Source organism: Poeciliopsis prolifica, unplaced genomic scaffold, assembly GCF_027474105.1.
Source record: "Poeciliopsis prolifica strain line A6 unplaced genomic scaffold, Auburn_PproV2 SCAFFOLD023, whole genome shotgun sequence".
Lineage (NCBI taxonomy): Eukaryota > Metazoa > Chordata > Actinopteri > Cyprinodontiformes > Poeciliidae > Poeciliopsis > Poeciliopsis prolifica.
Window position 1 is genome coordinate 1,218,244 of NW_026562398.1, and position 144,179 is coordinate 1,362,422.

The following is a 144,179-nucleotide window of genomic DNA, read 5'->3' on the forward strand; positions in this document are numbered from 1 at the left end:
CAATTGTGTCGGGTTGTGTTTCTTTGAATGCACATAATTCTGATTTCGGATCAACGTCAAAATGAGAGAGCATGCGGACGTATTATAGAAAAAATACAGTTTCAAGTTTTTATATAAAGAAAAAATTAAACAGATCTGCCCTTTATTTGGTTCTAGAACGATGTTTCTCAACAAGGATACCTGCTGGGGGACTGAATCAAATGATTGCATGATTTTCTCTGCATGTCAACAAGATTTGCAGAATCCTGTTAGAAGTAAAGCAACTAAAACATGCAGGTCTGTGGGCCCTGAAGACTGGGATTGAGAAACTTTGGCTATAATAAACATCAAGTGTCCAAGCACACACAACACACGTCCAGCTGCCAAAAACGATTAAACAATGCAGCTCAAATGAGGGCTATAAGTGAACAGTCATTTTTGCTACCTTAAGATTTACCTGACGAAATAAGATCCAGGTACAGCTAAAAAGACTCAGTTCCTCAGTGTAATAACATTCTAGACTAAAGTCTTCACCTCAAGGTTCCTCAATACCATCATTCTCCACCCCTCCCCCCCATTCACATGCTCTCAAAGTATATTTTACTGCACCATAAACCTCCTTCAATGTGTTTCACAGTATGTGGTTACGAGAAAAAATGGTTAGAAATCAGCTTTCTAACCATCTTGTAACAAATCTGTTATGTAATACCGATACTAAGGACGGTTCTGTCAAACTTTTTGCTTCATACTTAGATGTCTTTGGAAATCTAAATGGCTTAAAAAAGAGATTCCACCATGCATCTGGTGTATCTTAGTTGTGTATCCTCCTACTGAGAAGCAGGTATATTCTTAATCCCTTTATCCATGAAGATAGAGTCAGTTTCTCTTCCGTATCACAAATGATCATTTTTCTGCCAGAATTCCTGCGGAGTACAAGCAGACATGCTGTGTAATAAGACAGAGAAACATATGAGATAATGAAACTGAACGGTAGTTCCCTGGAGATCATTTGTGGCAGGAAACGGGGTCTGTCGTCGAAGATGTTGCATAAATTCAGTGGAAGGAGAGAATTCTCGATGGCTTAATGGCAGTGAACAAAACTCAAAAGGCATCTTCTTTTAATCACCTGCCCTGAATGTGTTCAATTAAAGAGCCAGCTAAAGTTCACACGCAGTATAAAACAGACGTTTGAACAAAAGTAACTTGAGTTAGCACTCCCTTAAAGCCATTTTAACTCTTATAAGAGGTTGTTACTGAATTTTGTTTCCTTCTATAGCGAGTTACTGTTTCTGTCAGTGAAATGAATAGAAAAGTATAAAATCTAATAACGGAAGCAATTTTGTTCCTCATTACAAAGAAATGGGTCTTTCTAATGCACATTAGCTAATGTTACCAGCAGGATTTAGTGCATTTGATATTTTTTTCTAATTATGTTACTTGTGATGATGTTACTAATAGACTGTAAATTATCTCTTTTTTCTCCACAGTTTGTTTTTAGGTATATGGGAAATGCCATAAAGGATAATCTACTAACTTCTTTATACAAGTATCATAGAATATCTCACAGTCTTTATCTTGCAGCCCTCACTCCTGTGTTCATTCAGACTGCATGAATCTGATCAAAGTTTCATCTTAATCCCTTTTTTTTCAATGGAGATGGAATCCTATCCAAGATCTTCTCATTCTGTCAGGCAGTTTGGAAACAATTTTGTGAAAACAAAGCCCTAAGGGCAGCTCCACTTTTTAGTCTTTTTAATGCCAAAAATCTTCAACCTTTGTTGTGTTACCAACTTTCTGTTTTTATTTTTTTATTGGCAAAAGATTGAGAGACTGAAAGTAATCAACACAAATGAACAAAATAAAGCAGTTTTGCTGGCAAGAGTTTGCGTTGCTGATCGCTAAAGTACAGCATATCTTTAAGCAGTCCAGATGTAGCGTTTTACAATGATATTCAGAAAGCCAAAAAGTGTTTGAAAAAAAATAATTACATTAATGGATATGGCTGTTTCATCTGAAGACTGTGAATAAAGTAGAGTTGGAACATTGTTCTAAAAGCCAGCCTTCAGGCTTCTGTGCTTCTTTTAAACTATGTAAATAGACCACTGAGTCTGGTCATCTGGTCCTCATCAGCCTTATAAAACTAAAATTGCTCAAATAGGGCAGACTTTAAAGAACTGTTAATCTACATCACTGGGAGAATAAACCTAAATAAAGGGCCATTTAAAGAAACATTTATTAGCATACTTCATGGATTAGCTGATCTCAAGAGATAAATGTTTGTTTGACTTTTGATAATTAGCCATCGGTCTGGAGTAGGTGGGAGGCATAATGACATGTGGTCAATTTGATTTCCAGAGGTATTTATCTCACTCGTTAATGTTAACTATTACTGCAAGGGACGGAAATGGCAGAACCCTTCAGAGAGAACCATCAGTTTATCGCAGAAACAATGATTCTGGAGAGAGATGAAGCAGCAACGGAGGAGGAAAAAAGAAGATACTGAGGCAAGAGACAAGAAGGAGGAGGCAAAGGATTAATGAGGCCATCCAGACAGTTGGGGAAAGAAGCAACACATTATGGTAATGCAAAGAGTTTAGATCATCTCTGAGGCCAGCTTTGCAAAGTCAAAGGTCATTTGAAAATTAACTGCGTCAGATTTTTCATCAACAGAGTCGTTGGTATGTCAAGAGATGCAGCTGAGAAAATTGGGAACAGGAAAAGGAGTACATCATGGGACCAAAGAAATAGAGCCACATATGCTACTTGTGAGATCTACGTTTAATCTCACAAGTAGCATCATTTCCTCCTGAATAGTTTTCTATCCATTCAAATATATTTTTCCTCTCAGCTCTGAGTTATTAGGTGGAAAAGGAAGAGATTAAGGAAAGAAAATTCAAATGGCTAAATAGACAAGATGATTCTTCTTCCTGTGAGTTCAAATTAAAATTCAAAAATACTTTATTTCCAAAGAAAAATTAAATAAAGGGACCAAAGCCTGAACAGTTTGTGAACCATTGCTGTAGAGATGACAGTGCCAGTCTATTTACAATTTTGTCCTCATTTTACACCAAGGCATGACAATTATGTGTCCTTGGAAAAATTGGCACATTATGTAATAAAATGTGAAGACTGTGTGACTTTCAGGTTCAATATAAGTCAATTATTCTAAAGCAGCTGTCAGATTGGCCGACTTTATGAATGTTACATTTTTTTTTCAACTGATAATTGAAGGACTTCATAATTAATTTGAATGATGTCTTATTTCACCTCTTAAAACATGATTTGTTTATGTCCACTTTATAGTCAGGTGCTTTACATACAAACAGAATCGGGTAAATGCTAAAAATTAAAAGGAACATATGTATAAAATGACTTTTGAAAAGTCCTATGATAACTCTTATTGATTTCGGTGGTCATTTTCAGAGAGGGCTGTGACAAACCTGTTTGAGGACTGAAGACTGCAGAGCGGTGCATTTAGACAAAAATAAATAAATAAAAAAAAACTGTTTGTAGCCGTGATTTTTATGTTTAAAAGACAGGAGCAGCAGGGTGACTTAAATGAGCTTAGAGATGGGAATCCCTTCATTCTGGCAACAATGTTTTGTGGCCTTTGGTTGAGGACCAGGGAACAAACTTGAGCGGTTGCTTGTCAATCAAAAGAGAGATGAAGGTAACTTAAAGAGACCAATAATCAGCCATTCTTCTTTTACTGTGGAAGGAAATCGGAGTACCAAGAGGGGACACACAAGGAAATTATGTAATACACTTTAACAGTTCAAGCAAATTTGGGAACAAAAACACAATTACATGAAATTTCACTAGCTCTATAACTATGTCTTCTGGCAGAGCTTTTCCCTATTGTTGTTTGAAGAGTGCAAGTACGTTATTTTTTCACGGTCAGCTTAACTGATATGACTTGGTCTCCTGATCAGATCCTAATCATGAAGACTATCATTATAAAACAACTGAGATGTAATCAGGGAGCCTGAAAGTTCCTGCTTCCCACCCAGACGGCCAGCCTGGGGCTGTGATGCACAGCGCCGTCTTGTCCTCTCCTGCAGTTTCCCAACAGCTTCCACAAGTTCACAGAAGAAGACAAAAAAAAAAAATGAGTCATTTGCCTTGTATCTAGCATTCATTTTATATTCAATGCAAGATATTAATGAGAAACAACCCAAAATGTATTATTAATGGTTTTAAGGAAAGCAGTACAAATATGATAGAGATACCCTGAGCAATGAAGCTAAATATTCATGCATATTTATTTGTAATCAGTCGTGTTTTAATCTGTTCCATTTATTTTGACTCTGCAAATTAGCAACTATTAAAGGCATGTGAAATATGAAAAACTTCCAACAGTGGACTATGCTGACATGCCGGAAATCTGCACTAGAATTAGAAAAATACGCAACTAAATTGCAATAATCAATATAATTTCACATAATACCCAATCTTTATGCATTTATTAGGGCTGTCATGTTGGACCTTTATCTGCAGTAGCTTGAAATTACCATGATTTAAATTCTGGTTGTTGATATTAGTTCATCTTTGTAATCAGGAGGCCAGTTTGTGTTCACTCTAGACAGTTTGTCAGTCTTTAGTAGAGGTGACACAAATAAAAAAGAAACAAGTATACAGACACAAAAACATACCCAAAGTCAATTTGGACTCCAGTTGGCCTGCCAAGCATGTTTTGGGATTTTTGAAGAAAACTGGTACCCAAAGGAAAACCCTTACCTCCAGATGGGGGAAGACCACAAAACCCTATTAATACCGGGGTGACTGTTCCTTGTGTAACAGTTACTTCATTTTTCTTGATTATTGTCTGGATTTACTCACAATTTCACTCAATAACCCAGTTTAACCTTTCTGGAGGGAAATCCAAAAAAAACATGGTAATTAATTAACATAATTATTATTCAAAGGAGATCCAAAGCAGTCAGCTTCGAGGTCAAATGGGTTCTGCTTCCATGCTGCAGAAAAACGATTCCAAAACAACTTAAATAAGCAGAGAGCTTGGACTACATGCAAAAAGGTTTATTTTAATCTATTAACAACCTCAACCACATACAGATTTCATTCAGTGAAACCCCATTTAGATCTTATCTGGCTAAGCCACCTGAAGAGTCCAAAACACATCTAACTATTCTGCTCTTCAGGGCATTCATGGCTCTTCTTCCATTAGCTGCATTATTCTGATATTAACCAAATTAAGACTGACTGAGAGATGACGCTGCAGCCTCAACATAATTTCCTAATTATCGTCATTTAAATGAGATCAGTGTAAGTAATTCAATTATGCTGTGTGGAGTATGCATTTCTTAGATGTATTATGACATCAGTCACAGGGAAATATTCACTGGAAGAATTTTAGGAACACTTGTATATTAATCTGCTTCCCACGCTGTTGGCATACAACGGTTTCTGTTTCGATGTTGCACACTTTTGTGTAGCAAAACTTTCCTTTTGTTGCTGCTGCTACAATGGCTCCACTGGAACTGAGCCAAGATGTGTCCTAGAAGATTACCTTTCTGTTAAGCAGTCAATTTCCGATCATCTTGGCTAAACTGAAGGAAGTACAATTCACAGAAAATTAAGCCGTCATACTGGAGCTAAAGTTGTAAATCTGATTTGAAACTGCAACTAATGGTCCTCCATTTGAAATAAAAGGGAGATTGATTAAAAGCCAACAATGTGTGCAGCTAACACAAAGTTGTTAGCCTGATCATCTGATGCAAATAAAATAGTATTTATTAGTCCGTGCTGCACATCATTGATTGCTTTTATTGCCACCACTGACTTTATGTCTCCTTTTGCTGATTGGCCAATTCAACCTGCAAACATGCACTCTGCTTTCTCTCTCATTTATACCAGTATTAAGTCAGCACACACTCCACCATCCACAGAGCTCACTCTCATTGTTGTTCACATAAAAGACCGTGTTTTCTGTGTCAGGAAGCTGTTAGAGATTATTACAAATCCCCACATCACATATCACCTCGAGTGCCAGGACAACCACAGAGTCTCTCAGTTTGTGTAAAATTTCTCTTCCTCAATGATGACAGACAAATGACGCCAGTCCAGTTGGCCCAGCATCTGTATCCATCTGTAACTCTCTTTGTCACAGACATAAAAGGAGAAAAGAGCTGCACTCAATATTTTTCCGCTGATATCTAAATACATAGCTGAGAGAGAGAAAGAGACAATAGGCAGTAGAGATAGGAAATTAAGGACTTTTTTAAATATATATTTTATTTTAACAGATCATTCAAAACCTCAAGAAAAACAGCACAATTGTTGGTTTAAACTGGGTGGAAACGTAACGAATATTATTTGTTAAAATTTGAAAAACAAACATGAAACAATTAAACATTTTTTGAGCGGTATAAATAATTTTTTTTGTTGTGTTAGGATTGTTGGCTAAAGATACAGGAGGATTATGGTTTCTAAACATAATATTTCCAATTTAGATTTGTCATGCTTTAATATTTAAGGTCTCTTCACGTGGTTACATTCACATTTTGCCAAATCCTCTTATACATTGATGGTATGTAATATTCACTGCTTGATTCTGTCAAACATTGACATGAAGTGCATTTTAAATTCTAGCCCAGTTTGGCTCTCACAACATGTTTTCAATCAATCAATCAAATTTTATTTGTATAGCACATTTCAGCAGCAAGGTATTTCAAAGTGCTTTACATCATAAACACAAGAACACAAAGTCATGCAACATATAATAGACAATACATTGTTACATATTACATTTCAAAAACAATTCTAAACAGGTGTGTTTTTAATTGCGATTTAAAAGAAGTCAGGGTTTCCGCTGTTTTACAGTTGTCTGGAAGTTTGTTCCAAAGTTTTGGTGCATAGATGCTGAAAGCTGTTTCTCCTCTCTTGGTTCTGGTTCTGGGGATGCAGAGCAGACCAGAACCAGAACCTGAGAGGTCTGGAAGGTTGATACAACAACAGCAGATCTTTGATGTATTGTGGTGCCAAACCGTTCAGTGATTTATAAACTAACAACAGTATTTTAAAATCTATTCTTTGAGTTACAGGGAGCCAGTGGAGGGACTTTAAAACTGGTGTTATGTCTCTATCTTCCTGGTTTTAGTGAGAACGCGAGCAGCAGCATTCTGGATCAGCTGCAGCTGTTTGATTGATTTGTTGGACAGTCCTGTGAAGACGCTGTTACAATAATCAATGCGACTAAAGATAAACCCATGGATGAGTTTCTCTAGATCTGGCTGAGACATTAGTCCTCTAATCCTGGAGATGTTCTTCAGGTGATAGAAGGCTGACTTTTTTTCTATGAACTATAAACTTTGTGAGCACCACTGCAGATAAATTTTAACCTTCCTATTTTCTGCCAGTAAATTGTTTCTCTTTTATATTGTGAGAGGTGTGCCCTGTGTGTCTGTTTAAATCTGACCCAGGTTCAAACTCTCCCGAGCTCCACAGCGGGGTCCAGTTTCGGTCTTCTCAGCTCCATGACTGTGCGGCTTATTCTGATCTTGTTCTTTTATTCCTGCAGCTGTGACAAGTGCTCCTGTCTGACAACATTACAATAAAATCTCATCATGGAAACCCCTGAGAATTTAGTAAATAACATATGTATAAACTTTAAAACACTGTCGGCATAAATAGATGTATAACATTTTCTGTTAAAATGTTTCATCACGCTATTAATTAATTGTTCTTAATTAACCATGAATACATGCTTTGTTTAAAAGATGGATTTCATTTTTTTCTCACAACTTGCTTGGGATTTTCAATGTTCATTTTGAAAATGTGTCATTTGCTCTTATTTCTTATTCTTTTTTATTGATGGTGGGAAAAATAAAAGTTTGCATTAAGACAATACAAGGGCATCACTTCATACAAGTGATATTAAAGATGCCAAAAAGTGAGTTTTAACGACAAAGTGATTCAGCACTTTTTGTGACTCCAGTCAGTAGCAATCACAACCTCAAGGAAGAGAACAGGAGAAAGCGCAGGAGAAAATAGGATTCCACACTTCCACGGTGAATAAATGCTGTCAGAAAATTTGGATTTCAGAAATCCCCACAAGAGACTTGGAGACAAATAACAATCCATCACACATTCTCCTGTCCAAAGGGAGCTGGGGCGCACACATAAATAACATGCATAATCCAAAACCATCCATGTGTGACTGTGAATCATGCAGTGTGGAAACTGAACTATAATATCACTACTGCTCCTCTCGTTGTTTTCCTGACTAACGTGGTAATATTTTGTACCAGGCTAAGGCTGCAGCATGATTAAACACACTGAGTAATTATTAATCTTTTATTGAATCTTTAATTAAAAAAAAAAAAAGTTGTAGGATAACATGAGTCATGATCTGCTCTCCCTTTAGGCTGAACATTTGGCTCCAGCAAAGGGTAAATGAATAAATCCCAGATCAGAAGAAACAGTGAAGTGGAAGAATCAAAGCAACATGATAGAATGTGGTTACTGATGCTCCCTGGTTTCTGTGTTAAACCGCTGAAGCAAACTGAACAAGACAGTTGCACATATGAGGGCATGATGGAGCTTATGTGGTTTGTGAGAGTAAAACATTCTGACAAAGGGACTACAGCTGAAGGTCTGTGATCAGTCATGCTGTAATCAGTCTGTTTTAATATGTCGTGATAATTGATTTTTTTTTTTTAAATCACATATTCAGTGAAAGTCATTTACTCCTCTCCCAATGGTTTATAATCACTGTAATTTATTGGATATAACTGGCTAATGGACCGTCAGTTATAAAGCATTATCATCCACTCTTATCTGCTGTCATTTTTTTGTGGACCATTGTGGTGGCTTAAGACGCCCCCTGGTGGCTCTAAATTGTTATAGCATATCTTAAATCGGTTAAATTTTAGGGTTGCTGTTGTTTTATCCATTCAAGCACATTTTAAGCACTTAAAATTCTGTGTACATTTTTTTAAAAAAAAAAGTCCTTCACACAGTGAAGTGTGATGTCCTCCCATTTTAAACAAATTATAACCTCTTACCTGAGATACACTCGAACCTGCTGCTGCCAACATCAATGTCACTATTTGTTTCTCTGCTGCCTACCATCAGCACCCCCTTATCAATATCCTAATGAGATCTCAGGAGAGGTTTTTCAGACCATGACAGTATGGTGTTGCACTTGGGTTGAACATAAAAGCTTTGATCGTCAGTCAGGGTATTTTTCCTTCAGCAGGACTGTGCATTAACCTTCTTTATGTCTTTTAATTACACAGAGTAGTGCACCAGTCTGGTCCAGACTTCTTGTAACCTCCTCCTTCTTGTAATCTATCAGCTAATTAGCTCAGACATCATATGAAAATAAAATGAAAAGTGAAATGGAAAATCATCAGAATAATGATCAATTAGTGGTACAGCTGAAGGTTTTCAGTTTAAGTGCAACCTTAATTTATTCAAATCTCTTAAAAGGCATACACACTTTCAACTAAAGTTTCAACTTATGGCTAATTTAGAACCTAAAGTTATGTTTCTCTATTTATATAATAGCTCAAACTTTTATTTGATACACAAAGCTTATCTCATGAGGAAAGATACCAGCAGAGTCACTGACATCCTGCATCCTGGAGGGAATTGTAAAGAAATACCCATCTGAACTTTGGACACAATCCACAAGGCACAGACACATCTCAATCACATGGCTGAATGAGCTCCACTCAAAACCTCCAGAGTGCTGCTCATAACCGGATCATTTGACTCAGGTGTAGTGAAGCTGAGTCACGTATAAAACCTGCAGGATGCCCTTGAGGCCTGGATTTGAGGATCTCTGCTCTAGAGTCTCTTATCAGATGTTACATATTTCTGCCTTCCATTTTAAAGTCAAGCTCAACAACGGAAAAGCACATATGTAGTGCAATGTGAAGCTTCGACAGTCGATGATGACTTTGGCAGCCACGTCATCTATTGGTGTCGGTCTATGGTGCTTCATCAAGTCCAAAGTCAGCGCAGCGGCCTGCCAGGAAATGTCAGCGCACCTTATGCTTCCCTCTCCGGCTATGCTTTATGGGTATGCTGATTTAATTTTCCAGCAGGTCCTGCCACTTGCCAAAAGTAGCAGGACTTGTTTTAATGAGCATGGTTTGACTATGATTGATTGGTCAGTTAGCTCTGAGAATCGCTAAGAGGAAGATGAGAGACACCAGACTAGCTGTTTATAGCTGCCATTGATAAACCAACATGGGCTTCTCAGCAATCACAGGCTTGCGTTGACAGTACTGCAGTAATTAATTCAAAAGAACAACAGAATTAAGGGAATACACTGAACGTCTACAAACTTCTGTAATTCTATAAATGTCCCAAGACATCTGTTAACTGAAACTAGCAGCTGGGACCTTTATGAAATCTGTGACTTGGAAAAGTAATTTACTTTGTTACTGAAAGGCTTTTAATTCTTGGCCTCCACAGAAAAATAAAAAATGTTTTTCTTCTTTTCTTGCTCATATGTAGCACTGTGATTATGTGGGAAAAACTCAAGTTTGGATTTTTGTAATTTAGAAGCCATAATCATCTCCATTAAAATAAGTGCTTTCACTTCATCCCTCTGTGTGTAAAGAATCTACATGGCTCTCTTATTTTTCTAACTGAATGAGCAAAATCAACTTTTCATATTTTATTTAGAGATCCATGATCATTCTCAAACATTGAAAGCAACCATTGGCAGAAAGTGCACAGAATTTAATGCATATACGATTTATTTTACTAGAGCTTCATTCTTTTACAGTAATCCTGTGGTGGTCACAGAATTTGTACAAAATTGAACAAAAAGTAGATAAACCTCTCATAAATAAAGAAAACAGCAGCAAATGAACATGACAATAATACCCTTTACCCAACATTCATATTTATGCATCTGTTTGCAAAACAGATGCATAAGGCCAGGTTCAGACACAGTGTAGATTCAGAAAATGTACCAGAAAATGAAAAAAAAGTGCAGGTATCATACTCCAAAAGGAAAGTAATTTCCAATTTTCTGGGGCATAATCATGCTGTCATAACTATGCTTTCTAATTAAAATGGCTACTTTTCCTCGACATGTCTCACTTGTTTTAACTTTCTTCTGAATTTATCTCGGCTGCCTTGTTGCTCGGGGGCGGGGGGGAGCCCACTCATTATTTGTATTTCAGCTTCATGGCATATGGTTTACCTATATGTTTTTAAAAATAAATTAACTCGGACACCGTAGGGCTTACAAATGAAGAGGCACAGAGAGAATTAATTCTGGTAAACAAGGAGATACACAAACATGTAGCCAATTAAAAATTCCACTTTTGAAATCTTGCTTGAAGCGAGACTTATTTTTACTTCTCCTTTCTGATCCCAAGTGAAACTTTTACTTTAAGTGGAACTTAACCAAATATTGATAACACAAAATTCAAAGACAGAGGAAAAATGTGCCGCAGTGTTGAGTCACATAAGAAAAACTTCCCGTCACAGTTTCTTTGCCAATTTCCCTTTGAACAAAGCCTTCATAAAGTAAAAAAATAATAATAATCAAAACACATCCCTATATGAAAACCAAACCCAGTGAAACAGCCCATCTATTCAATAATATTAAGAAACTAATGATAGAATATTTTTTCTTTTTTATCCAGTGTTATAATTTTTCTTCCTTTATTGGGAAGATAATTTCTTCCAGTTTAAACGCAGAGAAACAACTCTCCACCTTCACTGCCTAAAGATGTTTCACCAACATGAATTTGGTAGCAGGCAAAGAAATATGAGCTTCTTTTGACTAACGGTGAAAACAAATCATGCCTTCACTGAAAGACAAATCCACTGCCAGGGACACATAATGTCTGTTTGTTACTTTTATAGAAACTAAACTGTTCATAGAAGTTCTGCTTCGTCATCTTCAGATCCTGACGGTCCCTGGCGGACTTCTTCGTACCACTTGTTGGTCAGTGTCTTCATCTGGATCCGTCCATGCAACAAGTCCTGTGAGACACATGTTGCACACATCAGCAAGCAGTGACAGAGATTACGAGCATGCTAAGAAATAGAAAAACAGATGAAAAGTCTGAAGCTTGAATATAGTAGTTCAGTACTGAAACTACATGGACTAAAGCAACTATTTTTTAATTTTTTGTCAATGTTGTGAGAAATCTTCATAAAATATTAAAACCTGCAAGTTTGACTAAACTTAGAACTTCAGCACTGCCAATGGTTGCTTTTTATTTCATATAATGCTCAGTTCAGCAACACTTTGTCATGGTGTCATTAAGTCTGTAAGTGATACCCACTGCAGATGGTGTGTGCAGAACTTTGGAGACATTAAACACTGTTATTTTTTTTCTTTTTTTAAACAGAAGAAATAATTTATGAGCTACTAAAGATGTCACATTACCTACTTGTACTTTAGATAATTTTCTATATTTTGTCCTTTTCCTAAAATTTTGCCTTCTGAGATGTTACTAATGTCAACATATAGTGATTCAGTTTGAACCATAAAGGGAAAGGAAAGTGGGTAAGAAAGATTTGGTCCATCACGATGAGGTGGTTTGGGATTAACGGAGCAAAATATCAATGAAGGTTGGTGCTCGCCAGACAAGGCTGCAGCAACATGTCTGACACGTTCAGAAATTCAACTTGTTGCAACTTTCCTTCTGCTGAAATGTTTCTTTTTTCTGTTTTGCCTGACACCAGGTCAACACAGATAATTTTGGTAGAGAAAAGCGCTTTATCTGCAGTTAGCACGTTTTCTACTGAGGTGTGTGTCAATTAGTAGGAGTTGGCTGACTGACTACTGCAGAGACTGTCACCTGATAAAACCCCACATGGACAACAGAAGGAAATACAATGTCACTGTTCTGTTTCTTCTGCTTTATGATGTTTTTAAGAAAAGTAAAAATAAAATATATATATATATTTATATTTGTAAATATGAGACCATCCATGCATATACAGTAATATAGCTTTCAATACGATGAAGATGCAATTAATGTAATCATGGGTACAGTAACTAAATCACTTTACTTTTTAAGATGGACAAAAATGTAATTTTTTATTCATCAGAAGCTTTATAGTTTGTTTTTTACATCAGAGAGGGGATGAAATTTGGATTGAAACTAAATTGTATTTGAACCCCAAACACTTTTTGACTAAATTTAATGAAAACGTGTCGTCAAAATGAACACCGCTCAGTAACATTTTCCCTTAGCTATTGATTACCTCATTTTGTTCCAGGGCTAAAACACGACACAAAGAAGGTTTTCGTGATAAAGTTGAACTTCATTAACTTCATTGGCAATTAATTATATTAGCTTTCCTCATTGCAATCATGATTGCTATCATCACAAAACCTAAAGCAGTAAGGTAAATGAGAAACAAGTTTTGTCAGTGCGTTTCAGTGCAAGAAACCAAAAGGAATAACCAAAAACTCCAGTGACAGACCAATCTTAGCCTTCTTTAGACAGAAATAAATAGACTAATGATTTTAATGTTACAGTTAAACAATCAGGGCAGCTCATTCAGTCTTCTGGAATACTGCTAAATGATTTTCTCATCTTGATTAAGCTTACTGTGCTTCCTTTGCAGCAATAATCTGTGGTTCCAGCACTAAACAAAATTTTATCTTGAAGTCTCTCTTGCTGTCTGTCACAACATGTCCAGAGAGAATTAAAAAAATAATTTAAAAAGAATAATTTTAAAAAGTAACTTTTCAAAGATTAGAGTAGAGGGACAGTGAACCTTTATATCATGTAATTCATAGCATCAATGTTCAACTCAACAGCCACCCAGAGACAAGCTGTCTAGCTCTGTGTGATGTGTCTGCATTTTTAATGCTTAGGTGCCTCTTTGATTCCACTGAAGCTTTGTAAAGTTTTGATGGCAACTTCTGTGCATCACACTCACAGGCAAATACAGAATCTTCTTCGATTTTGCACACAGAATACATCTGAAGGAGTGAGATGATGAAATGTGATTCTCTTCAGAGCTTACTTGCTGATCTCAACACCAAACTCCCCCAATCTTTAATCTTTTAAGGATTTCCTGCTGTGGCAGACTTGGGTGGAGTAGCAAAGAGAGGTGAGGTCCTCAGAATGAGCCTCGACTAATCACCAAAAGTTATGTTTCAGAGGGGGAAAAAAAGGGATTGTTCTTTCTGAGGCAGTGATGTGTTTGATTATGCTGAAACTCAAAAACATCACATCATCAAAACTGTGATGTTTTTGCTGTGCTACAGCAGTTCAGCCCACAGGGGGAGACCAAGGACAATTCCAGTTGTATATGTTTCATATGTCCTGTTTAGATAGTGATAGTTGAGCATTTGAAGTCTTTACTGTTCCAGCATAGATACTTCTGCAGCCTTTTTATGTTTTTACAAATGTGAGAAGTGTCTGATCTAGGTGTGTTGGAGAAGGGATGCATCTAAAATAAGTAGAATTCATTACAGTGATGTTTTATGGTTGTAATTCAAATACAAACTTGGATAAGTACTTTGACAATAAATACTTTGTCCATAAATGAACTGAATTCATTTGGCACGTTTCTAGTCATACTGTTGACTTGAATCCCTTTACACTGGAGGCACATTCATCTAATTTCACTCACAAACATCCACAGATCTATATGTAAGAGAAATGCATTGCGCAGAGGCCCATTAGCACGTGGCAAGAGGAAATCAAAACCACAACTTCAGAGTTCAGGATGGATACTTTTCCGACCGAAACAGAGTCATCCCAGTGTGCAAAAGACTTCTACTGTATTCACTCCTAGATTTTGAGTGAAACCAGAACTTAAAAAAGTTCTGGTTTCACAGTTAGCATGTTTTAAAGACTGCATAAAGCCAAACAGCCAAATGTGCATCTCTGCATGTCTTACACTAATCACCGTTGATCGTGGTGATTTAATCATGACAAACTTAAGCAGAAAAATTGACAACATATCAACTGTATGAGTGTTGTACAAGTGGAAAACTACAAACTGTGTTTAACAGATAGAGAATATCTAGCTTACACAAGTTTTTCTTACCTCTTGTGTAAGTCTGCGAGTGAAGAAGGGGTTAAGATACTTTGCATCAAGCCACATGAAGCCCTTTAGATCTTGTCTCTGGTAAATCTGAGCCTCATACTCTTCTTCTGTCAGTTCTGATAAGTGCTCTGTATCAATTGTGTTACCCTGGAGACAAAAGCCAAGGAGAAAGAAGGCAATCAGGCAAACAGAATAAAATAAAAAGGAAAGAGGCCCTAAGAAAGAGCACTGGGTAAAAAAAAGAGATTTGAAGTTAAAAGAAAGTCCTGAAAATGATACATGCAAACAAAGATTTCATTTCAACACGGTTTAAGAGTAATGAAGGAAAATGAGAATTTACTTTATCAGGCAGTTGATAATTAGCTTTGGAAATAGTTGAGACATAAGCCAGACACAATACCCAATGCTGACAGTGACTCCCCAACAGTGGGATGTACATCTAATAAATGATCCATTATCTAGAGTTAGAGCCATCAGAGGCAACTGAAATATTTAACACAATGGCTGGTCTTCTTGCTCCTAGGAAATTGTATCGATGCCATGGAGTGCATCTGTGTGGGGAGAGAGCTCTGCTCCCTGCTGACTCAGTGTCCTCATCACAAAGCCTCATCACAAACCTCTTTGATGTTTCTCACTCTGTGGTGAGCAGAAAGGGCCAGATTGCAGATGAAAAGATGGCCCAGCTCGCACAGACGGAGACAGCAAACTAACAATGCATCCAACCAAAGTGCTGCTTTGATTTAATTACCATTTTCTGTGTCTTGCTGAGATTAACATCCTTCTTGTTTTTTCGCCGTGACTGGCTTTCTTCGATGTCCATAATGCGGATGAGCGGCATTGTCCCGCCCCCAAGGAAAAGGATGGTAAATAACACAATAATGATGGTTGTGGTGCCAATTAGCTGACGCTTCTCGATGGGTTCCAAGCCCAAATGGAGACTCAAAGCATAAGGAATGGCACCTCGTAACCCTATCAAAAAGAAAGATATGATGATTTATTTAAAAAGCTGCTAATCTCCATAAACTGAATACATTTTTTGTCTTATTACTATAATCATGTGGCTCTGAATAAACGAGAATCTGAAGATAGAGAATGACATTTCCTCTTTAGAAGTTACAAAAATTTTATGACTGCTCCTAATGAAGGCTTCTGATTTTAAAATAAAGCAAATCATAAAACAGATAACTTTAACTGAGGTTTACAAAAGCTAATATTTCTATTATGACAGGGAATTTTTCATTTTCCAGGCACGAAGTGTCATTTTATAGACCAATCAACTAACTATGTTACATAAAATCGAACAAGTCTTAAAAAAAGCCACTTTTTAATTTGACATCCTAAAATTGAGCCTTTGTCTTTTAAGAAGCCCCTACTCTTTCCGACACTCAGCAGATGCATAGTTCCACCAGATGTTTGCTAATTCCGGCTGCTGCTAGTCTGGAGGAGCTGAGGGAGGAAAGCGCAGTGAATGGCTGCTCTGAGTGGTATAAACTCAGCTGGAGACTGCAGCTCCAAGTAAGAGGTTTGTGGATACGGACACAAACCTCTTTGTGAGAGAAAGCATTTAAGCTCCCCAAAATGGCTGCCACAAAAATGAAAGGATTCATCAAATATGCATAAAAGAATCAAACTCCTGGTATGTTTTTCATGAGGGAATAATATTGTAACATGAAGCTCAAAAAAGCCACTTTTACAGTTTAGCCTCCCTTTATTTGACTAAATTATGTATATGTAACAAAAAGGCTGAGTGACTATTTCTTATTTTCGCTTTTTTTTTCCTGGCCTGTAGAACGGTGGGGTTTTTACACTCAGCAACAAAACGAATGGTAATTCACCTAAGCAAAGGCTTGCAGTTTAATCTAACACCTGCACTGGCAATTGCTATAATAATAAAGAAGCACAAATAATAAAAAAACAACACAGCTGTAGCCACTGTCCGCCTGACACAGACTGGTGGCAGTGTTGACTAATAATAAACAAAAACATGGACAAAGAACCTCCAGATAATTGGAATGCTTTGGACTATTCTGAAATGTGATCAAGGACTGATTACTGATTTCATCCACATTTAAATTTTTCACAATCCAATCACAGGAAACGGTAAAGCAAGGAATAAATGAAGCTCCCATGTTTCTGGAGTTGTGTCTTAAAACATGTCAGTGACAGTAATATTGAGAATTTAGTTTAAAAAAAATACATATATGTATATCAGACATTCAGTTTGCTTTTGTGTGCACTCTTTGCAAACTGATTTTTGCCTAATAATGACATGAAATAATTTATCATTTCCTGTTTACTCAAGTTTGTTACTCAAGCATTTTAGCAGGATGTGGCTTGATCAGGAATTTTAAAATACATTAACTTGCAGAACTATTATCTCACCACTAAACCACATGATGAACATCATCTTTGGCGTAATCTTATGATCTCTGAAAAAGTTCAGCAAGAAAGACAAAGGGAAAATGTTGATTGCTCGGCCAAGAAGAACCAGGACCTACACAGAAAAGCACAGAAATCAAACACTTTAAATCCAACTCAACTCACACCAACATTTTATGCTGCCCTTTGCATAAAAACTACTTACGATGCACCAAATGACAAAGGATATTTCAAAGTTATGTGGGAAGCTGAAGATGGAGAGGCCAAGAAAAGCAAACACACAAGTCTCTGTGGACAGAAGTTAAAAATAGTAACTGAAAATGTCAAATGAAATGAAATAAGAGAGGAACTAGGAAGCTAAGCAGGAAATTACTCACCACACATAAAGGCAACTGTGCGCAGCGTCTGCTGCATGAGGATCTGTGTAATTGGTGAAAGATTGTGATGAGTGTAATGAGACATCACGATCCCCGCAAACAGGATAGACATTATGCCTGTGGGTGGGAGAAGGAGCTCAGCAAAAACTGCAGATAAACTGAAAACTTGCAACTGTGTGAATAAGAGGATGTCTTTTAACACGTCTGCTCACCTGACAGTTTGATTCCTTCTGCTAGGCCATAGGGGAGATATGCAAAGATGATCATCATGCCAAACTCAAGTGATGGCGTCTTCCTCAAGTCGAAGTGTTTTAGAAACTAAACAGCTGAGTTAAGAAATTTAAACTAATGCAGGGAAACACAAATGCGTAAAGCAAAAAGAGCCACATTCAGCAAACCAGTCAGGATACAACAGCTGAAATGAGTCCAGTCAGAGTTCCTAGAGCAGCAGAACCGAAGAACATTTTGAGGAAATACCCCAGTGCTTGCACAAATGTCTCCCAGCCTGTTACCATGGAGTTATCAGAGCGAGAAAAAAAGCCTTCTGCTGTGCTGAAAGGCAAGAAAATGAGAGAATGATTGATGATGGCAAAATCCCTGTACCTTCTGTGTTGTAGCACCTCAGTCTGACATGAGAGGGCAGTAAAACTCCACCACTGATGCTGGTGGAAGAGTCCATGAGCGGATTAAAATATGCTTGCAATCCTATCGTCAAAATCTTGTTGGGTAAACAAAAAAAGATTACTTTGCATAACCCTTTCGTACATTTCATGACATGGAATGTCATTCAAAATAAAACTGGATGCCATCGAAGCCATAATCATTTATTTTTCCATGATCAGCACTGATAGTGGTCTCTGTACCTCTTGAAAATGGCTATGAAAATTATTTTGAAGTCTTTTGAAAATAAATCTTTTTTGGCCTACTAAGCCACTAAATAGTGGCCAATGAATAAAAAAAAAGCTTTTAAACTTAAAGGATGAGTGGTTGTGTCTACACATAAATGACATTAAAAAAATTAAAACGTAAACAGTTTTAGATTGATGACACGTACATTGTAACAAGCAGCCAGGCAAGTGGTTCCTGTTTTACAAGTCGAAAAGATCAAAATAGTAAACTAAGCAAATGTCACAAATAAAGCAGCAAATTTTTTGGTGAATTTGAAAGAGCTGCTTGTTGAAAACTGGTCAGATCTTTGTTGGACGTTTTTCAAATTTAAATGTGACCAGTACTATTCTTCTGATGCACTTGTTTTTTGTACACCTAGGAGTTATTTTTTTCCCATTATTGACCCAGTTTAGAACAATAAGATAAATCACTCACTTGTTTCAGTACTTAAGTACTGAAACAAGTGAAACAAATTAAAAGTTTAAAAGGAAATTGAATGGCCAACAGGAAGTCAGGAGCACTATTGATCAAAACAAGTTTAAAAAGATAATAGTGAACCCAGAGACACTAATCTAAAGAGAAACAAACCAGAGAAACGTTGCCCACACAGTATTATTACATTTTAAAAATATATTTAGAATGAAAATGTCCAGGTAACAGAGACATTTTGAAGCGGTGGTAGTAGATGTCCCATTTTTCTCCTAAAACATATAAGATACCAGAGGTTTTGTAATTACTGATAAATATAGTTATGTAACCAACAGTAGTAAAATACACTATAACTAATAATCTCTATGTATTGTTTCTCATCAGGTTGCCAAGTGAAGACATCAGCTGGCCTGCTGCTGTAAACAATCTGGTTCAACCGTAAAGTAGCTTTCCAAGAAACTCACCCTCCGAGGTGTTAACGGCAAACAGACTGCCCAGTCTGTTTAGTCCTTCTATTATTAATGGTTTCATTTACTCTGCAGGAGCACCCTGACACTTCAGATCACTTTACACTACTAACTAACTGTGAGATAAGGTGGGCATGGAGTGAGCAAGAAGACAGAGGATAGAATGTCACTGATGATTACAAACAAACTGTAAATTCTTAGTTTCCACGAAACTCGTCTAGCTAGTTTCTGTCTGCGGCTCAGTATGTTTGCTGATTAAGTGCAAACAGTCCTTTTGCTCTGAGTGGAAACTAAAAACAGAGAGCAGTGTCTGATGTCAAAGACATTTAAATCAACATATGACTGAAAAGCTGAATGCTGTATAAGCCACTCCACTGTACATTCAATACGTCATTTTTCAAGCAAATTTATCCCCAGCAGGTGACAATGTGGATGTGTCTAAAAGTAGGGCAGGGAGATTTTGATAACGACGTGTTTTTTTTTTCCTTCCTGTTGGTAGATAACAGATACCACTGTTTCTATTCTAATCACCATTTACTGTTACCTTTAAAAACCAGATGGAGTGAGATAATCTTACTAGTTTAATCTGTAAAAGAAAATTCAGTATTTGATCCAACTCGTGGAATTAATTAAATATTTGACAGTGTCTCACCCTACAAATAGAAGCAGAGTCAGGAAACAGCAAGCGAGATCTCGCCTCATTTAAGAAGAGTGACGTCTGAAACCTGAACCATGTGCACACAGCTGCAGTTAACACCTTCCCAAGTAAAAACCTGTGAAATTTAGCTTCAGAGCCTTAAGCAGAAAACTAAAAAAGCTAGGCTCTATAAATAAGAAAACTAAGAATAAATAAATACTGTGCTTTGCAAATGTATTTATATCCCTTAAAATTCTTCAATTTGTCTTGTTATAACCATACCTGCATGGACTTTATTGTTTTTCTTATGTGATATTCCAAAACAAACGTTAGGGTAAAACACAGTGTTAGACTTCATGGAGGCCAGAAGATTTATATTTTTGTCTCCCTAACCAAAGCGTTTTCTGTTTACGTTTTTGAATGGGTTATGGTAAAGTGCAAATAAGTTTTTCATTGGCTTTCTTCTTATGACTCAAAACTGACTAGACTGCATGCCTCGGTGACCTGTCAATCTCTGCAGATCCTCTTGCGATACTATGTACTGATTGGCTACTCTGATTAATGCTCTGTGTGAATTTGGATGGGTGGTGACGTCTTGATATTGCTGTGCTGCTGTGTCCTCCTATTTTTACTTTTGAAAGCTACTTTGACCTTACTACTTTGAGATGTTCAAAGTCTGATATTTTCTTTAGAACCCGCTTTAAAGAGTCCCCGAAGTTTATTTTGATTCTGCATTCACAGAAATTCACTCAAAAGCAACAACATTTTTATAAATTTTTTGCTAATGCGTAATTGTGTGTTTATTGCAAATTTTCAGCAAAAACTGTAAAAAAGTATTTCTTACTTCTACGACATTGCCTCAGGCTAACTTGATATGAAGTTATAGTCCGGAATCAACATGCAGAATAACAAAACTCGAGCTTTTTAAGTTCTTCACAGGGACAGTGTTATGTGATCTCCAGGCATACTATTTTATAGCTCAATCAAGAAACTGCTACGATAACTTCTCCATTAGCCCTTTAACAACATTTTTACCAGCGCTGCACTGAGAAGTAGCTCTTATAACGAGCTTAGCAACTGTGCAGTTCCACCAGATATTTGTGAATTGCTGCTGGCTAGTCTGCAGGGACTGAGCAGGGGCGCTTTGTGAGGTGAAAAGCTCTAAGGAAGAGCTGTGTCTCCATCTCTGAGTGCTAGGCCAAACCCAGGCATCTAGCACAGCAAAACAGTTGCCCCAGGTTGACCAGGTTATAACATTACAACATAACATAAACCTAAAAAAGTTGATTTTACATGCTACTGCTCCGTTAAAGAATTAAAATGTCCCACTGAAACATATTGCATTTCTCAGTTGTAATAGAACACAAAATGTAGCAAAGTTCAAGAGGTATGAACAATTCTGCAAAACCCACTTCCCTAACTAGTCACACTCTGTGAGTCCCTTGCAATATAAGAAACTGCTGAGAAAAACCTTGTGTGAAGACTGTGTCGACAGCTCTGGCAGTTACCATGGAGATTCCTTTTAGCCTTCTTTAATCAATGAATATCTGAAGCCTCTTTTTGACAAGCTTTACTTCACATGTGGAGGTGAGATACTTCTAAGATCACCTGCTGTGGTCATTTATTTTAGCTTTTTCAAAACTATGCCTTTGACTTTATGCTAATAAAACATACAGCAATATTTTCACCAGTTAGGTTAAAAAAAAATGTTTCACAATCTACAAGTACTGTTCATGCTGCTAACTGCTTTTAAGATGAGTATCTCTTTTTGTGAATTATGCGTTATAATCAAATATTTCTCAAAACTGTTATGACAATTTCTGGGTTCTTTTCCTGCTTCACTAGATTTTAAAATTGCACCTTATTCCAGCGGACCCAACAAAATGTGAGTTTAAATCAGGCGAGAGATTCTGAGTGGCAATGCTATAAATACATGACTTATCCATCAGTTAGATTCTGTAAAAATGACTTGGTGTTTTAATATATTCAGTGATTTGTAATGGTATGAACACCCCTTGAGCCTTCTCACAATTTATCACATTACAGCCACAAACTGATTTATTTTATTTAGATTTCATATGATAGACCAACATAAAGTAGCGCATAATAGCAAAGTGGAAGGATTTAGAAAATTCACTATAAACTAAACAAAAATATGACAGCTGTAGTCAGTATCCAGCGCTCTTTTATTCTGGAATCCCAAATGAAAAAATAAGGTAAAACCTATTGTATTCAGAAATAAAATAAAAGTACAAGACAAATACATCCACTTGTTTGAGGTATTTTATGCTGAAGACACTAGAGGTGTTCATAAAACTTTTTTTAATGATTCTTTACCACAACTTCCCACAATTTTAACTGTAATGTGAAGTATCTATAATAAAAGTGATAAGAGGCTACAGTTACATCTTTTATTGTGTCCACAAAAATTGCATGTTGAAAGTTATGAACTTCTGGAAATGTTGTTTTGGATAAATAAGCTCTAGGTGTGTCATCATGAAGGCAGTTGGTAATGAAAAGCTGTGTCACCAAAAGGTGTGGACCAGCTTAAAGGAACTACAGTAAGACTCTTACTTGGTGAGAACAATGGAGACGGCGTCGTTCAGGATACTCTCCCCAAACACCAGCATGTTAAGGACTGGGTCCACGTTGAGAGCATTGAATATGGCAATAGTGGCTACAGGGTCCACAGCTGAGATCAAAGATCCAAAGGCAAAACTGCAGTGTGATTCAAGAGAATTAGAAAGAGAAGGTTGTGCTACAAACAAATTAAAATAACTTTAAAGTAATGGTATCTGTGGAGCAAAGGAGCAAAACATATGCATAAAACAGCCACATGCAAAACAAGTTTTCCAACTTTTAAGAACTCTGGAGTGCACATAAAAAAACCCCTAAAACAAAACAAAACAAAAAACAAACATTTGTGAACTAAACAGGAAGTTGGATTGAAATGGGAAAGCAAATTTTACTGTCAAAATATCAGAAGACATTTGCAGAAATTCAGGCTTCATATTGTACAAAGGGGAGAAGTAAAAATGATTTACCAGAACTGAAAATACTACAGATCTTTTGGGAACAGAAAAGAGTGTGATCCAAAGGCGTTGAGGCATGTCCAACAAATATTTGTTTGTTGGTTTTGTAAGGATTTATTCTGCAAATTATATCAAAAGTATAGTTGGAGCAGTTTGTGACCAATCGTACAAAAACATGCAAGCAGGAAGGCTGAAAAACATATCATCCTTACTGGCAAGAATATGAATAGCAAACACTGTGCCTAATGCCAAGATACACACCTTTGATTGTAGACCAAGAAAAATTGTGTACAACCCAAAGTTCCACCCCAATAACACATGGGTATGTAATTATGTTCTGTTTGTGAAACACGTCTGACTGATATATCATCTTTCTTTCTAGAACCATTCACTCAGAATGAACCATGGTCAAAGAAAGCAGTTTGTGTCAGCAAAGGACAGCATCCTAAAATTTACTTTAATGTAACTAGAAAATAAACAATGTTTATACGTGAAATATTTTCTTTTACATGAACAAAATTGCAAATGGTTTTATTCAAACCTTACCTATCAGTCATGGACATCTTATAAATCACATCAGCCTGTTAGAAAAAAAAAGAAAAGACCCAGGTCCACTGAAAGATTCTAGACATGATGACACTTGACAGTAGTTTCATATTCATTAACATCTGGCTTTCTAGTAGAAGAAAAAATTAAAAAGCAATTTTAAAAATATGTTTCTCTAAATACCAGACTTGTTGACAACTGGTTGTCTCACCTGGCCTAGGAAGTAGATACCTCCACCCACTATGAAGGCAGAGATAGCTGTACCAATCACAGCAAAGAGGGTGATGGAGCCAATGTTCTGAAAGAAGTTACCCTGAATACACACACAAATACACAGGTCAAATATTCATGGACAGTATGCAATATCATATAGCACCAATATATAATATTATAATGAAAGGCAGGTCACAGTGCAGGTACATACTTATGTTAAACAAGAGAGAGGCCTTATGAAATGATTTGTACCTGGCAATAACTCACTGTCACTCCTAAATTGATTGACACTCAAGGTATAAATACAAATATGCACACGAAAACATTAGAATGTTTTTTTTTATTCAATCACAGTAGAATATTTATACATAGGAAATAAAAAAATATATAATATTAATTTAAGTACATGTTTTCAGTGGGCAACAAAAATCCCACATTAAAAAAATATTCTAATTATAGAATCCCCACTGCCACACTGACTGGCACCCTAAGAAAGTCATCTAAAATAAATGAAAATGCAATATTTCTTATTTACATTTCAGTTCATGAATTCAGTTTTTGTCTGGAAATGCTTAAATATAATTCCACAACTTCCTGTTCTTGCAACATAAATATGACACAGGATGCATTGTTGAATTACAGAAAGAAGGTTCTGTGTTTTTTTTCTGTAGCGTTTCTGCAAAATTTAAATTCTTGGGTTCTTTCCAGGTTCTGCATTCCTCCCACAGCCCAGCAAACAGACTGTCAAGTTAATTGGTCACTCCCAACATTAGACAATGTAGTGTGACCAATTTTCATTTGTGCAGATGAATGATTCAAAATACACATGAAAGTTTAACCCAGAAATGGTTCAGTGCAAACACACTAACCCTTTCTTATGTGGCATTTATTGGCTACAACAGTGGCCTTGAACTCCAAGACTTTAGGTCCAGGGTTCTGCAACTTTAAGACACGCCTTTGCTTAAACACACCTTAGTCAAATGTTGAAGGAATTGGCAGGACTCTGGGTAACTTGAATGCATAGTGAGGAGGTGATTCATGTATGTTTGACCAGAGACAGATCTACGTTTCAGGACACAGAACTTCCAGGCCTGGATTTAAATATCCCTGGACTGACTTTACATCCCATTAAAAAAAAAAAAAAAAAAACAATAACAAACGTAAAGCAGAGGATTGTGAATTTTAGATGTTTAAAAGAAAGTGGAGAGAAAGCAAAAAAAAGAAAAAAAATCCTTGTTTGTTCCAACCTTATAAAATGTAACAGGAAAATAATAAATGCTATTGTTTTAGAAAATTAGGTTAATGTTCTAAGCATTCATACAATTATGCTCCTGTAGTTAAAGATATGGCTACCAGTTGTCCCAATAAGAATGGATGGTTGTTGGATATATAAACTCGGCCACTGTTTGTAGATAGTCATAGCAATGGCTGCCATTCAGCACCCTATTCAAACAGGAGGGCCAGAGGAGAACATGAATAATAACCCACAGAAACTAAGCGCACCCAACTGTATTGACTTTTCAGTGAGAAAGCGGCCCAACCTCAAATCATATGATATATTATTTTTGTGAGTTGCATGCTCATTCAGTACATTGTCAGCTCATTTTTCCTGAAGTTGTTACTTTTTACAGTAATTATTGTTTTACCACCTACATAAACTGCACTTTTTATTTTTATTTTCCTATTTTGGCCACAGGTTGAACCAGGGGTTTGCCACTTTAACTCATCAAGAGGGTGTAATGGAAATACAGGTTTAGTTAAAAATGTGACCATACCTTATGTAAAGAATATCCAGATTCAAATATGATGGGTGGAAGAAGCAGGAGGAAAAACATGTTGGGTCGAAACATTTCTTCCTCCTTGAGAAGAAAAAGAGAAAGGCAAAACAAGAAGCACATTAAAAAATATGCATGAAACGTTCTGCCACACCAACTTTGGCTCTGAGTTGTTGCAGCAAGAATTAGGAAATGTATAACATTCAGAAACAGCAACTAATAAACAAATAAGTGAAATAATGCAATGAGCAACTAACATCATTTCATCTTACAAAGCTGACTCCAGGATGACCTTATACAGACATCAGCTGCTTGTCAGGAGGCATACCTGCCTGCCAACACATGCCTTCAACCTCCATTAGCAACACATCTAAAAGCGGCTGTAAATTTCTAACAATTCTTTTTTTAATCTCCAAGTGTCTTATTCATTCACAAACACACAAACAAGCCCACTCATGCACTCACAGTATCCCAGTGACCTTAGCTCTGTGATTATTTCTGCAGTATAATGAAGTCATTGTTGCTTCCCAGCAAAATGGGCCAGCCGCCCAGATAAGGCTTTGGCATCATGTGCCTGTGTGCTACTCTCTGGCTGTGCATGATGCACATGTGTTTTTGTAGTAGTGACATGTGTGTAGTTGTGTGTGCATGTACCGATTCTGTGCATAATTCATGTTTGTAAAACAAAAATCAAAAGACATTATGCATGCAAGAGTTTTTCATCTTCTTATTCCAGGTAGACGCTGGCATTGTTTTCTATCAGAGAAACAGAAAAGAGGCGAGTGAGCATTTGCTGCAGCTGCTAAACAATCTCCCTCTTTGTTTAATGGAAGTCATTTTGACAGCTGGTTGAGTCTGACTCTCCACCTCAATAAGTCCACAAGCAGTTGGCGATGACAACAATCGCCTCCATATTAACAAAAAAGTACAGGGACACATTCACAAAAATACTTCTAAGATCTGAATCAGAAGCATTGTATTGGCCAGTCACAAATCTAATTTTAAACTGACAAGTATCTTATAAATGCTACGAAAATATCACAAAATTAAGGTTTACAAGAAGGGGCGCAGAGGGTTTTTGTGGTCACAGTACAAAAACTCTGACATAAGCAGTTTTAAAAGTTTCCTAATGATCTACCAGTGGTGGGCTATCAGAGTCTGAAAAATCTTCTCTCCAGGAAGCCCTAACAAATATATTTATAACTTCAATTCTAATGTTTGTACAATTAAATTTAGTGCACTTTCAATCAGATTTCAGTCTCTCTGTGTTGCCAAGGTTAACCTAATCTGCCCAGGATCTTCACATTCCATAGAGCAAGCCTACGTCCTGTAATCGATATAGCACGGGAACTGTTCTTTTAACCAGCTTACAGATTCACCTCACAGCGCCTGCTCAAAGGCCCACATGATGTCAGACATTTTCCAAGCTTTGATTGGATGATCAGAACAACTGTATTAGCCACAAGTTCAGCAAGTAAAGGGTATGTTCAGCAATATGTACTGTGGACATTAATACTTGTAATTTTTATTTTATTTCATGCCCACAATCGCTGACAGAGAAGGAGAAATTGAATTCTCCTTCTCAGGAATGATTAAAATGCATTTTCAAAAAAGGCAGACTTTCCTGAAAGAATTGGACAACGTGAAAGAGAGCAGGGTTGAATAAACAGTACTCTCCAAAAAAACAAACATCTGGAGAAAACCTTCATAAGAAAATCCTCGCTGTCTTCTCTCTGTGTTTATTTGCACACAGCACAGTTAGTGAGATCTGGTTCATGTGATCACACAGAAGGACACATTAAAATACCTGGTCTGAAAGACGTATTCAGAGCAGGATGCTTCGAATCCGATTTATCAATACTGATACTGATGCAAGGTTTTAGCAAGATGTCTGAAAATACCATCTCATCCTATATTGGATTTATTAGTATTGGCTGTAATGTAATGTAATGTAATAGGGGTCCCTCTGAAAGCTCAGGCACCAAATGTATGGCCTGCCACTGTTATCTAACAGTTTAACAGTAAAGAGAATATGAAATGTTGATAAAAACAGAAACAGAGGGAGGGACCCACAGGACATTGTGTTACAAAACAAATATTGAATGACTAATTTTCCAGTTAAAAACAAACAAACAAAAAAACATTCGGCATCAGAGAACGTGCAACTGAGGTGGAAGGGTAAGGTTTGTCTTAGTTTGACTACTAATAATGCATTCAAATTTCAGGAAAAGTAGGCCAACCATAGCTTCCAGGTTGGCAAAGTTGATGTTAGTGACTTGACATTTATCTCCAGTAGAGCTCCACCTTTCAGTCCAGCTTACAGCCATGGACACAGCAAGGCATGCTGTGCATTAACTGCAACTTGACATCTACAGCTGCACTCCTGCCGCATGCATGAGTTCAGATGTTTCACCTACACACACAAGATTGTTGACTGGAGTGATAGATCAAGCATATAAAACATCTCTTCACACAAGCATCGAAACAGAGAAGAACTTGAGCAGAAATGGTCTGATCTAGCCTCACCAGGTTTGGACAATACATCTTTTCTTGCAATAACAGTTGATTGAGAAAACAGAAAATAGTTACTAATTTCCGTGCCACAAGAAGGAATGCTTAGACACTGGGTCCGGTTCTGTCAAAATTACAACAAAAATTAGACCAAATAGCACAGGGCACTCCTCAAGGGTCGGTATCCTGCATGTTTTGGTTATTGCTTTAATTCAACACACGGATAAAATAAGGGAACATTAACAGGCATCTCCAGAACACAGACATCCTGTGGAGGTAGTAACTACCACCAAGGGGAAAACTAAAATATGTATGAAACCGGCCCTTGAGGACGGACTTTGGACACGCCTGTCGTAGGGGATATAGTGTCAAGTAGAAACAGATTTAGTCCTCTGATTTTTTTATCATTTTGTCACTAAACAACTAGAACGTGTAATTGAGCAAGACAAAGTAGTACAGATTTATGAAATAGAAAGAAAAGGATACATTCCATTTGTGAAACACATTTGAATTTTGCCATCTTAATGCAAGAACAGCTGCAGGTTTTCGGGGGTTTATCTGAACCAGCTCTGTTTACTTGAAAGTGAAATATTTGCCTATTCTGTGGTGTGTCTTCGAGCTACAAGCTCTATAACAAATTTCAAAATGGAGTTCCATCTGTACTTTGATTAGGCCTTTTTACCATTTCTATGTAATTCTGGCTTCATGTTGATTACAACTTCTTTACAAGTTTGTCCCTAACCCATCTGTTCTGGTTCATGCTGATTTTTCACTGACTTTCTCTAACAGACCACTAAGACCTTTACAATTGGTACCATTGGGTTTTCTTCAAGGATGTTAGAATAAAAGGATCTTGTCACATATAGATGATACGCATTACAGATTTGTTATATGTACGAGATATCTAAAACTCATGTATCTTTTCCCTCTTATTTTACTGCCTTAAATTCTGCTGATCATTCATATTAAATTCTAATAAAATCCATTGAGGTTTCTGAAAGAGATGAGGCAAAATGTGGGCATGAATGCTTCCATAAGGCACTGCATATTAATAGACAGCAGAAAAATATACACTTTAGGGAAAAAAAAGATGAAATGGATAAACCCAGAAAGCAAAGGGTTGATATGGGTTTTTTTATGTGCTGAGTCTGAATGCAGAGTTAATGAAAAAAGATGAATGCCTAAAGATGAAGGAAATGCAGTCAAAAGGGAGCGGAGAGATACCAGGAAAAAAAAATATGAGAGGGTCCATAGGCGAGAACATTGTTTAGAGCAGAGGGTCCCTGGAGGCTTGGCTTTGACAACCAGTGACATCACCACAAGGGAAAAAGGCCCCTGAAACCACAATTAAAACTTGTCTCTATGTGTCAGTTTCTCTCTCTTTTTCTTTCTTTCTCTCTCTCTCTCTTTCTCTGGCATGGGAGCCATCTATTAAAAGTATGTGCTGCCCTTTGGGGCTTAAAACACACCACTGCAGCCACTGAAGAAAACGGTGAGCCTGTTTATTTCAGTACAGACAATACAACACTATAATGGAGAGAATGCAAAATTATCAGCCAGGTTGTAAATATATTCACCTGCTTTTCTCTCTCAGTGCTCTGTCTAGAAGACATATTGCTGCTAGAAGGTTACTTTGTACCAGCGCGCTATTTCTTCTTCAATCTATGTCAGAGCACAAGGGAGAAATCGGCAGATGAGAGGAAAAAAAAGGAGTAAAAAGAATGACAGGAGCACACAGGCAAACGTTTGTTCATCTGATGAGAGAGAGAATTAGTAAAAGAAAGTTGGTTTATTTCAGCAGCACTTTATTACAATAATTGCAGATTTTTCTGCATTTTAGGGGTATCTCACCTAAGATTTTTCATGTAACTGAATGAGTTAATTATTTATGTCAAACAAAATTACAAAAAGAAGAACTTGAAAACAAGTAAAAGAGAAAATGGAAAAAAAATAAAACATGACATATGAATAACTAAAACTAAAATGGCTATGGTACAAATACACATGCACAAAGATTATCAACAGCAGTGAATCCAAAGGGGTCGTTGATAGGCCACCATGCAAGATGCAAGTATCTTTGATTTGGAGCAATAGTTCATAAAATGGATATGGGAGCTGATGTGGTGTTCTTCCACATCCGTCTTGAAGCACTTATCAACTAAACTATTAAAACATACCAGCAGCTGTGACACACTGTCGGGGAAATCAGCTTGCATGAACACATCACCATTTACAAGCATCGGGAGCATTTGCACATATGTATACAAACATCTTGAGCTAAATTAATGTTTTCTTGTGGTACTATAATTTTACACTGACAACTGGAGATGAATCCAACTACTAGTTTGAGGGAAAGTTTCAAAATTAATGTTTTTAGGAATAAAAAGGATGCCAAAAACACAGAGGCCACATATTTCCTTTAAAAAATAATTATAACTGAAATAATTTGTTCATTTTTTCTCCTTTACATCTTTAAGGTGAGGAGAATGACAAGCAATGTTTTTAATTAGTAATTGAGTCAAAATTCTGAAACAATAGAATACAATTACGAATGTTATGTGTTGATCTTGGTGGATCAGGAAGTAGCTAAAGGAAAATTAGTTTAGTTACATACCTAAACTTTCTCAAATTTAAGCTCATACTTTAATGTGTAGCAACAAAATGAGAAGAGGTGATTTATGAAAACTTTTTCTTTTGAACAATTTAGAAACTAGTGTGATTCTCACCACAACGCTTTGTTTCTGTATAAAACTTTTGGTGGCGTGTAGAGAGCCTGAAGGTTTGCAACACAGACTGTTAGGGTAGAACCAAATTGTCCTTAAAGGAAGACATTACAGACACTTTTAGTAAGGTGTGAATGTTATTTGGGTACTGCTTAAGAAGGCTGAAGTCAATGTGTGACAGTTTGTGACATGGCATGGACAAATGCTAAAGTGCAAGTCTGATAAGCGCTCTAAAGAAACTCAGACACACATGCACGCACATGCACACATAATGAACTGTGGGAATCTGTGTTTTTCTCAAAGTATTTCAGTAACAGGCATTAATAACTATTTGTAGTGGAGACGGGAGCAGAATGAAGGCTTCCTCACCATGTTTTCCAACCAATCATTTTAATTTTAATTTTATGCCTTTACACTGTACAAAACATGTTTTTAAAACTTAACAGGACCAGGTAGGGTAGTGTCAGCAGAAATGTAGTTGGCAGTTTAAGCAGAAAATGCAACAGGCATTATACAATGCCTTCCATATATGGAGGTGTTTTCCTCAATGCGGCCGTCGTACATTCAACTCCTTTGCTGCTTTTCCTCCCCTTCTCTCATTACCCTCTTTCCTGTCAATTCACTATCAAATGAAGGCCATAAGAGCCAATAAAACTTTTTTTAAAAATGTTGATGCACTGCCAAAGAAGATAGACAGGGAACTTTTCTATAAGGTACATTCAATGCAATGCAGCTCTACATGGTTGCTGAGACAAACAGCAGTTTAGTATTCCACTTTTTCTCTCAATTAAAATAAATATATATATCATGGTAGTAATAATGAATATAGTTGGCTGAATATAATATTACCAATAAAACTATATTTAGTAATTACGCTTTAAATAACAAAATCTGAGTTATTGAGAGTGTAACAAAATAAGGAGTGCTCTTGTCCTTACTAAGGGAGCTGTCCGCCTCCCAACCCCTTCTCGATGCTAATGGTGAGTAAATAACATGTAGCTGAAAACATTTTACACACTTCAGATAGGTAGTTTATTTGCTTAACCAGCAACCAGCTTGTCAACTTGAGTGGACAAGAAGCACCTGATATCAAAGATCAAATACACTTGGCAGCAGCTAATGCAATTATACCACATTTTATGTCTTTATTTATATGGTTAATATGAGAAGAGTTCATAATAAAAACCTTATCTAGGGTCAGTATAAAGCTCTCTGAACTTCAAAGAGCATAAAGTCAGTTAAACATACTGACAGTAACTTTTCTGCTCATAAAACCCCCTCAGCCTAAATGTTTAGTTTATTATGTTTTCAGAGTACAGGGTGTAATTTATTCCTGGCTGATTTTATTTAATCCAGAAAACATTCTGAGTGTGTTGGTGAGAGTTTGATGAAATTATAAAAAAAATCTTACAAACAATGCTAACATTAATTATAATATTAATTTGGTAAATTTGCAAATTGTCCCACATAAAACATGATACAACACTTTTAGACATATCATTAGACATCATTTAACAAGGGCAAACTTTACCTGTATGATTTTTTTTTCTATTTAAAAATAATGTTTTATAATGTCATACAGAACAAATATTGCTGTTATTAGCAATATATTTCTAAAATGTCTATTTTACTTGACACATAATAGTACAAGGTCATTTTAGTTAGAAATGCTCTTTGTCCTAAATGATGGTGCACTGATTATTTCTGTAAGAGCTCTCACTATATTTGGAGAAATTGAGAATGAGATTTTACTGTAAAAAAAAAAATCATAATAATAATAATAATACATTTCTGTCATATCGCCCACACCTAAAAAAACTTGCAAAACATTTTTTTAACCTTGAACTATTTTTTTTAGTTTTACATTAGTACATTACAACCGCAAACTGTAATGCAATTTCTTGGAATTTTGTGTCATACAAAGAAGTGCAGAAATGTGAAGAAGGAAATGTATAGTTTTAAAACTTTGGGGAAAAACAAAACAATTGTTGAGTGCATATTACACCATCCTCATTTACATTCCAAATACAATTCAGTGCAATCAGTTACATCACAAGCTTAATCAGTGAATTAGGAGTAAGTCTAAATGTAGCTGTTCTGTGAAGGTTTCAGATTATTTGAGAACAGAATCATGAAGACCAACATCAGACATGTCAGGTCTACCTAAACTTTTCATCAGGTAGAGAAGTTTAAAGTAGTATTAAGTTATTATTCAATGTCCCAAACTGTGAACATCTCAACGAGCACTGTTCAATCCATAATCCAAAATAAAAAGAGTGTAGCACAATTACAAGATACTAAAACATGACTTTCCATATACAAGAACAAGGAGCAGTCAAGAGGCCCTTAAATGTCTTCCACAATTCAGGTGGAAGAATCTGTTGACATGTCAACTATTAGCTATGCATGCTACAAATTTTCCTTTCATGGAAGATCGACGGAAAAATAGATAATGTTGACAGAAAGACATACGAAGTCATCTTGAAATTAGGTGTGTTATAGTCCTGCCACAAATGGTCAAATAAGATGAAAAATAAAAACATTTTAGCAATATTTAAACATTAAGGGGGATATAGCACTGCAGATCTTGAATCCATCATGCCCGTAGTGAAACACAGCACAGCTGCTTCCTGCTGTGAAGACAGCTTAATTCAGTAGGGAAAGAGAAATTTGTCAAAGTTGATTAGAGCATGGATAATTCTTAATACGGGGAAATCTAAGAAGAAACCTGGTGTGGCTTACAGCGGAACAATGACCTTATGGCTTTCTCCAGAAATGTAAGCAAGTCATAGTCTAAGTATACCTTTATGTTTTCAAACACGCTCCGAAAAAGTTTGACTAATGGTATTTTGCAAAGAAGAATGTGTACGAATTTTAAGTTCTATACATAAATAGAAATTCCAGTGTGATTGTCTAACAATTTTGTCTGACAAAATTGTTAGACATATGCAAAAATACTTATTGGTTCTAGAACATTTCCACACAACAAAGTTGAATATAAAGGCCCCATACACTTTCCAGATTTTTGAAAAAGAAAAACAAAATCTCAAGTAGATTAAAGTTTGTGGTTGTAACATGAAAAGATTGTTCTGTTTTCATTTTTTATGCTTCTTAGTATCAACAAATCATAAAGCCTCAGACCTATATCGACAGCCTGATTGTTGAAAATCAACTACAATCACAGAGACGGTCACCTGCAGATTTACCGGATGGGGCAACACGGGCCAAGGGGCTTTGGGGGCTCTAATTACTTCTGCCAATGACTCAGCAACATCCCGGGACCCACAACTAGGAAAAAAAAATCACAAAAACAATGGGTCCCTGTGTATAAGGAACATTGACAACCTGCCCTTTTATCCTCCCTCCTCTCTCACTCCACAGCACTTTCTCTCCACCCCTTGATTGTCCATTTTCTCAATAGTTGGCAGGGAAAAAGGAATGTTAATGAAAGGCGCAAAAAATGAGAAGTGAGAAAGAGGAAGAGACAGCCACCAGAGAATGACATGTGATAAAGATGAAGGAATGAGATTAGTTTTTAAGTGATAAGGAAAAGAGCCAAAATGCCCCCTACTGTAACTGCCTTGTACAAAAAGAAGTGTTATTCTATCATGCCAGTTTAGATCACTGTGTACTTTCCAAATATTTTGCAGTGCATATATGGTGTATATCTTTGTCTGGTGTGTGATTGTTTCAATGCATAGAAAAAGCTTCCAGTGTGAAAAAAAGAGTTAGAGATCCAGTTGATTCAAACTTTACCTTCCAGTTGGCCAGTTCCTGGAACTCGATGATCTTAATGAACCCTCCCATTAGGATTCCTGGAAAATGTAAGAACAAGAAAGCTGACACAGCTAATTCAATATTTTCTCCCTTTAAGAAAAAAAAGTGCATTCCTGAAATATACCTAAACAAAAAAAGTATAAAAGATGTATTAAGTTAGTGTTTTCTTAGGATTTGCAGGTGCATTGATTAAGAAGAAAACAGCACTGCGTACGAGGTAGAGCAAAGAAAACAGAGATACAAAAAAATTTTTTGATGCTGGTTTATTGTGAGATGTTAAGAGATAACATAGACCAAGACAGACAATGGGCAGATGGAAGAGAAGAAGTGATGAAAGAGAGCCTTTCTTCTGATTTGTTAACACTGTTATCTCCCCACTGCAGACTCCCTGTCTGCTCCAAGCACTCAAATAGAAGTTCTGACCCTGTGCAGTATGCAGACCATAAAAAGGGAAAAACCCTGCAGGGTCAAGATGCATGTGTATCACTGAGGTGTAGAGAAAACACATGCGCAAACATGTGAAGAGAGAGGAGGAGAATTACAAGGAGGAGAATTCCCCTCAAGTGATATTTTCAAAATGTGTGGAGCCCTATCTCTTTTGTTACATAACACTTCACACTTGATTGTTAAGTTAGGCTGCATGATGGGATTTATGGGACATCCTAGTATAAAGTTGGCCATCCTGACGAGCTTATCCTACGAGCTGTAGATAAGACGCTGCTCCAACAACTTTAACATAAAAGATGGATGATGCCACCACAGAATCAAATAAGGTCTTATAAAGTCTCTCTTGCACCCAAAATTATCTCAGCTTCCTCATGAGGTAGTGTGCTCTGACCATTCCTGTAAAGCACGTCAGTGTTGAAAATCCAGTCCAGTTCATTGTTCAGGTGAACAATCAAGTCCTTAAGAGTCCACCATCTCAATGTCCTTTTGCTGAATGTTTACTGGTGTCAGTGTGGTTGGTCTGCACCTGTGTAAATCCACAACCAGCTCTAAGGTTTTAGCAGCATTGATCAAGAGGTGGTTTGTATGTGATGTCTTGAAACTGGCCTCTGTCTCTTTAAAAGCCCTCACCTTTGCTGACACTCCTTCAGTATATTATAACAACAGTGGTTTGACATGATGCCATTTACAAACATTCTTACTTCACTGCGTTAAAAGGTTTGCATCATAAGTGCAGTATTAGCAAACACTGTTCCATCAGGTGTTTGCTAATTGCTGCTGCTTTGTGGGTTGGAAGGTCGGCTGGCAACTGCAATTCCAGTTAGCTATGTGGTTATAGTCGCTGCTTTGTAAGACCAAGCAATTGGCACCTCGGATGGCTGCCACGGGAAGATTCAAAGATTTCTCAAATATGAAAAGAATCAAAGTTATTCTCCAGGTATGCCTTCAATGAGGGAATAACATTATACCATGATATAAAGCTCAGAAAAGTCAATTTTACATAATACTGCTTCCTTAAAAAAAAACTAAATTCAGAAATGGACCACTGCTGAAAGGTGACATAGATAGTCTTAACTTTCTATAATGATATAAAATAAGAACACACCCTTAGATTCTGGATTTTTTTGTGTACTGTAAAAATCTAAGGTGTATGCGGTATACTTAGTTGACTTTGTCTTTCCTTGAAAAATAATTAAATGATTGCTCTTTGGTATCCATGTTAGCACAAATACCAAAGATCTGTGCGTCTACTTTTAAATCATTTCAGCATCTGGTGTACCAGATTTTTTTATGTCAATACTAAAACCCCAGAACTAATAATGAGTGGATTTTTTTACTGACCGATCAGCAATCTTTTGGAATCTAATGGTCACATTTACCTGTACTTCAACAAACCAAGATTAGTCTTGGTTTGATTAGTTCAGAGAATAGTTTAAAATCCCCTGAACTAGAACCAAACATGGAGAAGCAGCATTCAGATTCTATGCACCACAATTCTGGAACAAACTTCCAGAGAACTGCCAAACAACTGAAACACTGAGTTCCTTCAAATCAAGGCTAAAAACCCACCTGTTTAGAACTGCTTTTGGTTAGTAGTGAATGGAACATTGAGTGACATATTTGATGTGTATTGATGATTTTGCTTAGAGCAATTTGCTTAGAGCTATCTAAATAAAATGGAATAAAGATTCCATTTCAAATAACTGGAACAAAGATTACATTTAGTCTTCATTATAATTTATGCTGATGATTATGACATTTGAAAAAAACCTAAAAACATTTCTTACTTGTTTCTTATTTACATCATGTAAACAAGTACCTTCAATTGACTAGACGTTGAAATGTGCTGTACAAATGAACTTGCTTTGCTTAATTTGTTTCCTGTAAAGTTAATATATCTACACTTTGTACACTATGAATGCTTAAAAAAAACGGCAAATGTTTGTGCAAACAATCTTGGCCAATCAAGCTGATTCTGACAATAATGTAGCCTCACCCATTCTGCTTTCCGATTGTTATCCTCCCCTTAATATTTCCATAAAATTGTCATTAAAGCCTGAAACTGTTTAATCAAGGACATATTTGTGCACAAAGAAGCAAGTTACATGAGTAATACTCACCAAGAGACACAACTGCCACACTCTCAGGAAGAAAATGCAGCTTGAACTTGATAAGCAGGTGCACCAATATGATGCAAATACCTGAGGGAGAGAGGATGTAGGAGACAACTGAATGAATATTTAGGACAAATACATCTTTGTTCAGAAGATGATGTCATACTTGCTCACATCAGGCCTAAAAAAAGCTACCACCTAATATGCTGCTACAAGGGCTTTTATAGATGTTTGATTTAGATAACTGCAGTGAGTAGAGAAATAAAGAAATAGCATTGGGCCGTAATGAAATTTAAATAATTTTCAGAGGCATATATAAAAGTAGAACATAGAAAAAACTAATTTATTTGTCAAAATATGAAACAACCCAGGAATTAGATCAGCTTTACATAATTAATGACTGCCACGTAGTGTTTTGTTGTTTTCCACAACAAATTTTCAGTGAGAATAATCTTGAAGTTATAAAATTGTTTACCCTAAAAAAAAATAAAAAAAAATAAAAAAATCAAGATACGTTTTGTCTTTTATTCTCTGAACTGCATTATTAAATTTTACAACCTAATCTGATAAAAAAAAATAGATATAGTAAGCCCATACTTATTTGCTAATTGTTGCTCTTGAAGATACTGGTGCATTATTTCACACAAGCAATAATGTATTTGACAGCATGGGAAGAAACAGTTGCAACAACCACAAAACCAAATTAACTTCTTACTATTTCACAAGCGGAAAAAAAAAAAAAAAAACATCCGAGTTAAATCTCTAGTTATACCAACAAAGCTTTTTTTAAAAAAATAATAAATACAAGAATAGTAATGTCATCTGCACTCCATTCAATAGATGAAATAAAAATGGCCAAATTTAGACAGATTAGCAGACCAGTAAATAAGGGTATATGCAATCTTTTCTCATTGGAGATGTAAACTCTGTTCAACTGAAAACATAAGGCAAAGTTGGGGCAGCAAATGACATGTTATTTTAAAACTTTTAGCCCTAATGTGTGGTTTAAGACTGAACTCTGAAATGGTTTCTCATGCACTAATCTTCAGCTGCTGTACCATCAAAATGCAAGGAACACCTGAATTTGTTAAATAATAATAATGTAGTGATCCTACAGAGTGAAAGGGAAATATATCTACAGTTTAATAAAGATTAAGAGTACTATTGCGCATAATGGATAATAGGTGTGACTAAAGTGACAATTTACAGCTACAGTTAGTAAACATGTTTTTCCTTTGATGACCTCTACCACTTGAATCACCTCTCGTAAACGAAAATGTACGAGGCACTAAGGAGAGCTAAGCTTAATGCGTGAATTACTATGTACATTTCTTGCTACGCATTTTCACTTTTCATTCTGCCCTTAATCTTTTTCCCTGGAAAGCAGTTTTCAGAGTACAAGAAGCAAATTCAGCAGCTAATCTACATTTAATAAACAAAACTAATTTCAGAGTAGTAACGGGTTAGCCAACAGAACAAACAAGTAAAGTCAAAATGTTATGTAAAAAGCATTCTGTATAATTTAAGTCAAATGTCAGAGAAATATTCTGAATGACCAACTTTGCCTCTTGCTACTTATAGCCAAGAATGAGGCAGGGCTGACCCTTCCTAACCTGCTGCTGACTGCTGATTGGCCACCTGAAAGAAGACTGCGAAAAATCTTTCCTCTCAAACAATAGAGGCTTGGCTGGCTGGACATGTTTGGGGTCATGAGCTGCTGTGGTGTAGAAACTAACGCCCCTTTTCCACTACATGGTCACAGCGTGATTGAATTCAGCTCAGCTATATGGGTTGGGTCGTTTTCCATTACAATTGACACACAGCTCCAGCTCAGACATCATAATTTTCAATGTGACACTGATAACATGTGGAACATTTAAGTAGGCGAGGATAAGCAGCCAGACAAATACCCACCTCAACTTCCACTATTACTTTTATTTAAGTGTTTTTTTTTTTGTTTGTTTGTTTTTTTAATAAATGATATAGATGACACTAAAACAACTGAAATAACCTATTGTTTCTGCACAGGTATGAAAATACCAAAGTCAGAATAGTTAGCAAAAGGAATGAATAGCAACCCACCAATGACAAGCAGACTGAAGAAAATAGTCAGTCCACTGGACTGTTCTTCCTCCTGAGCCTTCACCCCGGTCTGCACAGGCAGGATGGGCTTTGGAGTCGGGGGCGCTGGTGTAGTTGGCTTGACAGCAGCTGCTGTGGAGTGATGGGTCTCATTGCTGTAATTCTCACTAGTTTCATTGGACTTTCTGGAAGGAAACAGTGAAGGTGGCAGGTATAATGGCGGTTGTATGCTTATTGTTAGCCAAAACTGACCACGTGAGACAATGAACAGCCATATAGGTAAACACGCTTAGACTGAATATTATACTGTTTTGGGTGTCACCACATTCGTGGATACTTTGACCTGAAAGAAACAGTTGCCACTATTTTATATAAAATGCACACATTTACTTTATAGGACAGAAAAGACTGTCATTGAGTATGTGATTTAAGTGTTATAGTCGACAAAGTGACAAGACAAGAAAGTCTTACTAGCGTAGTTACAGTAGATAAACCAGAAAAAGACGAACAACCTGAAAAGCTTTCCGTCGCTCTGCGAGTTGGTTGAGTCAACTTTATTTTGTCGTGTCTGTTTAAGATCTGGAGGTATCTGCTTGTCTTGAAGTGGAGTATTATCCTTTTGTAGCACATTCTGCTCGGCGTCGTCATTTCTCTTGTAAAGGTCCACAGAGTTGGGCTTTTCGACTCTGTCTGACAGGCACAGCTTCACAAAAAACAGCAACAAGAACCACGAAGAAAGTTTAACCCCAACACCTCTCATCCTCAACTAATTGTTTTTAGGCCTAAAGACAATATATTGCACTAAAAAAGACAGATGGATTCATGTCTCCGGCTTCGCGTATCTGTTGACATCGCGGCCTTACTTCCTACAGAAATGTTTGATGGGAGTTGTAGTCGACCACTAGAGCTTTACTGATCAAATTAAAACGGCCCACGTAAACAAATCAGACGTGGTTGAGTGTATGTTTTGTGTAGGAAATGTGCGCATGCTTTTATGTTGTGTTCAACGTTAAGTCCCCCCAAAAAGGTATGTAAAATGTCATGTGAACGCTGAGTATATTTTATTGACTCCATCTCCCATGTGGCATTGCGCTGTACCGTCAATCCTCTGCTTCACACGCCATGCAGAAAACTGAGAAGTTGATTGTTCTTAGTTTAAATTTGTCTTGTGTGATTATTCACACCATTTTATAATTATTTTAATCCTGAGATAGGTATGTCATGTTTTTTCAACATGTTTGTTTCGTCAAGTTTATAATACTAGTTAAATGTAATTATGACCTCTTTATTTTTATTAGTTTATTTCTTTCTCATTGAAAGGACAAATGTATCTTTTTTTATTTCTCGCTCACTGCGTTGCATTATGTTGCGATGTCATTTATAATATTTCTAAATCCTGAAATTGCTTTTAAAATGAACAACAAAAAAACAAAACATAACTGCGTTCCTATTCTAAATAACTAGAACTTCCCTATTTGAATGTAACAGACAGTATTTATTTAGCTGAGGCAAGAAAAAAAAAAAACAAAACATGACGTCTTATATAGTTTACTGGGGAATGTCTAACAAATCATGGGTACTGTGGAGTGTACATCATTCCAAATAAGATGATGTCTTTGTTAATCTTCTTAATTGCCTGTATGAAGGTTTATTCTATGGGGCTTACTGTGCATTGCTTAATGTGTAAACTATGTAATCTGTAGGTTGTATCAATATATTTGTTATATTCCTATTTATTTACAGCCCCATATTCCGGGCTAGTGGGTTGCAGTAAAAGTACATTGGTTCCCAAATGCACACTTCAGTACTCCCAATCTCCCCAAACACAAAACAGTTGTTCTTTTTTGTTTGAGTATTTTAGCTCATTTCATATATAAAACAGATGCAAAACAAACACAAATAAATATAAATAATATGCAAAAATAAATTCAGGTAGCATCCAGTGAGGTGGGATGCAGTGAAACAAAAAGCTATTGAATAATTTCAGATACATAAATGCAATTAAGTGTTGTTTCTTAAATTAGTAATTTAAACTATATATCATGCATAATAAAAGCAAATTGAGTTTCATAATATCCCCTTAAAGTAAACTCTTAAATTTTATTCTGAACCTCACAGAACTCACCATACCTGCTGCTTTTGTTTTGTAAATAGAAAGCACTGAAATAATTTCTTATGTAAATTGACCCCCAGACCATCCCTCCTATGGTGGCGCCACTTAAAGCAACAAAGGAACTCTAAGTACAGTGATTTGCTGGTGGTTCTCATATGGTGGGAGATCTTTTGGGAGGCAGGAGTGGGAGTTTTATACCATCCATACCCTGGAGCACGGAGTGTCGAAACTGCCTTTGCGGCTCTCCTCCCCCAATTTACCCAGTTTCTCTTATCATTGCGTTAAAAAAAAAAAAAAAAAAAAAAAAAAAAAAAAAAAAAAAACTAAATATATTTTTGTTAAATAATCACACTCCAATCACATCAGGAATAGGAATTTGTCTATGTGGTAGTAGTCTTTTTTACGATCCCTTATTTAAATATACACTTATTTTCTTTTTGTGTGTTGCATCGTGGCACTTTGTGTTAAATTCCGTTTATACTTAATGAATCAAGAATAAATAAGTACTCTCGGCCGATACTTAGTTCTGTGAATGACTGATTAGTTTTAGCAATCGAAAGGTTTGATTCAACTGAAATGACGTAACTGATCAGTCGGTGAATCCATGTGTTACAATCTTGGCCGAGACAAGGAGTTTACGGTCATACAATACGCCATTAGATTTCCAGTAACGTTGAGAAGGTTATCAAGAAGGCTTTTTTTTTAGTTCCAACGTCTGTTGCCAGGTTACGTCGTCTACGCCGTACGTACTTCGCGCTGAGTAGAAGCTACCGCGTTAACGCCCACTTGAGGTATTGCTCTTTTTTTTTCTCTCTCTGCGGAGAGACCGCTCCATTCATAGGGTTGGGCGGGCAGGCAGCAGAAAACGAAGAGTGGCAGAAACACCATCGGCGGAACCGAAAGGATGGTCTCGCGTTGAGCCCACCAGGCCCCCTTCATCCGCGAAATCTTCGCTGGCCATTTTCCCCTCCCATTAGGACGTACCCCGAATTTAAACCAACACAGGTTTCTCTTCAGGAATGGGACTCAAGTGTCTCGGCTGAATGCTGGCGTTCCCATCCTTGTTTTTTGCAACCTGCCGCGGAAATAGAAGGACTTCCTCGTCGCCTGTTCATCTGCTGCTGCCGCAGACCGAGCGCTCGATTGGACTCATTTAGCCCAGCCCGTCCACGGACTCGCTGGCTCAGGCATCTGGACACATCGGGGGTGGTCAGTCGTCGTTGGAAAAAAAGCAAAACGTGCCTGTGTGTGCTTTTGCTGCCTGTATGATGCCGACACATTTGCGTTTCCGGAGAAGGTCATTCCTTGGGCTTTTATTCCTTTTTTCGCTCTCCACCTCGGTACTATATTTCATCTACTCCGCCCCCGGAATCGGTAAGTAACATGAAATGGGAGGTTTTGTTCTGAATTGGCCGACCGAAGGAGGATGATGAGGATGTGAGGCTGTTTGTATGAGCCGTTAGGTCATGTGTGACAGCTCGACCATGCGTCTCTGCTTGGCTTAGGTATCACCCAGTTGATGATGAGACTCGGCTGGATGCTGATCCCATAATGTCCATGTACCTGGCCGTGATAATCACAGTGCGACTGATGAGCATGGCTATTATAATCTGGCTGATGTTACTAGGCCTTTTGGCAGTGATCACAGTACTTACAGTGGCCCCGATGTCTGGAGACACAAACCAAAATGCAGTATTTTGGCCTTGATGTTAATATCCTTTGATACACGTTTGGAAACCATTGAGTCATCAGCCTCAGTTGTTGTCTGATTGTGTGTGGCAGGGCAAAGATCTGATTAAGTGTACCTTCTTGAGCCCAAAGTAAATTTCAACCTAGCAATGCATTCCTTACATCATAAGCTGGCTGTTAGTCACATGTAGTTGTGTAATATCACATGTCCACAATTTGCCTATTATTAATTCATTAATGTGTCTTTTCTTCTCCTCTGCTTCTTTGTTCCTCTTCTTATTTGTTGGAACACCGGTCACATGTCATTTAACCATCTTCCATTTTTGAATCATTCCAGAGTACAGCAATGTCCACTTATCTGATCAGCCCAGGTACATTAGAACAGTCATGTTTCTATTTTATATCCTTGTACCAGGGGCGGGTCAAGACATGTATTTGTGGAGCACAATGGGAATATAAATAGTGAAAATGAACGGTAAATGTGAATGACTCATAGAGATAACTAAAAGCAACTTTACCCAACTTACCGTATAAGAGACTGAATCATTGAAAGTAGCTAGATTTAGCATTACGAAAGTTACTTCTTTCATTGTTCAGGAATATGGTGCATAGTTTGCCATTAGAAACAATAATTAGGTCTCAAAGTACTACAGAGCCTTTGGAGAAAGAAATGCAGAGATGTAGACCGCATCGACATGCAGTACTGTTGCCGGATAATCAGTGAAAAAGATACAAATATTTAGTTCAGTTTTTTCTCATGTCCTGTATGTTTTTCTTGAAGCATTCTGCACCAAATTTGATTTTCTTTATTTTAAGGACTATTTTATGTCATTAACTTGAAATGAAAGTAGCACTTAGATTTTGGTCATTTAGCTGTTGATTGCAGATCAGAGCAGATCAAGGAAAACATGTGTGAACGATGCAACTCCAGCTTCAGTATCCCTGCTTAACTTGACTGCTCAAATTCGGTGTTGTAATAGTTAAGCTTTCGAATTAGTGATTTAAATAAATATATATATTATTTGTGCACAAAATGACTTGTGAGGGTGTCCTGGCCAAGGTGGACATGAGCTCAAAACTATAATAGTTGGTACACTCATCCACATGCAACATTAAACGCTTACACTACAGATGAAACCAACTACAAGTACATAACTCGGAACATAGCAAACTAAAAGATACAATATAATATACATACTCACTGTCATTGCAACAACCGTCCTAGAGACAGCTAAATCTTTGGAACAAAGACAATGTTTTTCTGTACTTCAACCCTACACTAGTTGGTGATTGACCATATTAAAAGCAGCATTCTGAAGCTTAAACCACTAATGAGCAGGGCAGTGGGCTGTAGTGATTTTAGACACAAGTTAGTGTGTAGCTAAACTCTAACAGGGCAGCAGGTGTTTTGTTGTTGGGATTTAACATCATGAAACATACCCTTTATCAAGTTATAACTGCAATGTTGGCATATTGTTTCCTGTGATACACCCACTTATACAGATCCAGATGAAACTGGAGTCATCATGTTTTACATTAAGTAAATAGGCCCAGTTACATAACATGTCATATTTTGTAGAAAGATGTTACTGCCATGTGGTTCTACATCGAAAAATGGTAAACATCTGTCATCCACTACCAGACAGAAATTCAATCCAACCCTACAGTTTAACATTTTTTTTCCAGGAAATGAATCATAAATACTTTGAGATCTTTCAGTTCTAATATTCTCCTCTTCCATCTTCAATATATTTATGACTTGGTCCAGAGAAAATAAAACTTGTTCAGGTAGTGAAAGATTTTACAATAATAAAACATTGAGGTACCGTGCCTTTAAATCCTGCTATAAAACACAGTGTTTTCTAAAATGTCTCATTACTCATTTTAAATGTAGATATCATTCAAATATTCTGTTTAAAAAAATGAGGCTCACATTATGTGATCACATAAATAGTTGAAGTTACTGTTTGCAACTCCACCCTTTAAAATTGTGGGTAGTTTTACTGTCACCACCTGTATTTTCTAGCTTAAGGTTTGAAATGCTACCCCTTATTACCAATCTAAATCACTCACAGCTAAAATCTTCCTCTTCTTGCTTTGGTTACACCTATCTACAGTTATGGCATCACTTGACCTTTTAGTCATGTACTGCTATCATCAAATGGTGCTGACCCATCATCCTCATGCTGCCATTTCTGACATTCCTCTCCCATTGGATGACCTCATGAGGGAGCGTGACATGCAATTCACTGCATTTCACTGCATTTACTGGCCCCCTGTTTACGGGGCTTCTGATCACAACTATTGCCCAACATTGTTATTTATCTCTGAAGCATGTAGCTTGACTTTAAATGCATGGCTCTTAAAGATGGAAGATGCATTAGCTTCTGTCTTTGAGTCTTAGCCAACCACATTTTAAAACTGTTATTTTACTACTTTCTAGTAGACAGATTAATGTGAAGTTGAGCATCAGCAACCAGGATGACTATGCTCTAACTAAAAGTATTGGAATAATCAAAAGTAGGAACTATTTCTTAACATGTCCAACACCATGTATGTTGATGCTCTCTGCTGTGGTAAAGTCCTCAGTTGGAAAAAAGAAATCATGAATGGTCATACCTTAAGGAAAATTTGTATTATCCACTAAAAGCTTGAGTGGCGCCTATCTATGCAGGGTTATAGGTACTGAACACTTAACTCTTTTAAAATGAATAATGAGAAAGGTCATCAGAATGAGTATTGACTGATTTCTGCTTCTTACCTGCTCAGGATAATTTAGTTGAATCAGTCAATTCTTACATGCAGAACACGTCTGACAGTAAACCAGAGTTACCGAGAGTGGCCATTCTGCTAAGTACGACAGAAACAAACAAATCATTTAATGATTGACATAATCAATATAATCATTTCACATTTTATTTTTATTTTTTTTATAGCTTGATGGTGTCTGAGAGCTGTACTCGGCCATATTCATCCTCCAGGGTGTTGACTGTTGCAGGGCTTTAATGGACACATGGCCTTTTGGGGATTAGCTTAAAAAGAGTACAAGGACCAGCAGCACCAGTCCATTAATTATACATGCTAACCAGGAACCAAGCAGGTTTTTTTTTTTTTTTTTTTTTGCTGCTGTTACTAAATACTGCCATTTAAGTGTGGTTTTTTTTACAGCAGGGCCTAGCTGGGAAATCATGTGAGGGTCTGGAGAGGAAGCTTAACGGAAAAAGGACCCAGCCAGAGATATTGATTCACAAGCATTAGATGAGGTTTCTGAACTTGTGGTCAGATTTGAGTCTTTGAGCAAGTATTTTGCAAAACCAGAATTTACAGTTCTGGGAATGTAAACAGAAATGCTATGGATGCCAGTAAAGCATTAGCAAAGCATTTTCTTGTCTTTAGTTTATATTTTTTCTTGAAACTCAGATTGAAGAAGGTAACCATCCAGAAGTGGTATAATACTAAATGAACTGATTAGGAGCTGAAGTGAACCGTTGATTCTTTTGAACTGTACAACTATTTTAATGGTTTAATTCAGTCATAAGTAGCATCTCTTCTACAATTGTCTTTGACTAGCAAGTTTTCTCACATGTAGGAAATAATCTGTGACACATCTGAGTCTTCCTGAGTAATTCTACAGTGTTTGGTGAAGGCAGCTTGAAGCTGATTTGTGCAACCGAGTCATGCTTTGTAAAATTCATATTCAATGCAACATTTGGGTGCTATTTTCTTCAAAACTGAAACAAAGCACAAAGGAAAGGATCTGTATTTTCCTTCCAGTAACTGAGCAATTTAAAAACATAAAAAAAAAAAAAATGGCAGCAAAGCAAAGCTATTTCTGAAAAGAGAAACATCCAGATCACAAGAATTGTACTCAACAGTGAAGCTCACCGAGAGTGAATAATTTGTTGTTTTTTGTAACAAGATATTTTGGACAGATGCCAGCTGGGTTTTGTAGCATTTTGATCTGGTCTTTGACTTTCTACCTGAGGAATACAACTTGGATGAATTAGATAAGACAACGATAAGACAGAGGACTAAAGATTAGCCAGAATATTTCTCTGACCACAAGCCATACACAAGCCATGATATAAGAATTGAAACACAAATAATCATGCTGAAACAATTTGTGATAAGTATAATAAATATGTTCATAATTCTAACTGTAATAAATATTTTAATTGATACCAGATACCAGTTGAGGCTGGTATTGCTTCAACTGATATATATATATATATATATATATATATATATATATATATATCTATATATATATATATATATATATATATATATATATATATATATATATATATATATATATATATATATATATATATATATATATAATATATTCTAAAAAGCTACCTCTAAGTTAGTCCTGTTTTATTTTTAAGTGCATTAATATATTTACACAAGAAACTAAACCAAAAGTATCGTGATTTTGCAGTGTGTATATATATATATATATATATATATATATATATATATATATATATATATATATATATATATATATATATATGTGTGTGTGTGTGTGTGTGTGTGTGTGTGTAAAATGCAAATTGAGAGTTCTACAAATTTCCCTTTGATGACATCATCTGTGCAAACAAAAAGGAGCTCTGTTCTAAATATTTGATCATTACCTCCCAACAGCACGTAATTAACGTAACATAATTTCTCCATTATTAATTAATATGTTGCAATTAATAACGTACCTTGAATCATGTTCTTTGTTTTCTTATTGTTTTCTTTGGTGTCCTGCGAGGAGAGGCTTGGTGGGGCTAGCTGGTTTGACTTGATCCATCGAAAGTTGTTTGGTTTTGTCAGTTTGTCCTGGTCCTATTCATGAGCTTCTTCTGTGGAAAACACAAATGTTGCTGGTGTACTAGCCATACATAGAAAATGATGTTGGTTTGTTTGAAGATTATATTTTATCCTGTAGTCCAAATGCTGACTGTGGTATTTTTTCAGGACAAACTAAATGTTACAAGAGTTTGATTCTTAAAGTGAAATGTGGCCAGTAACTTGTACTATGAGACTTTTTACAGCAGTAACCCATAGTTTGTGTCTGTATGACTCTTCATACTGACAGTTTGCTACACTCACAAACAGAACTATTTTAACCCCTGACTTGATTTCAAACAAGCCTCTGCAGACAAGCCGGAAAAGCAACTTTTGCTATTGGAAAAGGACATCTTCACCACCTTTAAATTCACGACAACACACACTGCCTTTTTTCTGTGTTAAAAGGTAGATTCATATTTGCTGCATTTAGACTCCAGTTCTGAAGAGCAGAAATGTGTGGCTTGGCAGCAAAGGATGTGGGGCAAGGCCTGTTTGAAAAGCTTTGGTGGTGCACTCACATCTGCTTTGTTCACTTTCGCTGCAGAAAAAGGGAGCCATTCAGCCAGGATATGCTTTAGCATCAGGTCTGAACAGAAGGTTCATTTGGTTTACCATGCATAAACGTTAGAAAAAAAAAAGTTTTAAATGGACAGGGTGATATATAATGTACTATTATACATATATTTTTTCTCCTCACTGCAAAACAACAATAGATTGCAAATAGTTTTTTAAATAGTAGTTTAGACTTAATAAAAAAAAAAGTGAACACCAATAAAAGAAAAGATGACATGTGGAGAATGATGAAAGGAATGTATCAAGCTCCTGGTTTGCACATCGGGGAACCCATTCAAAACACCTGAACAGGGCATCCTTTGATACCCAGGTGGCCTCTGTGCAGAATGCCCCAGTTTTACTGCATGGTCCATCTCACTGTTCTTCTTCGCCATCTGCCTCCATCCTTATGTATTCAAATGCACCGTCGCCCCAGCCTCTACAGCGTATGTTGTCCCTGAGCACGGATGCTGACTGACGCAGACTGGGGATGCAGGGCACAGCTGGGCCTTATTGCTGTAGTTTATTTAATTAAAACATGAGAGGATCCCACTGGAGTGAGCGCTAGGGAAGACGTTTCCTCTATTTATAGGTTTGAATGCAGATAAACACACACACGCAGACAATGGCAGATCCAGAGAGTGCAACAAAGACAGGAGAGCAGGTGCTTCTGCTTTGTCACAAGAGACCGGCCTTATCCCCTTGCCTTAATGGCTGCTGTGTGGTGGTTTGTATCTGTCTTTGATACTGTGGATATCTCGGCTTGTACGTGTCACCAATTCCTCTGTAGATGCGGCTAGCTCTATGCAGTGTACACCGTGTTTTAGGTGCAGTTCAAATGAAGCAATGGCTGCCCAAAGTTACCAAGCATAATAGAGATCCACCGCGGCTTTAAAGTTGTCACAGAGAATTGTGCATAGTTGTCTCACTGTGGTGAGGTACGCAAACAAATCCTCAGACAAAGCTGTCGCCTCTACTTGACATGTAACAACACTCTATGTCAGCAGTAGTGTAAGCTTTGTTTTTATATGTGTGATGGACTGACTGGGTGTGAGTACGTGTGTGTGCGGATGGTGTGTCGAACCTTAGCAGCCTACCATCATTGCAATGATACCCAGTGTAATCACTAGAACTGATGACTATGACGAGGTCAGGTGATTACATGTCTCACAAGTCTGCCAGATGAGAAACAATGTCTCCTCAGGGTTGAAAATATGCAAATAGAAGGCAGGGGCAAATTAGGTGGAAAAATGTGAAAACCTCAATGCAAATTTTTCATTTCTATAGAAGATTTTTGACTTTTAACCTGTAGTCCAGGTTAAAAGTCAAGCATTGTGTTTTTTTCAGCGACATGTCTCTCTCAAAACATTTTCTTTGTATTTTCCTGGTTTTGGCATTAAGTTTTGTCTTGTTGTTGCATGTATTTAAAGGAGGAGTGTAATGTATTTTCAAGGTGCATAGTGTCATTTTATGCCACAATCAAGTAAATATTTGACCATCAATTGGTATAAAAACACTGCACATATCAAAAACAACAAAAGCAGTGAGATTTTGCTTCAAAGCCTTATATGAGGCCTTGAAAATGATACCTTAGCAATCTCCTTAAGAATCTCCCACCTTTTCCAAAACTCCCCATCGGTCAGTCATCACAATAATGCTTCTCCACTGATCCCTTGATGCTGTTTACAGTCGTTCTTATGAGTGTTGTAGTTTCTCTGATAAGTTCAGCAGTTTCAACAGGCGTCCAAAGGGGAACTTGTGTGAATAGGCAGCAGACTGTGTTGTTTATGCAAATCCATCCATAGGACATACCATTTCTGAAAGATTTATGAGACATAACAACACTCTAGATATGTTTGATGTGGAAATGATATGATATCATAATAGAAAGCCCAGGAAAGTTTTATTTTTATATAATACCTACACCTTCTTCTAAAAGAAGAAGGTTGCACAATGTCATGAAATTAAGCTATTATGTAGTAAATGTTGTGATGACCAGATGTCTTGCAGTAAATAAATAAATAAATACCTAACTCTACAATTTTCATGTCTTTTTTGTGATGGGTGCTAGAAAAGTATTCATTTTCACAATAGCTAGATGATTATAGAGAACTACAGTGGCAAATATTTATATGAACAACTTGCCTCTTGCTACAGCTGCTGAAATGAATATAAAACAACTCAGTTGCTCAGAAATACAGCTTCTGTCTGCTCTCCACAACATATTAATAACCTCTTAAAAGTAGTTCCACTGGTTTAAAAACAAACACAAAACATAAGGAGATTTGAGTTTGCTGGATTATTTCTTTGTTGTCATTATGCTTCTTGGCAATAAATCTTATATTGCTGGAAAGCCTGTTTTTTTTTTGTTTGTTTGTTTGTTTGTTTTTTTCCTCTTTTAAGTGACTCCACACTTGCAATGAAAATGCTTTTTGGATTGAGCAGTAGATTTGAGTATGTGGGTTATGCCCAAAAAACTGAACAGACTCTATTAACCAAGGCCAGACAGGTTATTCTGCTAATGACTCTTGATACTTTTGGTTTGGTTTCTTGAATTGACTGAAACAAGACATACTGGCAGTTATTGATTTAATAAACAGGGGACACAAAAGTGTATTAAAATACCATAGCTGCCCTGGTCACCGGTTTGTGGGATGGCATTTCATTATTCAACCAGTTTCTTCATAAGCCAGCCAAAGTGGGTATGTTGTCCCATTGGTATGAGCAGGATGCTCAAGCTGATCCCTCAAGTGTTCAGTGAGGTTGAGGATGGGCAGGCAGGTGCATTTCATCCTCTCTGCTCCGAAAATCAGAATTTAGTCTATGACAGATTCTGCTCTGTGTGGGCACACACTAACAACTTGGAGAGTAGTGGAGATGTGGGACTGCCTCCAGGTTGCAGACTCTCATTTTGATATCTATCTGCAATGAGATTGTCTGCAAAGATGGTACCTTTTTTTTTCAATGAGGAAAATGTCGTCCCTCCACCAAAAGTTGTTTGATTGGCAGAAAGGATTTGACAAGGGTCAATTTAAAATATAAAATAGGAATTCTTATAGGAGTCTTCTTATTGAAGAACTCAATTAGACTTAGAATACATCAATCCAAAGATTCATTTTTCTCTTTAAAAGCAGCTGACAAACTGTTGGAAAGTTACAACTGTAGCAGAGAGGGAGGTTGAAATCTCTAGAGGCCCAGTTCGGTTATTGTGTTTGTAGCCTGGCAGCAGTCGAGCTGATGATATCGTTTCCAGTTAAGACAGTGGCATATGAAGATGGAGATATATATAGCTAAACAAAAAGTATTGCTTTTAGTCTTGCTCTGTGTTTCCAAAAATAGACTCAAGACTGCTGGTTCTGCTCATTTCAATTAGTTTTCACTCATTCAGTTTAATAGAGTTAGCTAATAATTGAAAGTTGAATGTTTTTCTTTTTTATATCCCTCTCTCTTGTCTTCATAAGTGGATTAATCACCAGAGTGTAGCAGTAGAAGCCCGTTTTTAATACGCTCAGGCCTGTGTTCTGACACCAATTTTAAAACCAACTCTGTGAAGTCATGCTGCTCTTTTCTTTCCTCAATGTTTCATAGAACTCTGTTTTCCCAGAGGTACGGTCACATTTACATTAGACACACCCCTTTTTGCTGTTCATGCGCCCACATACATGATGCTTCACCCACCTCCATGTCTGATTATTCCTTCAGCCACTTCCTGTCCCTTTTCCAGTGTAATCACAAGTGTGGATGCCTCACCTCAGGTCAATTTGAATCCTGATTTGTTTAAAAAGAATTGTTTGGAAGTGAAAGCAAAGCAAGAGAGTCTTATCGAGATCAGGAAATATGGTTGAGGTTGTGTGCAGTTTAAGAGGAAGTGATGGTGTTTATTAAAAGAGCAGTTGCTGGCATATTCATGTGGCAGACCTGTGAATTGTTTTTTTTTTTTTTTTTAGGAATGAAACAGCCTGTGTTTATGTCACTTGCTAAATATTGAAATAAATCTGCCTACGTTGACTACGCTACTCCATAAACATTACTAAACGTGGTTTACTGCGGGTTCAGAGTGGAGTAAACTCGGTGTTCCTCAGAAGTTTGCTGGAATCAAAATTTATTGCATTGTTGGCAGTTGCCATAGAGCTAAGTAGAGAGAAGAGTCAGATCCACATGTTTGTGGTAATGGCGCCTCTGTGCACTGCGCTGTGGTTAGAGAGAGTGTCTGCTTTAATGTGTAAGTGTGTACCAGCCAAGGAATGACACATGCTGTTATCTGTAGCCCTACTCTGCATTGTGTTTTTTCCACTTCCCTGTCTTTGTGTCTTGTGCATATTCATCTCGAGCGCTGAAAAACTGAACGTAGTAAAACTCCTGCTTCCTCTTCCTTCCTACTGCTGATCAAATCCCTCCCTTGAGCTTGATTCAGTCGTTTCATCAAATTGATTTCAATAGATCAGAAAGGTTTTACTGATTCAGATATTTTCCATCAGGACGAAAAAAATCAACAAAATAATGTGCAGTAAAGTGGGACAAAAGTGAGAACGTACAAAAGCTGAATGTCGACTGTCACTACTTAAGGTCTGCTGTTTGACATTTTCTCTGCAGTTGCTATGGTTCCCTCAGGACCTGTTCCCAATGAGGACTGACTCCTTTTTTTTATGCAACCACAGAAACATGTCATCCTCGTTCTCATGATGATTTGGTTGGCAGCAGATCCGCCAAGGATACAGTCATTTTGGACAGGGGCATTTCTTTTTGTCACACAACAGTCCCCCGTAAACGTCATAACAGCATGTATAAATAGCTTCAAGCAGTACTAGATTTGCTCTGTGTTCTACCAGTGACAGTTCCAGACAACCCTTCCCTCCATTATTTAAATAAACACATCAAAATGGTTACTTCTGCTTCCGTCTAGGCCCTTTCTGGTTTTGTGTGTGTCTCTGCTGTGATGCTGCAGCCAAGCTTTCCCAAATTCATGAACACAGTACACAGTCATGTGACCCTGAGCATTCTATTCACAAAGGAATTTGGTTAAACATCAATAGAGCAATAGTCCACTGCCCTGTTCTTCGACTCTAATATCCAAATAGCTGTATAAGGAGCAGTGTTTTTTGATGCATGCTTGTCCTATTTTGAGAACTACTTAATCTGGGATTTTTGAGAAAGATGTCACATCACTGTAGTTTCTTTTTTATACTGTACACTTAATACGACCCCAGATTTACAATGTAAAAGTAATTTATTTATTATTTATTGAAGTTTATTTGTTAGGTACAGACACACATTGACATGGACAAACTGAACAAAACAGCAGTTCCATGTTTGCATCAGTGCAATAGCAATAGCTAATTCGCAGCACTTGTCCCTAGATGGGTTTTTAAGAAGTACCTTTAAAAAAATTGAAGTGATAACAATTTAAAAAAGCACAACTTACTGTTAAAATAGCACAACATAATGTCAGCACTGTGATGTAACAGAATCCTTGTTTACTTATTGTTGCTTTCCCATTCTTAGTCGATGATAACAATGCTGTTACAAACACCAAAGCATTTCCCCTATCTTTGTTCTTTCTTTACTAAAATCAGAAATTGCATTGAACAACATACCCTTTTTTTGTCAGACAATACAAATCTCCATTGCATTTGGAGGACAGAAAACCTGTCAGATTTTTCAGTGCATTGCTGTCTGGAGTTGATTTAAAGGAAAATTGGCCAATCTCAAAGTCTGTCAGATTGTTGGGTCAGTAGTTGGCATGATGAAGTCTAAATGTATTGTTTCTTGACTCAACCAAGTGAAAACTCAAGCGTGCAGACATCCTGAAAAGGTGACTCACTTCCCATAAAGTTTTTGTGTCGTTGAACTGTCTCAGACTTAAAATAAACTTCTGTCTTTTTGTCACATCAAAGACAAGTATGTCATTGCCATTTTTTCCATTTTCTCTGAATATTTCCTATAATTGCAATAAATCAGAAGAATATATTCCGAAAAGATCAACAGCACTTCATTGATTGATGTGCATTTCACTAAGGTGTCCTGCTTTGCATATGTTCTGAATGTCTTCCTAAGGTTTTACATTGTGTGCTCTACATATAGCTCCAGCTTCCATCATACTGACTGGCATGTTCCTGTAATAAATATCATTGAACCGTTACAGGAAACACTGCTGATTCAGAGGCTATCCTCACGCACATAGCAATCATGCTTTTATGTTTTAAACTGCTGTCTGTAAGATGACCCCTATCCAGCCGCTGTAGTCTTGATATTTGACCGTAGACAGATGGCTGAGCCGAATGTGGAAGAGCTGAGGGGGTGGAGGTGTATCACTGCTTAGACAGAGAGGGGTGAGTCATTTTAGTGGTGGACGTGGAGTCTCGTGTGGAGGCTTTAATCATTTATGTAACCTAATCATCCTGAGGAGATTCCCGCTCTTTGTTAACCCATACTAAGCCTTCCTTTGTTATTGAGATGGTTACCGTGGTTACTTTTTAGCCATGCGTGTGAGGAGTGTCTACAACTGCAGCTTGTGATAAACTGGTGAATGTTACTGATGTTGCTGGTGAGGCAGAATCCAAACACAGTGAGACGATGGAGAACTGCTGACGGTCAGGAATCTTTATTGTGAGGTTTTACACCTAGCCCTCAATAAATGTCCACTGAACAATCTGTCTAATCCTTACTTAGCTTCCCGTGCTCTGAACAAGCATGGGAAGCCTGATGTTTGCAAATCTGATGAAAGTATAGTTCTTTTTTGAAGCACTATTTGAGCACCTTTAAACACGCCTTTTTTTTTTCATTCGAAAAAAAAAAAAAACTCAAATACTGTGTCCATTATCAGCGTTTTTTCATCTCTGCTTTGAAGCACCACTCCTCCTTATAATTGAAATCAATGCCTTTGGAATAATAGGCAGGGTTATTCTCTGAGCATGGGGCAAGTGAAAGAAAAACTGCATGGTCTACAAACAATATGAAGCATGAGCAGTCTGACAGACAGGTTTAGGCAAGGAAAAGTTTTCAATAACACCCTATTGTGTTTTATGTACATGGCTAAGTTTGAACAAGCTTTGAGTGTAAATGTTTCCCAATAGATTTAGAAAATGAGAATTAACACTGCATTGTTCTGCTTTTTTTTCCACCTAGAATTGTCAAAATGAAATAAAGACTAGTTTTTTTTTTTGTTTTTTTTTACTAAAGTAAAAAAAAGTAAGTAAGTGAAAAACACTCTTTTTCACTTACTGAATCTTTAACTGTCCATGGGCAGGTTACTGGTTCAAGTTTTCAAAAATATTGTTTTAAAATGGCTACAATTTAGAGTCATTTCGCTGTTTTAAGTAAAGTTCTTTTTTGAGATGCCTGAGAGAGTGCTAAAGTCTGTTTTCTCTGGCTGTACGGAGCATTAAGTAATGCACTCCTTCCCCATCCCCCATCTGGTTCTGCATGTTTTGAGTCAACTAGCTGAAAGAAACTACTATCCAACAGAGACATTGGCTTTTTGGTCCAATGTTGAGATCACCACCCAAGGAGCACCACCCAAACTCTCATGATTTTTTAAACTCTCATAATTTTTATTCCACAAGTAATTCTCCTTGAGAAAGATGTTGTTTTATTATTATTTTTTTTTATTTCCAAAGGAGATCTGTTTGAAAAACCAAAGGGATAACCGTTCTTCTAAAACATTATAAAACAAGATTTCTGAAAATATCAACTAAAAGAAATCTGAGTAGCATGTCTGTTAAGGAGCACATTGCAGGCTGGCTGTCTGATAAACTAGCTAATGAATTAGCTAACATTAGTTATTATGTTTGTGTTATTTTTTAGGAGCAAAATGTCAAAAATGTGTGATATTTGTATAAAACACACTTGCATACTACCACTAAAATTTGTGGTTTTATTCAATATTTCTACTAGTCAGTGTTTAAAAAAATGCTACAGATACAGATGTTGCAGACCTCTAATAATTAATCTTATCAATAATCAGTCAGTATTATTTTAGTAGCTGTGGGACTAATTTCACTTTTGTTTTAAATACAAGTAACGTATATATCAAACTCGTGTTTAAATACTCTGATACCGTGGTATTTTACTCATCTTACTGTGAAGAACTTCACACTATTTCATTATGAATATTGCGAGGCTTTCAATTATAACAGTTTTATGTGGGCAAACTTGTTTTGGTTGAGTTTTCCTTTGATATCTTAGTTTCCAATCTTTTCCCGAATCCTGACATACCCTGTTATGCTCTGTGAATTTCCTGTGGCGACAAACGCAAACAAATCTGCACAAAAACAACCTACGGAAGAGGTTGATTAGAGGGCTTCTCTGACTAAACCTCAGGATGGCAGAGCGTAGCCGTGGAAACAGTAAATGTAACATCACTCAACAGTACAGACTGAATTGGTCCTAATGACCTGCACTATATAGAACTAAGGTGTGATGTGAAAAACAGCCACCTCTCCTCACCTTTTTTTTTTTTTTTGAGGCAATGCGAAAATCACTGAAACTGCAAACACAGTTGCACTACTTAGAAAGAAAGCATCCTGCATTGTTGTTCTGTGACTCCCTCGTTCTTCTGTTACCCGTTTGGATTTCACTGATTCCTGGAGTTAAATGAAAACATTTGACACCAGACATTCTGTATGCAGTCTTAACTTGATGGTATCTCTCATGACATTTCAAATTCAAATGGAGATCTGCCTTGGTATCAGTTGCACAATCTAATAGTGTTTCAAAGAGATTAGGAGTTTGGTTCAGCCACATTGCTTTTTGCAAGATGTATTAAGTTGACCAGAAGCACTTAGGCACAGAAGCTATATGGTTATTTTGCAAAGAGTTAAATTTAATAATCCATTGGGAAGGGCTCGCTCCACTGAGTGTAGCTTCTGTGGCAGTGTGGTTTACTAGCTGCCTGCTCTGGCCCATTTGTTCAGTCAGCAGGAGTAACCTCCAGCTGTGAAAAGACCTCATCTTTCTGCCAGGGGGATTGAAATATAAAGGAAGTAGGGGAAAATAGGCAGTTTGGTATGTGTGGTTGGGAATGGGATTGGGAGGAATGGAGTATAAGCAGGCGGCGGGGTGGTTCATCAGGTGGCAGCTGTGTGGCTTTTGAGTGTACAGTACCTGACGCATGTCCTGTTAGTACTCTGCAGGCTGAGCCTCTACAATATTACAAGAATGTTCTGGAGGGCAGCCAAATGCAAAATCAGGCAGAACTGGGCAGAAGGGTGCGGCATAAAGCAGAAAAAGATTTGTACAGACATCCTTTAATTTCCAAGTGTTAATACCTTCCTGGTTACCTGGATTTCTTAAAGCAGTGAAGCTTTGGAAACTTATTATACCATTTGAGGTCATGTGGACAAACTGGTTTTATCAAAGCTGTTTTAGTGCCATGTTTTGCAATAGAGATAATGAATGAACGAGCCAAGCAATGTTAAAAGGGCTGGGAGGGTAGATAAAAGTCCTGAAAAGTAATGTGGGAATTTGAGACAAGACGAGACATCTACAGAACAAGTTAATGAAGAGTTTGAATCAATCAGAGTTATTGACATGTCGTAGCATACTGCTGCTGATTGTTGGAAGTTCCTTCTACCTGCATTTGAGGGAACCATGCAGGTGAAACTGAAAAATTCCAGATTGTGACGAGGCAGTGGAAAACTATCCAGTCTGTAGATTCTCTCAATTTTGTTTTTGACTTGTGTAAAAATGTAAACATACTTGACTGACGTTACCTAGCAGGCTTCAGGATTCAGTCCTTCCAGTGCTGTAAAATATGAATGTTAAGACTTACCACTCTGTAAATAGTGTCCTGTTTTGTAGGGGTGGTACAAAATGAACCCATGCATAAATTGTATGTTTCATTAGAGTCACCGATTTTGTCACAAAGCTGTTTCTGTGTGACATTTGAAGTTGTGGTAGTTTAAAAAAAAAACAGTTTCTTAAAGTTTACAAATAACTGGTTCAGAGGAATAACTTTGAACCAGAACTGTACAGTAGTTGGCACATCAGATCAACAGTGCCCAACTTCCTGTGACACAAAGGAAATTACCATAGATTGGACTGCTGCCTCAGCCTTTTTATAGAGCACTTTTCAGTAATCGATGCAGATCATAGTTCCAGAGATCAATTAAATGGAGCAAAAATATAACAGGCTTAAATAAGGTAGATAGCAAGGAAACTAATTGTACATAAAAAGACAAGCAAGTAAGTAAAACATTTCCTGGATACAAAAATATAAAAGATGAATGTAACGTCCACTTTCCTAATGTCAGTATATAATTGTTACAATAGGTGCTTTTCCACTGAGAAGTCGCACACTAACCTGTTAATGTGGGGTTTGGTTCTACCACAAGCAGTGAACTTCTACATGATGCGCTTTATTTCTCACTATTATGGGCGGGTCATGAGTATGCAGCAGCTGTGGTGAACACTCTTGGTTAGAGGCACTGTAGTGGAAAAGCGCCTTATGTATTGAACATTTTTTAAATCACTTTTATACAAGTAGCAGTTCCTTTTTACAAATGTGGATTGTTCAAATTAGGTGTCAGTAACACAAGCTTTGGAAAGCGTAGGTGGTGGCAATCCACGTTTGGAGGCCTTGAGTCCTCGACGCAGACCTCGTGGGTTCACTCCCGTACCCGACAATACTTGCTGCATGTCTCCCCCTCTTCTCCTTGCTCCTTTCCTGTCAGCCTACTTTCATATAAGGGGCTAGAGCCCACAAAAGACCCCCTGGAAGGAAAAAAATAAAAAAAAAATGTATGGATGGCGATTATGTCATATTTATAAATGAGCACTTCTAAAACCATGCATGTTTAAAGCACAATTTCTGTGAATTGATTGGTGTAATTTGAAATTACAACGCAATACATATCGGAGAATTTCCTGGTTGTGAGTTTATGATCTGAAAAGCGGTAAAGTCTTAAAGATCAAAAGAATAAAACAGAGCAAATGCAGTCGATGTGTCACATGGAAAATATGATTTTCTAATTTGAAGCACACATGGCACTCGATTATACACATGAATATAACTTAGTGGGCTTCACATGGTGAATTTGATGATTGTGAAAAACAAGTTTTTAAAGATTTGATTCAGTGATCAAGCTAAGAAAAGAAAGGCTACTTTGACAGCAAGGTTGTTTCTTCACGATCTTCTATTTGTAATAGCTTTTCTTCTTCTTTTTTGTTTTGCAAATATCCTCATCTGAACTGCATGTTTTGGTGGAAGAAATTACTTTTCAACTGTGGTTCAAACCTGCCATAAACACTGACACAAATGAGTTAACATTTAAACAAATAACTCCCTGCATTTTTCTCTGCAGTCTTTTCCACGCTATGTTAATGGATAATAGTTTTTGTCAGGAGAAGAAAGCTTTTTCTGATTCTCCCAGGCTTACACATACATATGTTCACACAGGCTTTCTGTCCCTGTCTCTTCATCTCTCACTTTCCTCCCCTCAGATCTGTTTCCCAGTATTTGCTTGCAGCAGAGTGAAAACAGGGGGCTTTGGCACCACTGTGCCATTTATGTAATTCTCTTCACCATGTCTGGACCTTGTGTTTCTCTGCCATGCAGTTGCTCAGTGGCCATCATGGGAGCATCACACATGCACAAATTGATATGGGCAAACACACATTTAGGACAGCAGAGCGGCAGACAGAGGGGAGAATATGACATATTTTTAAGCTCATGCACATATGGAGCTGTGAAAGTTAGATGATCAAGAGTAACCAAGTCAATTAAAGTGTAATTGTTTTTATGTGCTATTGTTTTTTTTCTGGAATTTTGCTTATGTTAATTCAAACATAGCTATTTTTCTCTTTTTATTGTTGTTTTTTAAATATGCAAAACATTGTTTTCTTTTTACATTCCTATGCTTTTTTTAAATCTCTGAGTGCATACCTGTCTCATTACGTAATAGTGGGAGACTGTCTTTCAAAGTGTGTCATTGGAGGAGTGCACAACAAAGCAGAAGCATCATCTAGCTAGCACATGCAATGTTGCTGAAATTGTTTAAAAGCAGTAACCTTTTTCACACAGCTCTTGATTCAGTTTGTGAGAAAGCATTTTATGCATTTTATGTTCTTAGAACATAACTTCTTTTTTGCAGTGCAACAGAAAGTGTCATTTTCTGTTTTGTTTCCTTGCAATGGACTGTGAATGGAGCTCTGATAATTTAACAGTGATGAGAGTCTCCTTACTATAAACTTTCCATGACACACATTTCCATTACAACACACCTCAAATTGCAAAATACCAAATTATTGGAGGTTATCTGGCTAATCCCTTTGGCCTTTCTTTGGTGTACATCATTATCAGTGGGAAAAGATAGACATTACAATTGAGTTACACCCAGATGTTAATATATAACAAATTATTCATTTGCTTAGGAGTTCTCAGTATGGAAACTTACTCAATTAGTGTCACTGATTAACCTGGAGTCATTCAGTACAGCCTTAAAAAATTCCAAGATAAAGAAAGAATTAAACCTTTCCAAAGAAAGATGAGAGTTAACAGTGCTTCATAACATATTGTAAAACATACATTGAGTTTTGGACATTTTCTCATGGAATGAGAATTATTTTGGAATGGTCCAAAATAATTGTTTAAGCTTATTTACAGTGTTTTACTCTGTAAATAACTGCCAGTTAGTAGTTTATTTAACCACTATGTTAGTGAGGTTATTTCTGTTTTAAGTTTAAGGCAACTTTAAAAAAAAAAAAAAAAAAAAAAAGGTTTTATTGGCTCTCAGGGCGTTCATTTGAGAGTGGTCAAACAGGAAAGTGGGCTGTCAGAGAGAGGAAAGACTTACAGGAAAGGTCATCCGGCTGGGACTTGAACCCGCAATGGCCACGTCAGGAACCAAAGCCTCAGTATTTGGGTGGTGCTCTATCCCCTGCGCCACTGCAGCGCCCTAGTTTCATGATTCTTACAACCTAACCAAGGAGATTACATTTAATAATTTTTGTTGTATTTTACATTTAAAAATTTCTCACATGTACTCCCACTGATCACATGGAGTGTCTACACTGTAGCAAATTGTCTTTTCAAAGGGATCTAACGGATTTTTTTTCTCAAGTATTGCAACAATTTGGTTAGTACTTTTGAGGCTTCCAATAAAGAAAGCTGCATCTTTGTGTTGTCTGGAAAGTATTTCATGGACAATTTTGGACTGTAATTCTTTGTAAAGGGTCACCACTAATGATAGATTTAGGGCTTTGTGTAAACAACTATTTTAGAAACTGAGTTGAAAGTGATACCACACTTTTGACACATTTGGGGGCATTGATAGCATTTCTTTCCGTCTCAATCCATCGCAGCAAATAACGCTAATATCAGTCAAGACTAACCAAGTTTTAATCAGGTTTATTTTGCTGCAAGACAAATCCAAAGAGTAAAAGCTGCACATTCATTAATAGACATGCACCACATTTCCTGATCTGGCTTCCCCTTTTCAGTGGTTCAAAAAACTCTGTAATACTCACTACATTTATTCAGTGATACAACTTCCTCAACTTTTCTTGTCAGTGACATATTTTTTACCAACTGGGGTTTTTGCAGCTCATCAGCAATCTTTTTCTCTTCTTAACTAATTCAATAGGGCTTCTGTATCTCTCAGTCAAAGCATCACTTAAGATTTAATAGTTTGGTCACTGGACTTTAAATATAAAACTACATCTGCAGATCCAGCCAGACTCCACAATTAACTCGTCATTGTCTTGTTGATGTGCTCCAATGCAAGGCTTGCATTCGGATGTTGAGTCTTTGTTTTTTTTTTTTTTTGACTCATTAATTACTCTGCTCAAAACATATTTCGGTTCTGGAAAACCACTCTGTTTTAAGCATCAGAAAAATGAACATATATTGTTACAGCTGCTGAAAAGGTCACATGACTTGGAGAAGAACCATCTACTGCCCATCTCTCTCTCACTCTGTAAATTGTACTGCAGAAAATGAAAATGCGGTGGTACTTTAAGCTAAATTTCTGGATATAATTAACAGCATAGGGTGTTATTTATTTATAGTTTAGCAAGCCAAGCACAAGTAAAGACACAGTGGTTATTAAAAATTAGCTGTGCAATGCATGATTTGCTTTGCACAGCTGATGTGCTCAATGATGAATTACAGTATCAATATGATGGAGTATCATATTGGAACTTTTTTGAAACAAAAAGTATCAATATAAGAAAGAGAAATGCTTTTTTTTTTTTTTACTTTTTAAAATGCAGTTATGTTTTTTACAGACCTTCTGATTGCTGTTTTTTGCTGATGGCATGTTGTGTTTTAACTTGAGGGTTTTCTTTCCCACACAATTGGACTTTCTTCTGTTACTTCAGCAGAATTAAGTCGACCTGCGGTGGCAGACATAGTGGAAGAATGTAACCCTTGGTTATGTAATCGCTGTCTCCAATCTCACCCTCATAAAAAAAAAAAAAGTTAGAAAAAGTAGCCGACTAAATGTATTTGGACAATATGGCTTTGAGAGTGTTAGGTTTACAGTTTATGGAGTCCTGCGAGTACTATAACTGTGTTTGTGCATAGCTTTACTTTGTGAGGTTTGTGGGTGGAGGTAGCTGGAAGCAATATGGTGCTATCCGGCAGCTCACAGTGTGTAATATAGAACTAATTTAGGAAAGTACCAACAGTTCTCCCGGGTGCTTCGGCTGTTTTACCCCTCAGTTAACTCATTGGAGTTATTTGAGTATACTTGACTCATTCAGCAAATGTCGATGTGCAAGACTCAAAAAGAAAGTCCTCTAGAGAAGGTGTGGTAGATCGGAAGCCCCATTAAGAACATCGTGATAATCTGAGTCAAGATTACTTGTGCAGGTAGCGAATTATCTCCATTGAAGAGTGAGCATGGTGAAATCAAAGGAAGAACTCTTCCAGATGAGGTATAACAATGCTGAGCGACATTGTGTTTCCAAAAAGGAAGTAGGAAGAGGGTCTGAGAGTATTGCTGTCCTGGTGGTTTGAAAGCACTGCAGGAAGTGGGCAGTCAGCCAGTCATTCTGCCATTTCTGTAGAGATAAATGAGCACTCTGCATGTCAAGAAGACATCTGCTCTCTCAGAACCTTGTCTCTTTTGTCAGACTACCATTGGTCCTGGCTCTTTATCTCTTTCCACTTAGTTTGCCTATCTTGTCCATTTCAGAAATGGAGCTTTGCTGAGAACATTTTTGGATTGCCATGCACTTGAGAATTCTTATGAATGGAGACATGACTTTACTTGCAATGGTTGTCGCCGTACACACGCTTTCCTTTTCAGTCAATTCATTCAGGATCTGAAATACTGTACGTACAGTATTTCAGATCCTGAAATACCAGCCAGCCGGCCTATGTGTGTAGAGCAATGGTGGGTTTGGAGGAATCCTCATGATTCACGCATGACTGAATGTCATGTGACCACAACTTGCACTGGCCTTGTATTGCCTGTCATAGCTGCTACTGCTTGTGTTTTATTTGTGTAAGTTTCAGGAAACAGACCAAGGTTAAACTAATTTGCTCATAAAGTCTCTGTCATAAATCTCCTCTGTTCCTGTCAGTACATCAGTGCTAATCCAATGTTACACTAGCTACATTTTATAGTAATAATAAGGAATGGACCTATATGATATTCTTTCTGTGTGATAACTTTGAGTAAAAATGCCTCTCTGTATTTTTTGGAGTTCACTCAGAACTGTAAATAAGTAAAATATTAACTGATTTTCATTATCATTATTTTTATTATTATGGCTTTCATTACATAAACTGAAAGAGATAGATATTTTTTAAGGAGTTCATTCAAAATACTTTTCAATAATAAGTGCCTTAGCTGTAGGAATGTCCTATCTCTGAATTCCTAGAAAAATAAATATCGTCAGAGCATTGAAAAGCTAGCAGCAAGTATGACTCACTGTTTGAGCTGGTTTTTCTAGTTTTAATCATTTCTGCACTTTCACAAGACTTAAGTTTGATTCCAGCTTCTGTTGTACAAAAGTGAAGTTATGCTGGCAGATATTGCTGTTCACATCAGTTCATCTAATCAGCTGATTGTGAAGCTGGATATAAGCACGAGAACATACCATTTATGTTACACATAAAACAACATTTCAAAATCCAAAAGTTCACTTGCTGTTAGTGAACTTAGAACGGAGAGATAGCACAAAGCATATGGGGGATTGAAAACAACTGTCAACCTCTGCTAAAATAATAGGAAACTAGCAACACGGACGTTGTTCAGCTAAGAAAATAGAAACAAGCTTAATAACTGTCTCCTGTGATAGTGTAGATATTTAATATTTGCTAATATGGGCAGTGAGCATGAATATCTTTTAGTTCTTTTTTTTTTTACATTGCTAAAATCAGCTAAAACAGAGAGTCACCAGGTTAGCTCTAAGCCTCTACTGCTCTGAAGAAGTATTAAGTTTTCAGTAACTGTTACTAATCACATAAAGTTTACCGTCTTATAACCATGGAAGAATTTGATATCCTTCTTCATGTAAGCTGTAAAGCAGTTTGAGACAGGTTGGTGGAGACATGTGTTGCTCCTGTTTCTTCCAGACACCCAGAGAAAACCGGTCTCTAAGACTTGTATTTCAAATTTATTTTATTCTTGTATTTCAGTGAAAGAATTAAAACCATAAAGATGTTTTTTTCTTGCAACTATTAGCTTAACTTTAAATCCTTAATATTACTTGATACTAGTAGAGCTCCCTTGCTCAGTAACAATAGTAGTGCTTCTAGGAGTCATCTGGGGGTTGTTGCCTGCAGCATGTACTATTAAAAAAAGTAACTACCAAGAACACTGAGACCCAAGGTTTTTCTGCACAGCACCACACTACAACACAATTGCATGTTAGTGTTTTCAGCATCGTGATGAATCGGTATGTGTGCCTTAAATGGCACCAAATGGTCCTTTGGGAAAGAATTACAGATGCCACACACGCCTGTTTACATAACCTGTAGCCACACACGCCTGTTTACACGCCTGACCATATGAGCCCCACTGTAACCAATGATGTTGTTTACATTTAAACATTTAGAAATACTAGATCTGCTATCAGAAAAATGTACTAGTAGAAGTAAATGTGTCTCAGCAGAAAAGCTGTGCTGAGATTGGGAACGTTTTTTCTGAATGTTTTCAAGAGAATTTCACATAGGCTCCACCCTGTAGGATGTCTTGGCTAAACATATCCTTATACTTCTCAGAATCACTGACAGAACCCAGATAGTCTGGTCATAGTCAACAGTGAATCTTAAGAAAAGAATCTGAAAGGGTTTGCAAAATGTAGCTTTGCCTGTAACAAGGAGAAGGTTAACTTTAAATGGTAGAAGGTGGCAAACAGGATGTAAACGTCACTGTCTGTGGGACACAGTGGCGTTGAAACAGTGAGTCGCAGGAAACTGAACAACTAGACGCACAAACAAAACATCCTGTCTTTATACTACTACTGTCCACCTCCACTACAGGGCAGCAGTTGGGTCTGTAAAAACAAAATAGCAACGTTCTTCAGAACGCTGCAAGGAGTTATGGCACAACCTTTTCTAACATGTCCTGATTTTGATAGCATTTGTTGAAACAAAACTCAATCCATAGTGTATTGTAATACACTATGGATTGTGAAGTTGGTAACAAGTGAAATAGATGAATAAGACTTTTTGACAGACCTCATACATCCAGATGCAATTTTACGTCCTTTGATTTACCGCTAAGCCACCAGTGGCAGTTCAAAGCAGACTAGCATAATGTACAATTTTGATGTAATACAGTAATAAAATGCAGTTAAATTTAAGAGTCGATGTAAGTGGTGTGATTTCATTACCTGCAGATTGTGGATGCAATAAAGTTCTGGCGACGCTGGGTTTGATGGACACTTACAAAAAAAAAGTTTGATTTCACGGTAATCATGTGTGTTTTAGTAGTAATTTAATTTTAAAACAATAATTCCAATGTAGGAAATTTTACCTTGTAACCTCTAGAAAAATTTAAACTTAAAAACTCACAGCGTTGGTTTGGTGTTTATTGAGAATCTGATCATTCAATAGTTCATTGAAGTGAATTATGTAATATATGAGTTGTAGCAAGATTAGATATCCCTCTTGGAATAATAAAGTATTTTTTATAGAACTGAGTCAAATGGCTGCAGGATGCAGTTAATAAAAACACTAGCTTTCTGTGCCTCACTTAGTTTATCAAGAGTGGCAGTGATGCATTACTCCCCCAACTAAAATATGTTTCTTGTTATAAAAAAGAAAGAAAGAACTTACGCTGTCATATGCCTATCCCAACATTGGATCAGTATATTCGTCTTGCAGCAGTAGGACCTAATTGTGAGGGATTTTCTCTTAGTGCTTTGAGTAATAGCCTGTTTACTTTCCAATAAGGTATTGAAATTTACCTGCTTAGTCATCAATAAGTTATGTAATGGGTTACATTTCTGATAGTGTAGATGACAGCTGAATTAATTACACCGCCATAATATACTCTCAGGATTCACTCAGATATGAAGAGCATGTGTCTGTCCTGCATAGAGTCCTTCTCCTCTGATTATCTCCGTGGATGTGTGGATCTGTGGGTGTCACTGATAGGCTGCGGCATTAAACTGACCCTCTCTCAGAGTGACAGCTTTAAACCCTCAAAGCTATGAGAGTGAGTGTGGCATGTGTGCCTACAGAATCCAATTCAGCCTGGAGTAAAGAAGAACTGCCTTTCAGCTCTTATCAGGAGGCCAGCAGAACGGGACAGATCACCTCCCACCGCTGAGCTATCAATGTAGAGTTAATTGCCTTGCAGAGAAAAACAGGAAGATGCCATGTATCTTGTCTTTTTCATTGTTTGCCGGCATTTTTTTCTGTCTTTTTTAACAATATGTAGTACAGCATTTGGACTTGGTCTTTGCTTAGAGTTGTCCCCATGACCCTGCAAACCCACCCTTCAGATTATTCACTTAAGCGATAAGAAAAATCAAGTTTGACATAAAGTGACACAAAGCAGCACTGAGAGAAGAAGAGCGATATGGGGGGGATGGACAGATAAGTGGTAAGAGGATGTAATGTAGAGAGAGACAACAAAAGAGGCACGTGGACACCATGTTCTGTGAGCTGTTGGAAGACAAGGTTGTTCAAGGTCTACTGCCATGCTTGATGGGTTACAGTGGGTGTGGGAGCCTGATGAGATAAAACACACTAGTGGTTGGCTAGTCCAATCTATAGGTTTTCATATTGTTTTTGCTGACTGCAATGCATTAAAGTGCTGCGCGTGTATGTGTGTGTATTATATGTCGAGTGCTAATAGCCTTGTGTTGTAGCCTATTATGTTAGTTTCCTCCAAGGTCCAGGTCTCCTATGTCTCATTGCATCTGTCACAGTTTCTTGCCTTTAGTACGTCAGCAAGAACCATTTCTTCTGAGTCTGGAGGGAATATGTTTAATGTGCGAGAAATTGCAAGCCTACTGCCTTGAATAACGTAGATGACCAGTTCTCAAGTTTTGTTTATATAATTCGTTTTGTGCCATCTAAGCATGTACTTAGCTTTCCAACTACTGACATTTAAAATGGTAAGAAAATAGAACTTCAGCTTTTAAATTTTGTTTTTTTTGTGTGTGTGTGTCAGGATTGGTGTACTTTAAAAACATGTTTATTCAGAAGTTAAGGGAGGCAGGAAGGGTCAATGAAGGTGGATTTGAAAGGAGAAATGGGACTGGTTTAAATCCAACATCGGTGTCCCTTTTAGGGAAAAAAAAGTAACATTTGCTATAGAAATATGGCATTTATTTGCATATTTGATAGGTCGTATGTCTATAAAACTTTCAAATTGTAAAGCTATCCAAGAACTAAAATAGCAATTAGTTTCCGATGAGTACTGTTGGAGTCAGTCTTTTTTTTTTTTTTTTTTTCCCAAATAGCAGTAGTTCAGTAGTAGCAGTAGTTCTTCAATAAATTGAACTTACTGAAAGAAGAATTTCTGTCTTTGGGGATGTATTCTTACACATACAGATTAACTGGGTAGGGGTTTTGTATGTTTACTGGTATTGCCTGTAGAGATCTATTATCAGATTATCTATTATCTACAAATTCATTTTGCTAAACAGGATGTGGCTAGCAATTTTGTCAAATTTATTATTCTTTACTTGTTCACAATTTCTTCAGTCTTAGAAAATCTATGAAGAGGCTCAAAGCATTGATTCCTCACACACTACAGACGTTGTCTTACTTTGACCTAACTTCACAAATTGAGCTCCATCTCTCCATTTAAAAGAATATTGCTTCACTTGGGCAAAGGAGACTCTATTATCTCTCTATCAACTAGTCTAGCTCTAATTTGATTATATAAAATTCAAATAAACAGTTCAGTTTGCTTATCACTTAGTGGAGGAATTAGCACACCTTAAAGTTTTAACTGAGACACCATAAGTTTGAAACTCATTCCCAGATCCATGCTCAGACTGCAGTGATGAATAAGTAGCGACCAGCCCTCATTTTAGTTTTGCAGTGTTTGAGGTCTTGAAACAGTTTTGCTCTGATCATATCTTTTGAGTATCTTTAATTTGAAACAAGTGATTAGTTGTTTTTGGTTGTGACTTTATAGCACTATCACACAGTTGGCTAGCTTTCTATTTACACTTCCTCAAGGTATAAGGGAATGTGGCCTAAGTAATAGTAGTGATACTTGTACCACAGTGAGAGAACCTTGAGAGCAGATCAAGTGTAGAGCACATATCTAGAACCACTTAAAAAAATACCCCATTATTCTGCCATCATAAAACACTATTACTGACCTTCAGATGTTTTTAATAGTGTTAAAAAAACAAACAAAAAAAAAAAAAAAACATTCAGTTATACTTGACTCTGCAAATGTCAAAGTGTTTTGGCAATGTGCTCCATCTGAGTGTCCAGGATGTATGTAGGTCAGGTTTGCCCTGGTAGACTAATATATAAATCTCCATATGCTTGGAAGGCATGAGAACGAAACATGTCGGAATATGTCTGAACCTGCCCTAGGCAAAGAAGTCTCTCAGCGTTTTTCCATCATGTGCTGTCTCAGAAGGTTATCTGCGAGTTTTTAAATGCAGTTCTTTTGTTTTTCTCCTCACTGGTTTCTAACGAACGGTGAACCAGATCTTTTCTGTGTGGTTCCCTTATTTTTATCACCATCTATCACAGATTCTTTGCTCTAGCTGTACTGTAGCCTTTGCATTGTGCGGAGGTAAAACAGTGACATTGCTTTTAGTGAGCGCTTAGCTGCTAGTCTTGACACTTGCAAGCCTGGCAGTTTGTATAAAATAATGTGATGGAAACTGTAATACAATTACTAATGACAAATCACATCCCAAGGATTTCTGGCTCAGCAGTGCTTCACTTGTGTGCACACACACTGCACTCCCATGGACATCTATTGTACTGAAAGTGTGTAGATCATATTGGGATTGATTTAACATGAACGCAATTTTTTTATTTATTTTTTTTTGCCAGTGATTGTACATAGAAAGTAGAGTCAAAAGGACCAGGATTCTTTAGTGTGAACTTTGGTTTTCTGCATTTTTGTAGCAGCGCACCACTCAATATGTGCTTCTGAATTGCATAAGTCAATGGAAAAACTTAATGTGTGTGTGTGTTTTTCTTTTTTTTTTTTTTTCAGTGGTTTTTTTTTGCTTCTTCCTGAAACTGCTTAAGTGAACAAAATGTACAGAATTTTGCATGCAAGGTTTCATTAGGGCGAAGGTCTGGGTGGTTTGTCACTCAGACCTTGTGTTTTTATTTTCAGTTAAATCGTTGACTCATTTAGACCACAAATCCCCCACCCCTCAATGTTCCACTTTACTGCTTCTTTTTTCGGGAGGCTAACCTTTACGGTGGTGTTATGTAGGTCAGCCCAATCTCATCAAGTGGAAGCTGCTTCTTTGATAAAGTGTTGTCGAAGACAAATGCTCTCCTAAAAGACAATTTCTGACCTGGAAACATGGCGTGAGGCTTTATAAGATTTGAAATGGCATTTTTTTTAAAGGCATAATTTTTAAAAATAAAAAATAAAAGGCTCCTAAAAACTGTCTTTGGCTTCCATGTTCATTATGTCTCTTTCTCTTGCCATTTTTTTGTGCCCTTAATATTTTTGCCCTTACCATTTTGCTGGTTTTCCTATTACCAGCAAAACTATAGTCAACCAGTCAGTTAATTTAGATACATCATCTCAGTCTCTTTTATTTCTACTTCATCCTTTTTTTTTAAAAATGAACCATTCAGTCATTCCCTTTTCCTCCTTGATGTATGCTTAGGAAGTTCTCATTATTGAATCATCTCTACATACAATACGTTTGTACTTAACATAAAGGACAATTTTCTTCCGCAAAGTAAATATGAGTATATGAGTATTGGCCTCTATTGTTCAACAGTATGGTGACTGAAATGAGGAAGGTTTTGCACAGGATAGTAAAAAATGGAATAGGTGTTTAGCATTTTTCTTGTATTGTGACCCTGTCTGAGTGTAATAATTTAACTCAACTTCATTTTCTCTCTCCTGCTTACAGTGAATGAGTATGTGTTCATGGTCCAAGCCAGAGGCATCCAGATTAAAGAAAACGTGAAGAACATAGGGGCTCAGGTTCTGGAGCAAGTTGTGAGAGGGGCCTACAGCATCAATGGCACAGGTAAATACGAGCGTATACAGCCATATCTTAATGTCGATAGATTTTCATCAAATGTTATTCAATGTCAATAATTTATTTCAAAATGTGATAATTTGCTATAGTCACTAGGCACTTAGTGACATATTTAAAGTTTTAATTTTGATTCATTTTTATTGTGATCACTTTCCAGATTATTTTTCAGTGTTGAAATGATGGTATCAGTTGTGGTTCATCACAAGTTTCAAATGTACTCTTTTTCACCCCAATACTCTCTTTAAGCTTCAGCATTTTTGTCACTAAAATCTATATGAGATGTAAATATTTAGGAAAGTGAAAGTATATTGAGCTAACCAAACATACAGATGCATTTGAACATCAATGAAAATACAATTTATTTTATTATGTCCTTTGAATAAGTGAATCTCTGATGCTTATTTGCTTATGTCTGTTCATTTACATGATTGTGGCTTACAGCTAACCAAAATTCAGTTCCCAGAAAAAAAGAATACTTAATTTCATCAAACTATGTTTAATACAGAAATGTTATCTTATGTCTTACACACAATCATCTGGAAGAATGATAACTTAACAGTTATTCAGTAGAGCGATTAGGTTTCCTTTGATGTCTTTTTGAAACTTGTTCGTTTGTGGTCCCAGATTATTCCTATGACTTCAACGAGAGTGAGAGCGATGCTCCCCCCACCACGTACCTCCCTGAGGGTTTCACATACCTCCCTTCGCAGGTTTGCCCTGAGAAGCTGCCCTCTATGAGTAAGCACACTGTTGACATTTTGGATCAGACTTTCTTTTGCTGACTAACTGAGTACACAATTATTACATAATTACTTAGAAATGTATGTCCAACGTTGCTCAACTTCATCAATCGTCCTTCATGTTACTTTGATCGTTTTTCACTTCTTGTCTTTCTGTTGACTTTGTGTTCTCTTCTCTTCGTCCACTGTTATGGCATTTTTTTTGCCTCCTATAATTTCTGACTTTTATTGATCCTTTCCCTTCCTCCTTCCACTCTCAGAGGGCAGGTTGGAGGTGAACATGAGTGAAATATCTCTGGAGGAGGTGGAAAGGTCCTTGCTGGAGCGAGAGCCCACCATGGCTTTGGGAGGCTTCTGGAAGCCCAAAGACTGTTTACCTCGCTGGAAGGTAGGTGTGCTTGTATATGTGGCACTCGCAAAAACAAAGCAGGTTGACATGCATAAACTGACTGGCAAAAGCATGACTGCTCCTGTTCGGGGCACAAAAGGTTACTAAAAGCGTCTTACAAATTGTTGGAATTGTTACAGAATTGCTGTTCATCCTTTCTGGAAGGTCCAGATAGGATAATTACTGTGGTATCCAGGCCATTGCCTTCCTAAGCAATTCTGCTCAATTCTCATTTGGAAATATTTCTCATCATGAAAAATGCAGTTATGGTAAAAAGTCAGTGCCACCCATCACCTGTCGTGGAGCGCCTAATGTGGGCAAGCTACAGGGAGCATGTTTTTACAGCCAACATCAGGATAATTACCAGAGAACATAGCACAATTCATTTGCCAACGAAAATCAACATGTTATGCTTGTATTCAGTCTGTGTATACGTCAGAATGGTAAAAACTGTAAAATTCTGCAGAATAAGCTCTTACAATTAAATCTATCAGATGTGCATAACAGTGGGATTTTTTTGTAAGCGTGTTACTCCAAATAAATGCTGTACAGACCAAAATTATGGCTAGTTGATTAACTAGATCTGATTGTATGCATTTTTAACCCCAATTCTCAACGTTTTAGACCATTGTATTTAGGACTAAAAATCCTAAATACAAAAAAATGTTATCTGAACTTTAATTGTTTCCTCTGTAGTACACTGGATCAAACAATCAGAAGCAAAGCTTGATGAGAAAAGATTTCAAAAAGATTGGTTCTGCTTTAAGGTTACAACTTCCCTATTAGCATTTCGTAAAAGGGATGTCAATCAGCTGGAGGTTGAACTGCATTTGATTTCTTACCCTCCCATTTTTTTCAATCTCTGATAGCACAGCATAGCTACATCTTTCCAGAGAAGGATTCATCTAGTGTGTGTTTCACTGGAATTATTATATAGCGTAATTAGCCAGCATGACATTTTTTATATGGTCTGTGCACTTTGCTGTTTATGCTTTAATGGAGAATTATGTGGCCAATCAGTTTGCCATAAAAAAGGAACAACTTACACATGCAGTACAAGAAGCGAGCAAAGCAATTGCACTTGCCTCTAACTGCAAAGAACACATTGCTGTTTGTTTTTAAGCCAAAAACAAATTCTATGTTTTTTTTTTATTTAAACAGAGAAATCATACCCGCTTCCTTTTATATGTAATTCTGCAAACTATTAGATAAGCGATCAGTAATTTATTAGTAGGCAAGAGCCTTTTTATATTTTTTTCTGAACAACCTGTAAGCCCTTTCATTTTTGTCCATTCCACTGAATTTGGAAAAATTCCTACTTGCATGTGCCCATTATAAGTCACAAATGTCAGATCTAATTGTGTAGATTAGATTCTATGTTTGCAATTTTCTTTGTGCTGTTTGTTGTCAGACTTTCATATTTTCTTTCTAGAACACAAGACTAAAAGTCTCTAATAAAGTCTAAACAAACTCAGTAGAACAAACTAAACAGTTCTCCTTTTTAAATATACAGCAGCCCCATATATTTTCACATTCAGCTTTCTCTAGTTCTCTTTTTTTCGTAGTTGATATCTGTTGTGTTATCTGCTGTTTTCCATCCCCAGGTGGCAATCCTCGTTCCATTCAGGAATCGTCATGAACACTTGCCCATTCTACTGAGACACCTGGTGCCTGTGCTGCAGAAGCAGAGACTCCAGTTTGCCTTTTATGTCATTGAGCAGGTATGCGCACACACACACACACGCATGCACCCACACACACATTCATAAAGAGAAACTTCTTTAAAAACATGCTTGGAAAAATTCAATCTGTGTTTTTATGTCAGAAATGACTGAATGTTTTTGTTTTTAATTCACTTTTTTTTCTTCAGGGAGGAACAGAACCATTTAACCGAGCCATGTTGTTCAACGTGGGCTTTAAGGAGGCCATAAAGGACCTGGACTGGGACTGTCTGGTCTTCCATGATGTGGACCATCTCATGGAGAACGACAGGAACTACTATGGCTGCACGGACATGCCCCGACATTTTGCGGTCAAACTTGATAAGTACTCCTACATGTGAGTGTCTGCCCTGTTCTTTGTGGAGAGAAAAATTAAATAAAATAAAAAATAAAATAAATATATATATATATATAATACTGAATCTCTCAAATATGTGTTATCATCTCCCCCAAGGCTTCCATATAATGAGTTCTTTGGTGGTGTCAGTGGCCTGATGGTGAAGCAGTTCAAAAGAATTAATGGATTTCCCAATGCGTTCTGGGGCTGGGGAGGCGAGGACGATGACCTCTGGAACAGGTAGGAAAAACAGCACATAAAACACACAGACTCCAGCTTACTGCATGCTGCTGCAGCACCAGGTTTGCTGCATTGTTAGCTTTGGACATTCTTCCGAGATAAGTTAGGAAGGTCGGTCATAGCAGGCCTTTGTGTTAGCTGTTTTTTTTTCCTCCATGTGACTCTTTGCTGCACAGCGTTTGCTGTGCAGCAAATGCTGTGCAGCCGCCCACACAGCACACAGGCAGCTGTACTGGGCTTCCAGTATAATCTGCTGACATCAACTGATCGACTTAACCTTTTCTTTTTTTTTCTTTCTGTCAAGAGAGCCTCTTTTGCATGCAGTGACTAGACAAACAAACATCAATATCATGTTATTGAAAACTGTAACATGATAGCACAGTGATTTATGGAAATGTCTTAGTGAGCGCTAATATTGCAAACCTTCTATTTAATTGTGCACACTACTGGTTTAAAATCATTAAATTTGTTTGCACAGGGTGCAGTTTGCCAATTATAGTGTAAGCAGACCATATGGAGACCTGGGACGCTACATGTCTATTCCACATCATCATCGTGGAGAAGCCCAGTTCCTGGGGAGGTGGGTGTTCAAATCCACACGGCTCATTTTCAAAGGCAAAACCCACCAAACAGTGATTGGTTACAGAAGGAGTTGATAACTACAGCGAGGCCTATACTCATGTGATGTAAGCCAGTCACATGAGAAGGCAAAGTGGTGACTTTGAGTGAATTTCAACTCATTTAAAGACTTTTCATGTGACATGCTTGAATGCTGTGGGGCTGGATTCCTATGTGATATAAAATGAGGAGAGGAATTTTTTTTTTTCCTTTGAGAAGATTTAAGAAGAGTTAAGTTAAAATTTGTATTCTTTTGAAAATCAAAAAATATATTTAAAACAATGCACGGGTTCCAAAACTTAAAATCCATAATCCATGACAGCAGTTTGTATTTGTATTCTGACCCACCTTTCTCTACAATTACCCTTTTGGGGTAATAATGGATCCCCACCTATTAAAGGCTCAGCACTAGTGAATGTTTATGTCCAACATATTTTTTTTTTGCATTTTTCTGCAATATTCAAAAGAATATGCAGTTTGGAAATGAATGTTGAAATACCTTGCTTCTGCAAGGTACATGCATTACTGTACCTTCCACTGAATGTACCATTTAAATACTGTGATATTTGCGTTAATACATTCCACTGAATGTATTCATGAACATTAAGGTAAGTTTGGTGTTTTAACTATTTAATTAGGCAGTTATAAGCCTTCATAGAGGCAGTTTCACATATTCATGGATTTTTTCACCTTGGCCTAAATGTGGTTTCTAACTCCGGGGAACACCAGGGAAACCATTATATGTTTTCCCACTTTTTACATCTAGAGGGTGAATTATTTTGCTTATTCTTCTTTGCGGTGTAACTTAAGAACAGCGAGACTGGATAGAGATTGTGTGTGAATATCAGCTCTCAAGTCTTAAAACAGATTGTCATTAAGATGTGTTTTTATTTTATTTTTTTTACCTTGACTAATCTAATCTAGCATTTGAATATGTTTTTATATTAATGGTCCCATTTTATTACTGACTAGTCATTGGCCTCCTCAAAGGTGCCAGAGATGACAAAAATGTAACTCTCCTGTAGCTCCTCCAGACTTATCTCTACTCATTTGTCTTCTTCCCTTCACAGTTATGCTTGACCAATGTTAGTCTGTCACATTAAATCCCTCAAAAATACCTCAAGGTTTGCAATTGAAGCATGACAAAATGTGGATGAATTCTTGAGGCCTTTCTCACAGTGGAACTTTAACTACTTCAGCTAATCTATAACAGTTAGCTATTATATATTAACTTCCATTTTAACTCATTATGTGGAAGCCTGGGGGGAGATAAGGACACAACAAAGAACTGTTTCCCAGTTCTCTGTTGAATTTCACCTCTGTCTAGTTGGTGTGTGTAATGTTATTGTTTTCTGCTGTTCAGATGAATGATTTATTTTGCTTCTGTTTTTGTGTTTTTCACTCACAGGTATAGTCTACTACGTCACTCAAAGGAGAGGCAGAAAGTGGATGGTCTTAATAACCTAAATTATTCGCCCCTAATTTCAAGAAGTCGACTCTTCACCAATATCACAGTCAGCTTGAGCAGAAAGCTTGCACCTGTGGCTGACTACTGACGTAGGCAGAGCTGGACTGCAAAAACACCTGGGAATCAAAAGTCCTTTAGGACATCAGCCATATCTCACCAGTCGCAGCACTGCTTAGGACTTATTTAGTTTTTTTTGTTTTCTTTTGTTTTTGTTTTTTTGTTTTGTTTTGTTTTGCTTTGTGTTTGTTTGTATGCAAAAACTGAAATGGAGACTCAAATTAGCAGATTTGTTAAATCATCAAAAAAAAAAAAAAGAAGTAGGGATAAATGCTGCACTTATTTGTGCCACAGTTCATTACTCTTCATCTGGGCTTGTGTACACGTCAGTCTCCACATGCCTTTTGCACCATTTTGGCCTTCAGCATCCCATTTGTGAAGTTTGTTTCTTATTTTCTCTTTTGATTAGCTCCGCCCTGAGCTGTTGTGCTTGACTGCAGAATTAGGTTACACATTGAAGCACACACACATACACACGCACGCACGCACGCACACATACTGGCCACACATGTATGCACACAGGATTATGTATTTGCATGTGATGACATGGGAGTGGGGGGGCACTGGAGCTTAGATCTTTTATTTTAGTTTTGCTCTTCTGATTTCATAAATGCAGTAAGCCTGTGGAAACATTTGCATGTGCACACAACCCTTACAGCGCCACACAGCAACTTCAGTTGAGTGGATTCATGCAGCTGGTTCTGCAATAGGAATGCCAAATCTACAAGTAAAGATAGATAGAGAAGATGATATATTGTGCGAGAAATAGTTTATTCCAAGTTAAAAAAAATTTATTTCCTTAATCATTTGTATTCCGTCTTGTGAATATACCGTTTAAAGACTGTGATGTTTGTGTTTCTGTTGTTTCATTGAATGTTCTGGCTGCCTGCTAGTGGCTGTATGTTGGAGTGCAATGCTCATCCTGTTAGCAATAAGCTGCAATATCAGACAGCAGAACTTAGCCCTGACTTCCTTATTGTACAGATGCAATAGCATGGGTGCTAGCATTCCCTTATTGGACTACAGAAAAGGTGTGACTGTGTGCGCAAACCTTAAATTGAGCTCAGCTTTGCTTAAGCAAAACGTGGCGCCCCCTTGTTTTTTTGTTTTTTTTCTCTTTTTTTCCTTTTTCTCAGAACTCACGTCTGCCTTGTGTCTACATCTGTGCGCGAGTGAGGGCAAGCTATGTAAATGGCCTGCCTGCATCTGGTCGCCAGGGAAGGAGGAGACGGCGTCTCCCAACTCTTGTCTGGCCGACTTTAGGCCTCACTCTGCGTGCAGCGTGTAAATCTAGGACAGAAAGAAATAGGTGCAGGTGTATTTTTAGACGTTCTTAATGTTTACTCACCTTCAATTTTTTTTTTTACAGCATAAGACTGGAGGTCGCAGATACTTGACTTGTGTCACCATCACTGGTGTTTACAGAATCTCGAGCTTGTCTCGTGTTTGTAGCCAGCCTTCCTCCACCCAGGGTGCTGCCAAACATCTTATCTGTTCAGCAACCCTTTTGTGGCTGCCTTTTTTTCTTAAATTGACCCTTATTTTCTCGCATTGGAAAAAAAAAGAAGATGATCTGGTTGGGAGAAAAAAAAAAGATGATCTGAATAACAGTGTCGTGTGATTACTACTGATTGGCTTTGTGTCCAAGCTTTTCTTTGTCTAAATCAAACTTTGAAGTGTTGATCTATGTAGAGATTTTTAATTTTATTTCTATTTTGGAGAGGCATGCTGCCTGACACTGTGCTACGACACACACCGACAGTCCTCTGAAGATACACAGCAGCTCCTCTCTGTTTGTTTAACAGTGTTCGTTTTTGGGGTCAGAAATCCCCAAACCAATGTAGTTCCATTTTTAATACTCCTCACTGTCTTCTTGTCATGCAGCTACATCATTTCACACAAATCGCCTTGTATACATTTCTAAACATGTTTCTCCTAGGAGGCATGTACATAATCGAAAAAAAAAAGATAAACTGTTGGAGTTCAACGATAAAATACAAAATAAAAGGGGCTGGCCCTCTTGTCTATTTATTTGACGAATTACTTGCTTTTAATTGTTCAGTTTTTATTTTTCTTGCGGGTTGACGTGATGACTTAGGAAGTGACAGACTGTGTTAGATGCACTGAAACATAGCTGTGTGTAGTAGTGTGGGATTCTGAGGTTCAGTTCTGTGTAAATGGGGGCAGTTCCGTTTCATTCAGACACAGAACTTATTTCTCTTTAGCGGCAGCGCCATTTGCGCCGCCGTAATGAGATGAAATGAAATGGAATGTAGCTTGGTGTTATTACTCTTCTGAGCAGAGGCGTTGGAGGAGGCCATTTTGTGTGATAACCACAGGAAGAGCAAGACAGAATTTAAAAAATGCTAGTGGCCACTTTCTTTCACTGATCACCTCCATTACACTAATGATAATCAATGGTACTAACCTTCGACAGCTCCCTTTGGGGGACGTACTTACTGGAGCCAATTTTACCAGGACATGATGTGATATTGAGGGGCAAAAAACATTAGCGAAACTTTCGGCTCTTTCATTTAGTCTATTCATCATGTGGGCTAGATACTATTATGATATCATTCAGTGAATTCATTCATCCTGCCACGTTACACTAACCCGTGTGCGAATTGTTATGCTGGCAGATTTCTGTAGTGCTTACACCCCTGTTCAAATACCAGGTTTCTGTTGATTAAGACAATGAGGCATTCTAAATTACTTTACTAAAAAAAAAAGTCTGCATGAGGAGCATGTCACATCTCAACTTGCTCCAAATCTATAAATTAGTCAGACTGCGTAGACATTTCTGATCCATGTTCCGTCTCCGGTGATCCCTTATATTTCCCGTCACACTTACAGTAGTTGTGGATTTGGCCATTCAAAAACTTCTATGAAGGTAGTTTTTTCCTGTTGGTTTTGAAGTACGCTTAGAATCACATTACTTTTTGAATCTTTCCTCATCTCCTGCTTTATAGCAGATAAAATGAATCGAAACTATGAATTATGTTTTGATCCACCTTTGCCAGAAAACAAATGGAAGAAAAAAAACCCCAGAGCAGGATGTTACCACCACTGTGCTTCAGTGTGATGGTGTGTTGTGGTTGTTTAAATATCTTTAGCAGCACAATAATCAAAGTTTTGAATCATCAAACATATTAAGAGACATTGGCATTACAAAAACAAACATTGAACATATAGACAATACTCTTTTCACATGAGCAGAACAAGCGGTATCCGACAGAAATTGTTGCAGCTCCTTCAGGGTTGCTGTCAGGCTATTGGTGTAGCAGTGACAAATTACCATCTTGGTATGTCTTCGGTTTTGGAGAAATGTCCAGATTTTGTTACGTCTATGGTGACTCTTTATTTTCTGAAGAGTTTTTTCACAAGAGTACATATAATCTGGATGTCTTTCATCCTTCTTCTGACTGAGTTTTGGTTCTTTCTAACTTCTTCACAAGATATTGGAAAGCTATTGTTCATTTAACCTAAATCCCACAAATGTAAAACAATCTCATCAGGACATCTGGCCTCTGTTTTACATCATCAGAATCACAATAGTCAATGACAGATTTGAACCTAAAAAGAATGAATGCTGAATATGCTTCATCAAAGTCTTGAATTAAGGATGCAAACTTAAGTAAAATCAGTTTTGGTTTTTGAAATCACCGCAGTCTGGAATTTTAACAGTGGTGTTTACACTTCAGAGACTATCTGTGTGTTTAGAAAGAGCTGTGGCTCATTCTCAGACACAAATCATGCAAACCTCCTCGCTCCAGATTACAGAGGTATCCAGTGGAAGTTAGGGACAGTAGCAAGCAGTTGTGTTACGTTTTCTTTTCCATGTGCGTTTGAGTGAAATGGCTAAACCTTTCAGAGGTGCAACCATCCTCCATATGAACCTTCTTTTTTTTTTTTTTTTTTTTTTTTTTTTTATGTTTTGGATTTTGTTTACCAGCACTGATATGAACAGATTTCTTTTTCTTTTTTTTCTTTTTATACTGGTAGTGAACAGCTGGCAAGTTCTCCGTGTAGTTTCTCATATTTACATGTTACGCTGTATTATCTATAAACACTACGAGATACACACACACACACACACACACATATATATATATATATATATATATATATATATATATATATATATATACACATACATAAAATTTCATTGCATTCAAAAGCTGAATGGTTTTCAGTGTGTGTGTGTGTGTGTTCAGGTGAAGATTCAAACTGTGAGTGACACCCTCAAACTAAAGAGGCCCTCTGCGTTTTCAGAGTCAGTATTAGGCTCTATGTTCACCATACACGTTGAGCAGCCGCATCAGCTCTACACTTTCGACACTTATTTTCTTTGGTAACTACTGAATAGCTTTGGCCACTAGTTTACTCACCAGGGACTTGTGTTTGGAATGGTAAATATTTGATTCCAGTGTGAGGAGAGCAGGTACAGACTCTCTAAAGAGGCTTCTTCATATCTTAAATCTCACCTGTCCTAATCCGTTTTGTGCCAGTTTAAATGAAGGGACCATTCTTTGGGCATCTGACAAGACTGGCAGCCTTAAAGCTTTTTAATTTATTGCAGTCTTTTTTAGTTGTTGTTGTTCTGCTTTTTTTGTTTTTGTTTTTTCACTTGAGTTTTTATTTCATTTTTTTTTTTATAAGCAAGAATATTTAAATTGAAAAAGAAGTGCATATCAAGAAAATGATCATTGTAAATATCGTTGTTGTGTGTAGTGTTTTAGAAATTCTATTAAGGTCTTAAATCACTACAGATGCTAGCATAAAGAACAAGGCTTCAGGAGGGTGGGGAGGGATGGGTTTTGGCTCGGGGTTTATCTGGTGCCATTTACGTGCTAGTGGAGCTTACACATCAATGTTTTTACATCACTGCTTCCAAGCACAAGCTGTTTCTTTTCTTCTTTTTGAGAAAAAAAAAATATTCCATAAGATTTAAAATTCCTCTCATAATCGCAGAGTTTTGCACTTCCAGTGTCTCCACCATGCTTAACTTGCTGCAGCAAACGCGAGAAGCGTATCATGTTGGAAATTGGCACGGATTCTCGCACGAGAATGTCTGTGGGACATCTCTGAGTGTGACAGCATCTGAGTTTAGGTGGAGGTCACAGGAAAGCACTGCAAGATAGTTTTTTGTTATTTATTCAAGCCAAAAAAATTATTATTAAAAAAAAAAAAATATGAAGTCTTACATCGCAAAGTAACAAAGGCACCCAAACCAGCGACACAATCCACATTAAAGTAATCACGGATATTTTCTTTTTTTTTATGAACTATTTAAGAAGAACAGGAGACAAGATAACTAAAATATCTTCAAAATATTTATTCTTTGATTGTAAGGAGAGACCCGTCTCCTTGAATTGAAGCCATTCGAAGCCACTTGTCAAAACTTGATGTCAGCCTTATGTGGATCTGTTTGTGTATTGGCATATTATCATTTGATTATTGAAATTTGTATGATGGAGATTTTCTTTTATACCATCATTGTTATTGTCAGAAGTACACCAATAAAATGGAAACTTGTAAAGTCTTTCTGCACATCTTATTTTTATTTTAAGAGTGGGTGTTTTTTTTTAATTGTTTGTTGTACGTTATTGTGTAAAGTTCCCCAGAACCCAGACTGTGGGGTAGTTTCACCACAGTGCGGAGTGTTGACACATATGCACAAGCATATATGTGCAGCTTCCTGTTAAAGGGACATTTAGTGGCATTTCATTTGCTCAAACAAGGAACTTCACATAGACTGACCACAATTCGGAACATAAGCTGCCGGTAATAGCTAAAATAGAAATATTAAAATCTCATTTGAACCATGCTCTCCACTGAAGCCTGGTTGGATGATGGAGTGTGATTACGGTAGGGTAGATGCAAAACTTAAATGTTCCACAATCACTGAGGAGCTGCACTGCAGCAGAGATATAAACAGCATCACGGCCCCTCTTAGACGCCCTAACAAAGGTTTGTTTGTCTCTGTTCTTTTGGCTCAGAGACACAGCTCTTTTTAATCCAGTTTATAATAAAATTTCCCCCTTCTTGGGAACAGATTCCTCTCGACTTTGCGAACTCTATAATTGTCCTATTCAACACCCATGTCGCCTCAGAACCACCCCCTCACCAAGCACACACATCCGGATCCAGAAACAGAGGTGACGCTTGTTCTTGTCCTGCAGCCCGTCACCCAGTGAGTAAAATAAAACGCAAAACGAAATGCTTTCACTAGAGTTCACTTAAGATTCATTGAATCAGAGGAGCTCCGGCCCTGTGGCATTTAGCACATTAGATGCGCATCTCTGCTGGTTAACGGAAGTGACAGCTAATGATTTAATTATGCTCTCGGAAAAGAAAATGCTGTGTGGCAGGGATTGGACACAATGATGCTGCGTTGAGAATATTTGCAGGAACTGTGCGTCCTTCCCCACAATAAGTTTGAAACTAAAACATGCTATTTATCTATAAATAAGACCTGTTAAGAAACAGTACAGCGTGGGTGTATTTACAAAAAAAAAAAAAACTAAACAAAACAAACAGAAAAAAAAAAACTTGATAAAGACCCAGAAGCCCAGTGCAGCTACATCTTAATGGAATCTGGGAAACATAAGGCTGTGGCATGCTTGCAGAAGTATCACTTAGCTGTCAGCCACATGTGTGTAGAGACATGCGAGGACACACACACACACATGCACGCACACATGCATAACCATTATGAATCATCCACGCACACCCCTTGAGTGTTGTGCCACTCAGAGGCTTTGATATGATCTGTGGCGCCTCAGCCTTTGTGCACCGCTTCCATATCTGTTTCAGTCCAATTTTCCCTACAGGATGTCTCAGATCAGAATCTGCATCAGGATCTACAGAATTTGTAGCTTTCAGTTGTGCAGAATAATTATTGCTCCCTTTATCTCCACTTCCTCTTTGCTTCTTCCCTTGTGTATAAAGAAAGAACACGTCTTCGAGTTTCCCACAATTTAATACTTTCTGTTTACAAGTTTCAGTAGAAGATGCAGCATTTGGTTGTTTGGCTGGAAAAGAAAGTTATATATTGCTCATGAGCAGCTTGAATTGGTTCTCCAAATTAACATGTGCTCTGCCGGATCTAGGAGGGTTTCTCTTAACTTAAGTGTTTAGGTCCTAAAGTTATCGTCTTAAGTAAATGGTGTGCTCTAAGCGCCACACTTCGATGAAAGGTTTATTCTTTGACATGGGGATTCCCTGTATGTTTTAGATGTGTTTCTGCTTCTGGTTTTCGTCAGGATCAGGAGGAACGTCTTGATGACCTGTCCATTTAAAGCAAGCATTTTAAAACAGACGATTTTCTTCAACACACAGGTCAGGTCAGCAGCCCCGGAGCATGGGAATTCCCCAATCTTTTTCCCTTAAGTAATGATGCATACCTTTTGTTAAAGTTGCCAGGCAGGTAAGTTAAATGTAACAATTGCACTGCTTCACTGCTCTCTTTCTTCACAGAGACTTGACAGAAAGTCTAAATTAGTTTTATAAACAAAATGAAACAAAATAATTTCTAGCTGGTAAAACCAAAGCATTGTCATGTTTGTCATGTCAAACATGACAAAGAATTAGCAACTAATTTCTTTCTGAATGGTTCATCAATAAAATGAAAGGCTTCTCAATAAAAAAACAAAACATTTGTCGGCTCATCACTGGCAATAAACTACAAGACTCTGAGGTTGGAGGGCCTTTTTGGCATCGGCTATTCTGGTTGGTCCACTCTAATCCTTATTACTTGCAGCAATCAAATGTATTTCTTTCTGAAGATACATTAAAAATAGACCTTTATTCTAAAAGCAAAGAAAAAGGTGCGGAAAATTTCTTGACGTCTTACTTCTTAGAAGCTGTGAATGTAGCATGCTGTGAAGTTGATGTTATGGAGAGATAAAGATGGGGAAGCTCAAAAATTCTGCACTGAACATGAAATGTAACTCAGAAATCTGCCGGCAAATCTGAAATGCTCTCTGAAGGAAGTCATTTCTGATAAAACCCAAAGCCAGAGATGTTTTTGAAAAGACTTTCATTCGGAAGCTACTTTAGACACCTAAATAAATCCCCCAAAACCCCAAAGTTAAACTTTTGTTGTTTTGTTGTCTCATTACTATTTTATCTTTCACAGAACATGTACATGTCTAGAATTTGCTGGACTGAATGTTGCAGCTGACAAATTCAAAGACCTTTGCTCTCATGTTGGATTAAATCATGTTTCATTAACACAGAGCAACTATGCCTTGTGGCACTGTGTGTAAACACAAACAAGACAGGAGAGAATGCAACAAAACCAGTGTAGGCCACATGGTTTTGGCATTACATAACCATTTATCATTATTTAGCAATAGAAAAAAAAAATCTGCTGCCCCCACCTTTCCCCATATGCGCTTCCTTTTCATCACCTCCTCTCCCCCTTCCTGCTGCATCTTCTCCAGGTCACAAACAGGACAATCCTTTGTGTTATACCACTTGCCATGGTTGGCAGGGAATGCAGCTGCTTTCAGCCCCCTGGGGTTTAAATCTTCACGGCTGCTGCTGGCCCTGCTTTAGCTCACTTGTAGCGGGAAAGCGTTTTCTTTGCTGAAGCCTGCGTTGTGGCTCTCCTGTCAGGACACGAGGCGTACAGCTCAGCTGAGAAACGAGGAGGCTGTAAACACATCCATACTTCCACCGCCCACATCGTTCATTGTGCTTGACACTATTGTGCTTTCTGTCTTGGTGTCCATCCTTTGGCACCCCTGTCTGGCCCACTCTTGTCACATCCCTGTCTATCAGCGGGAGTATTTCTCGTCAGTGAATCTGCGTTGTTCTCTCAGCTTGCCTCTTTCTCAGCTGACTGTGACATGCCTGCTCACTCTGCTCTGTGTCCTTCTGACTGCATCTCCTTGTAGCGTTCCTACAGGATATATAATCATCTGACTTCAACCCCCTGTTGAAATGCTCCACTACTTTAAAAGCCAATCTTTCTTGCTAAAGCATCAATTAACAGGAGGGCTCTCTTTTATTTCGAAGCACAGTTTCTTCCACAGTAAGTGGAAGTGATTGTGATACTGCAAAAAAGAAACAAAAATACCCACTAGGCAAAAACCAAGCATGACGAAAGCAAGTGAAGACGATGAAACTGTCACAAACAATTACTAACAGAGGATATTTACATTTACTCAATGGACTAGAATCTTAACCAGATTAATCAAATCTAGACTTGACTATGACTGGTGAAGCTAACAGACGCTTCACTTTTTTGAAGGCGGTAAACTTACACAAAGGTGGACTCCAGCAACAAATTAGGTAGCATCTGATGACAACTTAAAAATAATAAAGTAAAATGTTTTGTTCTATCCTTCAAAGTTGGATTTTTTATTTTTTATTTGGCTTTATCACATAAATTTACATTGACACATTATTATTTGATTCTGAAAATTAAAGGAGTAGAAAGATGTTGCATAGTACTGTAGCTATAATTGAGTGGCAATAAATGTTGCCCCAACATTTCAACTAAAGTGAATGCAGAGAAAGTTTGATATTTTAATGTGGCTAAATCCTAAACTTCCCATGCTATTTTCAGGTAGCATGGGACGTTTGCTGAAAGACAAACATTCAAGTAGATCCTGTAAAAAGATGAAAACATTCCTCCATGTGTTGAGGTATATAAATCATGACAGAAATGCTGTACCTTGCCCACACAACAGGTCTGTATCCCCTTTCTGTATATCTATATTTTATTTTTCCATTGACCTCAGCCTCCTACATCCGCTCCATGTTTTGCTTCCAGCACTGTCTTTTTTTTATGTACAGCCTCTGGCTTTCATTATGCTGAATAACTTTATCCTGTTCTGGTTTCTGTGAAATGTTGTCTTTTAAAGCTATGTGCTGACGGCCCACAGAAGACCTGCTGACGGAGCTTTTGGCCTGCAAGAGCAACTAAATTTCACATCTCTCTTCCTTCCTTGCCTCACTCATTGATGTAGAATCTGAATGTCTCACATTTTCACCTCATGCCCTTATTTGGGCTGAGTCTGCTTGATGTGATTACCGTCACATACAGTGACAGTTTGTTGTTTTTTCCTAGATGCTCCTTAACTGTTTGAGAAACATTAAATGTTGCTGCGTGTTTTAATTTATATGAGTCTGTGACAGATGTGCAGCCGTTCCTAAAATTCTTCTGGCCCATATGCCGCACAGTGTATATTAATGACATATTTCTGGTCCTCATTACATTATGAAAGGCAGTTAATTAACACAAGACGCTGCGTTCTCAAACTGTACGATGATATTATGTGAAACCTGCAGTAAGTGCAACCTGACAACCGGCTTTGCTGTAATTCTCACCATATTTACAGCCTAATTCTGTGGTAACAGATACTGAGAGGAACTGACACTGCTGTTTAACCATATGCTGAACTATTCTTGGGTGAAAACTTGCGGGTGGAATTTCATATGGAAACCTTTGACTGTCTTTTACTACCTGGCTGACTTACTATTTCTGTCTGTTCTTTGCATGATCTTAAAGGAAATGTTGAACTTGAAGTTTTTTTTGTTTATACTTTTTTGTCTGTGTTGTTTAGTTTCACAGTGAAAGCAAAGCCCTTTGCTTTTTTTTTAAGCCAAGGGGAATTTTACGTAGTTTATCTGAGTCAAATGAATAACCATTTTGTTATTGAGGTTTATCTACTTCTGTCCCAAAATATATTTGCATGATGCTGCTTCAGAGATGTGTTTGATGGATATTAAAATTAATATCCACCAAGCAGAGTATTAAAGCCACTTGGAGTTCACACCAGATCACCACTTAAAAGGGTTTTATTTTATATTATATATATATATATATGTACATATAATTCATGACTGTCTTGAAGTGTTGACACAATCTTTTGAATAAAAGGGACCCTAAAAGTACCAGAAAAAAGCACCAATCTTGAAAATTCAGGTTTTATTTAATTTTGATTTCAATATCATGTAATGTGCTCTCACTGTCCCCTTTTGGTCAATCGTGGAACATCTCTGTAATTTAGAGCAATGAGTCTGGAAATATGGGCAACTCTTTAAGCAGATATGTATGTAAGCAATTCTTCAACACATCTAAAACAAAGATGAAAAAAAAATGTACATAGCACCAAGTTGGCATACAGTATTTGTTTTTTGTTTTTTTGTTTTTTAAAAAAGACAAGGCTAGTATCCACATGGATGGTGTCAGGTATGCTTGTCAGCAGAAACCTGTAGCAGCATTTTCTCTTTTGTTAGTATTTCTCCACAAAACATTTTAACATCATCATTATGAAGTCACTTCATATAAGTTAAAATGATAGCACATTCACAATTGTAATACTCAAGAGAAATACAAACAAATGCCCTACAAAAAACAGTTATGGAAATATTTTTTGCCATGTTACAGAATCAGCAAGAAGTTTTTCTTGCTTAGCTGATCTGGAGCCACTGGAAAAAGAAGCTTATGTGAGATAGCCTTTTTCCTGTTGCAGTAATTTGCATCTGTGCAAATGCTATTTGAACAAGAGAGGCAGAAACAAACAAAATAAGGCACTTGGGCCTAGTCAGAAGCACACATACAGTGAGTCTTTCTTATAAAAACTGTAGCCTAAATGCTACTGGTCATTGTTTTGTTTGGTGGCATCCTTGGATGCAAAGTCTTGGACTTCACCTTCCAGATCATCCAACTGCTCTGAATGAGCGGTCATTGTACCATTCACCTGGCTCAGAATGGCAAGGGAGTGTTTCTCCAGCTCTGCCCTGATTCTTTCCAGGCTCTCTGCAAGTACCCCAAGGCTGCTACACTGACTCTCCACCTGGCTTACTCTGCTGTCAACGACCTTTACCTCTTTCTGCACCTCCATTGCTGTGCTGCGGCAGCCCTGTAGCCCCCCTGACAACTGTCTCTTCAGAGCTGCTAGCTCTCCCCGAAGCTCTGCCAATCGCCTCTCGCTTGCTCCAAGTAGGGAAGCCTGATGGCCCATGAGTTTGGTGATTCCTTGCACTTGGTTGACAATTTGATGTTCCCTCTGCTCCCACGAGGAGTTAGCATGGCCCACTTCAGTTGCAATGAAGCTAATGGAGTCCTTCAGGCCTTTGAGAGTGCGGTTCACAGAGTTTATGTTGACCTTTAGCAGGGTGATCTCTCCCTGAACAGAGCCCTCTGATTCCTCCTGAGCAATGCGGAGTAGTAGGTTATTCAAGGTGTTGTTTAGGTGGTCCAGCTGGTTAGAATGGGAGTCCAAACGGTTTGTCATCTTCTTATCCATTCCTTTACATTCCTCATCTGTTAAGGTGTCTGTGATAGCCTCCTCTTGTGGGGTGGACTGGGCACAATTGGAAGTGCAAAGGAGCTCCAGATCTAAAAGCTGTTTCTGAATTCCACTCAGGTCTCCTTCTACTCTCCTCCTGACTGAGTCAATTTCTGTCTCCAGTGCAGGAACCACCTGGCCCTCCAGTAGAGCAGGAGTTGTAGCATTGCTTAGTTCTTCCACTGCCACAAACACTCTCTCCTCGAGAGTCTTCAACTTGTCTTCAAGCAAGGTTTTGAAACCATCCAGACCACCTTGAAACCCTTCAACCCCACCAGGTTCACCATTGGTGGCATTCAGTCTTCCTTCCATGTCCACCAACCGCGTCTCGACTAGGGTCTCTATGTGAATGGTTTGGTCAGAGAGGGCCGTCTGCAGCTGCCTCTGAGATTCAGTTATATCTTTTACAGATTCTTCTAGCCGCAACATGCGCTCAGACAAGCTGTTCACCTGTAATTATTAACATATATTTTTAGAATTAATTTTCAAGATTTATATTATCACAAAATTTGGGAAATTGCTGATCTTACTAAAGTCACCCATACCTGTCCACAACAGCTCTCAGTCAGAGTTAAACCCTGAATCTGAGCTTGCAAGGTGCCCAACTCCTCCCTGAGGCCAGTTTCTCTGCCGTCCAGAGATTGCTGCATCTGCTCCTGGCCATCCAAGTGCTCCTTTTGGCACTGCCGCTGCACCGCCCCAATCTTCTCCTCACAGTGGTTCTCCATGCCAGTAAGACGGCGTTCAAAGCCGTCGAGGATCTCAGCTCTCACACTAGCTAACTTAACATCCAAGATCTCATCCAGATAAGAGGTTGAGCCTGGACCAGGGATGGGTTCACCAGTGGCTTCATCCAAAAGTTTCTTCAGCTGGCCGTCATGACCTATGACCATACCCTAAAGAAATACATATATATTTTTAAAAATCTAATAAAAATCTTGGAAGAACTGTTATGATTCCAATCTTTATATCATATCAAGACAAGGTACCTGGATTTCTTCCAAAATGTGAGACTTGGCTCGCAACTCATCCCTCACTTCAGTCACTCTTCCTGCTAAGTCTCCAAATCCAGTTATGGTTCCTCCTCCTTCCAATCCGTCTGGGATCACCCCGAATCCCACTGTTGAGTCCGGTGTTCTTGGAGGGTTGGTCAGCATGGACACCAGTAATTTGTTGGTTTCTTCACGGAGGGATGTTCGAAGTCGCTCCTCGAGGCCAGTCACCACACTATTGAGGGTTTCTAGACCCTGGGTGAGGCGACGAAGGTCCAGCTCCATGCGGTCCAAACGTTCACCTGTCACTCCTAAAAAGTCACATTGTTATTTGGAATTTCAAGAAAAAGATTGAGACACAAGATGAATCTGGAGAAGACAATCGCGATTCATTTCTTACCATAGTTAGGTTTTCCTCCAGGGAAGAATTTGCCTGGATCCAGTGGAGCTCCTCCAGGCTTCTGGTCCACTGGCGGTCTTGGTCCATGAGGAAATCCCTTAATACCGGGGCGATGGGGACCTATGATGTCAGGTAGTGATGTGGGCCCATCATGACAAGCTTCGCCAGAGTAACCAGGGCAGCATCTCCACTCGAGTTCTGTCACAGTTTTATACCCCACTTTATATGTTGGCCTGTGAAATGTTCTGTACCTGAATGAATTGAGATACAAATTGAATGCGTTCTGTCAGTACAAATAGAGATGATTCAGCTATATAAATATGCTTTTGTTAAATAATTCAACTTGGAACACAGATTCCAGATGGATAGGTGGAACAGAGAGAAAAAAAACTGCAGGAAGTTGTTTTCTATGGGATTAAATGTGGATTAAAGGAAGATTAGGAGATTAAGATGAATTGTAGTGTAAATGGTGTGGCATCAGAGGATTGAGTTCAGGTCAATGCCCAACTTTAAGATTATTTTGTTTAAAATCAAACTCACTCTCCTGCTTTAACGCACACACTCACAGATTGAACTTTCATTTTTGAAGATAGAGTTCAATTAAATTTTTCTGTCAGTGTCTGTTTTAAATACATATTGCATAATATCAGAGAGGATACAGTACCATTTTCAGCATTTGTTACTAACCCATTGGGTTATAACTCAATTACAACTGTTAACTGACACACAACCTATAATTTGGGAATCTCTAATCCACATCTAAGATTGAAAATAATTAGAAAATTAAGGACTCATTTCTCTCAGTTTTCCTGTAAGCTGTAAAAATAAATAAATAAATAAATAAATAAAAAATTTCCTCTGGTACAGATACACAAAACCTCCAGCTGTAAAACAATATATGACTTTGTCACTAGAGGGCAGCACCTGCATGGGTTATGTCAGGGAGCTGTCAGTTTTCTAATACAGTTTTTCTAAAAACATAATGTCACAATTACACACTTTAACCATTACATCAAAGGATTGTGAATTTGGATGGACAGTCACTAGTTTTGAAATGCTTGGATTTTGTTGATGTGGCTGATTGACATACATGACTACAGGGCATTTCTGACCCCAGATGCACTTGGTGGTGTATTCGGCCTTCACGTATGTTTCCACTCCGTCCTGGAGGATGCAGGTGATGTTCTTCTGGACCATGTAAGCACAATGGTTTCTGTAGGCATAAAATAAATTATGTCAGAATGAAATCAGGCCTAGTGAAGAACAAAGACAGGTTAAACGTGAATCACTTTAATTTAAGATCCCAACTCTTTGTTCTCCAAATTATAATTGTAGACAAAACTCAGGTGCATTGGCAGCTGAAATCACTTTAGCAAATCCACTAAATGATAAAACCTCTCAAATCAGTGCCACATTACCAGTTCAGAAAATTGGGCTGTTTTTTTTTTTAGGTTCTTTCTGTGGAATATTCAATAAAATGGTCTGAATTCATTTTAGCCGTTATCTATTGTGCTCAAGTCTTTGCCAGACCTGCTCAAAGAAACAAAACTGTGCTGGCATACTGAACAGCCCTGAGGGACACCATACAAAATGTTTTGTTTCTCAAAATTGTCGGCTTCACTTTAAACAAGTACACAGATGCTGGAAAGCTTGTTTACATTATGCCACTGTGAAACTTTTACTCTGCTCTTAGCAGAGAGTTGGCAATGTTTCTGCTGGAAAAAAGACATTTGATGAAGACAAATCTGACTGTGTTCCTCTAGATCTAATTATCTGTTGGGGTTTTCCTTCATGTGAGTATTTCAACTGGGTAATTGTGTCTATGCAGGTAATCATCCATAACTAAAGCACTGGTTTTAAAGACAACATTGTATGAGTTGGCAACACTGCATCAAGCTACACATCAAAGAGTGGTTGAGTCCTTCAGATGGACTCAGAATCCACATAACACATAATAACTTGACTGCAGCTACTTGTTGCATCATGCTGGAGTTGGGCCTCCTCTGTCCCCTCACCCTCTCTTTCCAGCCAACACAGCTATAGCAACTGTTACATTTTTCACTTGGACTCGCTGCAACTTGAGAAGTGAGGATCCAAACTCTTCAGGTTCATATGTGAAGAATTGTATTTGGGTTTTTTTTTCATTCAGAGGGGAGTATTTAACATCACCTGAGGTACTTAACATCACCTCCCAGCTGTTTTGGCATAAATAGTCATGTTAGATGCAGCAGGGAGGATCTGAAGAAGGTTGAGTTAACAGGTTCAGGGAGCACAACCAGTTTGGAATCTGTGAAGGAAACAGCTCTGCTGCAAAATTCTGACAGAATGGACAGAATGTTTTGTAGTGCCACCACTCTGAAAGTGTTGACATATGTTAATGGGATCAGATAGGGAAGAGCAGGCGCCGGAATGAGAGACAACCTACGCCGACGTGGTACGATGGCGGCATTCAGTCTCACACGTGCAGTTGCAGCTGGTTGCTGCAGACAAACAGAATGCAGGGAGATTTATTTGGCTGAAACGATTTATTAGATGGGATTTACTGTAGGTATGGTGGGTGGAAATTGCCCAACAAATGTGATAACATGTTTGGTTTCTCTTCAGATTCTCCAAGAAACAACTTGACACATGTACAGTGACTATGACTGCATTGCTAATAGATTGATTTCATGTTGATTTCACCCAGGACCACACTTGGAGGCTCTTTTTTTTACGATCTCTGAGAAATTTTGACGCTGATCACTCCCTCTGCTGCAATCTGTTGCTCTGTACGCCTCAGAGGAAACACACACAGCCATTTTTCTTCTTTTCCTTTATCTACTTCTTTTTTTTTGTTCTTCAGGGTGTTTTACAATGATGCAAAATGTTATATAATCTAAATCAGATTTGACATCTGATGTTTATCTAGAGCATTGAAAAGAGTTGCAGTTGTATTTGAGAGTGTGAATGCTGAGCAAAATTTGCATATGCACTTGTAACAGCTGACAGAAAGCAGCTTATGCAAATAAATCACAGATGTATGGAGTGCTGCTGGGTGAAGTGAAAAGTGAACATGGTGAAAAGTTGTTTGTCAGGTGCACATCTGGAGGGTACAGCCCTTGAGACTGACGCTCAATCAGCAAAGATGACATAAGTCCAGAAGAAGAAAGGGTAAAACTGGACTCTCACATTTCTCATCACCGCTTCTGTTTTCACAGTTTGAGTTTGTCAGTGTCATTTGGATGCATTTCTGTATAATGTTTAATCCTCAATACTCCAAAGAATGACACCAGGGAGAGTAAAGTGCTGGGAAACAGTTTGGCTGAGATTGCTGTGCATGGTGAAAATCCAGCTCTGCACTCTGTCACCATGATCACACGTGTTTGATCCGGGGATGCTTTTCTTCAGCAGGAAAAGAGAAGCTGGTCAGAGTTGATGAAAAAAGAGATGGAGTTAAGTGGAACTCCTCCTTCAGGACAAGAATCATAAATGTTCACCCAGAGTGACAATGAAACTGATTCCTGGATTACAATGGGCCAGTTAATCTATGGAGGGACTTACAAATTGCTGACTTACTCCACCCAGTTTGGCTATGTTTGAGAAAACCAAAGTAAGTGAAACTCTAGCTCTAAATTTGCATATCACCATTTTGTTGTGGGGTAAAAATTGTTATAATAGCATGCATAAATTTTCTTCCACTTCAAAATTTTATTGAATTTTTGTCATTTTTATCCCATACTTTCAGAATTAAATACATCCAAGTTTGTGGTTATTATGTGACAAAATGTGAAATAAATAAATAAATAAGAAAAATCAGTTGCTATGAAAATCCTGTTGTTGCACACTGCAGTGTGGGCACAGTAGATCAACTCTGCTGTCGTATCAAAAATATTTGAGTTCTTACTTGAAGGACAACAATAAAGTGCTGAAATCTGCTCAGTCTACACAAACCCGATTTCAAAAATATGATCCCTGGATATAAAAGTTGAGAGCTGACTTTAGACTTTGTTATGTTTTCTGCCATGTCTGCTCCAGGGTGGGGAGGAATTTGGTTTGGCTCTCAGTGTTCTACAGCTGGGAAAAGCCCTAATCTGGGGAACTTTGGAAAAACAATAAGAAGATCCATGTGATCTGAAATGGAGATCACATGGATGAAGATCAATGGTGAAAACATAGATCAGCAAATCTATTCCTAGATTGTCCCAGAAGAACAATTTTGCGAAATAAAGGACTCTCTTCAACTGCATGACCAAATTTATACAGATCCAAAAATTGCCCCTGAGCTCCTCCCTCACCCTCAACCTTTTCACGTGTGTTTTTAGGGGATGAGAGACATGACTTCCCCTTCCTGTGAGTCTCCATGCTGAACTATGTTTCAGCAGTCACCCAGAACGAACAGACCAAGCACTGGTTGTGAACAAGTTTTTTAATGATTTTTCCATTTTGAGGAGTCTTCATGTGGATCCAGGTGTTGGGAGAATTTGGGAACACATTTTGAAAAATATATTTTCCACACAAGGCGAGAAGAGTTGAAAGAAAAGAGTTAATTTTTTCAGAACTGTATGTGACCAAAAACTTGAAATGGAATCTTAGGCTCACTTTTTTTCTAAAATAAAATCTGAGAGTTTTGGAGGGGAATGTTTTTGCACATAAACAGCTTTGCACATAAGATTTAAATTGAATCTAATTTTGAAAAAAAAAAGGGCATTCTTGAAGAGAAATATCCCCTCAGTACGCTGCGACCACCAGGTCATTTGATGGGGGGAGTGATTATGTTCCGGGTAATATTCAGTGTCAGTTTTCATTCAAAAAGGTCAAAACGTTCAAATTTGGTCTCATTTTACCACAGCACCTGTTTTCATACTTTTTCTGTGCCCCTACATTTGCATTTTTGCATATTCATATTTGCGTTATACTGTCATGTTGACGTTTTATAAGGCCTTCACTAATGTTCTCTAATGAAAAATATTAGGCCTTCACAGAACAACTCACTTTGAAATGACATTATACACAGGAGGAAACTGTTTACTAATTAGGCGATTTCTTCATGCATGCAGGACAGGACCAAAGAGCAGAGAGAGAAAGAAGAAGTCCAAACCATGTCTTTCGCTGATCATAAACGGACCACAAACAGAAGAAAAACAAAATTACTCTAAAAATTGTTAGGAGAGACCTGCTGTTTTCCAAGTATGACTAATTCATCTCTTGTGGATAATAAGACATAAAAACTGCATCAAGATTCTGGTGAGAACTTGCTTCACTCTAACTTTTGATTCCTTTTATGTGTTAAGGTAAAATTTTTAGAAATCCTGACGTAGGAAGCTGTTTTAACCCATTAATCCAACTGTATGTTGTTTGGTGTCTGTTTTGTTAAATATGGTCTAATATATAGCTCATTTGACCAAAGACTTGACTGACAAAAGAGTTTGGGTTATTTTTTAGAGCATGTGTTATTAGAAACTCCCTTGCTGTCTTCTTGAAATTTGCAAGAAAACACAACCAAAAAGTAAGAAAAAACAGATGTCCAGTGTGGGTGCACACCCTTGACATACCACCCAGTTGTAACCTCTGCAGCTGAGCCAAACTCTGTAAACTCTGCTGTTATATCTCCTCACCTGACTTTAATCTTCAGAAATGTCCGTGTTCGTTCATTTCCGTTTCACTTTCGCTGACTGACTGAATTTTTCAACCTCCTTTCCTTTCCCTTAGTCAAAAGTTCCTGCAAATAACAGTTTTACAGCATCATAGGGAAAGGGCAGAATGGCCGCCGAAGACTGTTAGACAAATATTACATCTCTACGCTTCTTGGGCTCAATCTAACTCACCATTCAACCTTCCATTTCGCATTGCTTTATTTTTTTCTTTTGAAATGTAAAAACTGTTCAACCATCTCTGTATACCCATCGTTTTCTGGATTATTTATCTTTCTGACTAAGATAGGACTTGGCATCCATGTGTTGCCTCATCATCATCATCATCAACCTCTGTTTATTTTGATACTGTGACACTCGGTGGCTCATCTTCCACACTCTCACCTGCAGGGGTCCCTGACTGTTTGAACTCGGGCCACCGCTGTCGGCTCAGACAGATTTATGACTGGTCGGGGGCTGATAGGAACCCATGCAATGTTTTATAAGGCCTTCAGCAGCTGTGTCTATAAGCTAACAGACCTCCTCCAGGGCCCATCTCTTTTCATAAATGCTTTTAATGATGCCAGATGGCATATCTTCAAGCTCTATGGCCTGGTTGACTGAGGCTTCTCCAGGCTAATGATGGAGGTCAAAGATACTCACAGCTCTAAAACCTTGTGGGATCCATCTGACATTCGGAAGAAAATGTCAGCCAAGTCACTCTCCATTATTGCACCTCCAAAATATGTGCTTTTTATTTCGATTCTCAACTCTTGTAATTGCTAATCAAGATATTACATGTTATCTACTCGCTCATGGATTTGTTGAACAGCATAATCCTTCTCTACTTCTTCTAGGCACTTCTTTTTTTTTCTTGAGCAGAAAGAGGCAAAGATGCCCAAGTCAGAAAAAAAATCTGCTTCACTTATCCCTCGGCATTTCCCAAAGCACATAATCTGCTTTACTTTGTACGCCTGTGGAAGAAAAATGTGTATTATTAGATTAGTTGGACTCACTGCAGCTACTGTGTGGAATATAAGCTTCTAAGTCACTGAATAAAAATGCTTGAAAACAAGAGCGGGGTACACATCATAGATAGGACAGAAGTGAGCCTTTCAGTGAGAACAAAATGCGGATCTCAATTAATTAATTTTTGCCTTTTCATTCACCAGCTCTGCACAAACTTTGACATTTCAAAAAACAGAGCTCAGTTTTCTTGTCGCTGTAATTAAAGTAGATAAACAGAATTACAACGCAATCCCTCAAAAGGGGAAACAAATCATTCAGTTTTGCCATGCTTATAAAAGAGATTTTTACTCTTTTTTTTTTTTGACGGTAATCCTCTGGCTACTTACTTAATGTGGATACCATGTGTGGAGAAGTGCTCACAGTAACCAAATACCTAAACCCAACGGCAAAAATAATTACATCTTAATTTCCCGGCTAATCAGCTAAATCTTCAGAAACAATATCCTTTGGCGTATTTGCAACTTAAACGTTTGCAAGAACGGGCCGTTTTGAGAAATTTAGAGAATAAAATTGTTTAAATTCTGAAAGGATGTTTAGCATACAAGATGTAATGATTCAGAGCATGACTAATTTGTCCACTTTTTTAGGAGAAAATGTAATAATTTTTGTTTGAACAGAGGGACACCCTAAAAGGTTCATCTCAAAGTATTTGTCCTCTAAACCCAAAACAAAATCAGAATCATACCTTACTTGCCTTATTTGCACCTATGTCAGGTTAAAATGTAGTTCTAATTTGAGCCTTTTATAGTGCTGTATAATTAAATCCAGTTGCTCACATGATGGCAATAGTATGCTGTCTGTCTAAAGAAGTCCAGCCAATTGCATTCACTTTGCTCCAATTCCTTGTCTCAAATGAATGACTCCTACCAACAGGTAGGAACTGGTTCTGAGTGGCTCTCTGCTGCAGTTTCCTTCGTCAAACAAAAGTGTCCTGAACAACTGATCTCAATGTGACAATATGATGTGATACTTCAGAGAAAAGGTAATGGACGTTATCCATGTTTTTTCAACCTTTCATCCGTTGGGCTGTAGCAACAGAAAATTAAAAGCAACTCTTACATAAAACTTGCGATCCAGATGGGACCGCCTGAGTGTAGACCTGACTGAATACCAGATGCAGCTGCTGAAACCTCACAAAAGCCTCAATTAGAGTAAAAGGGGAAGTAGTTATTTCTTCCGTAATAAAATCAAAGCTATTCAGAACATTTGAATTATCTTACGTTCATTGAGAGGTAAAACACAGAATGAAAGATTGCCTCCGTTTCTTTGTTACGCTCAAAGACTTTAAGTTGCACCAGATAAAGCTTGAAGTTTGATTAATAACTCGGTTAAAGGGAGCTTGGGACTTTACTGCCCAGTCTTTGTAATTCTTAGCAGGAGACTGGCTCCATTCCCGTCCTTCGCTGGGCACTCAACCCAAACTTACAAGAGCAACCCACAACCTCTAACCTCTATCAGCTTCCTGACCTTTGCCCCTTGATCTCTGTCCTATACATCACCCAAAAACCCACAGATATAACTCAAATCTGATCAGTGGTCACACGTGACACCCAACAACTGCCAGTGTTCGAGATGATATAGGGGAGACCTTTTTTATTTTATTTTTTTCAAATGACTTGTTCGCTCCTTCTATCAGTTATTCTTCCACTGTTTTACAGTAGAGAGAATGAGAATCTTCACATGCAATTATTTTTGTGCCTCTGTTTTAATAAAACGAAACTTTCAAACAGAAGGAGAAGAATATCCTAGCATTTGCTGTGAAGTCAGGGACAGATACAGTGTCTAAGCCGTCTAAGATGTCACTGTCAAAGGCTTTCTGGACCATAAATTGTCTCACAGCAGCAAGTGGTTGCATTGAATGAAAGAAATGACTGTGAAATCAAATCACTCGCTTTGCTGCCAAAACACAGATGATAATTGAAAGTGACGACAAACCAAGCTGAGGACTCCCAAATATTTCAGCAGCAGGAATGTGTGTCGTAAAATGTGACCGTGTGCTCAGCAAGAAACAGAAAAGGTTTGACCTTGGAGATATTCTCAACGCAACACAAACCTACAGACATTATTAAATATTTACGCACTTGGAGATAATAATATGGTGTACAAGTTACAGAACAAGTGTTATTGTTAAGCCTCTATTTCCACTGAGCAGTCAGGTCAACAACATCTGAACTGACCTAACTCAAATGTCGGTCAGACACGCTCACGTCCTTGGGTGCTGTTGCTCCAACAAGGACATCAGCTCTTGGTAAACATCACTGTTAAACTCACGGGCATGAATGTTAAGAAATAATGCCTACTGGAAGTCAAAAATGTATTGAGTTACCTACAGAACAACAAGCATGTGGTAGGTAGGTAGGTAATTTAATTTACGTAGCACATTTTATGCAGCAAGGCAATTCAAAGTGCCGGTAAATGAGTTAATACGCAGAATCAGGCATGAAATAGTTTCCAAGATGGAAATAGATTTGGCACCACAATGATCTGCTTAATGGATGCTTCTGTCTTATGACACTGGCATGCTGCAGATGTGAGGAGTGATGCTAAAAACACCCGAAGGACTGAGTGTCGAAACTGAACGGACCGTCAAATTTTAATTTTTGATTGATAAGCGCTGACGTAAGGCAGATTAAAAAATAATGTCTTTGTTAATGTTAATTCAGCTTTAATTGAGCCAATGTCAAAACTAAGCGCTTGCTGTTTACGTTGGAAACTTGTACTGAATGGCAGCTTCCTATGAGCTGATGAAAGGTGAAATGCAGAGCTCACAGTGAAGTCCTGAGAATTGTCAGAGTGAAGCAAGAATCTCGCTTTCTTTGTATGTTTGATAAAAATCTACCCGCTCTCCGTTTTGCAAGTTGTCACTGGAGCTTTGGCAGCTCTAATAATAACACGTTATATTCAGAGCTGTGTGAGCCTTGTCACTTTATAAAAGCTTGCACTCAATGCAGAGAGGCTGAAGGTTGGACCCCACCTAAATAAAAAGCTGAATGCTTGCACGTGTTAGTAATTTGGAGTATGCTGGTGTGATGCTGTTTAAATGCTCCCGTGACAGAGCTTTTGTTTGGATAACTCCATCAGCAATGTGTTCACTTACTTTTCCCAATTAATAATAATAAGGACATGATGGCCATTTTTTTTCTTCTTTTGAAACATGCGTTATACTAATTTGTAGGGTTTTATAGACATTAGATTTTAAGTTAATGTGAAGAGCAAATCCAGTTTTGCTTTCACAAGAACAAAATAAATGGAACAACAAAGAAGGTTCTGTTTCAATGTTATAAGCCGTTAATGACTTACCTGCAGTTGATCATAATCTTTGTACATTCATTTAGTATAAATCTAGTTGATGCAGGCAGCTGAAGCTAATGGGTTGTGTGAGAGAGGCCAAAACTAAAGCAGAGTTGGTGTTTCCATGAACAGTTCATGGAAACACTATTTTGTGTACCTTAAAACCATCTTTATGTATATTTTCTGTGATTATTCAAATTATTTACTTACTACTGTTTGAAAATGCTTTACACGCTCAATTAATAGTGCACTACCTCCTAACGCCCTCCATCCATCTGTCCTTCTGTCCATTGTCCATACATGGTTAATCTAGCAGAGTTGGGTAGAGGATGTGGGGGAGGGGCGGTGACGGCTGGTGCCAATCTCTGGTAGTCATAGGGCAAAAAGTGGGGTTGAGGTTGCCAGGTTCTATATAATCACACAATTCATGTGTTGATATCTTTCAAGGCTCATAAAATAGTACTTGCACAAACTGCTGAAGCAGTTCGTACAGTAAAACCTGTTCAAAGATGGTAGAAGTTTGCTTTGGTCTTGGCTTCTCTCACAGAACTTGTTAGCTTTAGCCCCCGGCAACAAGTAATTGAGATTTATACTAACGAAAGGCACAGGGAAAGTGATCTAATGCATTCAAAATAACAAAATGTTTACAACCTTCAAGCAGAAAATATCTTTAAAAATCCTTAGCTAACTTTTTAATGCAAGTTGAACTGTCCTCCTTTATTTTTTTATGTAATGTCAACATTTGGCTTACTTCAGATTTCGCACGTTTGTATAGTGTGAATCCCAAAAGAGGAAAACAGAACAACCATGTTCATATTAACATTAATTTGGCTGCTTATCAGGTCATTATCTCAACAAAGTTCTGCACTGTGAGCTTTTAAACAGCATCTCACCAACCTGAAGAGGTTTTAAGATAGTTGTTTTAAATCCTTCTTGGTTTTGATTCTTTTTCAATCGAGCTGTTAGCTTCGACCTCGGGGACCAATTAGTCTGAATGTATGCCAAATGAAGAACCCAAGAGAGTTATCTTGCCGGTATGATATTAACCGCTTTGACCTGTTTACAGAAGATCACTTCCAAAATCCTGAGCTTTCTCTTTATTGGTACAGGACGAAGAGAGGCATATTTAATGATGGAGAGCCAATAAAGAAAGGCTGGGCAATCAGTGGTCTCTGGGGCATTTTGAGTGGAGCAGCAGGTAGCTGGGAAGCTGTCCAAACATATAACAGTTCTGATGGGAAGCCAAGCACAAAAAGAAAAGGGGGAGGAGAAAAGGGAAGAAAATAAAAAATGTCTGCAACTCAGGCAGTCACCTCTATCTACACAAACATATACGCAAACTTTAATTAACCTCACAGGTGATGTCTATTTAATATCATCTCATAGGTAGCTGTGTTTATTCACCTTGTTTTCTATTCATTAGAAATGACTGAGTAATGCCACCTCATATATTTGTGTGGATATATGAGACTCAGTCCCAGAGTCCCAAAAACAAGCAAGTGGCTGTTTGTTTCCTCATCAGAGGAAACAAACATAAATCCACAGTGTTATTGTTTTAGTATTGACTGGAAATCCCTTTGTGCCACTCCCTTCTGGCAGCAAGCATCCAGCTGCGCTGTCAGGCTCTGCCTCTAATGCCTTCCTCTTACAATTCGCGTTCACTGCGAGCGTTCCCATCATTCACTCTGCTTCATCATAAACACCATAATGATGACTGCGAGCATGTTGTTGCTTTTTACCCCCTGCCATGGATTGTGTTTAAGTCTGAGCCACAGAAATGTCAATTAAACCCCAACTAGAGCCAATGTTTCTGCAACTCTCTGGTGACATGGCTCTGTCGGTGGATGTTCAGCACGGGCTGGCTCCAGCTTTAAGTCTAGGCTCATGTTTAAACATCTGGTAGGGGAAAACATTATTAACTGTAATCAGCACTTACTTGTGGCGGGTCATAGGCTTGTTTGGTGAGTACTGAGGATTGAGTCCAGCTTTGTAGAGGTTGTATCTGCTTCCATAGAATGGGTTGATGTGGCCTCCATACAACGTCCCTTTGCTGTTCACCACTGACAGCATCACTCCCAAGAGAAAGATCTGTGCTGAAAGCTGGCACAGTTTGCTCCACATTGTTGTAATTAAAAAAAAAAAAAAAGAAAAAAAGCCTGATCAGTCCCAGAGTCCCAAAAAAGCAAGTGCCTGGTGATGCAGACAGGTTAAAAAGATGGCAGCTTTAGTTCCACATAATTGTATATAAAGTTATCTCTTGCCACAAATGGAGTCTTGTTTTCTTTAGTGGACCCTGAAGGAGACATGGAGCCCTAGCTGCTATAGCATCCTGTCTCGTATGCACTTTCAATTTTTTAAGTAATGCAAAAAGGTCTGAGACCGAACATGCAAGTCAGAAAGGCATAGAGGATGAAGAGGGGAGGGAAGGGAAAAAAGGCAAGGAAAACAACCCAAAGGTGATTGGGAGGAGGGGAGAGGAGGAAGAGGACAGCAGAAGAAAGAAGAAGATAAGGGAAGAAAGCATCTAAAATTCAAGCTCCATATACACACGTGCAAGATTGTTCAAGACCTGCCGACACCGCTCGACCCTCCCGGCAATCGGCTCTCTGCACGAGTGAGGGTGTGTGAATACAAGAAGCAGCGTGCTGCTCTGCAGCCTCGAAAGGGGCAGGCAGACAGCCGGCATTTGCATATCCCACCCTAACTTACTCTGTGCTGGGGGAACAGAGTGGCAGCGTCATTTGGTCACTGCTTTTATTGTTTGTTTTTCCACATCAATACAAAGAAAGTTCAGATTATTTTTATTTTTGTTGTCCATTGACCTGTTTTCCTGTCTTATATATTTTTCCCCTCCTTAATTTCTTGAAGATTTTGTGCCTTTTCCCAATTTTTCCCTCCATTTCTTACAGTTGCAGCTATGCATGAAATATATCCCAATGTGCAACACCATGTGTGTTACTGAGACACTGCAAAGCTGGACACAATAGACCGCTTCCTTGCTTCACTGCAGTCAGTCATTAAATATCCTAACAAGATCGTCGGTCAACTTGCACACCTGCTTGTGCTATACCGCCTTTCTATTTGATTTTCAAATTCAGGCTTCACTGCCTTCTTTACCTCTTGGTCAACAGGGGAAACTTTTTAGATTTCAGGTGCTAATGTTTGATCAAAAAAGCTTTGTTGCTCTTTTAATTTTAGATAATTGACCCAGAATAAAATTTCTGAAATCCACTTACAGGCAAAGTAAGTAAAAAGACGAGGATTCTTTGCAACCCTCGACAAGGTATTTTGATGCGGAAATTGAAGCTAAACCTGAAACTTTAACTTAAATCTGCAGAGGATAGATGTTGGTCTATCACTTGCAATCCCAAACAATACTTTGTGATTTTTGTTGAAATTTCAGGACATTCGAAGAAGCTAATACTCAGATCAGATTTGAAGCAACATGTCAAGCCTCACAACTGATTTATGAAAGAATGTTCAGATGAAAAATACTGTCAATGCCACATAGAGCGGACAGACATTAGACAGAAGAAGTGACTGTCTAATCTTCTGGTTGAACGGCTGCTTGGTGACATCCTTCTCACCTTCGTGCTGACTAGGCATCATTGAACTTTGTCTATTTACTCTTCATTTGCAGGTTGATGTGAAAGAGAAAACCGTAGTTGTAGTTTGCAAGAGACATCACACGAGTGGTCAACTTCCTGACCACTGGACAAAAGCCACTCAAACTCCACCAGGGATTAAAGATTCAGGCTTTCTAACTGCTAAAAGGCTGAATAAAAATGAACTCAGAGCCTTGAGCAGAAGGTTTGATTGATAGTCCCCTCAGATTCCTTTATGCTATTCCAAAGTATGCCTTGCAGTGTGAAATCATGTCCTGGTTTCTTTTATCAGCTCAAAAGGAAACTGTTCAAAACCTGGCCATTTTGGCAAGCAGTGGGGTACCAAAATACTGCTTTTCAAAGGAAATGAGGGAAGGATTTTACAGAGGTCTGTGCCAACAGACGGTCCAGATGGGTGAGAGAAGGCTGTAATTTATCTATATATGCAGTATCTGTTTATCAGATGTTACATTTTGTTTAAGTTTAAATCAGGTTTTCTTAAAAATGGACAATTTTAAAGAAGATTATTACTTTATTTGGCAAAACCCAACATGCATGCAAATATCCTTTCCTTTTTATAATGCTGAACATACAAAATTGTTAAGCTTAGAAGTATAACAGAGCATACATCTGGATTTTTTTAACAATGGTTTTGTTGTTGTTTTTTCTGTTTTGTGTGTCTGTACTTAATGAGTATCCTTTGTGGCACATCTGTGAGTAGTTTTATTAAAATATCTTCGTCTGCTCTACAAAGCCTGATTTTTAATATCAGAACAGACACATTAAACCTTTCTGGAGGCTTTGATCATTTGTTAATGGAGGACATATTCGAGTATCAGTGACAACAGAAGCCCAGATTGTGTATTATTCATCATAAGTTGTGATATTTTATTCTCTTTGTCACACAGTGTTTCTCAATGAGACAGGCATCCTGTTCTGCAATCGTTGCACACAGATCTGCAGTGATGAAAGACAAATTTAATTAGTCAAATTTGGCAAAACAGGACACGACACAATTAGTTTCATTTGTCTGGCCTTTAAATGAACTGTTCCCAACATTTGCCAACATTTTTTTTATTTTTGTTTTTACAGCGCAAACATTGGATTTGTGCAAAAAGATACGATTTGAGTGAAGAAGACGCACAGAACATGAAGAGAAACCAGTTTTTTTACTCAGCAATCGATAGATTTTTGAACAATTTTCAGACTTGAAAAGCAACTTTGTTTCTTTAGGAGACCAACTCAATTCAGGTGAGCAGTCCCAACCATAACAAATAAAAGTGAAGTGAATATAAGTTGTTTTGCTATTCAGCAATATTTATGAATTAATGTCACTCTCAGTCCTTTTTATAACAAAAACTGTGAAAGAAAATGTGACATTAATTATTAAATGAGTTAATTCATCTCGAACAGTTCAAAACTCTTTGAGATCATAAATCCCGGAAAAAACAGATGGTGATTGTTCTTTATATATTTGCCAGAGTTTTTTGTTGTTGTTTTAATACAAGTTGAGGTGGTTGAGCAGTGTGTGTTTTCAGACCTAAACCTGAAAGGTATTCTGTGACCAAGGGGATGTGGCCTAAAACTCAGCACTGCTCAAATCGCGTGATCTGTTCAAGTGCATTCAATACCCTCAGTTCTTTCATCAACACAAAAAAGTCTTTGTGTTGATGTTTTTAGGAATATGATTATTTGCTGTCAGTTATTGCAACATTAATAAATTCTTGTAAAACTTAAGATTTTCTTTGAAATGTTATAAAAATGTTTTCTTGTAAGAAATTGATTACTATCCTCCACTCCCACTACCATTCACTCCCAATCACAATGTGAGAACTTGACAGAACATGTTTTATATTTAAAGTGGCTGAAATGATGCATAGTTATATGCATCATATCAGATGAAAATGTTTATGACATTATTCACCATTTATGGGGAGGTTTTTCCTGTCCAAAGCTCAGACATTTACAGTGCTGTGCTTCTGACTGTTGAAGTGACAGTGAATGTAATAGTGACACTGAACGAGCTCAGGCACTTAGAGAGAAGATTCAAGGAGCTTATGAGTCTGGAAAAGGGTTGAGCAGTTCAAAACCAACCACTCGTTCTACGCTTTTTGCTTTGTACAATCATTTCTCGCAGCGATTGAGAACCAATTATTTCCTGCAGGTGTGGACTCTGTTTAAATTTAAAACTTCACCCAATTGTAAAGGTTTGCCTGTGATCTATGTAATACTGCAGTTTGACAATATGAAGCTTACTGGAAATTACCATCTTCTACTGCAAAGAGAGAAGTGCCAGGCCGAAAGAGGCGGTTTGAATGTGTGCATTATTCTGCATCCTGAGATGCGGAAACAGGAAGAAAAACAACAACCGTAGAGGACGATCATGAAAATTGAGTTGCTAATTTGCTGGCTCCAGTTAGACAAAAGCTTTAAAATCACAATATGTGCTCTATCATAATCATCCATGTTTATTTCCACTGAGCATGCTCGCTACATATGATGTTTCTTGTCCTCTACTGCACATTTTATGTTGTTTGCAGTTCAGACTGAAGAGCAAAAACAAACAGCCTAGACAGCATAGCCTTAGTCAGTACCTTTTCCACAGTGACATTCCAGCCCTAGCTGATTGTAATCATTTAGAGTTGTCAAATACAGGGGACATTTTCACTGTTTTCACAGGGGTCAAACAGGTCTTCCTGTGATGGAAACCGTTTCTGTTTCCACAAAAGAATCTTGAGGATGTGAAGTCATAAAGAGGCAGGTGTGGGAATAGAAAGACATTTCACAATGTTCGCACAGCACACACACACACACACACACACACACACACACACACACACACACACACACACACCCACACACCCCCACACACACACACACACACACACACACACACACACACGCACACACACACACACACACACACACTTATTCCCCCTCTGTGTCACAACTCTTGTTCTTCTTAGGTATGTCCTGATATTTCCTGCCAGGGAAGGTCTTCAAACAAGAAGAGCCCATCTGTTCTTGGAAAAGAGCAACAACACCCCAGTCAGAAGTTAGTAAGAATCAGACGGACAATCTTGTCAGTGTGAAATGAAATTGGTTTACAAAATTTAAAATGTCCTCAACAAATGATACGTTTGTTAGCGTATGTACTCATCTTTTACCACCAGAAAGCTAAAGTTCAATTGTTCCCAAACCTGGTCCTCAAGTACCCTTGTTCTGTATGTTTTAGGTGCTTCCAAAAGCCTGACTTAACTTAATGGATGATTAACATTTGGTGACCACAGAAGAAGTCATACAATCATTGAAATCAGATGTGCTGGAAAAGAGACACACCTAACATGCAGGGACTTGAGGACCAGGTTTGGGAACCACTGCCACAGGTCCCACTGTAATGTCTCATTACTTCAACAACTTGTTGCATGCCACTCATTTCTAAAACAATTCAGAGACATGTTGCGTCAAAGTTCTTTTCTTCAGATTTTTTCATTACATAGTAATTAATAACCTATTGCTGCAGCATGCTCGATGTCAGAACAATTTAATTGCTGTATAATGAAGCCCTCGTCCTCCCAAGAAATCAAACTTACATTTTGCATTGGTTAAATATAGATCATTTATAATGAAGGTCATTCACTAATAATTATAGAAAAAAATAATAATTTAGAACAATCTCCAGTTTTTTTCCAAAAGTCCAGGTAATTTTTTTATTTTCAATGAATCTCTGCTAGCAGATTAAGCTTTTTTTTTCTCTCCTGTAGCTTGTTTGACAAGTGCCTTGTGATGTATTGTAACATTTCTATGCTTGTTATTTATGATGTGGTGAGATTTGAATACTAATATTTATGCTAGCTGGCAAAGTTGATCCTGTGTAAGCTTCAACATAATGATGTCGGGAGGTCTGCTGCTCTTGCTTCCAGTATAAACTAATGTTGTGCACCAGAAAATTACAATGTAAACATAACCATAACTCGTAGCAGGCCCAATCAATATTGCTTTGCGCAATCAAGCTCTCAAATACTTTATTTCAAATTAAATTCAAAAATCAAGGGATTATTTTTCTTCAAACACTGTACTTGTGGCCAAGTATTTTGGATTGCAAATAAAGCAAAGCGACGCATAAGATAAATACAGAAAGCTCTTCATCAGGCCTGCATCAGGTTATAATTAACAGCTGGTTGGCGGTTCGTATGTATTAATTCTTCTTCACTGAAAGCTCAGAAGAGGAAATAGTCATCTTAATGTCCCGTTTAATAAGAAAGATTTAGTTGGCGCGTTGGAGCTGAGAGCAACGAGATCCGAGCGCTGACTCAAAATACGAGCTGCAGATCCACTGAGCAGACTCTCGCAATGCCAATTTATTCATTTCATCCTTGCCTGTTTTCATCAGATGGAAACGTCTGACTGCTTGAATGACTCTTTTCTTTCTCTTCATCGGAGCTTCCTGCAGTTTCACTGGAAGAGGAAACATCAGTTTGGGAGGGAATGGCATCTTGACTGCTGCAAACACAGCAAGCATTGTGCACAAAAACATCTGTACTATAAAAATGTTCCTTAGATGAATGCAGTGTTCTCAATCAAGCAGAGATACCTTATTAAATTAAGATAATTTTTGCCTCATGAAGGGTTTTTACTTCATGACATTAGGTCTCTTAGTGGTATTTGTCAGGTGGCCTTTTCTTGGAAAAATTACTTTTGCAAACTGTTCTTTAAACTTATTGTGTCGTGTTATAACCATAATTGCCAATGTATTTCATAGGTTTATTAGGTAATAGGCCAACACAAAGTGGAAAATAAATTATGTTTGAACCCAGTTTCCCTCTGTAAGTTCTTTGTTGAATCTCCTTTATCTGCATTTATTTAGCTTACATCTTTTCAGTTATCTCTGTAGCAGCTTGGTACATCGAGAAAGCAAAATATTTTTCCATTTGTCTCTGCAAAACAGCTCAAGTCAGTCAGTTTGATGAGTAACATCTTCAAAGATTGATTTCAAGGACTTCTAGAACTTTCTCATTGGATTTAAGCCTGGACTTAAATGGACCATAACACAAAACTCTTTTGTCTAAACCAGAATATTGATGCTCTGCCTGTTTGTTTAGGGATATTATTCTGCCTGGAGTCAAACTTCTGCCCAGCAACTCTCAAGTCTTTTGCGGACTCTAACAGCTTTTCTTTCATTAATGCAGTACTGAGCTCCATCCATCTTCCTATTATCTTTGACGAGTTTTCTTGTCTTTGCCAAACAGCAAAGCATAGTTCTTCTACCACCACATTTCACTGGTTAAGCTGAGGGAAGGGGGACAGATGGGGGTCACACATAGCATTTTGCGTTTTGCACATTGGCCAAAATGTTCAGTTTTATTCTCGTCTGACCACAGCACCTTTTGCCACGTTTGTTGCTATGGTTTGTGGCAAGCTATAAACAGAATTTCTAATGGCGTTCTTTCACAAATGTTTTCTTCTCCATGCAATGTTTGTGGCTTGAATGGTTGATGGCTGTCCTGTCTACATTTCTTCCTACATGAGGTGTCAATCTCTGCAGGTTCCCCTGAGTTTCTATGGTGCCTGATGGCTGTTTCTGTGTTCATTGCCTTCCTTCTGGTTTAGCTAGATGGTTGTATCTTACAGCTGGACATAGTAATGAATCTAGCAGTGCTTTTCTCATTGTGTATTTTTTCCATAACCTCATCTTGCTTTAAACATCTTTACAACTTAATATCTGATCTGTCTCATGTGTTCCTGGCTCTGCTTGCGGCTTGTTAATCAATGCTCTCTAACAATACTGAGATTTAATTTCTCAAATGTGGATGTGTTTAACTAATTACGTGACTCCTGGTTACTTGCATCTGTTATTATAAGATAAAAGGGGTGGGATATGAATGCATCCAACATTGCAATCTTACAGGACTTTTTGGTAGCAATATTTGGTGTGCTATTATATTTCAAGTGTGATACATCCAAATTCAATAGTATAATTTATACTTTATTGGTGGTTGACATACTAAAACTCATAAGAGTTAGCAAATTACTAAATATTACATTTAAAAATGTGGTATATACAAATAAAGGTACAGCATGACTATAAACAGAGATGTGTGAAATATCTCATAAATACAAGCACTGCATATAAATTCTAAGAAAAAAAACTATCTCATAAACATTTGTTGCGCCTGGCCCGTCCCTGAAACAACACCTGATAGTGCCAAATATCTGCATTTAACAGGACCTGTTGTAAAAACTTTGTGTGTTTTGAGCACCCTGAAACGTTTACCAGAGGGCAGCAGCTGAAACACACGATGTCCTGCATATGTGTGTGTGTGTGTGTGCTGTCTCTCAGAAGGCTCTGCACCCTCCCAAAACAGCAGGTGCTGTAGAGGTCCTTGAGGGAGGGTAGAGGGTGGCCAGTGATCTCCTGAGCAGCGTTAATAACCTTCTGTGGTGCCTTTTGTGTGACATGGTGCAACTGGAAAACCACACAGAGTTGCAATAAGTCAAGGAGGAAAAAGAAGTGTCACATAAATATGAGTTAATTGTGAAAGTTATCAAAATTTTCAGAATTGCAATTACTTTTTTCTCTCTCTCTCTCTCTCTCTTTCTCTCTGTATATATATATATATATATATATATATATATATATATATTATATATATATATATATATATATATATATATATATATATATATATATATTATATATATATATATATATATATATATATATATATATATATATATATGCACACATGTTCATGGTTCTTTTACCCTCAGGCTGGTATGAAAGTCTGCATTTAAACCACATCTGGTTTACATCACAGCCAGACCACCAGAACCTGAATCTATCATGCGACACACAAATTTTTTTTCCATCACTGTTTTCAAATAACGACATCATGCATCATGCAGAGCTTTCTTTTGGGATTAATCACGGAAGCATGAGTTTGTACATCACTAAACAAGCAAAACAAGCAAAATCCCTGTTGTTTGAAAACAATAACATACGACTCTACTGTGCAGGGGAAAAAAAAATGCCTATGGAGACGCAAGCAGGCATTTGGTGGTGTCTGCATTTTAATTGCTGGCTTTGTGTTTTATCATAAATGCTAGCGGGGGTCAGTGCTCTGCAGAAAATATGAGGTGTGTTGAGATGCTCGCAGACTCACAATGAGCCCCTTGTTTCCACTGCAATGTGTTCTCAGTTGTAAAGCAATTAAAGACTAGTTTACTGGCAGGGGCTGCTCTTTGCTCCGTGCGCGTGACGCAATCCTCCGGGTTTGCCCAGCTGTACACTGACTGATGGCACACACACTCGCACATTCACGTTTGTGGAGTTTGTAATCATGCACACGTGAACATGCACACATCGGTTAGCTCTCAGCCAGAGTTGCCAGAAGGAAAACACTCCACATCAGCAGCAACACAAGGGATACACTGTATGAGGTTCTCCCTTCAGCAACATTACAATAAATTCAGATGAGTGACAGAAACATCATGTGAACTTACAGTCATTAACATGTTGGCTTAGCAAAACACAGATGTTAAAGCATTTAAGCCTAATGAGCCTTAGGAGGTGTTTGTGATATTATTTATATATATCACATATATATATTTTGTAAATAAAAAATAATAATGAACTTCATTTAGTAGTTTTCCACAACTTTACAACTTTTCCACAATATATAATCATATGTGATTTGCAAGAGAAAAACAAAAAAAAAGTAAAAAAGAAAATAGTATTCTTCAAAAAAAAAAAAAAAAAAAAACGCAGCCCACAAATTCTCATTTAAAGTTTGAAGTCATTTAAGTTTAAGACTGTAATAGCCTCACAATCTGTCTGAATGCCCTGACTTTTCCCTTTTGACAGCATGAATCTTGTGTCAAGAACTTTTTGAACTTCTTGAACTTTTTCTCATTTTGTTCAATTGCACCCATAAACTTCAACTTAATTTAATGCAATTTTCTATTACAATTTTATGTCTCTCTTAGCCATGCACATCGAGAAATAAAAATGTTTTCCCTGCCTGCGAAATGCCCCAGCATGAGATACATTTGATGGAGAGAATCATGCATGAGTACATTATGCTTCACTGCAGCTCTGGCTACATGTGCTGATGGTTCTACTGGGATCCTGTAGAAACCTTTTGCAGGTTTTTGATCAAGAATTCCTCTGTATTTTGCCCTATCCATCTTCCAATTAACTCTCTGCCTCTTAACAAAAACATCCCACAGGATGATGCTGCCACCATCATGTTTCAATGTGACAACCAACTCCACTTGAGAATTTGCACACTGCTAACAAGATTTCTTATGGTTTTCTTTTCCGCTCAGCATACTTGTAGAGTGCAGAACTAACTTCTCTCTTTGTGACATATTTTCACACCTGAGTTGTGGATCTCTGCAGCTCCTCCAGACATACCAAGGACCTCTTGGATTCATATGTTCTTAATCCTCTCCATCTTCATCCTGTTGGTTTAGGTGGTGGATCGTCATGTCTTATAAAGTTTGCGGTTGTTGGTCATTTATGAACCATGCAGATCCCTTGGGTCGTCTGGAAACACTCAGTGTTCCCGGGTTCAGAGCTGAACAAGCGAAGGCAGCTTTTAGTTTCTAAGTTCTTCAGCTCTGGAACCAACTCCTTGAAAACCTAAGACTCACAGAAACCTCTGCTGAAACTGTTGCTAAGCAGTATTGTCTGCTGCAAATCGATCTGAGCTTTAACATTTTTTTTCTTTTTATCTCACTTGTCCTTATTTTGTGTGTTTTATTTCTTTATTTTGTGTTTTTACTACAGAAACTTTGCTTTGCCTTGTGTCGCAAAAACATAGCACATTAAATTTTGCAGCTATACCAGTGTAGGCACACATTTGTGTTTGTTTGTTTATTTGTCTTCTGGGCTTGGCTAATGCTTCCATTTGCAGTCATGCCACAATTTGTATTCAGATAATAGATTGAACAAAGTTTTTTGAGGTTTTCATAGCATAATATAACATTTTATAACCTAACCCTGAGTGCATTGGTTCATTTGAGTTCTCTGGCTTCCTGCCTCTGTCCAAAAACATGCTTGTTAGATTAACTGCCCTCAATTACAACTGTCCATGGTTGCGTTGCCCTGTGATGAGTACAGAATGTACCCTGCCTGTAGGTTATTGACCACCGACCGCCAAGCAGTCCAGCATGATTTGGTCAGATGTAAAAGAAAAATGGATGGACGACTTCTGAATCGTTTTTGAGATTCCACAAAAAAACTTAATTTCTTTGTTCTGGAAATTGAATCTGTAATAAAAATGTATATCTTTTTTTTCTCTGAGATTAAATTGAATGAATTTGAATGTATTTATTATTTTCTATCCCTAAACAATAAACTGGTGAGGCAAATTGTTGAGTGTTAGCATATTGCGTGTCAAATATTATAGCTTCTCAGTCATATAGATTGTGTGTTTTCACAGAGGGACCCTGGCACCCGTCTGATGTGTCTTGTGTTAACACTGCATAGGAATGGGAGCCATCATAACTTTCTCCATGTGTGTCAGACACAATCTTTACCTTTTTTTTTTCTTTATCCCCCTCGCTCCTTCTGAAATCTCTCCAACTGCAAAACAGAGATGATGAGGACGGATTACTGTTATTTAAACAAGGTTCCTCTCAATCAGGGTCAGTGGGTTTGGGATTCTTACTGTGGTTTGAGTGGGGTGTTGGAGTGGGAACAGTGAGGAATGAGGACGAGTGTTGGTCCATCTCTTAAAATGGTCTCACTAAATTAAATCAATCAAATAAATTGGCCCCACTTCCTGTTCCCCTTTCCGTCTTGGTGGTGGAAGCTGCTTCGCGATTTGTCTTTCCTGCAGTTTGGGATTAAAAACAACAGAAATGGTCCACTCCGTCTTAAAAAGTAGTGGAGATGCGACATGTGCTGTCCTTTTGTCAGATGGCTCTTGTATGTTCACCATATTCACACTAGTGCATGGTGTCAACTCTTAATGGGGCCATGAACTCAGAATAATTAATCTCCTTTTCATTTTCCAAATTTTTTGACTATTATTTATCTGTCTGTGCAGCAATGCTAGGTCTAAATATTGAGTCCTGAAGTGCTTTCTATCTCAGTGCTATTTTTACATCTAGAGTTTCAGTTTGTTTGTCTCCACATATTCTTGCTGATTCCCGTCCCTTTCTTGCTTCAGCACCCCAATCATAATGCAGTAATTTATTTCTTGCAGAAGAGCAAAGAAGCTATGTGGTTTCAGCTTAACTCACTTGGTGTAATATTAGTAGTTGTTCAAAGCTACAACTGTTAACCAGTCAGTAAAAGATGAAAAACAACTTTTAACTTTTCAACAGATTGTCAGAAGACTTCATTATGATTGATTTGTAATCTTTTTGTGAAAAGTAATGTCAGGAAAATAAACCAATCTCCAAACATTCCAAAAAATGCTAGAAGTCTCAAAAGCATTAAAACAAACAAACTTTAAGCAGATATTGCTCCATATGGAAAATATTTTATTGTGAAAAAGATCAAGTCTGTAAAACTATTTCAAAATCCAGTCTGAGTTTTTTGGTGATACAAAGAAATCAGCTGGTTTCACACAACAACATTCCTCAGAAGAGATCACCATCTCAAAATGCATCACTTTTAGATGTTGAGTGACCTAAAAATATTACAATGTAATATAGAAAGCTCTTACTCGCCTCCGTTTTCCACCTCAGATTATTTAGTTGTAATTAGTCAGATAGTTTTAAGAAAGGACATTGACTTTACACCCTGTGTGATTAGTTGTTCTGCTCTTCCACAGAGCGATACTGAGTGTATTGGAAGTTTGCTGGTTATTTTCTGTCTCTTAGATAATGCCTATACCTCGTATTCTGTTCTTGCAACTCAGTGCAGGCAACATCTGACATATGGAGAAAGTTATATCTGAAGAAAAAAAAATTTATTTGCTTTTTGTGGCTGAATGATCAAAATGTAAGATCCTTGACCATTTTATTGTTGCCTGTTGTTGTTCTTCCTGCACATTGTCCAAAGAACAATCAACAAATCCCTTCAAACATCTTAAATTCTTTCTAACAAGTCTGACCAACTCAAAAGTACAACCAAACACAAATATGTTGGACTCAATGTGTCCATCCCCTCTACATGAACCTTTTTTTCCCTTTTCCAGCTGACTTGCAAAACTCCTGTATGTTTTACATCATTCCCAATTATGTGTTCGTACTGGATCCGTCCTAGTTTTTTTTTTTATTATTCTTATATGAGTAGATCCAGCTATCCACCCCACTAATGAGGAAGTTTTATACAAGTTACGTTGGCTCTCAATGCTCCAAAATTCAGATTTGAAGGTCAAACTGACTGAGGCCCAGGAGTTTGACTTGTAGTTTCTCTGTCAAAGGTCTCCTCTCGAATGGATGATGGGAACTGGGATCTTAAAGAGTTTGGACTTGTTCCTGTCAGAGATGTTATTTCAGATGCTGTTATGTAGTGAAAAAGAAGCCTGTTGAGAGCTCTCATCTTGACCTTTTTTAGTGTTTTGACAAAGCTCATGTGCAAGATTTGCATAATAGATTTGTAATGTGAATCATCTGTTTTTCTAGTAACATAAACAGTCCTAAATTCTGTGGGAGATTTTCCCGTCTATCCAAAAGTCAATACCAACTAAAGCGAAAGCAACTGCTACAAATTAAAATTATTTTATAACTCTCTAAGTCACTCGTTTTCCATTTCCCGTTGCCCACTTGAAGCTCATGTGACGATCTGAGACCATTCCAGGTATCTTTGACCAGAGGGACGGTAACTGCAAACCATGTCAATGTCCATCACATGGCCTTATATAAGTAACTTGGAGTGAAATTGGAGTCCAAGAGCATTAGCTCACATTATTTTCTACATGAATTCTTGTTGTGTGACATAACCTTTCTTATTTATAACCTTTAAACTTAGGTCACAGGCAAAGATAGTATATGAATGTGGAATGAAAGGAAAAATTCTTATTTTTAACAGTAACAGCCTCAGTAACAGTAGAAGTGTGGAAATGGTTTGTATTTTCACACCCACCTGTCTGAAAAGAAACATGAAATAAAATGCAACTATTTGCCTTCAGAAGTCAAGTCACTTTGCAAACGACATACATTGCATACGGTATAATTATCCAAAATAGAGGAAAAAGTTTCTGTTTCATTTTATTTAATTGCATCAAATCATTGACTTGCAGCAACCAATTATCTGTAAAATACTGACGTGGAGAGGGTGAATATTTGTGCAACCACTTTCTTTATGTTTTTATTATATTGTCCTCATTTTGTAGAAATCAGTTTTCACTTTGTCATAAAATGTCAAACAAACCACCATTTGTTGTTGGTCGTGATTTATTTCTGAAAGCAATGGAAACATTCAGCTGGGCAGAGGGACTACTTTTTTTTTTAAGAAACAAACAGCATCATGATGACCAAGAACCACAGCATCATGTTTGATGCAGGGTCAGGTAATAAGTGATATCCTATGGGCATCAAATGGAACAATGGTCATCCATCATCAGAAAAACACACACATGTCTGAATAAGAAACATCTTGCAACCAACCAAGACAGCACAGCAGTATGGATTTCTTTGGAGAAGCTGTGACTCAGAAAATGGAAAATTATGAATAAAAGACAGCCAAAACAAGTCAATTTTGCTACAAGCCATGTAGCAAAATGTAGACACGTAACAAAAATATTTTGTGTGACAGAAAACTGCAAAAGCAACAAATGGTGTTTCTATGCAGCATTGACTCAGGAGCATTTTTAAGTTTTTGGTGAAACATTTTGTAAACCATCCATCATGTCCCCCCTGTTCCATAATTTGCACTTCTTTGTGTTGGTCTACCAACAGGATTTTTTGTCTGCAACAGGATAAAATGCGAAAGAATGAATGCGTATGCATACTTTCACAAGGAATCGTAGCTAACATTGTATCCTGCCTGTCGCTGAAGCTCCTGTAATATTTCTTTGCAGGGGAAGAGAGGAGACTCGATAGAGGATATTTTTATGCTTCAGGATTCTCTGAACCGCTTAATGCAAGTTTGTGGTCTGTGAAGACCTTAGACGGAAAGTTGCATGTTGGCAAAAAAAGTCTACAGCACTCTATCCACCTAAGGGGCCTAACCACAACCCCATCTTTCTATGCTGGTTTTTCTCTTTTCCCTTCCGCTATCATTAGATTTTTGTTGCTGACAACCCTGATTAAAAAAACAGACCCTTGCTATGTTCTGTAACCTTTCAGTCAGTTTAGATTAATGAGCCACAAAACATTCAAACAACTGTTTGTACTAAGCAATTTTCACACATGCAGCTGTTAACATGCATGCATAAAAAGACTTACTTCAGAACTTAAGGGAGGTCTATTGCATCAACTCTGTAAATTGTTGTTTTTCTGAACGTGTGTTGAGTTTGTGATTCCTAAACATCTCTTTGTGGTGAAAATGACTGAAAAAAACCAGGAGCTTTTGGCAGGAAATGCGCACCAAGAAGGACCTTTTATTTGTGATGATGGCTTTTATTAATTTGGCTCAATTCACAAAATGTCAATTGAGCCAAACTGGGTTATTTGCCCCAGAAACACACACATGCAAGCATTTGTTAGATGATGCTTTCAACATTCTCACATTTTGTCAATCTCTTTTACATGCAGACAGAGTTTTTACTGCCAGTATTTTTAATATATTTAAAAATATTGGCATATTTTTTCTGTCGAATAAGTCATCTCATCTCATCACATATCTGTCTCCAATGTTATTTAACCTGGAGTTGAGCTCAGTCAACAGAGCTTTTGAGTTTAAACTTGGGTTAATTTCCTGTGAGCTGAGCAGAGCAGACAGTATGACAGGACTCATCTGGGCAGCAGTTGAATGCGATGGATGCCAATAACCTCTGGCCTGAATACCTGAGCGAACAGAGAAAGGGCAAAAAAAGGCCGAAAACTGCAGCATTAAAAGGATTGTTACCATTTGACAGTATTAACATGAATTAAATGGAAACTGTGTATTGCAATCAATCCTGAGAAGCTAATATGATTTACTAATGATTATTTATCTAAAGTTTCAACTAAAATGCTTATTTTTTTATTTTAGGAAAATGTTTTGTGGAGTATTTCAAAAATTGTCAGTACTTAATCTGCATTAGTCAGAGTCTAAAGCAGTTTTAGTTTGTGGAATCCTGGATAAGATTTGATGGGAAGCTAAAAACTAATCTTTCTCTACATCTTTACATATTATTACTTTTGCATTTTAAATATTACCGTCAATATCCTGCTCTGCTTTATAAAACTATACTTGTCATAATCCTTGGGTATTTTGATTTTGTTCGTTCATTACTTTGTTCATTACTTAATATTCATTGTTCTTAGTTTATTCTTGTAATCAGGTCATTTATATCAGTGTTACTCATTTTACTTTTGTTTGTAGCTTCTTTGTGTCTCATTCAGTGTGTCTTTAATAAGACTTGAATTCCTTCATAAACAGAAAAACATTTGAAGACTGTTTTTTTAAAACATTTGAACGGCTGCTGTTGTTCCTGGTGATCAAAAACATTTAAGTGAGACCAGATTTATCGTGAAAACATAATAAATCTGGTTAAACAACAAACAAAAAAAATTATCAGGCAAAAGTAATACTTTCAAAAATGTTTATGTCTCTTTCACTTTCAAAACTGGGACTGCTCCAGCTGATGCCTTTTCATAGGTAAGATAGAGACTGATCTAAACAACTATTTTAAGAATAACATAGACTAATTATATTGCTGTTGGCGATCCATGCAGGCAAGAATGGGACTTTGTTTTAATGTACAGATAAAATAAAGTCTGCGGTACGCTCCAATACTATGGAGTGACATAAACATAGGAAGCTGGATTTAAACGTTAGCATATTTTAAGTTTTAAAAGTCTAAATAAACTGTTAAACAGTAAGCTTTTTTTCAGACTAACACATAACTGTATATAGTTGTTAAATCAAGGTAGAATTAAAGGCTCTAATTGAGACTTAATGCAAAATCATCCGAGACCCGTGAGGACTGGTTCTTCTAAGCGATCCAAGTCAAACAAGATGAATCTTTGAAGAGCGCCGTCCTTCCCATCACTACCTAGTGTATTTAATGGATCACACGTGCCACAGTCTAATTTGCAACTTGCTCCAGTCACTCTTAACTCCTTGGGGCCAGGTCTAGTAAAAAGCCTTCTATAAATAAGGCAAACTGCAGCTCATAAATCTCAGGATGCTGGATTTCTCTTCATTGTGACATCTGGCATCATTTGTCACATATGCGGTGAGCAATTAGGTATAAAAGAAAATCAGGAAACCCAGTTGAGGCCACGCTGGCTGGTGCCTCCAACCATAGCTATGTTAAACTTTCCCACAAAGAGGCCTCGTTACAGATGGGTGGTGAGAGAAAGCATGAAAAAGCATGACGAAAAAAGACTCAAATGTGGCTCTTTTCAAATGATGTCATTGTTTCTACAGATAATGCGGTTCTAGCTAAAGAGATTCTGTTTACGTCGGACATGAAGCATACAAGCGTTCAGGTTTAAATTCAGATTGCAATCAGAAGTCTTATATAGCTGCTGGAATCTGGGGAAATTTTCTGTGGTTTTGAACCTCCAAACAAACAGCAGCATGGTGTAAGTCTCAGCTCCAACAGCATAAACCCTCACACAGAAGGAGAGTATTAACATGTTAGCATGAAGCTGAACAGCAGATAAAAGGGCTAATTTATTGCATCATGTGGAGCATTTCCTGACTTGGCTTCTCAGAAGTTATAGTTTTTCTCTGTGCTTGTTCAACCATGCTAATGTCATAATCATTACACTGTTCAGCACAAAAAAATATATATATACATATATATAATAATTTCCATCCATGTAAAACCGCATCTCTTCCTGAGGGCAGTCAGTATGCAAAAATAAAGCAAAAATAAAGTTGTTTAAGTCTTTTACTGTTTTATTTTTCCTTTTTTGTTAAGAATGAAGTCATTGTAGAACAAAAAGGATACTTAATATTAAAATATATTTTACTGATATTTGAATGTTTGTGGGCAGCCGTTTCCAAGTCCTGCATGCTGGACTCAACTCAACCATTCTAACACATACGTAACGTTTCAATTTCAATCTTATTTCTCACCATGTTTAGATCTGTCCTGCCCGGAGGTGACCCTCCTCTCGTATCTGAAAGGTTTTTTTTTTTTTGGTTTGTTTTTTACTTTCCAACTGAATTTCTGCTTGTAGCGCCAACCATCTTCCTGTCGACTTTTACCAGCATCCCTGCTGAGAAAGCCATGCCCACCGCAGAATTCTGCCACATACATCATTTTACATGTTGGCCAGAAAACATTTATTCTGGTTTCATCTGACAAAAGAACTCTCCACCATATTTCATTGATTTCTTTCTTGGATTGTTGCAAATTACAAATAGGATTTCATATTGATTTCTTTCACCAAGCCGATTTTCTTGGTTCTCTTTCATGAAAACATTTTTTTCAAGTTCAGAACAAATCTCCTTTTTGCCCAACACTTAAGGTGAACAGTTATGTCTTGGCAGGTTGTGTGGGGATCTTATTTTCAGATAACGAGTCATGCTCTTAGTAGAAAGCTTGGATATTTCTTTGTTAACCTCTTTTTGCTTACACTTCCTCACACCTTTTCTGATGTGCTCCTTGGTCTCCATTGTGCGATTTGAACACTACTATTTTCTAAAGAACCTCTGAGGCAATTACAGACCAGCTGTATTTACACATGCATACATTGGGTTTCAAAAAAATGGGGCTGCATAAGAATGCATGTCAGGGTTTTTGGAATTTTATTTGCAAAAACCAGGTATCTGAAATTTGAAAACCAGGTAAGAACTTACATTTCTGAACTTGAGTGTAGGCTCTTGACTGCATTTGCTAAACAATCCTCTCTTTAAATCTAATGTTTTCAAGTAGGAATGCATATAAAACATGTACGAGTGCAGACCTTGAGAACCAGAAAAAGCCTTACCCTGCTCGAGCCTAAAAGATCATCTTAACCCCAAAATGAACCCAACTGCGATATCGGTTACATTCCACAATTATCCGAGTGTGTTCAGTTTTACCGCGCAAGGATAAAAAAAATGCAGAGCTACGCACTAAACCAACATCACAGAAACAACACTTTACATCTTACCTGGTGTTATACAGAGAGAAAATGTTCTTTTCCTAAGAAGTTCAAAGTCAAAGAAAACACAGCACATCATGTGCACCAATGAATGTTGAAGCATGTTAATCTTGCACAGATTTAACCACATGCCAATGGAGTTTCACACTAATACAAAACACACTCAGGTAAAATACATGGAGTTCATGAGCATTTTTATTTGGATGATTTTAGCTGATTATATGAGTGTGGCTTATCAGATCAAACATTTTATAGTTGCCAGACCTGATCTTCGCAGCTCGTGAGCATTTTTTGTTCCTAAACTTTAATGTTTAGGAACAAAAGGATTTAGATCTGCTGGGAATAAAAGCATAAGGAAATTATTTATCTTTTATGACCGTTTTTTTCTGTAATGTTCAGAAAATGGTTGGACCATTTCTCTGAATGTAGTCTTGGGTTTCCAGTGGAATTTTTTTTTTTCTTTTGAATGCAAATTAGAATGAAGGGGTGAGTTTGTATGGGTTGAGAGAAAGGTGAGATCAGTGATGCACTTCAAGCTACCAGGACCCAAATTCTCATTCTGCTCCATACCATCGCTCTCCACAGCCTTCCTGCCTCCCTTTCAACCTTATTTCATCTCCAACCTCTCTCTTTCAATAAATCTGCCATTCATGCTTTCTCTTTCTCCTCCACTCTGGATCATGTGTCATGGAAAGCGGCTGATTTCCACGGAATGCCATTTATAGCCTTTTCTCCAAGTTAGGGTTAAAATAGCTTAATCTTTTCTTAATATGTAAACGTAAAAGTGTCTATGCAGCACATAAAAAGTTCCCGTGGAAAACAAAACAAGCAAACAAAAAAAAATCTCTAAGGTTCATTTTGCTTTTTAATCTGTGTAAATCTTTGGTAGCCTGTACAATATTTTGTAAAACAAAATTAAATGATTTATTACCCAACCTTTTGATTGATTCAGTGCATCATTGTAGGTGCATAACGTAGTGTTTAACTGTTTCTATCCGTAGGTTTAGCAGCAATATTACATGTCTTATTTCTAAAAATGACAATAAATCCTTTTAAAACTAAAATCATACTTGATATATACATCTGACTCTCGATTTTTCAAGGTCCAACCATAAGTGTGGTGTCTGCAGGACAGATTTAAAGTTCAAATGTCATATCCTCTCTGGACTGCTCTGACCTTTGACTTGTATCTGTTAGACAGCTGTTGCTGGGCAGACATTATTTTTGAGTGCTATTTTTCTTCCATCAGGAATAACTGGCAAAATATGTATTTTCCCTCTTCCAAATTGTGTGTTCACAAAGCAAAGGGAAAATGTCATGAACACCAGCTCACATGGTGACACAGTGCCCTGACATTTCACTCTGCGTGATGGTAACCATACACACATCTCCAAGAGCCAGAAGTCTTCCTGCCTTACGAAAAAAAGAATATAATGAACTTAATTTAGGCGAAGCACAATGCAGCTTCTGTTGTTACAGTGAAACTTACCCCTCTCTGTCCCCAGTACACTTTGGCAAAATCATTAACAGATGTCTAAAAAAGGGCTCTTCAGCCAATTTATCACAGGCGCACACACTACCTCATAATGTGATGTAGTTTCCGTAGTCCCTGTGCCCTGCCATTCCTCTCCGCTCGTACGCTGAAGACTGCAGGCCACAAACATGCACACACTCAGTGAAAAAAATACATGAGCCTTAGAAGGAAACTTGCTCACTCATTTATTCTCACTGCTGTCATCTGGTTCTTGCTTCTGTTAGAGATTCGTCCCTTTTCAAAGCAATATTTACTAAAAGCACATACAGTGTCATTCCACGTTTTGTAGAGCTGTAGGAATGTCACAAAACATTTTTTTGTTGTTGTTTTACAAATAAAAATCTGGAGTGTTGTGTTGTTTTATGTTTTTTTTTTTTTGTTCCTCCCCTCAGGACAAGACCTTGAAGAACCACAAATGACCACAAGTCTTTTGGGGTTCATTTGAAGATAGAAGACCAAGTAAAAGGACATTTACACTTTTCTTCTCACTTTCTGTAGTTAAATCAGACCAAACATCTCTTGTTTTACATCAGTAAGAATTACTAAGATTATTTATATTTGTTAAATGTTAGAAACCCCACTGAGAACTTTATTTAGAGATAATTTGTTTGTAATTTTTTTCAAATTCAGACATTTACACACATTTTGCCAGTATCAGGGGTCAATGTGTTCTGAACTTGGGTCAAACCATTCGTTCATTTTCTTTATCAATTCTGAGATCCCGTCACCACAGAGTAACATCGACAGGTTGCACTAGATTTTATTTTGGGTTGTCAGAGCAATGGAGACTACAAATACATATAAATGCCACACTTTTAAGATGTTTATCTGTAAAAAAAATTTTAAAGTTTCTAAAATCATACACTACTTTGTGTATCTGTTGTGTGCAGTCTCAGTATTATGCAGTTTGTGTATGTAACAGGACAAAATGTGGAAATGTTCAAGATGCATGAGAAGCATTGTCTGACTTCTTTCTTGTGTCTAGCCTTTTTAAAGCCCTTGGGGGAAATATTTTATGTATTAACTGAAAATAACAGGGAATAAAAGCACAGGAAACGAAAATGCATGAAGTCTACAGGAAGGTTTTTGTCTCTTCATTGCATCTGTTAAAAAAGTTAAACTCGCTTGTGTCCATCGAGGCAGAAACTTTCAATGGTAATGGCACCACAACCTTAAGAGTCATCGTCAGCTGCAGCAGATAATTATCACCTTTTATTGTTGCTCAGAGGTTTGACGAGGTTTCTACAAAGTGTAAAGGAAGTGCCAAGGCAAGTGTTTGGCAGTCAGTTAAACCAAAGGAGGTCCAATTCTGAGGAATAAAAGAAGAAAAAAAAAATATGGACCACTGAGAGACACAATGCTCTCAGGAATTTACAGTTGCTCTCATAAACCCAATGAGAAGCAGACCTCTGAAACAACAGGCACAGTCGCCCAAACATAAATACTGCAAGAAAAAACAAAAAAAAAATCAGGGAATACTAACATTCTGGGCAAATATTGAAAGGGATTGGTTTTTAGGCTGCATTGATTATGAAACACTGAATAGTAAACAATGCTGATTGGTCAATGGAATCTGACTGGCAATGCTGTCGAAACCCCACCACTGCCTGGCTACGAACGGAGCAGCCGGGTTTAATTAAACAGCATGTGGGTTTCAGAGTGAAGTGATAATATCTATTAGGGTTTACAGGATTAGTCTCGGTTACAAGCAAACTCTGGAATGCGGGGAGAGTGTGGTTACTCTAGTCAATCAGAACAAGTCCACAAGGTATTAATCTGCTAACAGATCCAGAGGTTGGTGAGTCACCGGTAGCGGTCGGAGCAGAAAATGCAGTGGCTCATTTTGGACCAGGGCTAATGGAGCGCTGCCATGCACTACCTCATAACCGGGCTTTGACTCAGTTACGCTGGCACTTGACTGATTCTGTGTTTGCATGCATGCAGGAGAGAGAAAAAGAAAATGGACGGAGCCAAAGCAGCTGCATTGGTGCTTTGGCTGCTTTAAATGATCCTCCTATTCATATATCAGAGACAATACACTGAGGGAAAAATGCTTGGGCTGAAATGTGCATTCACAAATACAAAGAATGAAAGTGGAAGCAATCTGCAACGTGGACAAAAAAAAAAAAAAATCTTGCGGCTTTTGAGCCCTGTGGCTGACTGAATGACTACAACCAATCTTGAGCTAAGTTTCCACCAAACATTTCAATGAACTGGCCTTCTCCTTCATGTTCCGATGTTAAATTATTACACTAACCATCGAAGCTTTCTGGAGGAGAATACAAGAAGGGGAAGTAAAGAAGGAAGAGAGAGAGCAAAAGAGGTTCATTACAAAGACAGATGGATGCTCTTTGCTTATTTTTCTGTTACTTGTTTGGTTGGTGTTTACTATTAGCACAGAGGGTCAACATTCAGACCCTGACTGTGAGACTTTTCTCACAGCAGAATGCACAACAAAACCAGGAGTCTGCCAGTCTGCACATGGAGGTTGCAAAGCAATGCCAAACTGGGGCCCTGGGGTCAATTAATCTGTCCTCTGGCCATGTGTGACGAACAGGACAAAAGTGGGCAAATGTTCACATTTGATATTCATTCTACATCACATGTGTCAAACTCAAGGCCCGAGGGCCAGATCCGGCCCACCGTAGCTTTTTATGTGGCCCTCCACAGACTATACTAAACACTAAGTGTGATTAAATATTATATTATCAATCATATCAATGCAGTTTTTATCTGTTTACTGCCAATTTCTATCAATCAGTCCCTCCAGTTTCTTGAGAATTTAGTTGATGTATGATTATAGTCCATGATTTATACAGCAAGTAAATAAACAGTCACATTTATTATTAGTTCCTGAAGGGACTGAAAAGATGTTCAAAAATATTATGTAATTTTAAGAATTTATTGACATATTAGCAGTTTGTGAACAGGCTTTATCAACACATTCTGGCACAACCGGCCCTTTCAGAGCCTTCATGATCTTGATTTGGCCCAAAACAAAAATGAGTTTGACACACCTGTTCTCCCAGTGATTTCTTCACCAAAAGGTATTTTTTCATACATTACGTTTACTTTCACTAAGGCTGGAAAAAACAGAGCATCACGAGTGGATTAGATGGAAATCTGAATCACATTGATGCTCTCTTTCAGACAAATCTCTGATAAAAGTTCAAAATTTTCTTCATTAATGGTAGTGACTCCTAATTTTATTTCAAATTATGGACCGGACATGTTTGGTTCTTGGGGGCTCCAGAACAAATGTAGACACCGCTTTAAACAAACACTTTTTTTTGCAGTTTCTTGAAAGAAAGCTCCAATATTATTATTAATAATAAAATAGATGTTTATACAATGATGCCTTATCAAAACTCAACAAAAGAGTCAGTTGATAAGAGCTTGGCTGTGCTCATATTCAGCAGTAAATGAGGCAGAAAAGCAGTTGGACTACATCATACCATCTAAACACTCAGCCACTTATGTTTTTCGTATCGTGGCATGACACTCTGAACTTCTCATTCCTAAACCAAATACATTCCTTCCCCCAACTCCCTGGTTGGACTTCTTGGCTTCCATTCAGGTTTTCTTCTGCTTTCTTAGCTCCACTAAGATGCTGCTGTCTTGTGTCAGCAGCATTTGCAAAATAGCTGAAGACAGATAAATTACGGCCATTTAGAAAAGATGATAGTTTGAGCTGGAAAAGTTCTTCAAACGATGCACCTCATCAAAATAGAGATTGCTCATGATACAAAGTGAAGATAGTTACTTCACTTTAAATTTTTTTGCTAAAAAAACCAAAAGTTTACTAACCAGTTACACAGTTCGGAAACAACATTCAGCAACATAAAATTAGATAGTGCTTTGGCTTAATAAAATATAATTATTCTTCAGGTAAACTGATATTTGGGTTTTAGGAAAGCTCAGTTTCACACCAACAAAGCCTGTGTTGCAATCTGAAAGGAAAGTGCAACATCTCGTCTTCCCCCAATGATAATAATAACCAATCAGTTCAATTACTTATTATCCAAAAAGATAAATGTCACACATGACCACCAGTGAAATGAATGAGGCAATTTTGTGCTCCAAGGCTCTCATGCTTGCATGGAGCTGTTGTGATCATTCCGACTGCATGTTTTCCATAATATTTATACACATATGTTAGGAATGTTACAGCCAAAGCATCAATCTGTTACTAAACTTGAGAAAACTTGAGAAAAGTATAAAGCTATTTTTTGATCAAGTTTTTAAGAAAAGGTCAGCATTTCAACATCAAACCGGAGAGATTTTTAACGTCTAATTCATTTCTGCTGCTGATGGTTAGGTGGTATCCATGCGGTCAAGGATCCCAGCGGTTCGGTCTCTTTCAGCAATGCCAGCTGGATGCTGCTGAGCCCTTGGAGCCGATGGGACAAAGGACATCTGAGCCAAGCGGTTGGAGAGCAGCGTTTCTGGCACAACTGGCCTAATATGTGACAAAAGTGTCATGTTTCATGACATCTGCTGGATTAGAAGCATCTTTGAAAGAAGTAGCCAAGGACAAAGCCCATTGTGACCAAAAACTTTGGCACTGTGTTTTTGTGCAGAAAATGTAAAGGGAGGGAGGGGGGGATGTGTGAAATGACGGAGAAGGGAAATGAAGTGAATGTGTGACTCAAATGAAGTCACAGCGGATACAAAGTGAATGTGCTCCATCGTGACAGGTCTTCTGATAAATCACAAATCACTTTGAAGCCTAATTCGGGTCTTCAAGACTGAATCCAACACCAGCATCAGCTACACCTCACTGTCCCTACTTGGAATGCAAAAGGCCCTCAAATCGTACATCTTTCTGTCTTTGAATAAAATAAAAACATGATTCATCTAAAATAGATCGAAGCCACAGAAGTCCAAATAAACTTGACATCAGCGTCATCGTGAAATCAATCAAAACTAAGGTATTTCTATAGGATTTAGGGCAGAGGTGGTGGTTGGTGATTTATTACAGCTTTAAGAGCATGTAGGTAGAATGTCTTACAATTAAATTAGAAATTTTCAGTATTATCACATTTAACTCTTTTCACATCATATGGATGATACTTAACGATGTACTTTTGTGGGTACATCTGAAAAGTATAAAGTGAGGCGTCAAAATGATTTGGCTGCAACGTCGACTTCTGATGCACCAAGTTGCCAATAAGTGTCCAAAAAAGGTAACAAGGTCTCAGTAGATTTACATGGTAATAAAACAGAAAGTAGTTTCGTGTCCAATTTGAACACAGTTGGCTTTGATATTGTTGTCAACGCTCAAAAATAAATGTTCACATCTGTAGACCAGAGACCAGCAAAAGAAAAAAAATAATAATAAAAAAAGAAAAACCTAGAAAATGACATCACAAAGAAAGGGAGGCAGACACGTTTACATTTCCTAACCCAGTGAAGATACTGAGGAAGAACCTAAAAGGCGAAACACACACGTGTAAACTGTTCTCTTGTTCATTATCACACTCTTCTAAATGAAATAAACATGGTAAAAACATTGATATCGAGTCAGCTGAAAGAAATTCAGCAACAACACAGAGTTTAATTACCGGCACCTCTTATAATAATAATAATAATAATAATAATAATAATATAAAAACTTCCAAAAACAGCACTGATAATGACCTAATTCTATGAAATACTTACTCTGCTAATACTTGCTCACTCTTTTCTGTCTTTGCCTTGATTTTGTCAAATCTGTTTAGCTCTGTTACCAGGTCAGCATTAGTTTTTGGTTCAGGGATTTGTGTCTAAGTAATTCTCAGCAATTGTATAAAACTGAATTTTTTGGGTTGAAAAAAAATGTTTTTTCTTTTTCTAATCTCTCTACTCTTGCGCTCCGTTAGCTTTATAGAGTGATCAAATTCATGTGTAATTGAATATGATGAATGGGGTCTGTTTCTGTTAAAGGCACAAACGTTTACTGCAACAGCAGAAAGGCATCTGTCATTCCATGACTGAAAGACAAAGGTAAGCTGAGTCCTGCTCTACTTGACCTTTTCTTCTCTTAATCAAACATTTAGTGAAAATTTCTCAAGTCAGTTGGAGGAAAAAACAATCACAATTTCATATTAACAAGGCTCAGATCAAACGGAAAGTCCTAGAGTTTCACAGTTCTTGGAAGAGCAGAGTAATCATTCCTGAGGATCACGAGCTGTACAAAAGAATCTGTATCCTCACAGATAAGCCTCAGGTCCACTCCCATCATACTCTCACCCTAACCCTTACAAAGTTTCACAAATGCCAGCAGATTTCTGAAACATCTGAACTTTTGCATCAGATAATGGTACGTACGAGTGGAAAAAATGTGCCCAAATGCAACACTTTGAAAATATTCTATGTTAAGTTTCCTGTTAAGCTCAACATTTCTGTAAAACTCTTTGTGATGGGATACATCATGTCCTCATAATAATGTTTTTACAGTTTCATTGTGGGGCAATTAAACTATCACAAGTACAACCCGATCACTGAATGGCTCACCAGAATAAAGTCAACTATTCTAGTAACACTTGCTGGAAGGAATGTGTGGAGGCATGCCTGTGTGCATCAGAATATAAAATGCAGATCTGAAATGGAGCAGAAATTACAACATCTGTCTCAGTGCTGCCAGATCTTTGGTATTATGTATCATAGTATTTGCCCCAAGTGGACATTCTCCACTGTGGGGAATAAATGATATGTACACACTATAGACTGCTTGTAGATCTTTGGGCATAAAAATACTTTGCTGGGTCTCCAAATTGCAAGATTTTATATTCTCTGCGATCAAGTTACTGCCAAAAAAAAAGAAAAGAAAAAAAGCACAGCATTAAAACTTGACTTGGTAACCAAAACAGTATAGATTACCGTCCAAAATGTGTAATTCTTTTGTTATCTTTCCGAAAGATGTTTCTCCCCAAAAACTACATTTTGAAATGTTACAGAAATAATGACACAAATTTGTCCAACTCCATTTTTTAAAATGGTGTCTACCTGACCCCCCTGATTCTACAGGTAAATGCCTTGTAATACCTCTTGTGCACCAGCAGGTGGCCATTATCATCTGCATCATCTGCAGCAAAATTAAAATGAAAAATAACCTAAATATGGCTAAAGTGGAGTTAAACCTATACTTCAGTCAAAACTATTGGCATTAGCAGAGTTCAAGTCTGAATGTTTACACCTCAAAATAGGTTTTCAACAAATGTAAGTTTTTCAATTAAAAATCAAAATTTACTGGCAATAAAAACATGCACATGCAGCAAGTCATATCTTTTTGCACTTTGCAAACTTTGTGATTACTATGATATACACTCAGGACACAAATCAACATACACACACACAGAAACTCGCAAGACTAAATTAGTCTTGCTGTTGTGGTCTTTGGTAAGTGAACAATGGAAAAGTGAAGGATTTCTCAAAAAGCAATCTGAAACTTATTAAGTTGTACACTTATCTATCTGATTGAGTTTGACATCACAAAACAAAGTAGTGCAGTTTAAATAACAGAGAGATGATAGCATTTGGTCCTTCCTCTAAAAGAGTGTAAGAAATTTAATGAAGACCACACACCGCTCAGTTACATCAAAGAAAGAGCATCCCAACGTGACTATCAGAGAGTCCTGTGTCCTTCCTCGTGAGAACTAATCACACAGCAACTAATCAACATCTGAGGTGTGCAGAACTACAACTAAGGCTCTCACTCTGGAACCAGGGAGCAAGCGTTTGACTGTCCAGTGGGCTGGTATGCAGACCCACATCAGAACAGGCAAAAACACAAACAGACACCATCTTTAAAGTGGACAGCTGCAATCACTGCAGTGTGTTTGTTTTTGTGCAGACGGCCTGGTTCCAATGGGCGGATTTTCAAAGCCGTCTCCAATCCATTTGATATGCTGAACCCAAGAACCTGGAGTCCAGACAAAGAGCTCTTTCACACATGCAACTCCTGATTACAGCTCCATGTGATCTCAGGAATCCTTACATTACAACACTTTCTCTGACTGCCACCTCTCAGCTTCCTTTGCTCTCAAATAATACTGCATGAGAAACCTGGTAGTTCCAGTGACATGTATGCATTCAAAATCTGTTGTCAGGATTATGCAACCGACTTATTTTAGATAGGTTTATCAGTTTAAACAACCGCCAAGACTTTTAAGATGACTACAGGAGGCCAAATAAGAGCAAAAGAAAACTGTATGGCTTATAGTGTAGAGTGACAGGCTTTGTGTTTCCAAAAAAGAAAAAAATACTTTGGAATCTAGGGTGGACTGTAAAGCATCACTTTGTCAAATTTCCAAACCACATGTTATCTGGTCCTTGTAACTATGACACTGGATACTCTGGTTGTCCAGAAGCAAACATTTATACATATTTTACAAAGGTACAGCAATGCCACCATCAAAACCATTCAAGTCTGGTTTGTACTACATTATTAAAACATGTCATAATAAACTATTTCTCTAATGTTTCTGTTGGAAACCATTGCTTTAATATAAATGTTTAGGTTTATACTAGAAAACACATTTTCCACAATCTGCACATAACTACAAAAGCTAAAAGTATTATTAGTCCAAAATAATTCAGATCAAAACCATTCAAAAGAATTGGATGCTTCTTCAGTGCAAATCTTTTGTCCATAAACATTCAACTCTAGCACACACGTCCAAGTCTGCTAAAAATAAAGGCATGCCTATATTTTTAACAGCAGATTGTAACTACAGCATTCAGTATACACACTGCAACATGCTTCAAACTTTCTGTCCTTACTCTATCATACATTATATAGAGTGTGGGGAATTTTTTACAAGGTATTTTAATGGCCTGGGTGGGGGGATTCTGCCCAGAGACCTCATAAAATATGTGATTGTTTAATTTTCTTCTCAACAGGAATATTCCAGTGAGGAATTTTCAGATAGAAAACCTACAATCAAGCCAGTGTTACCTCATTGTGCTTCAAACACAATGAGGATTATCTTTTCTTATTTAGGATATTCAGTAAGATAAAATATTTAAAACATATCAGTGGTCTCTTTGGGTTTGAAAGTTGTCCACCAGCTGTATGAAGAAAATGCATGAAAAGGTTGTGGCACCTTTTCATGCAGATTTAAAGCTCAAAACATGCTTCAAAATGTGAAAAATAAATATGATGAACACAAGGAGAGCCCAATTATTACTTATCATCTGTTTTTTAAACAATTTGCAAGTGTGGATTGTCTAACCCTTTAGGAAAAAAGGCAGAGTTAGAAATGTTGACTATATCTTCTGGGAACTGACTGAACAAAATTTAGCTTAAACATTTTTCCAGAACCAAATTTGTGAGTTCAGACACTGACAATGGACTAAACGACCTGTCCTTCCAGTCTCTAATTCATTCCGAAGTTTAGATGTTTAGATCACAACTCAGTACTGAAAGCAAAGTTGTTCTCCACAAAACGTGCTCATCAGTGTTGTCATGGACCTTCCACTGTGCACTGATTCACAGCCATGTTTGCACGGAATTGGTTATCTCCACACTGTGCCTGCAAAGACGGGAGCATCAAACTGTCTAAATGCCAATGCAGCTGGAGATGAAACCAACTCCTGACAAACAGACCAAACTGCAATCCATTCTGCACCAAACAGTTGACAAGATGCAGCCAGGCAAGCGTCTGCTGGCAACTGCAATGCCCAGAGCTATCCACTAGATTGCCAGACAGTGAAGCATTATTCATCTCTCCAGAAAACACATCAGTACTGCTCAAATGTCCAGCGGTGACATGCTTCACACTGCTGCTTTCCACACTTGTAATGTAAGGCTTGGATGCAGCTGCTTGGTCATGGAGACCAGTTGCGTTAAACTGTCTGTGCACTGATCTTTAGGTAATCTGAAGGCCACATAAAGCTTGGTGGTCTGTAGCTATTGACTCATCAGGAAGTTGACGACCTCTGTGCACAAAACAAACATCTGCTGATCATGCTCTGTGATTTTGCATGGCTTACTACTTCCACACTGTGGAAGTAGTAAGTTTTATTGTGTTTAAAAACAACTAAAAGTTGATAGCGAAATGTTTTAGTAGTGAGGACGTTTTATGACTGGACTAATTGCACAGATGGCCTTTTATCATGGGGAAAAGCTGGAATTTGCTGAGTGAAACAAATGTTTGGTAAAAGCAGCCCACACGCCGCTGCTTGAGTGCGGATTGCAAAGAATAAAGTCTGTTGTGTTGGATTTTATACATCTGTGATTTCGGAAGTGATTGGAATGCCTGATTTTAACAATTTCAGGAGTGAATACCTCTGGCAATATAGCGTTTGTTGATTTTGTCTTTAATAAGTATTGATATCTTGATTTCACTGTTTTGTCTTTGCAGCTCAGTCTTTCACACAATAGGGATTATGTAGTGTGTGCAGCTCTGACTATACAGTTATGTAAGCTGGGTTGGCTACTTTATTCCAAGCATTTGAGGTCTGCAGCCAAAAAAGTATTTTACAGAAGCACAACAGGTTCACATAGTAACAGCTGGACGTGGCAGTTCAGACTGAAGCAAGGCAGCAGCTAAAGTTTGCACATTCACCACATCAATTCATATTTTCACCTGCCACTTCCAGACCAAGCAGCTGCAGCTGCGCCTCACAAGGAGCTGCTGAAAACTAGCAGACTGAGGCAAAAATGAGCGCGAATGTATCATAGGAAATGCCACATTATCGTCATCATCATCATCTTTCCAGAGTAAAGGCTGAACTTCACTGACTGTGTTTTTCAAATTGAAAAGGAAAATGTAAAAACAAAGTTCTATTAATACCTTTACCGAGAATGAATAATTAAATATCAGCATTAAAAGTGTTAAAAGACATTAAAATATTAATGACATTAATGACAAAATTAATGACAAAAATAATAACTGAGTAAAAACTAACTGGTTAAAGTCAAAGCAACTATTTATACTGAAGAAAATGTGTTGTGATTTACAGAAAATCAAAGGCAAACATTAAAACAATAAAAAAAAAACCTCCAAGCTTTACTTAAAACTTATGAATTTATGAAGCACTTTAAAGCACTGAATAAACATAGCTACTGTTAAGATACTAATGTAATTATTATTCACATACTCTATCAATCACCAATAAACAGCCATTAAACTCTTGATTCTTGACCCCAATTTGGCAAGGAACTACAACTTTGGGTTTATTTCATTGTAGAGAAATGTCAGTGTTTTTCAGTACATTGACTTATATTTCATCCTATAACATCATCATATTTTACTCTTATTTTTCAAATGTAAACAAGATGACTGACATGCACACCGAATCACAAAACAGTTTTAAGCTGTTGGAATAGAATGGAGCATCAATAGGTTGCATGTGTTTATTTCAGTGGCCAATACATTCAAATATATTTAGTTTTGTGTCATCTCACATTAAGTGTTGAAACAAAACATACTTACTATAGTTTCAATTAAACTTGCTTGGCAAAGCCAGAAGTTACGGAAACACGAGAGGATATGGTTTTAAACAGGTCCGCTTTACATATAAACAATGGCAGAAAACATGCATTCCGCCCCTTTTAGATGTACAGTACATTCGCATGTCATTAGCAGCTCGCCAGTGTTGCCATCTCTGGGCCTGAAGCGGAGATGTGAAAAGTAATAGCAGGGCCATCTGGTTTGTGAAGAACCAGATTTAAAGAACTAAGACAATTTCTCATGTTTAAAGACCTCGAAAATTCCCAGGGAAAACTACCATGGCCAAACTGACATGAATACAGTCATAGCTAACTGGAGCCAACGCCATGATTCAGGGGGTGAGGTATGCATTGCTGTAAAATTGCACCGATCAGAAAATCCACAGAGGAAACTTTAAAGCCATAGCATAAATTGCAACAAGCAGGTATTCTTTTGCTGTTTCCTTTGGCAAGAAAGGATCATAGTTTAAACAAGCTTTGTAACTTTGTCACTCGTCCAAACTCAGTTCCGTTGAAAGTTCGAGTTCTCCTTTTTTGTGAAAGGGAAGAAATCTAGGTAAAGAAGACATCTCTTATTAATATTTTCCTTTCCGCATAGTCTTTTTGCATGCCAGGAAAAGTCGTGATCCCGATCATTTGTGAGCAGTTATTTACTACGGCGGAGCTTTAAAAAAAAAAAAGAAAAGCGGACAAAACGAGAATGTTTTACAACCACGTTAATGCTTTTTGACATCACACACTTCTTTCACCTTCAGGACCTACATGTGTGCTACTCTGATGGAAAAACACTGTCAGACAGGGACTTTTGTAGGACAGCAGTAAGAAATAAAATAACATTATGTCAAAACATTGAATGAAATGCGCATTAGAAATCATCCCCAAAGGAACAATTTGAAGGTGTGTTCAGCGCCGTGATATACGGTTCTAGACAAAGGCACTTGGGACAGAGGTTGCCTGTGTGTGTATGTCAGCGTGTTTGCAGGAGTTTTGCACCTTAGAGTGGAGATTTGGATAAGGAGTGACAGTGAGGGAGGGGCAGTTGTGTAGGCAGCTGGTCTCATGTCTCTAGAGCTGCTACAGACGCTGTGGCTACAGTACCGGATAAAACACAGCAAACATTAAAAGACTTTCAAGCTCTACTTTCTGCCAATAGTAAATAGAAAATGGCTATATAGGTAGATTGCAGAAACAGGAAATAAGATGTCTTGGACAGGTGAATTAACAATAGCTGGTTTGTGTTTTGTGCTTATTGCAGAATCAGATGGAACCATTTGATAATGTCCACTGCAAAATGCTGTCTCAAAGATACTGTACAGTTATGTAAACACAGTGTGCGGACTGCAATGTGTTCTCCATTTCTAAATGATGCTTGGCAGAGATCGTAACAAATACAACTTATTTGCTGTAGAGTGTTCTGTGTTTAATTTGTTCCCAGTTGAAGCGGATAAACCAGATCTCTATTGTGTGACAGACCGGCAGAACGCATAAAGTTTTACTGGCACCTCCGTTTTATTTCAGCTCTCGTCCTTTGCTTTAAGCCAGCTGAGAGCTTGCCCAGCCAGCCAGCGTGAGACATCTGGGATGTGTAGCTCTCGTGAGAAAATGAGGGAAGGGGCAGCTGGAACCCATTAGAGCCCAGGAGATCAACAGATCTGCTCTGTTTGGATGATGTCTGACCTGTCCTGAGCTCCATGCTAATCTGTACAGCGAAGAGCAGGTAATGAGGAGTCGCAACGAAGCGGCAGAGAACGTCATCTAACTGTACAGGGGATCTCAGTCAGTTTGATTAGAAATGTTCCACATAAATTCAGTCTGTATTTACCTTGGATTTTCCCAAATCCATCAGATTTTGTCCATGGGTGACCTTATAAATTTTCTGCTTCAAACTTTTCCACTTTACACCTGACCTGTCTGCTGAGGTTCTTGGTTTTCTGGATGCTGCTTGTTGATTAATGCTCTCCGATAATCTGAGGCCTTCATTTAACATCCTCAGTGATGGACTCACTTTACTACATAGGAGACTTCTGAAGACAACTAGATGCTAAACTACCCTGCGCTCATTAATACATTAAATTCCAGTAGAACATAGCAAAATGTGTGCATGTAATGTGACAAAAAGCAAAAAAAGCTAGAATGGATATGAACTCTTTTGCGAATTTCTGTTCATTTAGAAAAGTTCAGTCCCATTTATCCTAGATATATACAAAGAGAAGGATTCATTTTATTTTTCAGCATAAATAAATGTTTATTCATAAATGCAAAGGCACATTATTAAAATATCAGGGCTAGTTGTGTTAAAGGCAAGGTTTTCTTTCTTAAAAGTGTGTTAATTCTCTCTGCGACCGGCTGAAGGATACTAGACTGTGAAAATTAAACATTGGGATTCAGCCAGTCATTTAGTCTAATCCCAGCAGCTTTCCTCCCAAGCTTCACCCAAACAGACTCAACATCTGTGGACAGGTTAAACCAGGTGTGGCCTGTCTGAGGAGTGGGAAGCCCTGGGTTAGCCGTGGAGCCTAATGCAAGGGGACAGATGTGTGTAGTGCAGGACGTTAACACTAACATGACCTGACACCTGGAGCCTCAAGTGATGATGGCGGTATTTGGACATGTCTGTGCCCTTTTAGCCCCTTTTGAGTGACCTTTTCAGATGGAAAATTAAATTAGTGAGAAACAAAATGACAAGCTTTTATTTAGGTTTGGAGAAACATCGTCCCCTTGGCTAACACTGGTCATTGTTACAACATATGTCTGAACACAAAAGTTAACATAACTATATTGATTCTGAATAAACTTTCTGAGCATGTCTGACTGAAACAAAAAAATACACCAGCAATCCTTATAATAATCTTTTGAGGAAATCAAGGCAGTAAGAAATGGGTTTAATGGTTTTCAGTGTCTTTGCAAAGAACAAGATCAAGATCCACTCAGGAATGATGATTCAAAATCTTGTGATCTTTATGCACACTAGAAAAGACAACCTCTCCCTAACTGGAACAGATTTCTACTATTTACTAAACATTTTTTACACTTGATTTCAAACCCAATATTTCACAAATCTAATTTTTCAAAGTGCATCGTTCTAAGGTGTATGAGAGATGACATGACAATCCCAGACTGTGCTAAACTCTGTGATCTTTCAATCTCTGCTCTGAATTTACAGCTAGTTTGGTGTTTTTCATTTCATCCCTCATACTGTACTGCGTTTCATGTCTCGCCAACACTCAGAGATACTTTTACTCACATAATGCCCCCATATGCTTGGTAGATTCCTCAAATAAATGGGAATATCAGCACAATAAAAGCCGTAGGGAAGCCTCTGAAATTTGGTAAACAGACTGCTGTTAGTCTGTTCACAGTCTATTGTTTCGTGCCTGATGATTTGCTTTGTGATTAAAATCCAGTGCAGTTTTAACAAGGGCGACATGGGAGTGGTTCACCACCCAGGGTGGAATTACATCAGGGGCGGCTGAATAATGACACTGAGTTGGTGCTTCCAATTTAACACCAGAGCTTTCAGTGTTTTTTCTTTGTTGTTTTGTTATTGTAATTCGTGTAAGTAAGTAGCAGCACCTTGACGTACACCTTCTTGCAGTGTTTGCCTATTTAGCAATAAGAACACAGTTGAAGCCTGTATTAATCACTTGTGACCAAGACTAAGCTGTGGCTCTGAATTTTTACATGAAGTTTTTTTTTTTTTTTTTTCTGAAGTAGGTTTGTGTACAATACTATCACAAAAGTGAGTGCCTTCAAAAAAGATGGAGTGACTCAAACACAGCGTAAAACTTTGTTTAGATGTAAACGGGAAAAGAGACAAACACCTAAACTCACATGTATTTCATAATTCTGTTAAACATTCATTTTTCATGTTACAAAAATGTGTTATTGGTATTTGTTTTGATCTGAGTACTTAACATACAGATTCATCTCCAATGGTTACACAGTTATTTCAAAGTTTTGCCAGGAAAAGCTCCCAAGAACTGAACTGCTGCAATGGGAAACACCCAAGCAGATGTTTAAAACCGAAACCATTTTCAACAAATATGTTCTCCATTGAAAAAAGGGGGAAACCACCCTAGCATAATAGTGAATTATGGAACTTACTCATTGAACTTTTCAGAAAGATTTCACGTTCCCTCATTTGCATAGATGCACATCCTCTGAGGAAGTCAACTTTGCTCCATCCGGTCACTTTGAGCCAATCTGTTTCCTGCAGCTTCGCAGTCCCTCCAGGGAGCCCAGGAATCCGGGAATGCAAGAATTCCAAATGGGTTTCTTTTGCTTCCAGTGTTTTCCTATTCACTCTGCTCTTGTTTTTGTGTGTCATAGGTCAGAGGACTCTTTTTGATGGCATCCAATTCATCGTTGCTGAACTATCAAAGTCACATGTTGCTGAAGTATCAAAGTCACATGACCTGAGGGGCTGTTGTTAGTCTAAATGTCACACAGCTCAGTAACTCACAAATCATCTATGACTTGCTCAGGTGTTGTTTTTTGTTGTTGTTGTTGTTGTTGTTTGTTTTTAAATTGTGCACATCTAAAACTACTTTTTTGATCCATGTATGTATTTTGACAAGTTGGATTCCTAAGCAAATAGAGCTGACCTTTAAGACATGAGAAACTCTCAGCCTGCCTGCTGGACCACCAACTTTCTAAAGTCAGTTTAACTTCTGACCTAATTGTTTTGTGTGAATTTAGCCTTTCTTTGTTTCACACCTGCAGGTTTTAATTGATGATACATTTCTTGAGTTACTTGTTTTTAATTAATTAATTAATTTAATTTTTTTTGGGGGGGCAGGGGGTTGGGTTTTAAATAAGCCAGTATTTCTAACAAAAAAAGGCAACAATTACAAGGTCTTTTAGTTTCCATAATGCTTTGAAGGCATATAGACTTCCTGGGTGTGCACAAATCCATGATACAAAATATAAAATTGCACCTTTTGCACTCCAGCAAGGCTTCTCTATGTGAGGAAATATCTAAGTGCGGAAGACTGTAAGTATGAACACATTCCAGTATTTTGTCAAGGTCTCTTGGTGTCATAAACCAACACAGTTGCTTCCTTCAAACATCCAGTTTCCAGTGTAGAGTGGAGTATTCAAGATGAGGATCAAGGTCTCTAAATCCAAGACCACAGTATGGTCTTGAATTTAGAGAGGGTAGCATGCCTTTTCCAGGTCAGGGAAGAGGTCCTGCCTCAAGTAGAGGCGCTTCAATGTCTTGGAGTCTTGTTTACGAATGAGGGAAAAATGGAGTGGGAGATTGACAGGAGGATTGGTGTTGCGTCTACAGTGGAGCAGGTACTGTATGGATCTGTTGTGGTGAAAAGAGAGCTGATAGTCTGGGCAATTGGTGTAAAATGTCTTTGGCAACCAGCTTTGGGGAATGACACAAAGAACAAGATTATGAATATACGTGGCCAAAATGAATTTTCTGATCAAAGTGTTTGGGTTCTCCTTTAGAGATTGGGTGAGAAGCTCAGCCATCCAGGAGGGACTCAGAGTAACTCTAAATTGTGGATTTTATCTAATGCTGGATAACATCAGTAAAGTATTTTTGTAAAAAAAAGTTTCCCAAACAAGACAGTTTTAAATGAAGAAAAGTAGATGGACCAAAGTCCCAGAACAAAGGTAGTCACAGAGTCACCTCGAATTTTCCTTTAAGACCCCTTTATAGTTCTTCAGCCAAATTGAGCAATATCAAAAATATTTAAGTAAGATATTAAAGTCTAGTTACTTCCAGCAAATATTATTACTGTTCTTTCTTCAATGCAATTTCCTGTGAATGACCTATTAAATATAAAACTGCAACAAGGGACACCTTGGATTATGTGAAAGCTTAGAAATGTTACTACAACTGCTTCTACGTGGGGAGGCTTTTCATTACTATGCTCGGCCCTATAGATTCCACATAGAATGATGAATTTCCATTGGTAGTATTGTTTGAAGCAAAGTTCAAATAAACTGAGATGTGCTCTGTTATGTTTTAGAGGAGAGGTGACATGACCTTAGTTTTGTTGGCAACAGCCTCGCTCTCCAAGGAACTGCATTTTGGTTGAACTTCATTCTGTCCTGAGGTTAAGACACGAGGCCTTTGTGTGTTGAAACGATCCCTCATAGTGCAGATGTCTTTACAGGGCGTGTATGTGACAAAGCCACCACCACCCATTGTCTAATCACAAAACCGTCACAGATGAAATTCGCAGCACAGCCCCAGCATTTAAATATGAGTTCATGTGGACTCGACATATCATAAAAATGATATGTTGTCCCTGAAAAAATGATATGTTGTCCCTGAAAAAATTATATGTTGTCCCTGAAAAAATTATAATTATTTCTTGGATCTAAAACTTTGGCCTACAGTCCATTTTGAAATGCCGTGCTGCTGAAATGTGCTATACAAATAAAATTTGATTGATCAATTGAAGAGAAGAGATATAAAACGAGGGGTTCAGCATCTATGAGAATGTTATCCTTCTGATCACATGTTTTGCTTCTATCACTTTCTGTGTGGCATAAAAAAAGAAAAGCTGAAGACATATGTAAACTGAAGAGCTAGCAGAAGCTAGCCATTTAAATTAAATAAGTATAAGCTTTATTAAGCAACAGACTCATCACTTTTCATCATTTCATTTAATAAAGAAATTAACAACAAAAACGTCTGCGAGTCTGCGTAAACAACATTATATCCTCACATCAGTGTCATCGGTTAAAAGCGAAAAGCATTATCAGAAAAGTAAAACAGAGTTTGATACTGGGCGATTATGGCCACTGATCAGCTGCAGTTTGGTTTAAATTTTGCTTTAGTTCAATTCACTCTGGGAATAGAGTTCTTTGACTTACATGACTGAGCACTGCAGCAGATTGCATTTTGAAAGTAAAATTTCTGAATAGATATATAGCCATGGTTGAAGTCGGAGACAGTGGCTAACTTGTGGTCAAACATTAGTCACAAGCTTTTCTGTCTATTTCTTTCTTCCCACATCATTTCTTAACCTCACTCGACATCTATGCCAAGGATTTCCAGATAATTTACTTCACATCTGCTTGTTTAGTTCAGAACAACCTCGGTCAGACAACACACCACTATCACAACCATCACATGATTCCTGTATTGTGAGTCTCTGGGCTCATCTGATGTACAAGGAAGCCCAATGAAAGAATCCCCCTCTTTATAGTAATGCATCTGCCTGATCCTGAAAAGCTGTCAAGCACCATATAGTCTGTATACGGCCATAATGTGTTGTGGACTGTGTGACTTCAGCGATGCTTACAACTCTTTGGACATTGTTGCCCTGCTTATGCTGATCTAAGTACATTTGCTGGCCAGGCTGTTATATAAACTTCATAAGCACATATTTGGAACAAAATGTCATTAAAGTCTCTCTGGTCTTGTTTTCAGATGTACAAAACTCCACCTTACACAGACCACTGACCAAACACAATATTTTCCTCTTTCTTTCAATATGTTAGGAGAGATAAGCGTCCATACGATGTTTTAATGGAACAAGAAAATTCTGAAAGCAACATATAAAATATTTTGTCATGTGAATTTTTTGTCAGAGAAAAAAGGACAAACAACTAACTTATTCTTCAGTAGAAATCTTCATTAGGAAGGAAACAGCACAATATTTCCAGATACAAAGTGCTTCATAGGGCCACATTCAATAAACAAAGCCTTTTTCTGTCACCATAGCGTCAAACCAGATTAAATCAAATCAGAAAGACAACCGAGTTTTTTATTCAATACTGAAGAAATTTTGCAGGCAGAGCTGAAAACATTAGAGCCAGTTGGCCAGAACCTTGTTAGGAAGAACGAACTAACATTTTTAAATTATTGCGAAATGCCCGTCGAACTAAATATTGAATATAAAGAAATGTGGTTCTACTTACTACAGTGGAAAAAAAAACTTATTGCTACACACATTTATTGTTTTCAGATCCCAAGATTTTACATATTCATAACGAAGAAGTAAAGAAAATGAATTGATTATGGGTGAAGAAATGTCAGTAGGAATTGGCAAAAGGACAAATTCACCAGCATCCATGGCCATTGATGCAGTTACAGGTGCATAACCTACAATCATATTTACTAATTTTTCTATAAATTTTGACCAAATACCCTATAAGCAAATAGCTTCACAAATAGCCATTGTACTCAGTTCACAAATAAAGGGTTTAAGGAGAAAAAGACCCTTAAACTGCTTTGCACCTTCATAGTGTTGTCATATTTGTAGAAGCGCAAGAGTCAAAGCTTGACTGTCAAAAATATTCTTCTTCTAGATTTCACTTTTAAACAGTGTTTCTGTTTTTCCAAACAGCTGAACAATTTTATGTTCTTTCATTACTCAGCCAGCCACATTAACATTCAGCAGGTTTTTTTTTTTTTTCCCACAGCAAACTTCACTCATATTTCCCCATAATGAGGTAAAGTCATTAAAAATATTCCTAATACTATAAACATGATTTACAAGATAGGTTGAATGTTTAAATGTGTCATTTGTATAGTTTTAAACCGCAAGATGGTAAACATCCTAACTACTGATGAAAATGTGCACGGTTTCGGAATCTGATTCTGGTCATGCTCAGACTCAGTTTGCTTACTATTGACTCGTTGACTCATAAAGTCATAGTTGCTTACAATACTGAACACTGTTTTACAACCCGTTTTATAACAAAGCCCCTTCAGCACCAAAGTAAAAGAATAACTAGGGGTAGAAAATAGTTTTGGTGCCAGGTATAGTAACCACAAACAGATGTGTCAGGAATGGAAATCATTTCAACTTCACCAATCAGAAGTCATAGAGCCCAGTCCTCCCCTGACACCCTTGTTCTAATTGAAGATTGCTGCTGAAATAAGATATAAATTCCTAGTGGACTATTTTTGTTGTGAGACTTTTGTCTTTGACTTGCCTTTGTCTTGCACCACACAATATTGCAGGCAATATTTAGAGCATTAAAATGTCTCACTTAACAGAGGAAATGATTTAACTTGTAAATGAGAAAAGCTCCTATGCAATTGCCATAATCTCTGAGTTTAAGGAATTCAAAGAAATACTGTAAAGCAAAGTCTAACTGATCCCCTCAGACATATAAGGCGGTGGGGGGCTGAGCCATTACGTTGGCACCAACAAACTTTGCCAAAACCTGGTACTTTGTTTTATTGTCAGTGAGTCCTGCATTCAGAGGCAATAACAACTTTTAGAAATGGTAATCTAAAAATAGCTTAATACGATTGAGTGGTTTCTGTTCAGACATTTCATTTTGTATTTCGTGGATTGAGTAAAAGGGAGAATAGAAACCTAATGGAAAGAAGACTGAGCCGGTTGGAAAACGCAGTGGAGCTGAAGGCAGCAACGAAATAAGTGCTCACTGGAGGCTGGTGTGCAGAGGTCTGGAGACCGTTTGCTTCTTTTAATAATGCTGGAATCAGCTCCGCAACAGTAAATACAGACAGAGCTGCAATCAATCAGCACTTCAGGGAGTACACCCGACCAAAGTGCCTCAGAGGGTCGAGTGGAAATGATTGTCAGGCCAGATTGAATGTGATCACATCCCCATTGCATCTAGGTCACTACTTAAATGAGTGCCGCTGAGCTGTTTGACTGTATCCAAAAGGAAACATTGAGTAAGGCTACAGTGTGCAAAGTTGGCAAACTAAAATATGGTACAGATTATTGTAGAAAAAAAAAAAATACATCCAAATTTTTTACAGGAATTTTGGGGAAAGATAGTCCCTGTACTGAATAAAGCTGTGAGAAAGGGACTTCTTCTTATTGTTCTTGTTCTGGGCCTTCCAACGATGCTGATATCTGTTTTGCCAAAGCATTAAGATATAATAACATTAATGTTTATGAGATTGTGTTAATCTACTTTGACTCTGTTCTGCTAATATATAAGACAATTTAAGATTAATTTTTGTGTTGTGGCTTATTTTATATAATTTGTGTAATATTTGAGTTTGTTTTCTATGCACACATCTCGCTTATGTCTATCATTATGTGTTACGCCTATGGCCATCAAGCAAGCAGTGAACTGAGCAAACTGAACAGCCAGAGATGC

At 37.7% G+C, this 144,179-nt stretch overlaps 3 protein-coding genes across 3 annotated transcripts; 1 reads left to right on the forward strand and 2 right to left on the reverse strand.

Annotated features, from left to right (window-relative positions):
- Positions 1–10,691: 10,691 nt before the first annotated feature.
- On the reverse strand, positions 10,692–40,248 carry slc9a8 (solute carrier family 9 member 8). Its single transcript, XM_055046343.1, has 16 exons — positions 39,898–40,248; positions 39,386–39,570; positions 37,310–37,390; positions 34,722–34,780; positions 25,732–25,815; positions 23,955–24,056; positions 23,744–23,778; positions 22,740–22,883; positions 18,155–18,296; positions 17,957–18,062; positions 17,745–17,861; positions 17,573–17,655; positions 17,371–17,482; positions 15,737–15,957; positions 14,989–15,135; positions 10,692–11,952 (listed from the first exon to the last, which is right to left on the reverse strand). The coding sequence occupies exons 1-16, from the start codon at positions 40,143–40,145 to the stop codon at positions 11,845–11,847; spliced, it is 1,974 nt and encodes a 657-aa protein (XP_054902318.1). The 5' UTR covers positions 40,146–40,248; the 3' UTR covers positions 10,692–11,844.
- A 2,025-nt stretch (positions 40,249–42,273) lies between these two features.
- Positions 42,274–82,309, forward strand: b4galt5 (UDP-Gal:betaGlcNAc beta 1,4- galactosyltransferase, polypeptide 5). The gene is made up of 9 exons (XM_055046221.1): positions 42,274–42,872; positions 71,067–71,186; positions 71,823–71,936; positions 72,199–72,326; positions 73,931–74,047; positions 74,197–74,384; positions 74,502–74,624; positions 75,103–75,204; positions 76,651–82,309. Exons 1-9 carry the CDS (start codon positions 42,764–42,766, stop codon positions 76,796–76,798), a joined length of 1,149 nt encoding a protein of 382 aa, XP_054902196.1. The 5' UTR covers positions 42,274–42,763; the 3' UTR covers positions 76,799–82,309.
- A 5,385-nt stretch (positions 82,310–87,694) lies between these two features.
- Positions 87,695–103,009, reverse strand: LOC129370460 (EMILIN-3). The gene is made up of 6 exons (XM_055046473.1): positions 102,333–103,009; positions 91,558–91,680; positions 90,468–90,718; positions 90,065–90,378; positions 89,621–89,971; positions 87,695–89,525 (listed from the first exon to the last, which is right to left on the reverse strand). The coding sequence occupies exons 1-6, from the start codon at positions 102,515–102,517 to the stop codon at positions 88,380–88,382; spliced, it is 2,370 nt and encodes a 789-aa protein (XP_054902448.1). The 5' UTR covers positions 102,518–103,009; the 3' UTR covers positions 87,695–88,379.
- Positions 103,010–144,179: the final 41,170 nt, after the last annotated feature.

Coding starts and splice junctions, on each gene's coding strand:
- slc9a8 (XM_055046343.1), bottom strand. CDS start 40,145: ATGAGAGGTGTTGGGGTTAAACTTTCTTCGTGGTTCTTGTTGCTGTTT. Junction 39,571..39,897: donor AGCGACGGAAAGCTTTTCAG/GTTGTTCGTCTT, acceptor GTTTCCTTCCAG/AAAGTCCAATGAAACTAGTG. Junction 17,483..17,572: donor CCTTTGTCATTTGGTGCATC/GTAAGTAGTTTT, acceptor TTTTCTGTGTAG/GTCCTGGTTCTTCTTGGCCG.
- b4galt5 (XM_055046221.1), top strand. CDS start 42,764: ATGATGCCGACACATTTGCGTTTCCGGAGAAGGTCATTCCTTGGGCTT. Junction 71,187..71,822: donor CTACAGCATCAATGGCACAG/GTAAATACGAGC, acceptor TTGTGGTCCCAG/ATTATTCCTATGACTTCAAC. Junction 72,327..73,930: donor ACTGTTTACCTCGCTGGAAG/GTAGGTGTGCTT, acceptor TTCCATCCCCAG/GTGGCAATCCTCGTTCCATT.
- LOC129370460 (XM_055046473.1), bottom strand. CDS start 102,517: ATGTGGAGCAAACTGTGCCAGCTTTCAGCACAGATCTTTCTCTTGGGA. Junction 90,719..91,557: donor CAGAAATGCCCTGTAGTCAT/GTATGTCAATCA, acceptor CAATTCATTCAG/GTACAGAACATTTCACAGGC. Junction 90,379..90,467: donor TGGAGGAAAACCTAACTATG/GTAAGAAATGAA, acceptor GTGACTTTTTAG/GAGTGACAGGTGAACGTTTG.